Source organism: Phyllostomus discolor, chromosome 8 (genome assembly GCF_004126475.2).
Source record: "Phyllostomus discolor isolate MPI-MPIP mPhyDis1 chromosome 8, mPhyDis1.pri.v3, whole genome shotgun sequence".
Lineage (NCBI taxonomy): Eukaryota > Metazoa > Chordata > Mammalia > Chiroptera > Phyllostomidae > Phyllostomus > Phyllostomus discolor.
The window spans coordinates 59,784,386-59,927,750 of NC_040910.2; the positions used below are offsets into that span (position 1 = coordinate 59,784,386).

At 47.4% G+C, this 143,365-nt stretch overlaps 2 protein-coding genes, 1 long non-coding RNA gene and 1 pseudogene across 3 annotated transcripts; 3 read left to right on the forward strand and 1 right to left on the reverse strand.

The window, feature by feature from the left end:
• The first annotated feature begins 20,722 nt into the window (after positions 1-20,722).
• LOC118502060 lies at positions 20,723-49,847 on the forward strand. The gene is made up of 3 exons (XR_004904735.1): positions 20,723-20,733; positions 38,133-38,138; positions 49,726-49,847. It is a non-coding gene; the product is annotated as an uncharacterized LOC118502060 (long non-coding RNA).
• A 170-nt stretch (positions 49,848-50,017) lies between these two features.
• MAP2K3 (mitogen-activated protein kinase kinase 3) lies at positions 50,018-79,613 on the reverse strand. Its single transcript, XM_028534629.2, has 12 exons — positions 79,382-79,613; positions 63,042-63,107; positions 62,629-62,678; positions 61,486-61,599; positions 61,194-61,313; positions 59,649-59,765; positions 58,613-58,664; positions 57,028-57,155; positions 56,449-56,526; positions 51,961-52,100; positions 50,875-50,920; positions 50,018-50,297 (listed from the first exon to the last, which is right to left on the reverse strand). The coding sequence occupies exons 1-12, from the start codon at positions 79,428-79,430 to the stop codon at positions 50,214-50,216; spliced, it is 1,044 nt and encodes a 347-aa protein (XP_028390430.1). The 5' UTR covers positions 79,431-79,613; the 3' UTR covers positions 50,018-50,213.
• Positions 79,614-102,333: 22,720 nt separating this feature from the next.
• On the forward strand, positions 102,334-118,682 carry NATD1 (N-acetyltransferase domain containing 1). Its single transcript, XM_028534483.2, has 3 exons — positions 102,334-102,623; positions 113,128-113,246; positions 114,498-118,682. Exons 1-3 carry the CDS (start codon positions 102,518-102,520, stop codon positions 114,612-114,614), a joined length of 342 nt encoding a protein of 113 aa, XP_028390284.1. The 5' UTR covers positions 102,334-102,517; the 3' UTR covers positions 114,615-118,682.
• A 9,926-nt stretch (positions 118,683-128,608) lies between these two features.
• LOC118502061 lies at positions 128,609-130,082 on the forward strand (annotated as a pseudogene).
• The last annotated feature ends 13,283 nt before the right edge of the window (positions 130,083-143,365 follow it).

The window sequence follows — 143,365 nt, forward strand, 5'->3', positions numbered from 1 at the left end:
ATATCACATTCAAACATACCATATAACGTTTTAGGTGAAATGTGCAAATTAAAACTATAAGTCATCACACCCATATTATTAACCTACCAGCCACACTCAAGCAAGCCTTACTTCTGCCAGACCCTGTATTTTGTCACCACTTGTTTGCATTTGACCTGATAAGTTTATCAAGAAGTATTAGTTAGAGCGCAAATCTACCCTCCTGGGCCAGTAAGTAATCTACGTAAAAGTCCACTCAGGTTTCTGACTGGCAAGAGTACTTTGAGGCTTGGAGTGTACATTAGTTCATTTGGCCCAGAGTACTGTTAGGGATATTCTTCCTAATGCTGCCCAGATTCTGTCTTGGTCCGGTTCTGGGTGTTGAAATTGTTGTGACTGACTTGTTTCTCTACCAGGTTGCCCATTGCATTGTGGTTGGTGTTGACAAACCCAGAAATTTTTATTTTTATTTTTTTAAATTATATTTTATTGATTATACTATTAAAGTTGTCCTGATTTTTCCTCCTCTACACCCAGCACCCCCTAATCCCTCAGGCAATCCCCCCACCATTGCTCATGTCTATGGATCATGTGTATAAGTTCTTTGGCTACTCCATTTCCTATACTGTACTTTACATCCCCACGGCTATTCTATAACTACTTATCTGTACTTCATAATTCCCTCACCTCATCTCCCATTCTTCCCCTCTCCTCTCCCATTTGACAACCATCTGGTAACTAATTTCTTTTCCCTTGCTGCTTTTAAGAGTTCCTCTGTTTATCTTTAACCTTAGCCCTTTAATTATGATGTGTCTTGGAGTGGGTGTCTTTGCATCCATCATAATTGGGACTCTCTGTGCTTCCTGGACTTGTATGTTATAGGGACAATGGAGTCACTCAGGCTCCCTCACACAGATATTTGGGCAATAATGACTCAGCAGTGTTCATATAACCTTGAATAAGAGCCCACGTGTGCAGAATCAAGCTCTGTAATATAACCAATGCTGCCATATGTTGGCACCCAGCCGGCTTTGTGTTCATTTAGTATATAAGGGAGTTGGGACTTCCCACCAGCATGGATTGCCCCACCCCAGAATAAAGGCATGTCAGACATCCTGATGTATATTTTCTTCTGACTGACCAAATCCCACGTTAACCTGCCCAGCCTTGAATGGTTGCATGACATATGTCTATTTCCTTCACCAAATTAGGGAAGTTTTCTTTCACTATTGTTGGAAACTGCCCTGACTGGTATCAGAAGCTGAAACCCCCACCTAGGCTAAGGCTAAGGGAACGCCCTTGGAACCGTAAGCCAGCAAGGAGGCAAAAGCTTACTCCCTGGCAGGAATGCTGCTTCTGCTGCTTTATTCATAACTGAACCCCAAAAAGCTTGGTTGGTTAGCCAAAGACGGGTAAGATTCCCCATGGGGGGAACGACCTAAGACAGGCACGATCACTTTGGGAGGCCCCCCAAAAGAAGGACTTTGGGGGCTGCAGCAAAAGGGGGTGATGGACCCTCGCTCCTCGGCTTTGACATAGCCTGAGTTCTCCTCGTCTGGGAGAAAAATCTCCTTATCTTTTGGTTGCCTTAGTTCCCTTGCTCCACCTAAGCCTGAAACAATGACAGGGTGGTGCAGCTCTGTGCTGAAAAGGGCGGATTCCCTGGGTGATCAGGCTTAAGAAAGAATATGTAAATTACTGTGAAACCTTCTTTGTTTAGAATGCTCTCAGTTGAATGAGAAGGGTCCAAGGAGGAAGTTAGTTTGTTCCTCAAAGTCTTACAGCTCTTTGACCCCAACTCAAAATAGACCAGCAGAGTTCCTTGTTTTCTATAGTTCCTTACTTCCCCCTGGTGAGTACTGTACTTTACCTGAATTATTATGCAAAATGAGCCCAATTAAAGCGTGTATGGACGGTAAATCGGTGCACTCCCCACTGGGGGGGGGGGTGGCCATTTCGTCCCTACTTCCCCACAGAAACTGGTTTGTCTCTGTGCATGTGTTTTTTTTTCTCGTGTGTTTTTCGGCGAGCCACCTGCAGCGTTCCGTGGTCACTGCTGGCCAGTGACCCACGCGCAACAACTATTTTTTCAGATAGATTTCCAATTTCATATTCTTTCTCTTCTCCTTCTGGCACCCCTATGGTGTGAATGTTGGACCTCTTGAAGTTGCCCCAGAAGCTGTGTATACTATCCTCATTTTTTAATTCTTTTTTCTTCTTGTTGTTCGGTGTGGTTGCTTTTTGTTTCCTTATATTCCAAATCATTGATTTGATTCTCAGCTTCATCCACTCTACTGTTGTTTCCCTGTAAATTGTTCTTTATTTCAATTAGTGTATCCTTTGTTTCTGACCGTAAGTTCCTTGAGCATCATTATAAACAATGTTTTGAACTCGGCATCTGATAGATTGCTTATCTCCATTTCATTTAGCTATTTTTATGGAGTTTTGATCTGTTCTTTCATTTGGGCCATATTTCTTTGTCTCCTTATTTTGACAGCCTCCCTGTGTTTGTTTCTATGTAATAGGTAGATCTGCTTTGACTCTGCATCTTGGAAGTGTGACCTACTGTAGTTGGTATCCTGTAGTGTTCAGTGGCACAGCCTCCCCTATCACTCAAAGCTGGGTACTCCCTCCTTTTGTAGTTGAGCCTTGGTTTCTGTTGGCAGATGAATGGGAGGGATTTACCCAGGCCAGTCAGCTACAAGGACTGGCTATGACCACTGACCACCAACCTCTGCCTTCCATGGAGGATCAGCTGTGCAGGGGCAGGATGGTGGTGCTCCAACATGGTCTATAGCTGTCCACTGGGCACACTATCCCTGGGGTTTCCCAGGTGGTGCAGGTCAAGGTCAGTCCCCACCAATGTTTTGCCCAGGGCACACTGCCTTATTTGTAAAGCAATCTGAGATGGCTGCTACTTGTGCTGGGCTTGGAGATTCCCAGGTGAAACCAAGCTGTGAATCTAATCTGGCTGCCACTAGGGTTCACTGAAGCCAGTTGTTTCTTGTTTGATAGGACTTAGGAGTCAAGACCAGCCATTCTTATGTAAAAGCAGTTTGGGTAGACCTGTAAGTTGGGTGAGGTAGAGTCTCTGAGGATTTCTAAGGTGGGTCAAACAGTGTTAGCCAGGTTGCTGGAGTCTCAGATATGGCACCAGCTTATTTGCTCTGTGGGGGAGGGTTTAACAAAGGGACAATGGCCTCTGCTCACCTTGATGCTAGACAGACACTTCAGTTTCTCCCTGTAAGGGAGAAATGATACCCTCCCTGTAAGGGTGTCATTCAAGCTGTTACCCTGATGCTGGAGCTCAGCGGAAGTGACTCTGATTAGGTGAGTCTGTTTGTGGGCTCTTTAAGAGGAACTGCTTGGAACTCCTGAATTTTCTTCCCTGACTCAGTCACTGCTGGCTTTTGCAGCCAGAAGTTGTGGGGACTTATCCTGTAGGCACTGGAATCCTGGGCTGGGTTCCTGGTGTGGGACCTCTCACTCCTGAGATATCCTTCCCGAATTTTTATCCACATTGGTGTGGGACCAGCCTGTTCTGCATCTGCACCCCTCCTACTAGTCTGGATGGATGTGGTTTCTTTAATTCTGTAGTTGTCAGCCTTTCATTCAATTTGATTTCATAGTTTTCAGACTTCCATTCAGCTTGATTTCTGACGTGCCTGAGTGATGGTTGTTCTACATTTAAGTTTTACTTTTAATATGATTGTGTGAAGAGGCAAGCCATGTCTGCCTATGCTGCCATCTTGACCAGAAGTCCCAAACCCAGCAATTTTTAAATGGATTTCCCCAGATCAAACCTTGGTCAATTTAGAAAGGAGAGTTATTGACCCAAGAAGGAAAAGAAAGAGTACAGACTGTTAGCAAGAAGAGGTTTCATACTGACTTATCTTTAAGGTTTCTTTTTCTTGATCAGAAATTTGAAGTGTTCTAAGGTTTCACAGGTATAAGTGGAGTCCAGATTCTTCTGTGGTCCAGGGGAGGATCTGCTGGTTTTACTGTAGAAAAATGGGCCCAACTATCTACCCCTAGCAGCTTCAAAGCCATGGAGGTACTCAGGACAATCTGCTAGGGTCCCTTATATTTTAGGGCTAAGTACCCAATCTCCCAGAGATACAGTGGCCTGGAAATTTCCCTTGAGAGAAGGTAAGACCTTATTTCCATATTATGGTGGTGTATTTTGTACCCTTCCTAGTTTATCGTATACTTAACTACTTGATATGTCTCTGTATCAGATATCAGATCTAGAGTTAAGAAAGGTCTACTACTATAGCAACTCAAATGGACTGAGTCTAATATTGACCTTAGTGGGTCCCTGATTCTCATGAGTGCTATAGGTAGTAATTTAAACCAGTTTTCAGAAGTTTCTTGACAGAGTCTTGCCAATGCCCTTTTCAAGGTCCGATTTGCCCATTCTACATTTCCAAAGTGCTGAGGTCTCTAAGCAGAATGAAGGTAACACTTTATGCCCAGGGCCTCAGAGATCAATGGAATGATCTTAGATGTAAAGAGTGGTCCATTATCAACTGTAGGGAGTGTGGGAGGACAAATTGGGGTATTATTTCCTTTAGGTTTTTGCTACTTCTGTGGCTTTCTTCATCCTTGTCAGAAAAGCCTTATCATCAGGTAAACTTATCTATCAGGACTAATAGGTATTTATATTCTCTACAGGGAGGTATTTTGGCAAAGTAAATCTTCCAATCTTCTCCTAGATAGGTTTCTCTTTGCTGAATAGGCTCTAACAGTAGGGGAAGGGATGTCTCCCCCCCCCCCAGGGTTGTCGTAGGCACAAAGGGTGCAGGCCTGGCAAATATTCTTTGTGGTAATTTTTAGTCCTTTGCCTACAAATAAGTTGGTAACCATTTTTGTTTTGGTATCTCTTCCTATCAAAACCTTTAAAAATTTCCATTATAAGGCCTGAGGAAGGAAGAGTTTATGGCCAATGTATATCTAAGGTCCTTCATGGATGCTCCCTTGCTTTGAAGCCCAAGATATCTCTCCAGATGTATCTGGGCTATATCTGGGCTAGATATATGAGCCATTCCTGAAAGGGAATAAAGTCAGTTGTTTGGCAGTCTTTAGTGCTGCCTTATTTGCCTCTTGGTCTGCCCTTCTATTTCCCTGGGAAATAGGGGACACATCCTTTTAGTGGCCTTTGCAATGCATGACTACCCCTTGCTCAGGGAGCTTAACTGCTTCTAATAGATTTAGGATTTCTGGTCCATGTTTATTGGGGAAATTCCTAACGCTATGCACCCCCCCTCTTTTAAATAGAGCAGCATGAGCATGCAGAACAAGGAAGGCATATTTGGAATCTGTATAGATACCAATCCTTTTTTATTGTCCTAGAATGAGAGCTTGGGTAAGGACCATAATTTCAGCCTTTTGGGCTGAGGTCAAGGGTGGAAGGGGTCATTTCTCAGTGGCATATAAACTAACCACTGCATATCCTGCCTTTCTCTGTCCATTGTGTACAAAGCTATTTCCATCAGTAAACCACTCTTCATCAGAGTTTTCTAAGGGTCCGTCTAGCAAGTCAGTTCTACTGAAATAGATAAAATTAATAATCTCTAAGTAGGAATACATTAAGCCTGGAGATGATTCTATATGCATTAAGGAACTGGATTTAAGGTATTACAGGTTTTTAGTTACTTCGGGATTGTCCAGAATAAGGGCCTGATATCTGATTAATCTATTAGCCAGAGATGCCCTTTCATTTCTAATACACTTTGGACTTGATCTGGAGTTAGAGAACTTCTAACTTCTGCCCAAGAGTTCACTTAGCATTGTCTTTGGTTAGCATGACTGTGACTGCAATTGCTCTTAGACACAGAGGTCACCTGATTGCTACACCATCTAACTTTTTAGAGAAATATGCACCCTGTTGAGGTTCATTTCCTAGTCATTGGACTAATACCCCTAAAGCTGTTTATTCTCTGCTTCCCTGCTATGTAAAAAGAGAAAGTTTTGTTTAAGTCAGGGATGTCTAAGGCTGTGGCTTTGACTAGGGCCTGCTTGATTTTATTGCCTGATCATGTTCCTTTCCCCATATAATGGGTTCAATATCTGGTCCTTTAGTAGCTTCATATAAGGGTTTTGCAATTAGTCCAAAGCTAGGGATTGAAATTCTGGAGAACCCAGCCATTCCTAAGAAAAAGCAGAGTTGTTTTTTGGTAGCAGGTGGTGTTAGCTCAGTGATTGCTTTTATTCTTTCCTGTGATAGTTGTCTAAATCCTGGGGTTAGGATATATACTAAATAGTTTACTTTCTGTCTGGTAACTTGGGCTTTTTTCCTAGAGACTCGATATCCCTGATCCCCAAGGAAATTCAGAGTTTGGATTATGGTATGATCTGAGGCTTCCTTCGAGGGGCTGCTGACTGGGATATCATCTACATACTGTAAGATGACTCCCTCTTGTCATTGTAACTCCCTTAGATGTTTTTCTAATGTTTCTGCAAACAGATGAGGACTATCTCTAACTTCCTTGTGGTAGTACCTTCCAGATATATTGCTGATGGGTCATTGTTTTGGGGTCTGTCCACTCAAGTGCAAATGGGTATTGGTAATCTGGGTGGACAGGGATGCAAAGAAGGCATTTTTAAGTCTAAAAGTGTATACCACTGAGTATAGTCTGGTACTTGGGTGAGTATGGTGTAAGGGTTGTTTACAAGAGGATGGAGAGGAACAACAACCTTGTGAACTAGTCTTAAATCCTGCACTAATCTCTACTCCCCTGTTATTTTAAGAACAGATAGGATTGGAGTACTACAGAGGTACTGACAGGGTACCAGCAGCCCATGTATTACAAGTTTCTCTGTGATGGCTGCAGACCCTCTAGGGCCTCCCATTTGATAGGATCCTGTTACCTATGGGGATGGGCTATCCCAGGCTTTAAGCAAATTTGAACTGGTTGGGTGATCTGCACTTTTCCAGGAACTTCAGGGTCCCAAACGAGGGGACCTACTATCTGTATATTTGTTCTGGGATTTGACTTTCTAATTTTCTTTTCTTACCTAATATAGTATTAAAAATCTTAACTGGGACCTCCTAAAACTTCAAAATGACCCCTAATCTGCCAAGAGATCTCATCCTCACAATGGTATAGAACATTGTGAAACAATTAGAAAAGAATTTTTAAAAATTTGGCTTTAACCTGGCAGGTGGGGCTCAGTAGATTGAGTGCTGGCCTGAAAACCAAAGGGTCACTGGTTTGATCCCAGTCAGGGCACATTCCTGGGTTGTGACCAGGTCCCCAGTAGGGGGCACATGAGAGGCAACCACACATTGATGTTTCTCTCCCTCTCTTTTTCCCTCCCCCTCTTTCTAAAAATAAATAAATAAAATCTTTTTTTAATTGTTTTATTGTTGTTGAAGTAAAGCTGTCTGCATTTATGCCCCACCACTCCCCACCCACCCTAGCCATCCTCACCTCCCTCCCCTGCTTCCACCCTGCCTTGGTTTTGTCCATGTGTCCTTTATAGTTGTTCCTGAAAACTCTTCCCCCTCCCCCCTATTATCTCCTCCCACCTCCCTGCTTGTTACTGTCAGATTGTTCTTAATTTCAATGTCTCTAGTTATATTTTGCTTGCTTTTTTGTTTTGTTGATTACGTTCCACTTCAAGGTGAGATCAAATGGTATTTGTCCCTCACCGCCTGGCTTATTTCACTTAGCATAATGCTCTCCAGTTCCATCCATGCTGTCGCAAAGGGTAGGAGGTTCTTCTTTCTCTCCACTGCATAGTATTCCATTGTGTAAATGTACCACAGTTTTTTGATCCATTCATTTACTGATGGGCACTGAGGTTGCTTCCAGCACTTGGCTATTGTAAATCATGCTGCTATGAACATTGGGGTACATAGGTTCTTCTGGATTGGTGTTTCAGAGTTCTTAGGATATAATCCCAGCAGTGGAATTGCCAGGTCAAAAGGCAGTTCCATTTTTAGTTTTCTGAGGAAACTCCATACTGTTTTCCACAGTGGTTGTACCAGTCTGCAATCCCGCCAACAGTGCACTACAGTTCCCTTTTCTCTACATCCTCTCCAACACTTGTTGTTTGTTGATTTGTTTATGATGGCCATTCTCACCAGTGTGAAGTGGTATTTCATTGTGGTTTTAATTTGCATCTCTCTGATGGCTAGTGATGCTGAGTGATTACTGTTTCATATGTTTCTGGGCACTCTGTATGTCCTCCTTGGAGAAGTGTCTGTCTAGGTCTTTTGCCCATTTTTTAATTGGGTAATTTGTCTTCCTGGAGTGGACTCGTGTGAGTCCTTTATACATTTTGGAGATCAAACCCTTGTCTGAGGTATCATTGGCAAATATGTTTTCCCATACTGTTGGTTCTCTTTTCATTTTAATGCTGTTTTCTTTAGCTGTGCAGAAGCTTTTTAATTTGATGAGGTCCCATTTGTTCATTCTTTCCTTTATGTCCCTTGCTCTAGGAGACATGTCAGTGAAAATATTGCTGCATGGGATATCTGAGATTTTCCTGCCTATGTTTTCTTCTAGGACTTTTATGGTGTCACAACTTATATTTAAGTCTTTTATCCACCTTGAATTTATTTTTGTGTATGGTGTAAGTTGGTGATCGAGTTTCTTTCTTTTTTTTTTTTTTTTTGCATGTAGCTGTCCAGGTCTCCAAACACCATTTGTTCAAGAGGCTATTTTTGCTCCATTTTATGCTTCTTCCCCATTTGTTAAATACTAATTGACCATAGAGACTTGGATTTATTTCTGGGCTCTCTGTTCTGTTCCAGTGGTCCATGTGCCTGTTTTTATGCCAGTACCAGGCTGTTTTGATCACAGTGGCCTTGTAATACAGTTTGACATCAGGTATTGTGATCCCTCCTATTTTGTTCTTCTTTCTCAAAATTGCTGCAGCTATTTGGGGTCATTTCTGGTTCCATATAAATTTTTGAAATGTCTGTCCTATATCTGTGAAAATTTCATGGGTACTTTAATAGGTATTGCATTGAATCTATAAATCGCTTTGGGTAGTATGGCCATTTTGATGATGTTATTTCTTCCAATCCATGAACATGGTACATGCTTCCATTTGTTTGTGTCTTTCTTAATTTCTTTCTTCAGTATTGTACAGTTTTCTGAGCACAGGTCTTTTACCTCCTTGGTTAGGTTTATTCCTAGGTACTTTATTTTTCTTGTTGCTATTGCAATTGGGATTTTTTTTTCCTGATTTCTGTTTCTGATAGTTCATTGTTGGCATACAAAAATGCCTTTGGCCTCTGAGTATTGACTTTGCATCCCACCATTTTGCCAAACTCATTTACTAGGTCAAGTAGTTTTTTGGTGGGATCTATAGGATTTTCTATGTACACTATCATGTCATCTGCAAGTAGTGACATTTTGTTTCCTCCTTTCCAATTTGGATGCCTTTTATTTATTTTTTCTTGTCTTATTGCTGTGGCTAGGACTTCCAGTACTATGCTGAATAGGAGTGGTAAAAGTGGAGAATCTTGTCTTATTCCTGATCTTAGTGGGAAAGCTATAAGTTTTGTCCATTGAGTATGAGGTTGGCTGTAGGTCTCTCGTGTATAGCCTTTATTATGTTGAGGAATGCTCCCTTTATCCCCACTTTGCTGAGTGGTTGTTTTTTTTTTTATCATAAATGGGTGCTGTACCTTATTAAATGCTCTTTCTGCATCTATTGATATGATCATGTGAATTTTGTCCTTCATTTTGTTTATGTGATGTGTCATGCTTATTGATTTGTGAATATTGTACCATCCTTGCATCCCTAGGATGAATCCCATTTGATCATTGTGTATGATCTTTCTAACATGTTGCTGGATGTGGTTTGCCAGTATTTTGTTGAGGATTTTAGCATCTACGTTCATCAGCGATACTGGCCTGAAGTTTCCTTCCTTTGTTATGGCTTTATCTGGTTTGGGGATTAGGATGATGCTGGCTTCATAAAAAGAGTTTGGGAGTCTTCCATCTTCTTGAATTTCTTGATATAACCTGTGGAGGATGGGGGTCAGCTCATCCTTAAGTGCTTTGTAGAATTCTCCTGTGAAGCAGTCTGGTCCAGGGCTTTTGTGTGTTGGAAACTTTTTAATTACTGTTTCAATTTCATTAGGTGTTATTGGTCTGTTCAGGCTTTCTGCTTCTTCTTCATTGAGTTTTGGAAGATTATATTTTTGTAGAAATTTGTCCATTCCACCTAGGTTTTCAAATTTCTTGGCATATAGTTTTCATAGTAATTTCTTATAATCCCTTGTATTTCTGTGGTATCAGTTGTAATCTGTCCTCTTTCATTTCTCATTGTGTTTGTTTGGGTCCTCTTGCTTTTTTTTTTTTTTTTTCTCGATGAGCCTGCTTAAAGGCTTCTTGATTTTGTTTATCTTCAAACAAAAAGAACCAGCTCCTGGATTTATTGATCCTTAGAATTGTGCTCTTAGCCTCTATGTCATTTAATTCTGCTCTGATCTTGGTTATTTCCTTCTTTCTTTTTGCTCTGGTCTGTCTTTGTTGTTGTTCCTCCAGTTCTTGTAGGTGTAGGGTTAGGTTGTTTATCTGAAATGTTTCTATCTCTTTTAGGTAGGCCTGTATCACTATGAACCTCCCTCTCAGGACTGCCTTCACTGTGTCCCATAAGTTTTGGATTGTTGTGAATTCATTTTTGTTTGTTTCCTGAAACTTTTTGATTTCTTCCCTCATCTCATTCTGGACTCATTCATTGTTTCATAGCATACTCTTTAATCTGCATGAGTTTGAGTGTTTTTTAATTTTTACCTTGAGGTTGGTTCAGTCCCTTGTGGTCAGAGAAAATGCTTGATATGATTTCAATTTTCTTGACTTCATTGAGGCTTGTTTTGTGTCCTATAATGTGGTCTATCTTTGAAAATGTTCCATGTGCATTTGAAAAGCATGGGTATTTTGTTTCCTTGGGATGAAGGGCTCTCTATATATATATCAGTTAAGTCCATTTCATCTAGGGCATTATTCAATGCCACAATATCTTTGTTGATATTTTGTTTGGAAGATCTGGCCATTTTTGACAGTGGGTCATTAAAATCTCCCACTACAATCCTGTTGCTGTCAATATGTTTCTTGAAGTCCTCCAAGATTTTCTTGATGTATTTGGGAGTTCCTATGTTGGGTGCATATACATTTACTATGTTTATGTCTTCTTGATGGATTCTTCCCTTGAGTATTATGAAGTGAGGTTCTGGGTCTCTCTTTATGGCCTTTGTTTTGAAGTCTATTTTGTCTGATATGAGTATTGCTACCTTGGCTTTTTTTCCCCTGTCCATTTGCTTGGAATATTTGTTTGCAGCCCTTCACTTTCAGTCTGTGTGGGTCTTTTGTCCTGAGATGGGTCTCTTGTAGGCAGCATATGTGTGGATCATGCTTTCTTATCCATTCAGTTATTCTATGTCTTTTGATTGGAGCATTTAATCCATTTACATTTAAGGTTATTATTGATAGGTAGTTATTCATTGCCATTTTTGTTCCTGTGCTCCTTTCTCTCTCTCTCTCTCTTTTACTTCCTTTTCTTAAAGCAGTCCCTTTAGCATCTCTTGCAGAGCTGGTTTGGTCGAGGTGTATTCTTTGAGGCTTCTTTTGTCTGAGAAGCTCCTTATTTGGCCTTCTATGTTGATTGAGAGCCTTGCTGGGTAAAGTAGCCTTGGTTGCAGACCTCTGGTTCTCATTACTTGGAATATTTCTCGCCATTCTCTTCTGGCTTGGAGTGTTTCCATTGAGAAGTCAGTTGCTATTCTTATTTGAGCTCCTTTGTATGTTACTTCCTGTTTCTCCCTTGCTGCCTTTAAGATTCTCTCTTTGTCTTGGACTTTTGCCATTTTAATTGTGATGTTTCTTGAAGTGGACCTCTTTGGGTTCCTCTTGATTGGGACTCTCTGTGTTTCCTGGATTTATGTGGCTCTTTCTCTCATTAAATTAGGGAAGTCGGACTTCCGGCAAGATGGAGGAATAGGTGGTCGCACCGTACCTCCTCGTACAACCAAGATTAGAAAACCAATAATTTACAACAATAATTTACTATCAGAATAACACCCAGATCCGGCAGAGGATTTATCTGAATGGAAGTCGGGCAGCCAAGAAGTTGAAGTAGACGCGTTCATCCGGACTGGTAGGAGAAGTCGAGCCGGCGGGCGCGGGGCTGGCTTGGGTCGGCAGTGCGCGGAGGTCGGGGGAAGGTTTGGCGCGAAATCGGCGCAAGAGCCATCGGGCGCGCAAGAAGGCAGTGGTGATCCCTGAGTACGCAAGCTGCGGCTGGCAGACCCAGAGGGGCAGCGATTGTGGACCAGGGCAGAGCTCGCGGCCCAGAAGCCCAGACAAGGGTCTGAGTCCAGGGGAACGGAACTACCGCCATTGTTTTCTCCCGCCCCGCTCCCGCTCCCGCCCCGCCCCCACATATAACGTCACAATCTAGCGACTGGGGTGCCCAGCCCCTGTGAGCACCTAAGGCTCCGCCCCCCACCATAACAAGAGCAACCAGACCAAAAAAAAAAAAAAAAAAAGGAGAGACAGGGGGAAAAAAAAAAAACATGTTTTCAACAGAGCAAATCAGTCCCCCAGGACTCATCCTTTTGAGCGACCAAGAATTAGCCAATCTATCAGATGCGCAATTCAAAACACTGGTGATCAGAAAGCTCACGGAACTGGTGGATTTTGGACGAAATTTAGATGAAAGAATGCAGATTACCATAAAACAGATGCAGGAAGACACGCGGAGGAGAGCCAATAGTGAAAGGAAGGAATATGAGTCTCAAAACAATACAGTGGACCAGAAGGAAGATAGAAACAACCAAGCAGGAAAGCATGAAGAAATAAGAATTCAAAAAATTGAGGAAAAGATTAAGAGCATCCAAGACACCTTTAAACGTTCCAATATCCGAATTATAGGGGTACCAGAATCGGAAGGGGAAAAGCAACAGATTGAGCACGTATTTGAACAAATAATAAAGGAGAACTTCCCCAGTCTGGCAAAGGGAACAGCCTTCCAAGAAATCCAAGAAGCTCAGAGAACCCCAAAGAAGTTGGACCCAAGAAGAAACACACCAAGGCACATCATAATTACATTAGCCAAAGTAAAAACAAAGGAGAGAATCCTAGAAGCAGCAAGAGGTAAGGGGACAGTCACCTACAAAGGAGTTCCCATCAGACTGTCAGCTGATTTCTCCAAAGAGACTTTACAGGCAAGAAAGGGCTGGAAAGAAATATTCCAAGTCATGAAAGACAAGGACCTACATCCCAGATTGCTCTATCCAGCAAAGCTCTCATTTAGAATGGAAGGGCAGATAAAGTGCTTCTCAGATAAGGTCAAGTTAAAGGAGTTCATCATCACCAAGCCCTTATTTTATGAAATGCTAAAGGGACTTATCTAAGAAAAGAAGATAAAGAAAAGACATGTATAGTAAAAGGACAGCAAACTCACAAATATCAACAACCACACCTAAAGCAAAACCAAAAGAAACTAAGTAAACAATTAGAACAGGAACAGAACCACAGAAATGGAGGGCACATGGAGGGTTAGCAGCAGGAGGGTGGGAGGAGGAGAGAGGGGGAAAAGGTATAGAGAATAAGTAGCATAGAATGTAGGTTGAAAATAGATAGGGGGAGGGCAAGAATAGTACGGGAAATGTAGAAACTAAAGAACCCATAAATATGACACATGGACATGAACTAAAGGGGGAAATGTGGGTGGGAGGGGGGGTACCGGGTGGAGGGGAGAGAAGGGGGGAAATGGGACAACTGTAATAGCATAATCAATAAAATATATTAAAAAAAAAATTAGGGAAGTCTCCCATCATTACTTTTTCAAACAGGTTTTCTATCCCTCGCTCTTCTTCTTCTCCTTCTGGTAACCCTATTATACAGACATTATTATGTTTCATGTTGCCCTGCAGTTCCCTTAACACCTCTTCATTCTTTCTGAGTTTCTTTTCCTTTTCTTGCTTTTTCTGGGTGTTTTTTTCTACTTTGTCCTCCAGCTTGCTGATTTGATCCTCTGCTTCATCTAGCCTGATTTTGATTCCTTCTAGCGTGTCCTTTAATTCAGAAATTGTATTCTTCATTTCCTCGTGGCTCTTGTTGATAGTTTCTATTTTCTTTTTCATGCTGATGTAGTTCACAGTAAGTTGCTTGTAGTTTCCCTGTAGTTTTTGGTAATTCTCTGTGAGCTCATTGGGCTTCTTGATAACCATTGCTTTGAACTCAGTATCTGATAGTTGAGTTGCTTCTCTTTCATTTAGCATTCTTTATGAGGCTTCCTCCTTTCCTTTCACATGGGGATTGTTTCTTTGTCTTCCCTTTGTTTGTGAGACTCTTCTTATTAGCCTCAGCTTCTTAAAGTGATCTGTTCTGTCTCCCTAGGTTTATGGTGTGAACTGCTGTGGTAGAATACCTGTGAGATTCAGTGGTGCAGTCTCCTTGATCTCCAGAGCTCACTGGTCTTGGGTTGTTGTTTAAGTTGGCTCTGTGTTTGTCTTTGCATTTTGATTGTTGTTGGGTCTTTCTTTGGTGAGTTCTTCCCACCAGCTGGTAACTCTGTCCACACTTCTGGTTTTTTGTTGTGCTGGTGAGGGCAGGTTGTGTTGAAGCTGTTTCTTCTGTGTGTACAAGGTTTTCAGGATTCTCTCTGGCTGTTGTTCAGTTGTTTGTTCTGGGTAATTTCTCTGCTATTTAGTTGTATTTCCAGATAGGTCCTGGACTGAGGTTTGTGTGGTTTCCACTCTCTCCTTCACCTTCTTCTGTTATCTGTTGGTGGTTCCTTTGCTGTTGGGTTTCCTTTTCCAGTGGTTATCCTGGTGTTCACAGCTTCCACTTACTCTTTTTTGTGATCATTTGGAGGGGGAAGGCAAAATGGTTTAAGACAGCAAGAGAGTATTCTATGATATTTACAGTAGCAGCCAATAGAGAAGAGATAGGACGTCCTTTGACTATGTATAGTGTTAACCGTGATCTTCCACCCAACTAGCCATGTTTTAGAAAGGATGGGAAGGTAAGACTCTTGTTGAGGAGGGAAGGATTGTGAGTTGGATCTAGAAAGCATTGAGGTTGTGGGAGGTCAGAATCTGAGGTAAGGTGGGAGTAAAGGATAGTAAATAGGTATAGTGTGTGTGTGAATAGAGTTAACCACTACAGTAATAGAGTTCAGGAAACCATGAAGTGGGCTAAGATCTGGGAGGGATGTTGTGAAGTATGTACAATTGTATGGAACAGCTATTATTTACAATAATATTAGAGCAACAATCATATGACAGAATCTATGTGATCTGAAAAACTAAGGGAGTATAGGACCTTGAGTAGTTGCTAATGGAACACAAGTCAAGTGAAGGACAATAAATTAGCAATACACTGTGAAAGAGAGAACAGGGGAGACCTGTCAAACGATAAAATATAACTAAGCAAGCAAAGAAGACTATGCAGAAAGAAGAGGAATATGAAAATACTATTAAAACAAAAGATGTAAAATAATGAAAATAATAATAATTATACAAATATGCAATAACTTGCAGGTTCTCTGTAGTAGCAAAGGGAAATTTCTCTCACTGTCTCAGCTGTTGGGATGCCCCCTCTTTGGGTCCAACTCTGGTCTTTTCACAGTTTCAGGGTTTTTTTGTCTTACTTGTAGGCATTAAAAAAATAAAAAGGCAGAAGAAGGAAGGAAGAGGAGATAAAATTGGAAAGAAAGGAAGAAGGAATAAAACAAGAAAGAAGGAAAGAGAGGAAAAGGAATTGAAAGATTAAAAATAACAAAAATTAAAAAATAAAAAGTTAATTTTAAAAAAAAAGAGAAAAGGCCTGGCTGGTGTAGCTCAGTGGATTGAGCTCGGGCTGTGAACCAAAGTGTTGCAGGTTCGATTCCCAGTCAGGGCACATGCCTGGGTTGCAGGCCATGGCCCCAAGCAACCGCACATTGATGTTTCTCTCTCTCTCTCTTTCTCCCTCCCTTCCCTCTCTAAAAATAAATAAATAAAATCTTTTAAAAAATAATTTAAAAAAAGAAATAAAACTCTTAAAAAAAAAAAAGAGCCTCTTGTTGGTTTCAAATCGGCCAAACCAGTTTTTCTGGTCTTGCTGGCTGCAGTAGGCTAAGGGGCTATTGGTATGGCTTTTCTCCCTTCCCAGTCTTCACCAAGTCAACTTCATGCACCTTCCCCAGAGCTAGGTTGGCGCCTTGGGTGTGGGATCCAAGTGTTCCTCAGAGGGCACTTTCCCTGTGGTTACCACTGTGGGCTGGGGTACAGGCTTGTGCGCATTCAGCTAGGCTGGCCTCGGTCTCACGGGTTTGGGTGCACACCCTTCCCAGTGCTATGGGGGTGTGCAGGGCCTTCCTCACAACCTCGGGATCACTGCCCAGCCGGGTGGGGGAGTGGGGGTGGGGGGCATCCGGAGCACAGTGGCTGCTCAGGAGAATTCCCCAAACAGTGTCAGTGTCTCTTTTCACTTTTTCTTTTTGAGAAATTCCTTCTACTCAAGCCTGCCACTCCATACTGCTACCTGGCCTCTGGCACAGCCCAATTCTCCAGCCAGACCAGGAACTATCGAGGTCAGGGCCATCACTGCATGGCTCTCAACTCTGCCGGCATCCACAGACTCCACTGGTGCTCACAGCCCCTGTGTTTTTGCCACTTAGTCTGTTATGGAAAAGATGACTCAGACGGCCTGGGAGTTTACAAAGTGGAGTTTATTCACACATGAGGACCCAGAGGAGATAATTACAAATTCTGGGCACCCAGCTTAGGCTGGGGCTTCCTTATATGCTTGTTACACAGGCAGAAAGGGGAAGGAGTGCAGCTGCTAAAAGTGGGGATTAGCGTACAACCTTGAGATAACTGTTTATCTGGGAATGGCTGCTGTCTGAGAATGGCTGCTGTCCCGCTCCTACCTAAGAAGCGCTCCTATCTAATGGCTACTGCTCAGTTATGTCCTGTCACAGTCCCCCCCTTTTGATGCTATAAAGTGCTTTTACCCCTTTAGCATCACCATATACCTGGCTATATGGTTGAGGTGCTGGGGAGGGTTGCAACTGCTGATACTGGTGTTGGTACCACTGGAGGGCTAACACTTTGGCAGCTGCCCTATGAGTCACCGTGGCCCCAGGGGTTAGACCAAGGTCTGGAGATGCAGGGTCCCCATATGCCTGACACCTTCAGGTCTGGTATCCTATGGTCCGGATATTACTCCAGTCCAGTATACCTTCCCTCCCCAAGTGCAGAGGGATTGCTGTGGCTGAACACAACCTGATGGCATGTCAGCGGAGGAGCTGAAAGCTGACCCTGAGAGATAGTAAGAGACTATCTTACTCCACCACCGAGCATAATCCTATGCCCGGGGGTATTACATTTACAGGCTGGGGCTGAGACAGGGGCCGCATTTGTCAAGCGAAGCATACAATAAACCCAAATGCAGAGACCACAACAAAGATAAACCTATTCCTAGGGTGATCCGCTCCATGGGATTCCATTCACAGGGCCACAGTCACTAGTCCAATTCCCAATGCTCCTATGAAGGTGCCAATTAAAGTCAGGTACCCTGCAGAACACTGGTCCATTCCTTGGTGTCTTCTTTACTGGCTGGCGTCCTCCACTGCCTCAGCGTGGGTATTCTAGGTGCAGGCCTAGTCCTTGGGTCCTCAGGATCTGCTGCTGTTTTGGCCTGGCTATAGTGGATCCAAGGGGTGATTTCTGCAACCTAGGCAATGCTAGCGGCAGCAAGTCCATCCAGGGCAGTCCAGTTTCCTGGTAGAATTTAGCTAAGGTTTCTTTCAGAGTCCGGTTCATCTGCTCTACCTTCCCAGAACTCTGGAGTCGATAGGCAGTGTATAGTTTCCACTCAATGTTCAGAAGCTTAGCTGTTTCTTGGACGATTTGTGAGACAAAGGCTGGCCCGTTATCACTTCCAATGGTCACAGGCAATCCATACCTTGGGATTACCTCTCTCAGGAGGGCTCAGGTGACTTCCCGGCTTTTCTCTGTCTTGGTGGGGAAAGCCTCAACCCATCCAGAGAAGGTACACACAATCATCAGGGGGTATTTAAACCCTCGGCTAGGCCTGACTTCAGTAAAGTCTATTTGCAGGTCTTCAAAGGGTTGTCTACCTGTGTGCTGTATCCTGGCCTCATCTCTGGGTGTCCGGCGGTGTTGTTCCAAGCACATGTTAGGCATTGTGCTGAGGCGGAAGCACAAAGTGCTGCCAGGTTGGGGAAATAGAAATACCTCTTCAGCAGATTTTCTAGGGAGGTCCTGCCCATGTGGGTGAGGGCATGGCACTGCCTTACTACATTGCTAGCTTGTCCTTGCGGTATATATATATTCTCCCATCTGGCAGTCTCCACTATTCCGCAGTCATCCACTACTGCGTACCTGGTGACTCTCCTGCCCTCAACCATATAGCTGTTCCCATCCCATGTGTAGTAGGTGACATCAGGTCAGGCCAGGGGCTGGTCCTAGAGGTCCAGCCAGCTAGCGTGGACCTCTTCGGTTACTTTGAGACAGTCATGGTCCAACTCTCCAAGTTCTGCTGGTAAGTACGTGGCTGAATTGACTCATTTCACAGTCTTAACATGCACCCTCAGGTTTCCTTGGAGGATGCCCTGGTACTGAGTCAGTCTAGGGTTCGACAGCCACTTATGCCCCTGCCCAGCAAGGAGGCTGTTCACTGCGTGTTGTACATGAAGACTGATTTCTTGGCCTAGAGTTAACTTGACTGCCTCTTGCAAGAGGGTCACGGCAGCAGCGACTGCCCTCAGACAAGGTGGCCAACCAGTGGTGACATGGTCCAACTGTTACAGGGTGCAGCCAAGAGGGAGGATCCCAAATAGGCATTTGAAATGGGGTCCAGAACTCAAGGTGTCCAGGAGATTTTAAGGTGTCTTCACCCTTTCCCCCACAGGTGTGAGTTGGGGGAAGGGGCACACAGAGAAAGAGCATGCAGGGCAGCTTTGTAGCTAATCCATGGCATGGTCATTTAGCATACCTATAGCCTTTGGCTGGTCACTTAGATATGCTAAATAGCCATGGCCATGCTCAAGGCCAGGGGGATGGAAAGGGACTGCCCCCATAAAATGGGACCTGGGAGGCAGGTCCCCTGAGTTACAGCGCCTGCGTGGGAGCTGGGAGAAGATTGGCTCCATGACATGGGGTGACACCTGCCCAGACCCACGATGGTGACCAGAAAAGCTGGAGAAGACAGCAGATTGAAGGCAAGTGTGCCCAAGTGTAGGAGGAATTGGAAATGGGGCTGCAGAAGAAGATTGGCGCGGGGGATTTAAACCCAGACACGGCAGCCCTGAGAGGGAGAACCACGCGGCCTGGACAGAGTGGGGACTCTCCCTTCCCGCAGCCCTGAGAGAGGGAGAACCATGCAGCCTGGACAGAGTGGGGACCCCCACAGCTTTAGAAGGGGGAACCACCACCTGGTTTTAGCAGAGATCCCGGTGACTCAGCTGAGGGTGCCGGGAACCCAGGGAGGTCTCCCAGTCGAGATGGAGGACTAACTGGGAAGAACCAGAGGACTGCCTGAGCCATGGACTTCTATTTCCTTTCCTGAGATACGGTACTCTGGACTGGGCAAAGGGGGAAAGAAGGAAGGACTGTGTTTGTGGGTGTTTTTAGGGACTTTAGGATCTTTGATAAAGACATTAGGTCACTACTTGAAGTTTGTATAGCATTAAATAAACATTTCCTTTCCTTTTCACAAATCTCTGGCATTGAGGGACGTCTTTCCTAGGGCGGCGGACATAACGGACCCAGGGCCTCCTTTCAATAATAGTATATCATCCCAGGCCCCTCCTTGTTTGTTCTGTAACACAACTGCTTAAACAGGTAAGCCACCAGGTATTGCCATGGTCCGACAGGCTGGGTCAGGACCCAAGGGTTACCTTGTCTCTCTTGTGGGTATACAGATCAAAAGGCAGGCCTAGCTCTGGCAATCCAAGGGAGGGAACATCACTGAGGCACCCCTTGATATCTTGGAAGGCTTTCTCTTCATTTTCTCCCTATTCTAGGGGCTTAATGTCTGGACCTTTCAAAGCCTGGTAGAGGGGCCGAGTTCCACAGCAGCAGGGTGCAGGCTGGCTTTTTCTCAGGGAAATGAGCATTTTTCTCAGAAATCAGATGAGGTTCTGGAGGGTGTTGACAACTCTGCCATTTTCCGTCCGCACCCCTGATCACACCATGAGTACTTCCGACAGGCCTGGTTGCTGAGCTCTGCGCCAGGCAATGCGGCCAGAACCCCGAGGGAGCTTGCAGGCCACTGGAGCAGGCGGACCTGACAGAGCACCGTGAAGGGCCATGACAGAGGACTGCGAGGATGGCTGTGGGGGCACTTCAGATACACAGCACGTGCCCTCTGCAACTCGACATGAAGAGTAGGAGTGTGTTCAGGATGTGCCTCTGGTGTTCTTTCCTTAATTCAGTCAGGCGCTTCAGCAGCATATGCGTTCCCTCCCAGCACTGTTCTTGGAATGGGGCTGCCAGGAGGAGGTCATCCATGTACTGCAGAATCCTCAGGTCTGGCCCCGCCCTCAGTGAGGGGCTTCAGGTCTTCTGCTAGGGCTTCCCCAAATAAGGTTGGGGAGTTCTTAAGCCCCTGGGAAAGTCTAGTCCAGGTTAACTGAGTCTTGACCACAGTGTGCAGGTCTTCCCATTTGAAGGCAAAAATGGGTTGGCTGGAAGGTGCCACAGGAATGCAGGAGAAGGCATCCTTCAGATCAAGGCAGATAAACCACGTTGCTGTTGGGGGAAGCTGGCTCAGGAGGGTGTACGGGTTCGGGACGACCGAGTGGAGGGTGACGGCTGCTTCATTGACAGCCCACGGATCCTGGACGGGTCAGTACCCGCTCCCGTCCAGCTACCATCATGGGTCTGGGCAGGTGTGGCCCCATGTCATGGAGCCAATCTTCTCCAAGCTCCCGCACAGGCACTGTAACTCGGGGGACCTGCCTCCTAGCCACATCTTGGGCTGAGGGGGTCTTTTTTTTTTAATTTCCCTGGCCCAGAGCATGGCAACAGCTATTCAGCATATCTAAGTGACCAGCAGAAGGCTATAGGTAAGTCAAATGACTATGCCATGGATTAGCTGTAAAGCTGTTGCTGTACAAAACAGCCCTGCATGTTCTTGCTCCGTGTGTCTCTCCCCCAACTCACACCTGTGGGGGAAGGGGTGAAGACATCTTAAAATCTCCTGGACACCTTGAGTTCTGGACCCCATTTTAAATGCCCATTTGGGATCCCCCCTCTTGGCTGCACCCTGTAACAATCTCTCATTTCAGATATACACCCACTTTAAATTCTTTTAAAGGACAATGGATGAAGGTCTCATCTTCTTGTAACTGCTTCTAGCTGGGCATGGATGTCGTCCTACCTACCCATGGGTCTGGGGTGCCCTGAATGGGGGGGATGCAGCACAGAGGGAGTCCTTCCTGTAAGGGGAAGGACCTTGCAGAATCCTGGTCAGTTGGCTGTCACCAGAAAGTCGCAGGCTTGGTGTCCAAAGACTGGCATTACTGGACCATTGGCATCCTGGTCATATTCTGGAGATGACAGATTTGGAAAGAGTTGGAAGGCACAATTAAATCATAACCACTAAATGACAAAGGCAGGAACTTAAGTAAAGAATGGCTTATCTGGAGGAAGGGGTACAAGGCATGCTACACTTATCCAAAACTCTTGTAGCCCATTATACTTCACTCGGGCTGAGGGGAATATATTAGGATTTCCCTCCATTCAAATATTTGAACCCTTCCTGTCCAAGCCATCAAGACAGAAAAGGGAAAATCAGTTGTAAAGTGAAGCCCACAGGTCGCCCAAACAGCTCACCAACCCAACCACTTAGTTCAGCCAAACCATTGAGTTTCAGGGGGCGATGATGAAAAATGGACTCCTTAAGTGAGGCCTATATTGCAACCAATCACTCAGGTAATGAAGTCATAGGCATACGTCCTATGAAAACAGAACACACAGGTTAATTCACACAATAGTCCCCAAACCAGTCTCTGTGCCTGTGAGACTGTCTTTTGGGAAGGTGTTCAGTTGCAAGGTCCTTCCTGCAATGACATTTAGCAATGGCAATTTGACAGGTCCTCCATACCTGTAAATTGTACATCTTTGATGATATTAAAAAACCAGTTTCAACTTTCAAATGAAAAGAAACTTTCAAGACAGTTAGCTGCATCATTCTGATGTCCAATACTGAGCATTGTGATTTTCCTTGAACCACAATTTTTCTCCTTAAGATCACCCTCCCTGTTATTAAAGGGACTACTTTGAGTTCTGCTTTTCATTTTGACTGTTCATTTGCATAAACACACCAAGAGCAGCCTGGATCACTTATGATCTTTAAGTCTGCTTTGCTGGAACTTACACAGGGAACCTTTAGATTGACTGCTCAGTCTGCCCCTCAGGGCACAGAAGCAGAGCCACACATCTGCCATCTGGCTTCACCTGTACCAGTTGTTTCACTCAAATCCTTGAGGCTTCCATTGTGCCCACAGGTTCCTTTTTGGCCATCTTTTATGAAAGCAACCTTTGTTCCTTCCCTGGAAAGACTGCCATGAACCACACAATTAACCAAAGTACCAGGCTTTTCTTGTGGGCTTACGCTAGTTTCGCAAGTCAATCCCAGTTCCTCAGGGCTTTCTGGTGATGACCAGAATCCATACATGCCTCCTTCAGGTATGACATTCCAGTCGAAGTCTTGGTTAACAAAACCACTATCAGCAACTGGTCTTATTGGTTTTAAGCAAAGAAACCTTATGTCTTCACTCACTCCTTCAGAATGCCAAATTCTGGAGGGATCAGGTAGGGAGAAAAGTATAAAGTGTGAAGGAAAATCCTTTCCCTCTTAATGTCCACCGGGCTTCTAAAAACCTTCACTTCCAGACATTCTGTAACACTCACAAACCCTCTATTCTTTCTTTCATACAGCTTCTGATATCCACCAAGATTGTATCTCCATGCCTTATACCTTCTATTATTAACTAACACCACGTAATTCCTTCCTAAAACTTTTATTTTTCCATTTATTTTTGCAGTTTCCCACAGACCATCTTTATTTATATATATATATTATATTTTTTTTATTTACTTTCCTACAGAGTGTGAGGTTTCAGCCTTCCCTGGAATCCTCAATTTCCTTTTTAGAGCAGACACAGAGCAAAATCCAAAACACAGAGTTCCAGAACAATACACAGGTAGGGGCATTCTCTTGCACCAATTTGTCCATCAGTGCTTCACAGAGACATGCTCCTTTGCCTCTGGCTGAAGCACTCATCAGCCCCAAATGACCCTTCCTGGGTCCCAAGTGGCAAAGGCATTCTCCCTGACCGGTTACAGGTGACCTTTCTTAGGTCTTACAGGTGACCTTAAACAGGTCTTCAAGTATAGAGCGTTTCTGATCAGAAACAACACCAATGTTAGAAATTTGCTCTTTTCCCACAAAACCAGAAAACAAGTAGTTGAGGTTTCCTTTACTCCAGGTTTAAAACTTTTACATTCTTTATACATAATTTTACTCATTCAGATTGACCATCATTCTCTTTTAATCCTGGTTCCTTTCCCACACTGGGAAGGACTGTACTTAAACTCAGTATGTGGCAGCCAAAAGTCCCTGGCACTGCAGGTACCTTCCACTAAAATTCCCTAGATTTGCAGGGACATCCTGTAGCTTTCTGAAGCTCAGACCCTGCAAACACCCTATAGGTCAGACGCTCACCCTTCAACCTCAGTTCATGTCCTTCAGAACCAGAGCCATTCCTGTCAGAACCAGTTACACAGAGAACCAGACTGATGCAGTGCCCGCACAGCAGCAGCATACAGCCTATAACCTGAAAAGAACCCTTAGCTTGGCACCTTGCCCAGTTCCAAGATGGAGGGGCTCTCAGGTGACCCATCATCCAAGATGACAACAACCATGCACACTCTACCCTCCACAGTGGGGCACTCACGTGGCTCGTCCTCCATTTTACCCAAAATGGTGGTACACCCACATGGCTTGCTGCCCAATCTCCAACATGCATGCAGTATAGTACTGTGGCAGGACCCCCCCACCCCATGATGAATTCTCCCGATCGGTGCTGACAGACAAGGGAAGGGGGCCAGGTCGCCCGCCTGGCCTCACCCCTCTCGGGGTACTTAGGTCCATCTTAGCTAAGGCTGCTTGTGTAGAATTCGGGTTAAACTCTCAGCCATTATGCTGTATGACAGACCGAGGAACCGCAGGTTAGGGCTCACTCACGCTCCGTAGGCTTCCACCCGTGGAGCAACAAACACAGTCATTCACACAAACACACCGAGTTTATTACGTTCCCACCTGCCCAAACTGTGGGAACCCTGTCTGGGCCTCCTGAACTGTGGGAGCCCTGCCTGGGCCTTCTGGCCTGAGGGGTGATCAGTCCCTCCTTCCACTCCAAGAGTGGGCCTGGTTTTCGGGCTCCTGGTCCCTGTGGGGCACCTACCAGATTCCAGATTGGCGCCTTCCCAGATACCACCAGTTCGCACCCCACCAGCCTGGGTCAAAGAGCGGTCCGGGGGCCGAGCCTGCGGAGCCCGGGATGTTCAGGACCCGAAATCACTGGGGCGCACGCACCTCTTTATCACTGCCAGGCCCCACCAGCCACCCCAAGGCCGCCTTCACAGAAGGCAACAGCCTGCTCGTGTGAGTCATTTCCCGGTCAGGGAACCAAAATGTTATAGAAAAGACCACTCAGACGGCCTGGGAGTTTATGAAGTGGAGTTTATTCACACATGAGGACCCAGAGGAGATAAATTACAAATTCTGGGCACCCAGCTTAGGCTGGGGCTTCCTTATATTCTTGTTACACAGGCAGAAGGAGGAGGGGAGGGAGTGCAGCTGCTAAAAGTGGGGATTAGCGAACGACCTTGAGATAACTGCTTATCTGGGAATGGCTGCTGTCTGAGAATGGCTGCTGTCCCGCTCCTATCTAAGAATGGCTACTGCTCATTTATGTCCTGTCACAAGTCCTAATCCCCCTCTCTTTGACTTCAAGCAACCAGGTCTCTCCCAATGCTGCTCAGACCTTGTTTGGATGGGGAGGGAGCAGTTGCCCTGGCTCTCTCCCAAGGACTCTGTGGCAGACCCAGTGCACGCTGGGCCCGTGGCTGTAGTCGCCCTGGTCCCCCTGCCAGTCCCTGGGACCTTATCATCCTGAAGCACTCTCCTTACCATTTGGTTTTTCAGTTCCGCTACAATTTTTGGTACCTTATTTTCATATATGCAGAGGTACTGTTAGTTGTTTGCTCTTTCACTCCATAGATCAGCTAGGATTTTCTCCCATGTGTAAGAGAAAGTGGTGTCTGCTCCCTCCTACCCCAATGCCATCTTCCTCCATCATCAATCTTATTTATCTTTTCAGAGAACCAGCTCTGGCTTCATTGATCTTTTGTATTTTTTGTCCTCTATGTCATTTATTTCTACTCTAATCTGTATTATTTCCTTCCTTCTACTTACTCTTGGATTTTCTTGTTGTTCTATTTCTAATTCTTTTAGGTGTTCATTTTTGGTCTGGAAGATCTTTTCATTGATGTAATTGGGGTGTTAAAGTCCCTACTATGGCTGACTTTAAGTCAATTTCTCTCTTGAAGTTCATCAAGGGTTTTTTAAAATATATTTACATGCTCCTATATTGGGTGCATATATGTTTACAAGGGTTATATCCTCTACAAAATCCATACCCAGAAGTTGATGCCATTTGTATATACCAATAATGAGCTCTCAGAAAGAGAAATTTTAAAAAATATCCCATTTACTATTGTAACAAGAAAAATCAGTACTTAGGAATAAATTTAACCAAGAAGGGAAAATACCTGTACTCAGAAAACTATACAACATTGAAGAAAGCAATTGAGAAAGATACAAATAAGTGAAAGCATACATCATACTCATGGATCAGAATAATTATCATTAAAATATTCATACTATCCAAAGCAATCTATACTTTCAATGCAATTCCTGTTAAAATACCAATGGCATATTTTACATAACAGGAACAAATATTCAAAAAATTAATATGGAACCAAAAGGGGTTCTGGCCAAGATGGAGGTGTAGGTAGAAACCCTTCACTTCCTCCCACAACCAAAAAGAGGATAACAACCAATTGAAAATCAATATACAACCAGAAGCACCAGAAAATTAAACTGCATGGAGTTCCAACAACCAAGGAATTAAAGAAAAAGTCAACTAGAACAACCAGACCAGTGTGCCAAGACAAAGAAATATGGTCCAAATGAAAGAACACAGCAAAATCTCAAAACTAAGTGATAAGGACATTGCCAACCTAACTGATGGAGAATTTAAAGCCCTGGTAATCAAAATGCTCACAGAACTGATTGAGCTTGGTCAAAAAATGAAAGATACCCAAAATGAAATAAAGCAAAATATTCAGGGAACCAACAGTGACAAGAAGGAAACCAGGATTCAAAGCAATGATTTGGAACAAAAGGGAGAAATAAACATCCAACTGGATCATAAAGAAGAAACAAAAATCCAAAACAATGAAGAGAGGCTGAGGACTCTCTGGGACAACCTGAAACATTCCCATATCTGAATTATAGGGGTGCCAGAAGGAGAAGAGCAACAGCAAAAAATTGAAAACTTATTTGAACAAATAATAAAGGAAAACTTCCCCAGTCTGGCAAAGGAAGTAGACTTCCAGGAAGTCTAGGAAGCCCAAATAGTCCCAAAGAAGATGGACCTAAAAAGGAACACACCAAGGCACATCATCATTAAGTTACCCAAGATTAAAAACAAAGAGAAAATCCTAAGAGCAGCAAGAGAAAAGGAGACAGTTACCTACAAAGGAGTTCCCATAAGGCTATCAGCTGATTTCTCAAAAGAAACCTTACAGGCAAGCAGGGGCTGGAAAGAAGTATTTGAAGTCATGAAGAGCAAGGTCCTACGTCCAAGATTACTCTATCCAGCAAAGGTTGCATTTAGAATAGAAGGGCAGATAAAGTGCTTCCCAGATAAGGTCAAGTTAAAGGAGTTCATCATCACCAAGCCCTTACTATATGAAATGTTAAAGGGACTTATCTAAGAAAAAAGAAGATAAAAAATATGAACAATAAAATGACAACAAATTCATATCTATCAACAAAGGAATCTAAAAGAAAAGAAAAACAATGAAAACAAACACTAAGCAAACAGCCAGATAAAGAACAGAATCAGAGAAATGGACATCACACAGAGGGAGTGCAGTGGGGAGGGGAAAGGGAAGAATATGGGGGAAAAGGTACAGGGAAGAAGCATAATTAGTAGGCATAAAATAGATGGGGAAAGATAAAAAATGGTATAGGAAACAAAGGACTCAAAGAGCTTATATGTATAACCCACGAACATGAATTAAGTAGGAAGATGCTGGAGGGTTGGGTGGACAGGGTGGAGGGGAGATAAGGGGGGGGGGGGGGAATTGGGAAAACTACAATAGCATAATCAATAAAAAAATACTTTAAAAAAGACCCTGAATAGCCTCAGCAATCTTGAGAAAGAACAAAGTTGGAGGGACCACAATACCTAATATAAAATTACATTATAAGCCACTATAGTCAAAACAACCTGGTACTGGCATATGAACAGGCATACAGATCAATGGAACAAAACAGAGAGCCTAGAAATAAATCCACACCTTTATGGTCAATTGATATTTGACGAATGTGGAAAGAGCATTCAATAGAGGAAAGACAATGTCTTCAATAAATGATGTTGGAAAAACTGGACAGGTACATGCAAAAATAATAATAAAACTAGACTGCCAACTTACACCATACACAAAAATAAACTCAAAATGGATAAAAGACTTAAATGTAAGTTGTGGCACCATAAGAGTCCTAGATGAAAAGATGGGTAGTAAATAGGAACTTACTGTAAGGAAGAACATTTTTGCCCATGATACATCTGTCAAGGGTTTAATCTCCAAAATATACAAAGAATTAATCAAAGAAAAAGTTGAGAAGACCAACAACCTGATTAAGAAATGGGCAAAAGACCTGAATAGACACTTCTCCAAAGAGAACATACACAGCATCTATAGGCATATGAAAAGGTGCTCAATATCACTAATCACCAGAGAAATGCAAATTAAAACCTCAGTGAGATATGACCTTAAACCTGTCAGAATGGCTACCACCAATAAATCAACAAACAAGTGTTGGCAAGGATGTGGAGAAAGGAGAACCCTAGTGCACTGTTGGTAGAAATGCAGACTGGTGCAGCTACTGTTGAAAACAATATGGAGGTTCCTCAAAAAATTTAAAATAGAACCCTTTTGACCCAGTGATTCCACTTCTAGGAATAGACCCCAAGGATCTCAAAACTGCAATATAAAATACATATGCACCCCTTTTTATAGCAGTGCTATTTACAATAGCCAACTGCAGGAAACGGCCCAAATATCCATCAGTAGATGAGTGGATAAAAAAGCTGTGGTACATTTACACAATGGAATACTACCCAGCAGTAAAAAACAAGAAACTCTTACATTTTGCAACAACATGGATGGACTTGGTGAAAATTATGTTAATTAAGCCAGTAATTGAAAGAAAAATACCACATGATCTCACTTATATGTGGAATCTAGTGAACACAATAAACCAATGAACAAAATAATAGCAGGACTAACAACTTCCAGAAAGGAAACAGGTGTGTGATGGGATGGAAAGAAGGTGAAGATATTAACCAAAGAATATTATGCACAACCCATGGACATGGACAAAATATGGGGATAGGTTTTGGGGTATGGAAAGGGGTACAACTGAGTGGAGGTGGGGAAAGGGAGAGAAAATTGGAACTGTAATAGCATAAATAATAAAAATATAAATTTTAAAAAATTATAGCCTTGCTGGATGGAATAATTTGGTTTCAGATTCTTTTTCATTACTTCGAATATTTCATGCCATTACCTTCTGGCCTGAAGTGTTTCTGTTGAGAAATCAGCTGACAGCCTTATGGGAACTCTCATAGGTAACTGCCTCTGTCTTTCTCTCCTACTGCCTTTAAGATTCTCTCTTTGTCTTTAACACTTGCCATTTTAATTATGATGTGTCTTGAGGTGGGTCTCTTTGGGTTCATCTTGATTGGGACTCTCTGTGCTTCCTGAACTTGTATAACTTTTTTCCTTCACTAGGTGAGGGAAGTTTTCTGTTATTATTTCTTCAAACAGGTTCTTATGCCTTGCTCTCCTTCTTCTTTGTCTGGTGCCCCTATGATGTGGATATTGTTTCATTTCATGTTGCCCCAAATATCCCTTAAACTATCCTCCCATTGTTGTTTTTATTATTTTTTTTTTCTTTTGCTACTCTGATTTTTTTTCTACCTTCTCTTCTAATTCATTGATTAGTTCCCCTGCCTCATCCAACTTACTGATTATTCCTTCCAGTGTATCAGATGTATATTCTTCATTTCATACTGATTGTGTTTTATCTTTTCTGTGTCCTTTTTCATGCTGTTGGGGATCCTTATAACCATCAATTTGAACTCTGGTTCTGCTACATTGCTTGCCTCATTTCATTTAGCTCTTTCGGGAGATTCCCCGTTCTTTCATTTGGGGCCTATGTCTTTGTATCCCTATTTGGCTGCTGTTTCTGTTTGTTTCTATATATTAAATAGAACTACTATGACTCCTAGACTTGTTAGGGTGGCCTTCTGTAGTATAACTGTCCTATGGGACCCAAAGGTGCAGTCTCCATGATCACCTGAGCTGGCTGCTCTAGAAATGTCCCTTGTGTGGATTATGTGGGCCTTCCTGTTGTAGTTGGTTCTTGATTACTGTTGTCTCCTTTATGGGTGAGCTTGACCCTCAGGCTAGTTGACTGTGAGACTCAAACCTAACCACATCATACAAATTGTTGTTCAAGTGCTCAGCATATTTTTGTGCCTGCTGTGATCAGCCTCTGGATATGCTGATTGTGAAGCCCCTTTGATCCTGCTCCAGTGTTGTCCAAAGCTGGCCACTCATTGTGCTGGTCAGGCCTCCTTAGAGTTTCTCTGTTGCAAGCCAATGTCAGACACTATCCCCGCACAGCCCTTGGCAAGCATGTCAGAGGCAAGCTTCTAGCAGATCAACTGGTGGGGCCTCCAGAGCCCAGAAGTTGGGACTGCCTCTCATCTCACCCTTTGAATGTCTCACCCATTAATATTTTAAATTAAATTGCCCTGAACACTTGTAGGTGAAATTTGGTTTTCTTAAAGCTTCTTTGGAAATCCTCAGGAAGCTAATGGTCCAATATCCCCACTTGCTTCAGTGCCCTATATTCAATTTGGCTGTCTTTTGAAATCATTTCCACTGCCTGCCTGGCTGGACTCCTGTGGACACCTGACTCCTTTTCCTTGATCTGTAGCATCCTCCCAGGCTGCTATGCATGTCTCACTTTAACTGAACAGTAGAGAAGGTTGGGGTTTATAATGAGGGTCTCTCCACTACAGGCTGCTCCTCCCTGGTCACTTTCTGCCCCTCCTCCCAGCTTCTTGCTCAGGGATGTTCTGGCACACTGCATGTCTCCAAAGGCTGCCCAGAATCCCATGGCTCCCTGTGCTGTGCTGGCCCTCCCAGACAGGAGCCCCACTTTACACACCCAGAATCCCCAGCATGTTTGTTTTTTTTTTTTCTCTAAGGCTACACTTTTCTCAGGCTACACTAGAAAGAGCTGCCTGCCAGGTTGCCTGCAAAATGCCATATCCTGAATTTTTTTTTATTTTAATCATTGTTCAAGTACAGTTTTCTCCCCCCTACTCCCATTCCAGCCCACCCACCCAACCCCTCCCCCCCCCACCCCCATTACCCCCCACCCCTAGTTTTTGTCCATGTGTCTTCCAAATTTGTTCCTGTAAACCCTACCCATTCCCCCCTGAAATTGCCTCTTCTCTCCCCTCTGGTCACTGTCAGACTATCCCCTATTTCAGTGTCTTTGGTTATATTTTGCTAGTTTTTTTGTTTTGTTGTTTAGATTCCTGTTAAAGGTGATATCATGTGGTATTTGTCTTTCACTGCCTGGCTTGTTTCGCTTAGCATAATGCTTTCCAGCTCCATCCATGCTGTTGCAAAGGATAGGAGCTCCTTCTTTCTTTCTGCTGCATAGAATTCCATTGTGTAAATGTACCATAGTTTTTTGATCCATTCATTTACTGAGGGGCATCTTGGTTGCTTCTAGCATCCAGCAATTGTAAATTGTGCTGCTATGAACATCGGGGGTGCAAAGGTTCTTTTGTATTGGTGTTTCAGTGTTCTTAGGATATAGTCCCAGCAGTGGAATTGCCGGGTCAAAAGGCAGATCCATTTTTAGTTTTCTGAGGAAGTTCCATACTGCTTTCCATAGTGGTTGTACCAGTCTACAGTCCCACTAACAGTGCACTAGGGACCCCCTTTCTCCACAGCCTCTCCAACACTTATTGTTTGTTGCTTTGTTTATGATGGCCATTCTGACTGGTGTGAAGTGGTATCTCATTGTGGTTCTAATCTGCATCTCTCTGATGGCTAGCGATATTGAGCATCGTTTCATGTGTCTTTGGATTTTCTGTATGTCCTCCTTGGAGAAGTGTCTGTTCAAGTCCTTTGCCCATTTTTTAATTGGGTTACTTGTCTTCTTAGAGTGGAGTCGTGTAACTTCTTTATATATTTTAGAGATTAAACCCTTGTCTGAGGTATCATTGGCAAATATGTTTTCCCATACAGTTGGTTCTCTTTTTATTTTGATACTGTTTTCTTTAGCTGTGCAAAAGCTTTTAATTTTGATGAGGTCCCATTTGTTTCTTCTTTCCTTTATGTCCCTTGCTCTAGGAGACAAGCCAGTAAAAAAGTTTCTGCGTGAAATATCTGAGATTTTCCTACCTACGTTCTCTTCTAGGACTTTAATGGTGTCACGCTTTATATTTAAGTCTTTTATCCACCTTGAATCTATTTTTGTATAAGGTGTAAGTTGGTGCTCGAGTTTCATTTTTTTGCACGTAGCTGTCCAGTTCTCCCAACACCATTTGTTCAAGAGGCTATTTTATTCCATTTTATGTTGCTGCTTCCTTTGTCAAATATTAATTGACCATAGAGACTTGGGTTTATTTCTGGGCTCTCTGTTCTGTTCCATTGATCCATGTGCCTGTTTTTATGCCAGTACCAGGCTGTTTGTTCATTACAGTGGCCTTGTAGTATAGTTTAGTGTCAGGTATTGTGATTCCTCCTACTTTACTCTTCTTTCTCAAAATTGCAGCAGCTACTCAGGGTCGTTTATGGTTCCATATAAATTTTTGAAGTGTTTGTTCCATGTCTGTGAAATATTGCCATTGGTACTTTAATAGGTATTGCATTGAATGTGTAAATTGCTTTTGGGTAGTATGGACAATTTTGATTATATTAATTCTTCCAATTCATGACACAGTATATGTTTCCAGTTGTGTCTTCCTTGATTTCTCTCCTCATTGTTATGTAGTTTTCTGAAATACAGGGCTTTTACCTCTTTGGTTAGGTTTGTTCCTAGGTATTTTATTTTTTCTTTTGCTATTTCAATGGGATTTTTTTCTTGATTTCTGCTTCTGCTGTTTCATTGTTGGTGTACAGAAATGCCTTTGATTTCTGGATATTGACTTTGTATCCCGCTGTTTTGTCAAATTCATTTATTAGGTCAAGCAGTTTTTTGGTGGAGTCTATAGGATTTTCTATGTACACTATTATGTCATCTGCAAACAGTGACAGTTTTGTTTCCTCCTTTCCGATTTGGATTCCTTTTATTTCTTTTTCTTGTCTGATTGGTGTGGCTAGAACTTCCAGTACTGTATTGAATAGAAGTGGTGAAAGTGGGCATCCTTGTCTTGTTCCTGTTCTTAGTGGAAAAGATTTTAATTTTTGCCATTGAGTATAATGTTGGCTGTAGGTTTCTCATATATGGCCTTTATTATGTTGAGGAATGCTCCCTCTATTCCCACTTTACTGAGTGTTTTTTTCATAAATGGGTGCTGTACCTTATCAAATGATTTTTCTGCATCAATTGATATGATCATGTGGTTTTTGTCTTTGCTTTTGTTATGTGATGTATTACATTTACTGATTTGCGAATATCGTACCATCCTTGCATACCTGGAATGAATCCCACTTGGTCATGGTGTATGATCTTCTTAATGTACTGTTGGATGCAGTTTGCCAGTATCTTGTTGAGGATTTTAGCGTCAATGTTCATCAGCCATATTGGCCTGTAGTTTTCTTTCTTTGTTGTGTCTTTATCTGGTTTTGGGATTAAGATGATGTTGGCCTCATAAAAAGAGTTTGGGAGTCTTCCATCTGTTTGGATTTTTTGAAATAGTCTGTGAAGGATAGGTGTTAGTTCTTCCTTAAATGCTTTGTAGAATTCTCCTGTGAAACCATCTGGTCCAGGGCTTTTGTGTGTTGGGAGTTTTTTGATTACTGCTTCAATTTCTTTTGCTGTTATTGGTTTGTTCAGGCTTTCTGCTTCCATTTTATTGAGTTTTGGAAGGTTATATTTTTTCTAGAAATTTGTCCATTTCATCTAGGTTTTCAAATTTCTTGGCATACAGCTCTTTGTAGTAATTTCTTACAATCCTTTGTATTTCTGTGGTATCTGTTGTAATCTCTCCTCTTTCATTTCTGATTGTGTTTATTTGGGTTTTCTCTCTTTTTTTCTTGATGAGTCTGCTTAAGGCTTGTCGATTTGTTTATCTATTCAAGAACCAACTCTTGGATTCATTGATCTTTAGAATTGTGCTTTTTAGTCTCTATGTCATTTAATTCTGCTCTGATCTGGTTATTTCCTTCCTTCCTGCTTGCTCTGGGCTGTCTTTGTTCTTGTTCCTCGAGTTCTTGTAGACGTAGGGGTAGGTGTGTTGTTTGAAATGTTTCTAACTTTTTTAGGTGGGCCTGTATCACTATGAACTTCCCTCTCACAACTGCCTTGGCTGTGTCCCATAAGTTTGGGTTGTGAGTTCGTTTTCATTTGTTTCCAAAAACCATTTGATTTCTTTCCTAATATCATTCTTGACCCATTCATTGTTTAATAGCATGCTGTTTAATCTCCATGAATTTGAGTGTTTTGGGGTTTTTTTCCTTGGGGTTTGGTTTCTCGTTTCAGTCCCTTGCGATCCGAAAATTGCTTGGTATGATTTCAATTTTTTTGAAATTGTTGAGGCTTGTTTTGTGTCCTATCATGTGGTCAATCTTTGAAAATGTTCCACGTACATTTGAAAAAAATGTGTATTTAGCTTCTTTGGGATGGAGGGTTCTGTAAATATCAGTAAAGCCCAGTTCATCTAGGGTATTGTTCAATGCCACAATATCTTTGTTGATATTTTGTTTGGAAGATCTGTTCATTTTTGATAGTGGGGTGTTAAAATCCCCCACAATATGGACAGCTGTGTTGCTGTCCATATCTTTCTTGAAGTCCTCTAAGATTTTCTTTATGTATTTGGGTGCTCCTATGTTGGGTGCATATATATTTACAATATTTATGTCTTCTTGGTGAATTCTTCCCTTGAGTATTATGAAATGACCTTCTGGGTCTCTCTTTATGGACCTTCTTTGGAAGTCTATTTTGTCAGATATGAGTATTGCTACCCCGGCTTTTTTTTCCTGTCCATTTGCTTGGAAAATTTGTTTCCAGCCCTTCACTTTCAACCTGTGCAGATCTTTTATCCTGAGGTGGGTCTCTTGTAGACAGCATATGTGTGGGTCATGTTTTCCTATCCAATCAGCTATTCTATGTCTTTTGATTGGAGCATTTAATACATTGACGTTTAAGGTTATTATTGATAGGTACTTATTCATTGCCTTTTATGTGCATGTGATCCTCTCTCACTCTCTCTTTTCCTTTCTTTCCTTAAAGCAGTCCCTTTAGCATCTCTTGCAGAGTGGTTTAGTAGAGGTGTATTTTTTTAGACTTTTTTTTGCCTGAGAAGCTTCTTATTTGGCCTTCTATCTTAATTGAGAGCCTTGCTAGATAAAGTAGTCGTGGTTGCAGGCCTCTGGTTCTCATTACTTGGATTATTTCTTACCATTCTCTTCTGGCTTGGAGGTGTTCCATTGAGAAGTCAGCTGTTAGCCTGATTGGGGCTCCCTTGTATGTTACTTGCTGTTTCTCCCTTGCTGCCTTTAAGATTCTCTCTTGTCTTGAAATTTTGCCATTTTAATTATGATGTGTCTTGAGGCGGGCCTCCTTGGGTTCCTCTTGATTGGGATTCTCTGTGTTTCCTGGATTTGTGTGACTTTTTTGTCTCATCAAATTAGGGAAGTTTCAATCATCACTTTTTCAAATAGGTTTTCTATCCCTTGCTCTTCTTCTTCTCCTTCTGGTATCCCTATTATACGGATATTATTACGTTTCATATTGTCTTGCATTTCTCTTAATCCCTCTTCATTTTTTTCTGAGCCTCTTTTCCTTTTCTTGCTCTTTCTGGGTGTTTTCTTCTACTTTGTCCTATAGCTCGCTGATCCGATCTTCTGCTTCATCGATCCTGCTTTTCATTCCTTCTACTGTGTTCTTCATTTCAGAGATTGTATTCTTCATTTCCTCTTGGCCCTTGTTGAGAGTTTCTATTTCCTTTTTTATGCTGATGTAGTTTTCATTGTAGCTTCCTTGTAGTTTCTCGTAGCTCATTGTGAGCTCATTGAGCTTCCTGACAATCACTGCTTTGATTCAATATCTGATAGTTGAATTGCCTCTATTTCATTTAGCATTCTTTCTGAGGCTTCCTCCTTCCCTTTCCTTTGGGGATTATTTCTTTGTCTTCCCATTGTTTGTGAGACTCTTCTTGTTCACCTCAGCTTCTTATATTGACCTGTTCTGGCTCCCTGGGTTTATGTTGTGAACTTCTTTAGTAGAATAGCAGTGAGTTTCAGTGGTGCTGTTTCCTTGATCTCCCAAGCTCACTGGTCTTGGACTGTCGTTTAAGTTGGCTTTGTGTTTGCCTTTGGGTTTTGGTTGTTGTTGAGTCCTTCTTTGGTGGTTCCTTCCCACCAGCTGGTTAAATGAGGGTCACTCTGTCCACCAACTTCTGTATTTGTTGTGCTGGTGAAGGCAGGTTGTGTTGAAGCTGAGTCTTCTATGGGACAAGGTTTAAAGAATCTTGTTCAGTTGCTTGTATTGGGTTACTGTCTCTACTGTTTAGTTGTATTTCCAGATAGTCCTGGATTGAGGTTTGTGTGGTTACTACTCCCTCCTTCACCTTCTTCTGCTGTTATCTGTTAGTGGTTCCCTTTTGTTGTTGGGTTTCCTCTTCCAGTGGGTATCCTGGTGTTCACCTCCTCCACCTATTCTTTTTTGTCATCAGTTGGAGGGGGAAGGCAACAATGGTTAAGACAGCAACAGAGAACTCTATGCTATTTACAGGAGTACAAGTAGGGAAGATATAGGAGATCCTTTCACTATGTATAGGTCAACGTGGTCTTCCACCCATGTTATCTGATTTTAGAAAGGATGGAAAGAAGATAAGACTCTTGTTGGGGAGGAAGGATTGTGAGTTGGATCTATAAAGCAGGGAGGTTGTGGGCGGTTCAGATGCTGGGGTAAGGTGAGAGTAAAGGATAGTAAATAGGTGTAGTGTGTGAGAGAATAGAGTTAACCACTACAGTATAGAGTTCAGGAAACTTGTAATGGGCTAAGATCGGGGGGGGGGGGGGGGGGTTGTTGTGAAGTAATTACAATTGCATGGAACAGCAGTTATTTACAATAATATTATGGCAACATTCATACGACAGAGTCTATGAGATCTAGGTAACAAGAATAGGGAGTACAGAACATCGAGTAGTGTGCTGATGGGACACAGGTGAGTTAAAGGACAGTAGATTAGTAATACAGTTATAGAAGAGATATCAGGGGAAAGCTGTCAGGTCATACAATATATCCAGCCTAGCAAAGCAGGCTATACAAAAAGAAGAGGGATATAAAATACTGTTTAAAAAAGATGTAGGAACACTGGAAAAATAATAATAATACAAATATGCAATAACTTGCAGGTTCTCTGTAATAGCAGAGTGACATTTATCTCACTGTCCCAGCTGTTGTGATGCCCCTTCTTTGGGTTCAATTTTGGTCTTTTCACAGATCCAGGATTTTGTCTCACCTGTAGGTATTTAGGAAAAAATTTTAAAAAGTAAAAATAGAAAGGCAGACGAAGGAAGGAAGGAAGAGAGATAAATTGGGAGGACAGGAAGGAGGAAGGAATAAAACAAGAAATCAGGTAAGAGAGGAAAAAGAAATCAAAAGAGAATAAAAACAATAAACTTAAAAATTAAAAAATTGTTTAAAAAATAGAATCAAATTAAAAAGTCTCTTGATTTCAAAGTGGCCCAAACCAGTTTTTTGCTCTTGCTGGTTGAGGCAGGCTGAAGGATGATTTGTTTGGCTTTTCTTCCTTGGCCAGTGGAGTTCGCACTGGCTCCTCAGCTTTGGGCCCTGGGTGTGGGAATCAGGTCTTTCCCCAGGGTTACTGCTGTGGGCTGGTGTGCGGGGATGCTCTCCTTGCAGGCGCGCCCGTGCGCCATTGCGCCCGTTCGCCGGTGGGCCGGTGGGCGGTGCGCCCGTGCCGGCACGCCCACAGCTGGGTAGCAGACAGGCTGGAGCCACTGATCACTTTAGGAGAATTCACCAAACAGTGTCTGTGTCTATTCACTCCTTCCTCCTGAGGAATTCCTCCCGTTCAAGCCCGCCACTCCCCACAGTGGCCTGGCTTCTCCCACCATGGCCTGGCTTCTCCCACCGCCAAAGCTCCAGCCAGACCGGTGACTGTGGGAGCCTGGGTCCACTGTGCGACTCAGCCCCTCCGGTGTCCACCGCCTCCAAAGGTGCTCACAGCCCCCGTGTGTTTGCCAGCACCTGGATTCCTCCCAGAGCCGCTCAGACCTTGCTCGGCTGGGGAGGGAGCAGTTGACCTGGCTCTCTCCCAAGGACCCTATGGTAAACCGAGCAGCGGCCCCAGGCCTGGGGCTGCAGCCCCGGGACCACACGCTTGTCCTGGGACCCTACCTTGTTGCAGCACTCCCCTTAGGATCTGTTCTTTGTTCTTTAGGTTCTGCCACAATCCTTGGTCCTCTGTTTTCAAAAATGCTGAAATATGTTGGTTGCTTGCCTTTCTACTCCATAGATCGGTTAGGATTTTCTCCCCTGAGCAGAGGAAAGCCGAATCTGCTCCTTCCTACTCCGACGCCATCTTAGATTCATGTTTTCTTAAACAAAGACTGTTCTTGCTGAAAGATGAATTGTGTTCCAGCTTTAAAAAGTATTTTGTCCTCCTTATTTTTGTTGGGAATTGGTAGATTTCCCCCGTTTCTACTCTGCACCATCTACAGTCACAGAGGCCCTAGTATTTAAGCAGGCACCTGGCTGCCTATCTAAAGACTACATTTTCCAGCTGCCTTTGAAGCTAGGGATGACCATGTGATGGTAGCATGGCCAATGTAATGTGAACCAATGATGGACTGCTTCTTGGTTATGCCCTTCAAGAAAAGGGATGTGCCATATGCTTCATCTTGTCCCCGACCCTGTCACACAGAACATGGGCTTGGCACTTGGAGACCATCCTAGGTCATATGGATAAATGCATCATGCACTTTAGGAATGGCAGAGCAACAAAGTAAAAAGAACCTAGGCCCTGATCCCCTGTGGTCCCCAATGTTACTACAAATTCTCACAATGTTACCAGAGAGAAAAATAATTATCTGTTTGGTTCAAACCATAATCAGTTTGGTTTTATTGTTTTTAACAAACAGCCAAACTTAGATCCTTACCAATAAATTTGCTCTGTTAAAATGCACCCATGATGCCCAGGGCCCACAAGTTGTCATACGTCAGGTTCTCCTAGAAGCAGAGCATCAGGCATGGGTCAAGGTGTCAGTACTTCATAAAGAAAGTTCTGGCAAAAACCAGTAAAGTAGCAAGGGAAACAGCAGAGAGCAGAAGCCAAGCAAGCATGCATTTGGTCTTGGCCAAGTCCTGATCCCAAGAAACACTGGTATATAGATTACACCTCTGAGTTTGTACAATTTTAAGGCAAGGAGCTGGGCTTTCCTATGGCAGTAGATTGGCTGGTGGTACCCAGGGATGTGGGTATCACTTCCCAGGCACTCCAACTCTGCTGTACAGGGTGAAGCAGGCCCCAGAGCTGTTCTCTGAAACAGGACCAATATGTGAGCAGTCAGCCAAGAGCACAGAAGAAGGGTCATTAGGTATGAAGTCCCCATAAGGAGATCTGCAGGCTCTGCACATGAGTGGTGGGTGGTAGGCACTTCTGGGTCCTTTGTCATTTCCACCCTGTCAACGTTTCCCACCAGCCTCAGCTGCCCTCCTCACACTGTGGCCCAGACAAGATTAACCACAGCCCCAAAGGGTCCCACTCCCCTGGGACCCTTAGCCAGGAGTGCTGGCAGATGCCATGAGAACTGAGATTGGGTTGCTGAGTAAACCCTGCTGGTGTTTGCCCTGAGAAGGGCCCGGCACATGGGGCTGAGAGTGTGGAGGAGAGTCAGAGTGGTGCAGTGACTTGCCCAAGGCCACACGACTGAATGGGAGGGACTGGGGTGGGTAAGCAAGGGGAGGAGCAATGTGATAGGAAAACCTAAAGCTGTCAGAGAACCTGGGGAAGCAGACCCAGATTCTGTGGGGAGCCAGGAGAACTTAGGAGAGTGGGGCAGCCCCAGTGGGTAGAAAAGCTCCCCATGTAACTGCAGGGCCATTTACTGAGCACTCCAGTGGGTCGGATGTGGAACCCTTGCTAGGCCTCACCTTGCCTACTGTCATTCTCAGAGGCACCATCTCCTTAGGGTTTCCCAGTGTCAAACACTGAGGGAAAGATTTGAATGCAAGGAAACCCTAGGAAATATCCACAGAAAAGGGAGACAGGGACAGATGTAGAGACCGAGGCCAATATGAGTGTATTCTCAACATGATTCCCCAGGCATGATGCAGAGCATTTAACCTACTCTGGGGTGGGGTGCAGGAAGGGCACTGTCTTCAAACACCAGAGAGGGGAAGAGAAGCCAAGGGGCCATCTCCTGAATGGAGCTGTCCCGAGGAGGGTAAACACTCCTAGCACACCAACCCTTAGAGCCGGGCTACCAGGGTTCAGGTCCCTGCTCTTCCCCTCAACAGCTGTGTGATTTGAACAAATGGTCTAGCATCCCTATGCTTGATTTTTATCATCTGTAAAATGGGAAAGGCAACCCACCTCCCAGGGCTGTTGTGAAAATTCAATGCAATAACCCATACAAAGTGTACAGGACCATGCCTGGCACTTAATAAATGCGGTCTCAGGGGAGCAGAGTCTGGTATAGGAAGCAGACTAGGACAGAAGCATGGCTGCCCAGTGGGACTAGGGCAGCAGAGAGGGAAGGAAAGGGCTGTAGAACCCCGAAAAAGGCATGACTAATATCGGAACCTCACAAAGGCAGAACTGGCAGAAGTGAGTTTGAGGGTTGAGTAGAAGTTCACAGGCAGAAATGGGGAAGTGTAGTGAATATGTGTGTTGGGTTGGGGTGGCTGTACAACAATTAAATCCCTTCTTATTGGGGAAGGAGCCTCCTGTGTAGAATCCTGGGTAGACAGTTTCTTATTTCCCAGACACTGGTTTGCTCGATATGCCACCACTGCCTGAGACTCTTGAACTTAGTATCTGGGGCAAGGGCCACAGTAGAATCCTGCTCAGATTGGCCTGGATGCCCAGGCCCCTCTAGCTTCCTCAGACCCTAAAGGCGATCCTATCCTCTCTGTAAACCCTAGAGTAGACAGAGTCACTTCTGTTCCTTGCAACCAAGAATTCTGAAGGGAAGTCCTGGCAGAAACATGAGAATGAACAAGAGATTGTGAATAATTATATAAACTGAACCATTCCAAAGTAGAACCAGAGTTGCCATGCCACAGGAGCTGCCTTGCATGACCTGCCTCAAACATTAGAAGGTTAAAATAGGGCAAAATAGCCTTTGGACTGGGCCTAAGCAACCTTGCTTCTCAAAAAACTACAAAGATAACAAGAAAGCAGTTATTATGACTACTGGACTGAACAAGTAAAACACTATTTAGAATTAACACCACTATGTTATCTGCACCAGTAGAAATGCTTCCCTGCTATAACTGTTCCCCTTCCATTTATCACCAATACCCTCTTGACCCTGTCTCCTAATCAGAACAATGTCTGGGCATTGTTTAGGCTTCCTTCTGAATCAGAGCTCCCCCAAAACTATTCTCACTGATCTCAGTTAATGCTTATTGCCTTTTATCTTGAATGGCCCTTATATTTTTAAGTTTACAAGATGGCAGATAGTGACTGCCATCTTGGGAAGAAGTCATCAGAGGGTTTTAAGTAGGGGAGAGATGTGATCTGATTTACATTAAGTGGCAAAGGCTCAGCCAGGTTCCAGCCGTACCTGAGGTCCCCCAGATGTTGAGGCAGACCTGGATGCCCTAATCTGTGCCCCACCCCTCAAATTTTTTGCATCAAGACTCACTGAGATCAATCAAAGAAGCAGGCTGGGGGAGGGGGTGTTTCTCTCCACTCCATTTGACAACCAACAAAATGGTGCCCTGAAAGAACTGGGGCTTACTTAAGGTCATGCATTAACAGAGGAGACCAAAGGGGCTCCAACAGAGGGTCAGACAACCAGCCGGGCTCTGCCTTTGCCCCTGGGACCCCAAGATAGGCAGGTCTGTCCCCTCAGTAGCCTGTGAAATATTTCAGTCCAGGAGAGACATTGAGACCAGGTTTAAAAGGCAAGCTCATCTTGGCCACAGATGTGCACACTAGGGGGACCACAGGGAATGAGGCTCTGGTTTGAAAGCAACTGTGTGAAGAAGAATGAGTTTGGAGCCTGAAGAACAGAGTGCCTAATGCTCATCATTCACTCTCTGGTACTGCACATGCCCAGGAGGGCTGCTGGAGGTCAGGAGCCAAGGGACAAATATATTAACTGAGTATCTACAGTGGGCCAGGTCTATGATGGGTCTTTGTGTCCTCCAGGGTTTCACTGAAACCACCTATAATCCTGTCAGATCAGTGTTAGTACCCCTGATTTGCAGATAAGAAAACTGAGTCTCAGAGAAGTGCTATGACATTTTCAAGGATGAACAGAGTCAAATCAAGGCTGTCTGACCCAAGGGCTGGGGATGGGGGGTAGAAAAATCTTCATGTTGGTAGGGGCATGGAGCAGGGTCTGAGGCAGAAAGGCACCCATTCACTTGGTAGAGACAAGAACATTTCATACCAGATGGCACAGAGTGACTACTCTGTTGATCGAGGCCCTAATCTGCCTCTCCCCAAGTTTCTCTCACTGAGACTCACTGAGATCTCTGGGTTTCTGGGCTCACCCAGATCTGCCTCACCATCTGGGAGACCTCGGGTAGGGCTGGAACCTGGCTGAGCCTTTGCCACTTAATGTAAATCAGATCACGTCTCTCCCCTACTTAAAACCCTCTAATGAGTTCCCTTATGCCTGAAAATAAAGTCTAGAGTTTTTGCCATGACCTGCAGGGCCCCATGTGATCTGACTCCCAAGTAGCACCAGGTCCCCTCCCACCTCAGGGCCTTTGCACAGGCTGTTCCTGGCATGCTGAATGCACTCCTTGCCTACTTAACTTCCACTCCTCCTGTTGCTGCCATCCCCCCTTACACAGAGGCTTCTGAAGCTGTGGGCTATCTACCATGCATCCAATAAGAGTCCCAGTCTACTGTGCCTCCTTTTCCTTCATGGCACTAGTGCAATTTATAATTTTCTTAGCCATCAATTTTCAAGGGAGGCAAAAGTTAGTTCTTGGGGGAGTGAAAAAACTTAAATGGTACATCTATATGACAAAATCTTATTCCTTAGTATTATATTTCTCATAAGAAGAAATTAAATTTAAATAATTATAATTAAGTTTAATTAATTTAATTCAATGTTTTTCCTTGGTGAGTTATAATTTATTTTTTATTTTTTAATCCTCACCTAAGGACATATTTTTATTGATTCCAGAGAGGGAGGAAGGGGAAGAGAGAAAGAGAGAGACATTAATGTGAGGGAAAGATCAATTGGTTGCCTCCAGTAAGCATCCCAACTAGGGACTGAGCCCACAACCTAGGTATGTACCATGACTGGGAATCAAAGCTGTGACTTTTCTGTTAATGGAATGATGCTCCAACCAACTGAGCCACACTGGCCAGGGCTGGTAGTTATAATTTTAAAAGTAAGAAATGCTTTGTAAAGCATTTTGTGAGTTTGCTTCTGCTGCAGACTCTCACATCTGCCAGGGCAGATCCAAGTCTGTCTTAGTCCTGCTGTAGCTCCAGTTCTAGAATGCTGCCTGGCACACAGTAGATACCAAATAACACCTCCCATGTGCCAAACCTTGTGGAGCACAATCCAGACATCACTCTGCTGCAGAGTCTATGCTGGGTCCTCTTTCCCTGAATCCCTGGGCACTGGGGACCATGGGAGTTTGGGGAGCTAGGAAGGAAACAACCTCCTGGGCCAGTGTATCCTCAACCAGAAATTAAAGCTGTTGCTGTCTCCCTAGCCTCCTCCCTCCAAGTTCCACCAAAGATGGGCCCAGGACAGGAACAGAGCAGCTCACAGCTTCTGCAAGACTGGTGGTGATGGATGCAACTAAACTGGCTGGGCAGGCGAATCACTGGGCTGGGCAAAGCCCAGGCTGGGGGTGGGGATTGGGATAGGACTTCTGGGTTTCTGGGCTCACCCAGGTCTTCCTCAGTGTTGGGGGCTTCAGGTAGGGCTGGAAACTGGTTGAGCCTTTGCAGCTTCCAGAAGAACCTGACTGCCCTGGGTATGAGGTATTAATTATTTTATTTTCCATGGACACAACTCTAAACCTACTTCTGTTCTACCCTGTATACATTGGCTGTGCTATGTTTATCAAATTGGGACTCAGATCAACGGTTTGGAACAGAAGGAAGAAATAATCATTCAACTAGAACAGAAAAAAGAAACAAGAATTCAAAAAAATGAGGAGAAGCTTAGGAACCGCCAGGACAACTTTAAATGTTCCAACATCCAAATCATAGTTGTGCCAAAAAGAGAAGAAAAAGAGCGAGAAATTAAAAACTTATTTAAAAAATACTTAAAGAGAACTTCCCTAATCTGACAAAGGAAATAGGCTTCCATGAACTCCAGGAAGCTCAGAGAGTCCAAAAAAGGTTGGACCCAAGGAAGCACACACTAAGGCACATCATAATTACATTACCCAAGATTAAAGATAAGGACAGAATATTAAAAGCAGCAAGAGAAAAGCAGACGGTTACCCACAAAGGAGTTCCCCTAAGACTATCAGCTGATTTCTCAAAAGAAACCTTGCAGGCAAGAAGGGGCTGGAAAGAAGTATTCAAAGTCATGAAAGACAAGGACCTACATTCAAGATTATTTAATCCAGCAAAGCTATCATTTAGAATGGAAGGACAGATAAAGTGCTTCCCAGATAAGGTCAAGTTAAAGGAGTTCATCATCACCAAGTCCTTATTATATGAAATGTTAAAGGTACTTATCTAAGAAAAAGAAGATAAAAAATATGAACAGTAAAATGACAACAAACTTGCAACCATAAACAACTGAACCTAAAAACAAAACCAAACCAAACAAAAATGAACTAAGCAAACAACTAGATCAGGAACAGATTCACAGAAATGGAGATCACATGGAGGGTTATCAGCAGGGAGGGGGAGGGGGAGAATGGGGGAAAAGGTACAGGGAATAAGAAGCATAAGTGGTAGGTACAAAATAGACAGGGGAGGTTACAAATAGTATGGGAAATGGAGAAGTTCCCCATATTTCTCCATTTCCAAAGAACTTATATGTATAAAAACTTAAACGTGTAAGAACTTATATGTGTGACCCATGAACTTATAGAACCTATATGTATGACCCATGAACTTACATACTTATATATACACTTGTATGTATGATCCATGGACATGAACTAAGGTGGGGAAATGATGGTGGGTGGGGGTAGAGGGCAGAGGGGAATAAAAGGGAGAAAAATATGGGACAACTAATAGCATAATCAATAAAATATATATATATTTTAAAGTCTCTGCTGGGAGGGAGATGACACCAGTCCTGCTCAGTCACTGCCCCCACCTGCAAAGCAGCCAGGGACATGACCAACAGGAGACAAATATGGCAGAGGGAGGCGCCTGCTGGCCCCTTTCCCCTTTCCTGGGCCAGTTACCAGACAGGCTTTAAAAATTAAGCTGGGGCTCTTTTGGTTGGGTGTCATCCAGCAAGGCAAGTAGTCACCAGTTTGATTCCATGTCAGTGCACATGACCAGGTTTCAGGTTTGGACTCTGGCCAGGGTGGATACATGAGACAACTGATCAATGCTTCTCTCTCACATCAATGTTTCTCTCCCTCTCTTTCTCCTTCCCTTCCCTTCTTTCTTAAAAACAATAATAAGCTGGGGAGTAATCTTTAATCTCTATTCCTAGGACTGCTGTGTTGTATGTAGTCTTCTGCCACACAGGGAGCCCTGCCTTCAGACACAGAGAAAGGCTACCCAATGTTTGGGAAACCTTGACCACTTGGTCATTCATTTCCCAGCTTTGGTGCTGTTTGCTGTGTGGCCTTCAGCCGGTTGTTTCCCTTCTCCAAGCACACAGTCCCTAGTCAATACAATGAGGGCTTTGCCTTGCTCCTGGAGAGCCTTCCCAGGACTGATGCACAGAATAAGCAGAACTATAGCCCCCACCCTTTCCTCCAGCCAAACTTTGGTACAGTTCTGGCAGGCCAAGATCCCTAGGCCACTGCCCTGGTTCTGCGCTCAGTTTGGGGACTAGAGGACACCCTCCCGACGTTTGCCATTTCCTCTGTCGTAGCCCCCTCCATGCCAGGCTCTGAGCAAAACAGACTCATCCTGGACACAGAAGAGCTCCCAGTACAGTGGGAGAGGTGATCAGTGGACAAGAATGTAAATACATTGCTGACCTAAAAATAAAAGGGCCTTTCAAAGTGAGAGGCAACAAACATTTATTGAGATCAATAAGAATAGCTATCTGAGATGCACTGGTTCAGGCAGAATCCCAAATAATGTCCTTATTTATTAGGAGACAAAGGCAAGGGGGATTTATGAGACAGGAAAGGGGAACAATTACATCAATAGAAGGGAGGCATTTCTATTGGTGCAGATAACATAGTGATGTTCATCCTAAACAATGTTTTTAATTTTCAGTCAGTTAGTCATCAGCCCAGTAGTCATCATAACTGCTTTCTTGTTACTTTTGCAGTTTTTTGAGAAGCAAGGCTGGTAGGCCCAGTCCAAAGGTTATTTTGCCCTGTTTTTAACCTTCCAAGGTTTGAGCATGAGATGTGCAAAGCAGTTCCTCTGGTGTAGCAGCTCTGCCTACCTTTAAAAGCAGATCTGTTAATATTATTGTTTACAAAATAAGTATGAAGAAAACATGGCAGGGTGAGGGGATAGAGTGATGGGCAGTCAAGGAGGCCTCGTGAGGAAAGAACATCTTAGCAGAGACATCCAAACCAGCCAACAGGACATCTTGGGGGACAGTATTCTGGGCAGCAAGGGCAGCTGGTGCAAAGGTTCTGAGGCAGCTCTGGGCTTGATGTGATTAAGCACAGAGAGGCTGAAGCTCAGGGAGCAAATGGGAGAGTGGTGGGCAGGAGTGGGGCGAAGATGGCATGAGTGATTTTTTTTGGCAATGGGGAGGCTTAGACAGGATTCTGGGGAGGGGAGAGGTTGAGCTAATATTAACAAGAAGGCTGCCTTCCCTGGCCTCCAGGAAGAAGCTGACCAAATCCTCCCTCAAGGGCAGTCATCCCACTCTAGACCAGGCTTGAATGTGCCTGATAAAAAGTCTCTCACAACAAAGACCACGTCTCTGCCCTTTTTGGTTCATACAGACTCCTTAGCCCCAGGTCTGGGGCACATAGCTACCCAACTCCTACAGTCAGGAGGGCAATGGAGACATCTGAACTAGAAGGTCCTGGCCCAGCCCCTGTGCCTGCGAACTCCACCTCACAGCCTAGGAAGAGGACCCTGCCATTCTGGCAAGGCACAGGGTAGGGAGCCTTCACTGGGGTCATGGGTTGTATAAAATGTTAAGGGCCTGAGGACTGGACAGGTACTTTGTAAATATCAAACTGACCTACACACTGACTTCCCCCGCTTGGATGTCTGGACACCTTTGTAAAAGCTGAATGGTCCAGTAAATAATAACTGAACCTGTAAACCACTGGTGTTTGAATTACGTGCTTACTAATCTGACCACTGCTTGGCAAATTATAATTTACTTGGTAAACTATAAAGTGCTTTGTCATCCTGTACAGAGGGCTTTGCAAACTGTAAATTACTTTGTAAATTGTGTTTTGTAAACAGCCTTGCTCTTGGCAAAATGCAAAGTCCTTTGTAAACTGCAGAGTTCTCTGTAAACTGTAATTTGCCAGGTGTAGAGGTCTGTGCTCCCATGAGAATATGTGGAGGAATCAGACTCCCGTCTGTCACCCTACATAGGCCCAGAGCTCCCAGTGGGGCCTAGGCATGGAAATGGGGGAGAGACGGACAGGAAGTGCAGAAAGGCAGGCCAGCTGGCTTGTGTTGCAAGGGTAGAGAACTAAGCTGAGTGGCGGGAGCCCCAGAGCAGGACCCTGGCCCCTCTCGGACTTACGGAAAGAGGAGGGAGGAGAAGGGGGTAGGAGTTGGTGGAGGCCAAGGCCGGGCAGGGACCTAGGCATATGGGTCTAACTTGGATTTTTGCCGCCTCCTGGTGGCTACAGGAGGAACGACTTCGACCGGGCCCCAGGAACTCGGGTCTGGCCTGCACTGAACGCGCACGTGCACACTAGCAACCCGGCCAATCCGCGCACGCGCACACAGCCACCCACACAACCGCGCGCGCACCCACACACACATGGCTTTGGGACTCCTTCACTCCCTCCTGCGTTATTTCGTGTTCATTCTTCTGTGATTTCATTCAACAAAGGTTGACTGAGCCTTGACTAAGTGCTGGCACTTGGGACACAACAGTGGCAGGTGAAATCTGCCCACATGAAGCAAATAAAAATTAGCTACACTGGCAGAGATTGTGACATGGGAGATCCAGATTGCGGGGGAGGGGTTTCCAGGCAGGGGGCACAGTCTGTGCAATTGCCCCAAGGCAAGTACACATCTTCATCATGGAAGGGGGGGAGGGGGGCACAAAAGTGCTTTGAAATTGTCAAATGCTGTGCTAGGTAAGGGTTAATAGGCTGAGGCCTGTGCCAAACTGAAGGCTATTTGGGGACAGGCTGAGCTAAGGAAGCGGGGAGTCGTAGACTGAGCTAGAGAGATGAGCCCTGAGAAGATGCCCCCATTTCCCTTGTAGGGCTAGGGAGGCCCTGCTCTGATCTGAGATGTGGGGTCAACTGACTCACCAGTTTGATCCTACTGGCTTGTGATTTGCTTGGGGAAGAGCATGCGACCTCTTCCCACACAATAAACCAGCCCTGGGACTTCAGCTGGAGTTCTGAGCCCCTTGGCGAAGCTGGTAGGAGCCCTTGGGTCCTGCCATGTCCCCATGAGCGGAGCATGGAACTGACAGAAAACAGAGCTAAGGTGGGCACAAGTTCTATAGGATATTAACCACACTCCTAAATCCAACTGTGCCTGCAGCCACATACAGTTCTGCTTAGGTGAGCAAGTAAACTCCTTTCTGCTGGAGACCAATGGAAGACGGTTTCTGGCCTTGCCCAGGCCCTAAGGATCACAGAGCCAGACTAGACCCTGGCAGAGGCCTTCCTTGAGCTGCCCCCACCCCATCCCCAAAGCCCTCCCCAGGGCACCACTGCCTGTCTCCAAGGCTGTCTCTCCGTCTTACAAGCTGCGTGTCTTTGGGTAAGTTACTTCAGGTCTCTGGGCCTGTTTTCTCATCTATAAACTAGTTATAACAACATAATATAACCCAAGACAATTAATTACGTAGCACCCTTCATGAAATGACAATGTCAAGGCCTGGGGCCAGCACTCTAAAAGCACTCTTCAATGACAGTGGGACACGCAGCCCTACTAGTGGCTGGGCTTGTGTCTGCTGCTCTGCTCGGCACCCAGCACAGGGCCTGGTGCCTCATCACAGCCTTCTGGGAACCTCGGTACCCTCATGTGTGACAGCACAGGGTCCCCAGGTCACAATGCCTGACCCTCTCCCAGGGCAAGGGTCCTTCTATAGACCACAGACCTTCACCAAGAAATGGACTTACCTCTGTGAGTCTCACACAACCTTCTGGCCCACTTTTTAATTTTTTTATTAAAACAATAATATGATAACCGCCCCAAGTCATCAAGAATAGGACCCAAGGCAGAGGGAGGGAGGGCGGGAGGGAGGGAGGAAGGAAGAAAGGACGGAAGGAAGGAAGGAGAAGGAAGGAAAAAATTATATACATATATATGAGAACACTAAAAGCAAATCCATAACCTGTCAAGCCAGTCCCCAAGGAGAGCATCTCTCTGGGCAGAGACCTTAAACCCATGCTCCTAGGCCCCAGCTGAGCAGAGAGGATGGGTCTTGGCCTGCTGGTCCCCTAGGAGGTGGCAGAAAACTTAATCTGGCTCCAAACCATGCAAAAACAAAACAAAACAAAACAAAAACAGAAACAAAACAGCCAAGCCCACATAGCAAAAAGGAAATGAAAAGAAACCCAAACAGGATAAATTAAAAAATAAAAATAGAAAGTTAAATGACACCCCTAGAGGTGACAGGCAGAGGCAGAGCTAGATGGTGACCCTTAGAGGCCCTCTGGCCAATGCCGGGGGATGCCTCAGAGTGCTCTGGCATCTCCCTCATAGGGGGCTCAGGAGGATTCATGTGGCTTATCACCACATCCCCATCCCTATGTCCCCACTACCGATGCTGGGACAGAAATGTGGCACCTGGGTCAAAGTGTACAAAGTCCATTCAGTCAAGAGATTAAAAAAACATACAACTTGGGTGGCATCCAAGGCTAGGCCAAGGCAATGTGGCCTGTGCACAGGTACCAGCTGCCTTCTCTGCAAGGGGCAGCAACGTCTGGTGGGGGCATCCAGGCCCCTCCAAGTCCAGGGTCTCAGGGGCTGAAGACGGTCCTTGGAGACACTGAGGCACTGGTACGGGACAGAGGCACTGGTGGGGCCCATCTAGGCCTGGCAGGAAGCCCTGACAGTCTGGTTCTTTGGGACTTGGGACCAGCTCCCATGACGCCTCCCAGAATGCCCAAGGCCAGGGTAGCAACGGCTTATGGGCGTGGGCAAGCACTGCCCCAGCAGAGGGGCGTTGGGCTGCTGGAGGGCTTTGCCCCCTATGAGTCCTCTCCTAGGATCTCCTTCACAAAAGCAGCGATGTCTGTCTTCTTGGTTTTGTGCAAAGTGAAGAAAGGATGTTCCTAATGGGGGATAGGACAAGGCATGAGGCAGAGGTGCCCCGCACTTCCCCAAACCAGCCCAGGCACCTGTGTGTTCCTTTGGCCCAGCAAACTCCTGCTCATCCTCCCAGGACCTCCACTCTTGGGAAGCCCTCCCTCTTAGAGACAGCACTGATGGCTCACTCCCCTGCCCTTCTGCCACCACCATCCAGCCACACTGAATGCACTTCTTCCCACACATGCCAGGCCTCTGCCCATGATGGGCATTCAGCTTGGAAGGCTCTCTCCATCCATGGGTAAATCCTTAGTCATCCTTCTAGGCCCAGTTCAAATGTCACTTCCTCTATGAAGCTTCCCCTGACACCTTCAGATAAGAGTCCACCTGCCTGCCCCATCCCCATCCCTTTGCACCCTCTGCCACAGCACTGCCTATTTGCCCCTCCACAGGGCCCAGCATGGAGGAGAGAGGGAGCCAGGGAGTAAATGACTGCCTGAATGAATTCATGCAGGGGCAAGCCAGGGGAGCTGTCTACCTCTATGCATGTGGATACAGCCCTCTGCCCAGGGAGCCAGCCCAGTGCTACTCCCACCCACTTACCATCAACTCCAGGTAGCTCATGCGTTCGGCAGGGTTCTTCCTCAGGCTAGGAGAGAACAGGGCATGCTAGGGCCTGGCTGGCATTGAGGGCAAGTCCAGCCCCCCTGTGCCAGTTGGGCACATCCCTGACCGGCAGAGAGGGCACACATGCGCTCCAGGGGCTCAGGGAAGGAGCAGGACTGTTCTGGAGAGCACCCAAGGGTGGAGTGGGATCTGTGGGTGCAAACTAGAGAGGCTTGGACTATGTTCTTTGCCTCTTGGGGTGCTAGCTTTCTTGTCTCCATAGCAATCTAGGGAACTTCCAATGAATCTAATATTGGAATGATACTGAAATGCCACCATTAACAATCATATCTTTGGTGTCCTTAACCAGGAGGGGCAATTCCTCATCCCAGGGCCTGGGCGAGGGGAGGCCCTAATTCAGAGGAGTCAGGGTGACTGATGACTGTTTGCAAGGCTCATTTGTTTCCAGTCCTTTCTATTTTCTAATAAAAGAAATAAAGGCTACAAGTTTTCCTCTGAGTGTCTCTTTACACACAGCGCACAGATGTTAATGTGTTCTCTTCTCACTGTCTTTCACTTCTGAGTAGCTTAGAATTTTGTTTTTGGCATCTCTTTTATAACCCAAGAGTGAGTCAGAAAAATTTACTTTGAATTTCCATGTGTCTTTTTCCTCTTTAGTTATGGACTTATTTTACTTAATTATGGGTAGAGAACACAGCTTATTTGACTTTGCCTTTTTCCTGTCTCCTACTTCCTTTGTAATGTCACACACAACTGTTATAAGGTTCCCATAGGCATTCTTTAATTTGGTACAAGGTTCCAAACATCAATAAAAGTTAATTTCTTTATGTTATTCAAACCTCTAAAAGCTTTTTGTTTTCTTTTCAGTCTCCTTGGGCCTGTGTACTTTCAGAAGGACTGTATTAAAACCTCCCCCAAAGTCACAGCCTGTCAGCTTTTCCTGTGCTCTTTCCACCTTGCGCATTGTGATGCTATGTTCTCTGGGGGGTTGTCTGCTAAAGGAGAAGACAACAGGGCCCAGAGAGGAGCTGCGGTCTGGCTGGGGCAGGGCTGGAGACTCACCATTGTGCAGTGAAGTCCACAAACTCAGGAGAGAAACGGTCAGCTGGGAGCTGGGGAGACGGCTCCTCCACCACCTGCTTCAGCTGCTGGAATGGGGTCCCCCAGGACCCATAAGGAAACCGTAGGATAGCCATCTCGATCTGCAGTGAGGACAGTGGCAATAGGTCAGACATACCCACACTCTGTACCCAGAAACAGGGCATTTTCAGAACCTGCCCTGTCCTGGCCCAGCACTTGGAATTGGACTAAGAGGCAGGTCAAGGGCAGACACATGACATCAGGGCAAAGGTGAACACCAGGAGGGGACAGTGGTTGGCTACTCTGACCAAGTCGGCAGAAATTACAGCTCATGGAGCAGATCCTGCTCTGAGCTGTGACTAGATTGACCATCCTTGGGTTCTTAAACAATCTGAATTCAGATTTTACATAAAAAATCCAGATTCCAATGAATCTGGAAAAATCAGAGGAGCTGGCAGCCCTGGGTTGCCCTTCGGCAAGGCAGTAGCTGGCAAAGGAACTTGGCCAGGCAACAGCTTCACTGTCCACCAGAAGCCATGCCCCTCCCTACCACGTCTCAGCATCCACTGCCTTTGGCTTGGGCCCCTGTCGTTATTACAGAAGAGGCAATCCGAGTGTCAGACATGAAGCCCACATCCAACTGGCTCCTTCACTCTGTAACAACCTGCTCCAGGCCCCATCAAGTAGTGAAGTTAGCAGCCCCTCTTTCTCCACAGCTCCCCACCACCCTCCCGCTGACACCCTGGAAGGTGTATTTCCAATGCCTTCTCCTCCAGGAAGCCTTCCACTCTCTGTCCCCATCATGGTTTCTCCTGGACCCCCTGGACATGTAGCCAGCATGGCCTTGTCAATCCCGCTGGACCTGGACCTGGACCTGGACCTCCCGGCCTGTGACCTCAGGGCCACCCAGGCTCTGCACATATGCCAGGCACCTAGCCCATGCCTCACCTGAGATTGGCAGAAAGTTATTTTTGGGAAAACCTGGCTAGCTTATGACAAACTCTGAGTTCTGACTGTGACTGCCAAAATTTAAAAAAAAAAATCAGGTCAACCCAGGGCCCTGCTTAAAATGGCAGAGACTTCTTGATGAAAGAAGTGGCATTGTGGCATAATAACCACAATGAACAGAAGACACCTCAACTCAAACCAATGCTTCATGTTGGCAACTGGCGCCCAAACAGATCACTAATTATTGTGCTAAGCAAGAGCCTTTCCATAAGGCTAAAGGCTCCTTTCCAGGCAAGACATAAACACACCCCACAGATGGAGGATATGCTCAGCGCAAATGCGTGTGGGTGTAATTCCGTGTGTGTGTGTATTTCGCCAGGATAAATTCAGCCTGTGCTTTCCTATACTGTTCACTGATTCCAACAAGTAGAAGTGAGGACCCTGTATGGGCTGCCCCAGAAGGGCCCAGAGGCCTGTCAGAGTTTATAATTAGAACAAAGGAAAGATGTTCAAGACCTTTGCCTGGTAATCCCTTTCCTGGTCATTTTTTCTAAAGAGTTTAAAAAACTGGAAAACAACAAAAATTGCATCGGGACACAGAGACACATGGGATGGTATTCTCTGTAATAGTGAACATTAAAAAGCAGCCTAAACATCCAGCACCAAGGATCAGACTGTCATAGGGCGCTGAGTTCCCTGGGCAACTGTGAGGCATGCCCTGTGACACCAGATGAGTATTCACATGATCAGCGCTTGGTCAACACTGATTATGGCCAAGAGCCTTCCAGTGTGTATTCTGCCAAATGTTCTGTGGCAAAGGGCAAGTGCCCACAGAGAGCTAGACAGGGTAGGCTCAGCGAGGACCAGAAGAGAGGCCACCCAGAGAGGCGAGCCTGATGTGCAGTGCTTATCATTCCCTCCCCCAGGACAGCCAGGGATTTCAAGTCAAAAGAAAAAAACAAACAAGGGAAATGTCCTGAATCAGGAAGTTGGCTGAGTACAGTGGCAGATGGTTGTAAATGCTTTGGAAGAGATGCCTATAGGGATTTAAAACAATCCAGAGAAATATTATATGAGGCTAAGTGAAAAAGCAAAATAAAAAAAAATATATAATGTTTTTCCTTTACAAAGAGGCAAATGTCTGAAAGGAAACGCAGTGTTGGCAGTTGACAAGGGGGGCGGGGGGCAGGGGGGGTGGGGCTGGCCAGGCTGTGTATGGAGTAGAACAACCATGATTTTTTTCCTGTTTTTCCTCTGCATTTCTATATAGTGTTTCTACAACTTTCTAACCATTGCAGCTACACTCCCAGTGGCCACCACAACTTCTTCTCCCGGGACATGCTTGCTAGTGCCCTGTTCCAGAGCCAGGGTCGGTTGAACTGCACTGGCTTGTGATGTTCACTTCCCTCATGGAAGCCAGTCACCACAGCTCATCTCCATGCTATGAGGACACCCAGCGAACGAGCCTGCCCTAAGGAATCTGGTGCAAGCCCCATATTTGTAAAGCCTTCTTGAACCTTCCTGCCCAGCCCAGCCCTGACTCCAGCTAGAACCATGTGGAGTGGACGACTCACCAAGCTGAGTCCAGCCCAGACTGCAGACACATCTGAAATAACAAACTGCCCTGGCCACGTGGCTCAGTTGGTTGGAGCATCATCCCACAGACCAAAGGTCACAGGTCTGACTCCTGGTCAGGGCACATACCTAGGTTATAGGTTCAATACCCAGTTGGGGTGTATATGGGAGGCAACAGTCAATGCTTTTCTCTCATATCAGTGTTTCTCTCTTCCTCTCTCTCCCTAAAAAAAGAAATCAAACACATTTTCTTAAAAAAGAAATAAACCATTATTGGTTTGAGCCACTAGGTTCTGAAGTGGTTTGTTGTACAGCATTTGGTAACTGAACTATGCACCTAGCACACACTTTTCTAAGTCCCCCAGAGACATCAGGTCACTAGAATGTGTCTGGTCCCCAGTAGTGATGCTGGATGGACAGATGGCAGGGAGGGAGGGGAGCTGGGGTGAATGTATGTATGAAGGGGTCATGAGTGGGGTCTCTAACATCTAACCACTCATGTGTAGCCTGTAAATACAGAAAGAAATTGGTCTTATTTTTTTTAACTGGGGAGTTGAAAAACTTTCATCTGCAGATATAGTATCCACCTTTACACTTGTGAATATTCCTCTCCACTTCAAAAAGAAAAAAATTTAACTGTAGCATTAAGGAAAATTGAAAGTATCACCAGTTCCTCTATTTTTGCCTCTGACAAAATGATTTTGACTTTCATGCTTTCCCAGACATTGTAAACAGACACAGCTTATAAAATTACAGTCACATGGTGATGACAAGGATTGTGACAATAACTGCAGCCTCAGGAAAACCTAAAACATCTCCACTGACCCTGAACTCTCACCCTGACATTCCCTAACTTCCTCTCGGATCTGGGCCCCAGGCTCCCACTAGGCATGCCCTGTCTTGGACCTCTGTCCCTGCAGGCCCCTCTCCTCCCTTCCACCAGAAGCTCAGCTCACATCACCCAGTCACTCCCCACCCCACTTAACTCTTCTCCACATCCCCCTGCTCCATATATTTTACTGATTGATTTTGATTATTGATTGCACTCTGTCTCCAACACCGGGAAGCCAGAGGGACTGAGACAGGGAGGGTGCTGACACCCCCTTGAAAAATGCTAACAAATCCGTACCATTAGTTCCAATGATTGGGACAGAGTGTGGGAGGCAACAACCACTCAGGCCAGTAAGTCCATTGGACTGACTCCTGCATGCTGGGGCCGCCATGACAGCAACATTCTCCTGAGTTCACAGGCCTCGTGCACAAATGTGTGCCCCCTGACGGCATCCTAGTCTTTTTCCTGTCCCTCCAGCCCATGCTACACCGTGCCAAAGCAGCCTCCCTAAAAATAACTAACTAAACCTCAACATACACCTGAGTAGGAGCCAGCACTCTGATGGAGAATTCTTGAAAATGAAGAGTCACATAGGTCTAGCCCTACCCTAGACGTAAAATGCAGCCACTCCAGTTCAGCCAAGGGCTGGGCACCTGCCCCACCCCACTCAAGACCCATGTGCACTGTACCACACATAGAACTGCACTGGACCCCATAGGCAACATACTTCTTGCTATGAAAAAAAAATTTAAGATTTTTATCATTTTGTTTTTAAAATTATTTGTGTACCAGGAGTTCACTTAATGTGGGATTGGCTATGATTTCTCGACAAGCATCAAGAGCTATGGAGAAAACCCAACAGACAAGTGGACACAAGGTGTCCAGAACTCTTGGGAAGGGTGCCCTCACCACGCAGGAAGGGCTTCATGCCACCTGTAGACATTACCTTTAATATACCATAACTTTGGATGGCACATTTTCTTCTCAGTTTGTGAAGCTAACACTTTTTTCCAGGTTCTGAACAATTTGGTATGCCCTCCGAAAGCTCACGGACAGGAGGGGCCCCTCCCTGGCCCCACCCAACCAGCCAGGGCTGGCCCCTGCCCTGAGTATACCATGGTGATGCCGAGGCTCCAGACGTCAGACTTAACGTTGTAGCCCTTCTGGTTCAGTTCTGGGTTGATTCTCTCCGGCTGTAAGAGGGACCAGGGAGACATAAACACCTACTCAAAGGAAGGGACCAGAACAGGGGTGACCCAAGCACCCAAGCTCATCCTACCCCACCTTGTCATGGGACAGATGGTAAAACTGAGGCCAGTAAGGGCCAGTGTCTCGTGATGAAGGCCCAAACCTTGCCTTGAAGGACTCCCGACTGGGGGTTGGGAAGAGCACCTTCAGGACGCTAATGGGGGCATGGAGAGGACTTGCACAGACCCCATGTGCTGCCTCTACATGGGTGTCCATAACACTGGTCATCCAAACAGGCACTTCAGGGCACAGTTAACAGCAATGGTAAGAGGGACTGCCTGGGCAGGCTGAGCTGCAGGGGACACCTCTGGGACAGGAAAGGCGGTTTCTGTGGGAGGCCCTGTCACTGATGGACAGGGGACATGACCTGACAGCTATCTCCCAGGGATATCCCCTTCTGACCGGCAGCCATGGCCCCAGACATAGGACAGGAGAGGATTACTCACAGCCATGTAGGGCTTGCAGCCGGCATCCAGTGTCTTGGCCACAGAATCTACCAAGTAGCCGCTGATCCCAAAGTCACACATCTTCACGTGCCCCTCCTTGTTGATGAGGACATTAGATGGCTTTACATCTGCCAGGGACAGAACAGGCCTTTTCAGCTCCAGGAGCCCTGGCTGGACAGCAGTGGACTTCTCCCATGCCCCAGCCACCCCAGGGGCAGATACTGCCAGGGCATAGGGAGTGGAGAAGCAACTTGAGACTACAAGAGGCACCACTGAAGCCCAAGTTCACAGGCTTGGTGACAACTCGATGAGGATGTGCTGCAGCCACTGGCCAGGCCACAAGCGGGGAAGGCAGTCAGGCCTCTGCTGCTATACCCAGGACAGCGTCTTTGTGCTGGTCACCAGCACAGTGGACACAAGGTCCAGAGAAGCACGCACATCCTGGCATAGGCAGCCTCATGGTAGGGACTTGACCCACACTTCTTGGTACAACCTCTAGATAGCTCTGGGGTCTTCCCCGGCTGGGCTATGGGGTTCTTCACTGACAGAGTGAGACCCAGAAATCACCCAAGTGTCCAGGCCAAAGGGTGAGCAAATTCAGCCTGGAAGCACAGGGCAGCAGCCAAAAGCACAGGAGGCAGGTCTGCATGAGAACCTGGGGCCTGGCCCATGATTCAAGAGCAATATTCAGCAGGCTGCACAGCAGGGAATCTTCCAGCAAACACACACACACATTCCACGTGCTTTCTATGGGGTTGTGCATAGCATAGAAATGCACAGAAAAAGATCTGGCAGGTTTCACACTGAACTGCCAACAGTGGTGAGCTGTGGGTGGGGGTTGGGATGGCTACTCAGTGGCCAAATGGGCTTAGTCTAATTAATTTTGTGAAAAGCAGTACATTGGGTTAAGAGGACTACTCAGAATAATAAAAAGGAAGGAAGTGTGACATAAACAACCTGGTGGATCTCAGAAACATTAAGCCCAATGAAGGAGGCTGGGCAGAAGGCACATGTGTGTGAGTCCATTTACATGAAGATCAAGAACAAGAAAAAACAACCTACTATGGAAAAAACAGAGGAGGAGCATGGGGGGACATGGAGCACAGTAGCCATCCAAGAAGGGCCAAGAGAACTTTCTAGGGTTGAGTGAAGGGTGGAAACATACTATATCTTGCCAGGGGCAGGGGTTACATGAGTGTAAACTGAACAGATTCATCAACCAGTAACTACAGATCTGTGCATTTCACAATATGCAAAGAATACATCCAAACAAAACCAGTCACGTTCCCAGGGAAAAGGCCCATCTAGTCCTTGCTCTGAGTAGCAGCAAACCTAAGAGAAGCTGGCTGGGGGGTGGGACTGGTTCTGGGGCAGGGACAAAGGAAAATGGCTTGGAGAGTTGGAGAGTGGCCTAGACTGAGAAGCAATCTCAGCACCTGACCCCAGCAGGCTCATCCCTACCCATCATTTCCCTGAGCCTCAGCCAACTCATTTGGAAATGGGGGAGAGGTGCACCCACCCCATGGGGACTGGGTGAGACCATGCATGCCTGGGGACCTCCCCTGTGGGTCAGGCAGGCACTGACCTCTGTGAATCACGGACAGCTTGCTATGCAGGTGCTCCAGCGCCCTCACGATCTGGTATATAGGACAGAGACATAGAACTGGTATTATTTCTGGTCGCACCAACAATAACAGAACAGCAAGAGCCCCATCCATGTCCATGTGTCTCATTCTTCCACTTATAACCAGCCCCTCTTTAACCCAGGCTCTGGTCTGCATTCCAACCTCTGCCCCAGAAACCTGGCAACCTCAGTTCAAACACACTTAGTCTTCTGTTTTTCTCCAACCCACCCAAGGGGACCAGAGTCTTGGGTCCAAGCATTTACCCAGGAAATGATGTACTGGAAACCATAGCAGAACCCGTAAGCTTATGACCCACCCCCTCCCTGGGGCCATTGCCATCCCCTCGCAGGCTCTTAGGTAAAACCCAGCCCTTCTGAGGCGTTGCTGGTTCCTTTCCCTCCCTCAGCAGAGTTAGTGGACTATGTGCTGGAACTGTCCCACTGAGGAGGGCAGAGTAGGGGAGCCTGAGAAATTACCCCCAAAATTCTGACTCAATACACAATGCAGCCAGAATTAAAAGCCACGGGTATACCCATTTCCTTTTTTGCTCTGGTTGCCACAATGCGCCCAGTGTTGCTACCCTCCTCTAGCAATGTTGCACCTCAAAAGGCAAACATTTGGATGCTAACCTTTCCTCCAGCTTAGCTGATTCCTCTTTGAGCTGCCTCAGGATGACACAATTGTAAATACTAAGTCATTTTTTAAATGGTCTAGGAAGCTTGGGAGTTGCACACAAAGGTCTAAAGACCCAGAAGCTGCCAAATCCGTGTGGCTCTCAGAGCCCTAGGCTCCAAGGTCTCCTTAGCAAAAAGGCTCTGGTCCACGGTTGAGGAGCTGGGCCCCTGGGGGGCAGTCATCCAGGTTCAGGACTACCCTGGTGCCCAACTCTGTCCAAAATACCATTGTTAGATTGGGATTTGGGCCTGCTGGGGCCAGGCTGAGGCCTCTGGCATGTACCTGGAAGTCCCAACCCCACCAAGAGTTGAGGCCACTTACAGACACAGCAATCTTCCCCAGAATGTCCTCTGGAATCATCATGTTTTTATCAAGCACTTTACGGTAGAACTTGTCCAGGGATGTGTCCATGAGTTCCATGCAGATCCACACATCTCCCTGTGGGTGGATGCCCAGAGGTTAGCTCAGGCCCACCTGGGGCTGCACCTGTGCCAGGACAGCCTGCCTGGTGCCTGCTCCGGCCAGGCCTCTGCAGACACATCTGCCCATGCCTCAACCCTGAGATTTACGGAGCTCCTAGCTCCTCCCATCCTGCCTCCCAAAAATCTCTTGACCTGCCCACTTCCAGGCTTGCCTACACTGCTGGGGCCACACACTGGCCTCCCCCAGCCCTGTCACTTCTGGTCTCCCCTATCTGATCCTTGATTTCATGGTAATTTCCAGGGAGAAGTGACTAAAGCACATGGCTGACTATGTCCCTCCAACAGGAACCTCCAGGAACTGTCTGTGGCTCGGCCCCTGACCCAGCACTGCAGAGCCCTCCTGCCTCAGCCCCAATGCCCCCGACACAGGACACGGCTCACCCAGCTCTGGCCCTGGCTGGGGGCAACCTCCTTCACCTGCAGTGCTCTGCCTCCTCCACCCGTATAGCAAATCCCTGCATGTCCTTCATGACAGCCCTCTTGGGAAGTCTGGGTGCAACATCTCCTTGGGGCAGCCTGAGGTCCCCTGGCCTCTCTGCCAGCTCTGACCCAGCATGCAGCAAGGTCTGGGTATGTGTCTGTCTCCTCAGTAGCAAGGGGACAGACAGCCTGAATCTAGCACACAGTGGGCACTTAGCCAGACATGTGGATGACAAGGCACTGACTGACCCACCACTGGGTCTGGCCCACCAGCACGGTCAGGGACCCACAGGTGCTCAAAAAGTGAGGCTGGGCTGGGAGACCCCTGACCTTGCCCCTAAACCCCAGGTGGTAAATGACCATCACAGACCAAGCCCATCTAACAGGGGCTCTGGTCTCCATTAACTCCATACCCAGCCCTTCATGCCATCCATCAGGAGCCCACCTGCAGCCCCACAGGTCGCATTCCCTGGGCTTCCCCAATTCCTCTTGCCCCACAGACCCAGAATCACATCTGCACACACATCCACAGGGACCTCCTGGCAGGATGCTGATAAGGCAGGTGGTCACACAACCTTGCGGCACACTCACTGTGTGCCAGGCCCTGGGCCACATCTTCATGACAGCCTTGTGAGGTGGGTACAATCACTCACTGGTCTCATTTCATAGACCAGAAAAATAAGGCAGGAAGCAAAGAAGCCAGGCATTCAGACTCCTGGGCCCGGGCTCTCAAGAGCCCTGCTCTTCTGCCTCCCAGGTAGGCAGGGCCTATTTTCATCCCTGTGCCCAGCACCTGGCCCTCACAGACACTCAGCAAGTATCTGCTAGGGGCCCAAAATGATCAAAAGTAGGCTGCAGGCTAGATGGATGGGGCAGGTATGCAGACAGAAGGTAAGGGCAGGGTGGTCTGAGCCCCCAGCTCCTAGCCCAGCACCCGCCTCCCACCCTCTTGCCAAGGCCACACCTCTCTGAAGAGGGCCCCATAGAAGGTGACAGTGTAGAAGCAGTCAACCGTGCGCATGTTCACATCCAAGTCCATAAGCAGACGCTTCTGCTCCTGGGAGTTCACGGTGGCCCGGATCCGCTGCAGGGGAGAGGGCTGTAGGTAAGGGGCCAGGCGGCAGGAGGCGACTTCCCGCCCCCCCCCCCCCCCCCCCCCGCATCTCTCATATGAGGGCTGGGCATGCTCAGCCCCACATCAGGCAGCATCCTGGGCACCTGAGGCCCAGCGTTCCCTGGCAAGGCTCCCTGCTTACCTTAACAGCCATGATGGTGCCGCTCTGGGTGTGCCGTACTTTCTCCACCACGCCATAGGCTCCGCGCCCTAGCTCTGAGATCGTCACCAGGTCATCAGCCTCTACCTCAAAGTTCTTGGGGTACAAAAAAGAGAGAAGGTCAAAAATCAGGAGCTGGCCCTCACCTTAGTCAGTGGAGATGGCACGGGCACTGGAAAGAGAAGACAGCCAGTGTTTCAGACCTGGGCTCAACTCCTGCACCAACCACTTCCTGCTGTGTAACCTGGGTCAAGTCACTTAGCCTCTCTGAGCCTCTATAAAACAGGCGTAGCACCCATACCCAAGGGCTATCACAAGGTGTAAATAAGATCACCTGTGAAATGCCCCCAGTGGACACAGGGAGCTCAAGAGATCCCCCTTCCCTCCTGTCCCCCAACCTGCTCAGGTGTGTAAGCCGAATCACTCGTTCAACCAGTATTTACTGAGCACCTACTATGTGTGAGTCTGTTTTAGGCACTGGGGACATGGAACAAAACAAGGGTCTTGCCCTCACAGTAAGCAGCGTGGTCCTGGGCCTCCTACTCTCTCTCTTGCCCTATATTGCTAGAGGCAGACAAATAAATAAATAAACAAACAAACAAACAGGCAAGTAGGTGATTTGCACATCAGTGACAAGTGTCAGGGAGAAAAAATAAGCCTGAGGGATGCTATCGGCCAAGGAGAGGCCCTGGAGTAAGAGCTCTGCCAGGAGCCCCTCAGTGTTGCTGATAGGTGAGGTTCAGCCCCCTGAGCCAGGAGTCTCAGTCCCTGCTGCCCAAGCCAGCAGAGCTGCACGTGGAGTGCAGGCTCCCAGGCATGGCCCAACAGCTGGGCTAGGAGTCTGCATGTCCCACACACTGTTTCCACAGGCCATATGGGACCAAACTCTAAGGTCAGGAAACTCAGCAAGGCCCCATGAGGCAGGCCACTGTCCCCATTCCAGATGGGAAGGTCAGAGAATGGAAGGCCCAGGGCCCAATAGCCAGCCTTCAAGGAGTGAGGCTCTTCTCCAAAGCCACCTCTGTTTGATACCCACAGCCACCTCCCAGTGGCCCTAAGGAGTCAGCTTGGGCCCACGTCAGATGAAAATTCATGAAGTCCCCCCAGGCTGCAGCCAGCACCTACCCTGTCTCCAATGGTGATGAAAGCCCGGGAGTCAAGGTTCCTGGGGGGGGCTGTGGAGAGAAAACAGACCCCCTGAGCCTCTGAGAGAAAGAGCAAACGGCCTGGCACTGGGTCCAGAGGCATGTTCTATCCCCAGGAGGCAGCACACCTCAAGGCACCTCCATCACTGAGCATGTGCTGTGCCAGGGCCACAGGGCCTGACCTTCACATCTCTGAGATAAGTTGCGAAGAGGCCCAGCACTGACACAAGATGCCTGCAGCCCACCCTCCTTCCCCCCACCCAACCCCCCACTCAACAGGCTCACAGAAAGCTCAGCCTAGTGCACATTCCCTGCGGCTTGCTCTAGTCCCCTGAGCCCCCTCCAGGAAACCTCTCCAGGCTGAGCCAGAGGAGACACAGAGGCAGACTCACGTGGGGTTGGGCATGGGCGGCTTGGACACACAGGATATATGTAAGTCCTTCTTCCTCTTGGATTTTCCTAAAAGGGACAGATGGTAAGGTGAGACAGTAAGGTTCTGGGAAGGGCCCCAGCCTGGGGTGCTTTGTTTTGGTGGCCTCTAGCAAACGAAAACATGCCCTCCCCACTGGGCACTGCCCTCTGTGGGCACATCTGAAACCAAGGGAGCTCCTTTCAGTTCCCAGCTCTGCCACCCACCCCTTCTCTAAGCCTTAGAATGCACCTTAGAATGTACCTCAGGGGTGGCTGGGAGACTTGGCGCAGACACAGGCTGGGGAGCCCCTGGCCGAAGCCCAGGACTCATTTCTCTCCACCTGCAGCTCTTGCCTTTGCTGCCCAGTCCAAGAAACAGCCGGAAAACCCACTCCCCTCATCAGGGTGCCTGGTGGGCCTGAGTCCCAGGGCAATGCCTCTCTGCCCCTCCACCCTGAGGATGGGTGAGGGGCTTGGCCCTCCCGAGCCCTGGTGTGGCTGAGCTCTACGCTTCTCAAATGAGCTGAGTGTGGCCAGGTCAGCATGCGATGTAGTGCTCCAGGAACCTCACCACTGTGGAGCACAGGACATGGCTGGGGCTGGCACAGTGGAGGAGAAGGCTCTCATCAGGACCGCCCTTTGAAGAAGACATAGCATCCTGTCACAGGCAGGAGAGCAAGGTCTGGAGACAGCAGGGGTCCCTTCAAGGAGGGAGGCAGGCTTCAGTTCACAGCTCCTGCTGCCAGGTACCCAGACTGGGGGCTCCATTTCCCAGAAAAGGGAAGTGATCTGCCCAGGTTACAAAGCGCGTGGGCGGCAGAGCTGGGACTTGACCATGAATCCCCAAAACCACTCAACAGAAATGGTGATGCTCAGGTGCCTGTTCCTGCAGGACAGACCTTCTTGCCTCTCCTCATAGCCCTGGCACCTGCTCTGCCTTCCCGCCCACCCTACACCACCACTGCTGACACACTCTGGCCCCTGGGGAGCTGAAAACCATGCAAGGCTCACCATGGGTGTGCACAGAGTACTGGTCGGTCCCGGCCCTGAAGCCTCCTCAGCACCGGGTTCAAACTCAGCCTCTGCCATGCCCCACTGTGTGACCTCAGTGCCTCATCTGAGAACCTAACACAGGGGCCTGCACGCTCAGGTCCAGTGGCCAGGCTGCCTGGCACCAATGTCAAGTGATGGGATGAGGTTATTATTACCATTGGGAAGACAGGGCCTGGGTCCAAATGTCTCAGAGCTGATGAAGGACAAAGAAACACAGCACACAGAGGGACGGGCTCCCAGTGTCTATACTGGAGTAGGGGGCAGAGCACAGCAATCTCTCCACAGAAGCCACCTCAAGGACCCTCAGATGCCAGGTCAAAAGGATGGGTTCTCTCTGCTCTAAGATCAAATCCCACCTTTGCCCCTTACAGGCTGGGTGACCTCAGGCCACTCTCTATGGCTCTCTGAGCCTCATTATCCTTCATCATGAAATAGGGATAGAAACAGCACCTACTTCATAGTTACTAAGTAAAGCACTTAGTACAGCTCTCACACTCAGCCCACATCAGAGCTACTGCACTGCCCAGAGCCTGACCCAGAGGCCTTAGGAAACAGCAGCTTCCACAAACAGTAATAACAGCAGCAGCAGCAGTAGCAGCTGTACTCACTGGGCACCCGCCATTCACTCCCTGCTGCATAGGGGTGCACCAGTCGCCTAACCATGACCTCATTGTGAGAGGCACCTTCACCTCGTTTTAGAAATAAGACAAAGCTGATGGTTGTCAGGGGTGGGTGGGTCTCAATTCAAAGCTTTCATCCAACAAAGAGGCAGCCTATCACACATGTGGCCCTATCTCGACCTTAACAGAGGAGACTTTAGCCTCACTTTATTTGGGGAACCTGAGGCTCAAAGGTGAAGTTGCTGCACAGTGAGTCAGGGGTCTGGCTGGGGAGCACACCTGGGTTTGTTGACTCAGAGACCCTGACAGACCAGGCTGGTGGCTCACAGCATCGCCCCTGCAAGGAACTTTCAGAGGAACAGACCTGTCACACTCTCCAACAGGAAGCACAGTGGCACCTCCTGCTGACCAGGAGCCCAGAGGCCTCCCCAGGTCTCCTTGGGCCCAGTACAGCCCACAGGGCAAGATGAAAACAGAGAGAAGCCAAGGCATGCAGGACCATTCATTCCTGAGGCCACTTCAGTGCTGTCCCTGGGTCTTCTGAGGTCACCACTGGCCAGGCTGCTGGAGGCCGCTGCCAGGCCAATGTACCCAACACTGTCTGCCATGTGGCACCCCAAGGAAGCCCAGCTCTGCACCCTGGGTGAGACCACTCATGGGACCCTCCTCTCTGCACCACAGGTGCCAAACCATGGGGGAGGACCTCAGAGAAATGCCCAACTGACTGCCAAGATGAGGTCTCATCTGCAAGGCACTTGGCACAGGGTTTGGCACTCGGCAGGCGGTCCTACAAGAGACCAGAAATGGTCACCACGGTCATCATCAGCCTCTCCACAGAGGTGGAAAATTTCATCCTAAGTAATAGAACTATGGGTAGCTTTTATTCTTGACTTGATGCTTTTTGTAACTAGGAAGTAAAATATTTTATGTTAAAGTAGTAACTCATTTGGGGTTTGGCTAGGGCTCAGCCACCCCTCCCCTACACTAATCTATTCTTGGCCCCATTCGCACCTTCCTCTGTCTCCATCCTGCACACCCCTCTCCTGCTCTGGGATTGAAGACTGTCACAAGGTGCGTGCCCCTCACCAAGCCTCAGTTTGCCTATCTGTCAAGGGAGCTCCCACACCTGTGTCCAGGCCAGGTGAGTAAAGACCGTGTGAGGAGGCATGAGACACTTGGTGAAGGTGGGCTCCCACCTGCTTTCCTCCCAGGCCTAAGGAGGGGCAGAGGCTGCTGCAAGCACATGCACTGGGTGGATGGGAGGCACATGGTCGGCCTTCTTGCCCTCCTGCCCATATGGCGGGGTCACCAGGCCTACATCTGGAGTGACATGGTCTCCCTGGGGTAGCCGTGCCAGCTGTGAGAAGGAGTGGGTCAGGCTGCCATGGAGACAACAAGAGGCCATAGGCCACCACATGCTGCCACTGTTTGCCATAGACATCAGCACTGGGCCCAGATAGCCAGGCAGCCCAAGGCTGCCCAGGTGCAAAGCAACTGTGGCAGCCATCACCACAACAGTTTTACAAGCTACCACCACAAACCAGAAGTGTGCCAGCCTCTCTCTGCAGGGTCCCCAGTGCAGAGGGGCACAGCGCCAGGTGTGTATGTGTCCTCGGCCTGCACTGGCCTCCCGGCAGTACCACAGGCAGCATGCAAAGAACAAAGAGGCACTCTGCATGCAGACACAACTCCCACCATTTTGTCAGCCCTGTGTTTGTCTCCTCCCACTCACCATTTCTTGAAGAAGCCACCTTCTTTCCTACCTCAGGGCCTTTGCACATTCTGTTCCTGCTGCCTAGAATGCTCTTCCCTGAAACTTCATCCTAGCTGGTATACAATCCTCACCTTCCACCTACTCAGGGAGGCTCTCCTGGTTGCTCCAGCTAAGTCCCCTTATTACTGGCTGTCCTAGTGTCCAACTGGCTTCCCTCCTGTCACTTCTCACAAGTCACCATTTGGAGTTACTATCTGAGAGGCAGATAGCAAAATGTACTGACTCTGGAGCCAAGCAGCCTGAGTTCAAATTGTATCTCAGCCACTTCCTAGCCATATGCCCTCAGGCATGTGAGCTTAGTGACTTAACCTCTCTGGGCAACATGGCCTCAACTATGAAATAGATATAGTGGACCAACCTCCCAGGATTATCAGGTATGTCCAAGGAGCTTATCATTGCCAAGCTTTAGCAGTGCCTGACATGTGGAAGATTAGACGAAGTCATCTGGAAACCCAGGGTACCCAAGATAACAACAGGCCTCAGCCCCAGATGGCTACTCTCTTAATACTCTTAGCAGCCCCATGAGGGAAGTGTTTTCTTACGTCCATTGTACCAAGGGTCTCAGGGTTCTTAAAATCCACAGACTGGCAGAGGAGTGGCAAGGGTCTGGTGGGCTCCTCAGCAGGATGGCAGGGAAACACTTTGTGGGGTGAGGGAAAATTGAGTCCTAGGTACAGTAGGAGCAGGAGGAAGAGAGCAGAATTTGTGAGAGAGAGAAGATGCTGGTCTTCTCACAGAGGAGTCCAGGAAAAGCAAAGAGCTATCTTTTTGTACCTTTGCGATTCCTAACCATGAACAGTACCAGCTACTGAAATGTAAGTAACTTAAATAAAATAATAAGAAAGGAGGAGACCCTACTTAAACATTGTGTCCTGAGCTGCTGTAGGTCTGGGACTCAGTGTCCTTCTCATCTAAAGGTGACAGCCACTTCCTGGTGTCCTTCTCAGGGGCTCTTAGCAGCAGGACCTGCTCAGAACTGGTGGTGCTCAGAGACTACCCAGTGCAGATACTGGGCCAGAGGCCTAGGGAACTTGTCCAGAGTCACACACCAGGGCAGCAGGACAGTCAGGACTTAAACACAGGCCACAAGCTAACTGGACCAGTGCTTCTCCCAGGGTCACCAGATCCTGGCTCCCCACACTTCAGCTGTAGCCATGCCGTGTCCCCCACCCCCAAGCCTCCTTGGCAGAGGCCGACAGAAAATGAGTGAGGAAACGGGCTTTGGTACCAGGAAATCTGTGCTGCTATGTGATCATAAGCAAGTCAAATCCCCTCCCTGAGCGTCAGCTTCCTCCCTTGACAGTCTGCAGATTGTAAAGGCCTTGACCTCCTGGAGAGAACAAGACTGAGTCAGGGTTACTAAGACAAAGCCTAGCTCAAAGAAGGATCTGTGAAACCTCAGTAAGTCACTCTCCACTCTAGGCCTATGTACTCATAAAACTCAGTGATATTCAAGGGGGAAAAACACACCCATGATGCTAGGTGACCAAGAGGGCTAAATGAGATTCTGCATATTAAATGCCTGGCACCAAATGGGGTTGGATCACTGGCTACCTGGGCCCTGGCCCAAAGGCCACCAGTTACTAAGGTGAATCCTCAGACAGCAGAGTGGGCCCCCAGAGGGCGAAGTGGGCCTCCAGACTGTACACCCAAGTCCCAGGCTTCAAGAGGCTCTGACCGCAGAGGGATATTCCCTGAGTGACACCACACCTTCCCAGGGACTCAGGGGCCCTCCTGGTGCCTGGGCTCCTTGGCTGAGCTCCCACGTGTGTGGGGCCAGTGTAGGGTTATCCAGGCTCCCCCAGGCCACGTGGGAACACTGATGGGCCCTATACTCCTGGCTGGACAAAATGGCAGAAGTGCCTTTCCTTAACAAATGCCATTCTTGCTTTTATTATCATTAGTATCAAAACAAAATCTTACCAAATACAGTTGATAGAAGAAATACCTAAAAAGGTATTCTTGGTGGTAAAAACACTGATATGTAGCTCAGGTGCAAATTAAGCACTGACTGGGCACCTAATATACGCCCGGACTTGATGGGTCTCATGCTTCTCATCTTCAACAGCAGCCTGAGAGGTGGGTATTTTTATTCCCCTGGGTCAGATGAGAACACTGAGGAAGTCACAAAGGGAGTCAGGACATAGCTAAGCTTAAAACCAGCCTCTCCCACCTGGAAGTCCCCACAGGCTCAGCATTGGGCATCCAACCACAACACAGGGCCTGCCCTAGGCAAGCTGGGATGGGCAGCAAGCAGCACCAGTAGCAGGAGGGTGAGGGGAAGACTAGAATGCCAAGTCACTACAAGCAGAAGAACAAAGAGGGCAGGGAACATTTTCCAATCCCATACCCAGAGCAGTCATGAACAGGCATCCTGCCCAAGCCTCAACAGCCAACGACCACCAACATCAACAAACCACCTGCATCCTGGATGCCCAGCAATGCTCCCCAGTTCCCCATTTACTTCATTGTGCCCAAACACTGCCATGGACACCTAAGGCCCTGTGCTGATCACTTCACGCCCACTGGCTAACACAATCCTTAGGACAAGCCTTTGGAGCTGTGTCATCAGCACAGTCACACAGATAAAGAAAGTCAGGGCTGTCAGCACAGCTGTATGGGCCAAGCACTGCACAGTGTGAGCCCGGGAATTTAAGAGTCACAGCAACAACAAGAACAGCTGCAAACACTGGTATAGGTGAACTCTAAGCCACTGAGTTCTCAACCGTGCAGTGCAGGTGTGAGTGTCATCCCCATGATGCAAGTGAGGAAATGAAGCCCACACAGCTCCTGAGTGGAGGACACAGGCCTGAACCCGGCTGGCTGGCTCTAGCCTCTCCCCACCACTAACATACCAGTGCTGGCCCCACGAACCATGGTGTGGATGTGGGCCTGGGGATTCTGCAGAACAGTGAGCTTAAATATACCACATGTAAGTGAGAGCTCGATTTTAAAAAATAGTAAAGGGAGAGCATTTGAAATCTTGTTCCTGGCATATCAGTTTGTCAGTTTGGCTCAAATAACCTCGCATACACATTCTTTACAGGTTTGGATGTTTCATATATTGACGTTTACTTGGCATAGTGAGACAGGATTTAGAAGAAGCCCATCCGGGACCACCCTGCAGACCAGGGCCAGGTGCAAGGTACAATCAAGGGTCCATTGTGCACCACCTGCTCCCTGCTCTTCCTCAGGTGAGCCTGGGTGAGTCTTCTCTCAGAATTCCAGGCCTCCTTGCTGTAAGCAGCAAGCCATGACTTTATTAGAGCTATTCTTAGAAAATCCTTGAGATAGATGAGGGCTAAGATACCCCCAGGAAAGCGGGGAAAAAATGGGTTGCTGCTTTTAATTTAGGCTTTTTAACTGGATTGCTTACTGACAATCTGAACAAAACTCTTTGCTGGTTAAATGAGAGATGGAGACCTCTTTAGCTCCAAAACAGAAAGGACACTTGCTTCCCCAACCCAAAAAGTGGAGTGACAATAGTTGTTCAGACCCAAGTGTGGAGGGAATGGTGGAAACAGGTGCCACAAAGTGTCTTGTGTAGTAGTACAGCTGATCCCAGAGAAACTGGAGGGAGACACAGGGGAAAGAGCAGGAAGCCCTGGAATGGGTTCACCCCAAGAGGAGCCCGTGCCTTAGAAAGCATCATGGTTCCAGTGGCGTCAGGTAAGCTCTTGCTAGCCCTTGCCTGGGTATTCTTAGGTGACAAAGAATCTTTGTGCAGTTGCCTGAGGAAAATTTCCTGTAGGGTGTAAAGCAGTCCTATAGAAATATTCACCACATGTCTTGTCTGGAGATGTGCATGTCAGGGCTGGTTTTCTCTAGAAGTTTGCTCAGGCTATAGATCTCAAAATTGACATGGAAAATCCTGCCTCCCAGGCTGTCAAGCCCCAAGACAGGGAGCCTCCCATTACTACTAAGGTGACCGAGATGAGGATGTTCTGAACCTTCTAAACTAATCTTGTGTGCGCAAAACTAGAAAAAGTGAGCTATAAAATTAGAAAGAAGGGGGGGACGGAGGAGGGAGGGAGGGAGGAAGGAGAGGAAAGAGAAGAAAGGACTATTAGAGACTGTCTCAGAACTTAAAATGACCCTGACTGGTGTGGCTCAGATGGATGGGCATCATTCAGCTGACTGAAAGGTTGCCGGTTAAATTTCCAGTCAAGCACATCCTGGGTTGTGGGCCAGGTCCCAGCAGGAGGTGTGGGAGAGGTGACCTTTCTCTCACACGTCGGTGCTTCTCTACCTATCTTTCTCCCTCCTTACCCTTCTCTAAAAATAAATATTTAAAAAAAAAACTTAAAATAGCCTTTTCCCTTAAGATAAACTATATTAAAAAATTTACCAAAAAAATAGAGCTGAAGTTTTTTAGATAAATGGATCAACTTATAATGTTGTTTAGGTGTCAACTCTATTCTTTGAAGTATTAAAACTGGCTGTCCTTCTTAGGCCTTCCAGCCAAGACAGAGGCATAGGTAGACCCACTGCTCTTCCTTGCACAACCGTAAGAAGGATCACCACTAACCTCAAAACAAAAACCAGCCAGAACTGCCATAAAATCAAACTACATGGAAGTCTGACAACTAAGGATTTAAAGAAGAAATATGCACCCAGACAGGTAGGAGGGGCAGAGAGAGGGTGGCAGAGCAGAAAGGACACAGTGCAGCGGGCGAGTTAGTGGGATGGGTGGTCCCACATTCACATATGGCGATTAAAAACCAGGAGGGACATCTCCAAACATACCAACATCCAAATCATATGGATGCCAGAAGGAGAAGAGGAAAAGCAAAAAACTGAAAACTTACTTGAAAAAATAAAAAAAACTTCCCTGATTTGGCAAAGGAAATAGACATACAAGTCCAGGAAGCACAGAGTCCCAAACAAGTTGGAACCAAAGAGGAACACAGCAAGACACATCATAATTAAAATGCCAAAGGTTAAAGATAAGGAGAGAATCTTAAAAGCAGCATGAGAAAAGCAGAGAGTTACCTACAAAGGAGTTCCCATAGGACTGTCAGCTGATTTCTCAAAAGAACCTTGCAGGCAAGAAGGGGCTAGAAAGAAGTATTCCAAGTCATAAAAGGCAAGGACCTACATCCAAGATTACTCTATCCAGCAAAGCTTTCATTTAGAATGGAGGAGCAGATAAAGTGCTTCCCAGACAAGGTAAAGCTAAAGGAGTTCATCATCACCAAGCCATTATAATATGAAATGTTAAAAGGACTTATTTAAGAAGAAGAAGATCAGCCCTGGCTGGCATAGTTCAGTGGATTGAGCATGGGCTGCGAACCAAAGTGTCGCAGGTTCGATTCCCAGCCAGGGCACAAGCCTGGGTTGCAGGCCATAACTCCTAGCAACCGCACATTGATGTTTCTCTCTCTCTCTCTATCTTCCTCCCTTCCCTCTCTAAAAATAAATAAATAAAATCTTTAAAAAAAGAAGAAGAAGATCAAAACTATGAACAATAAAATGACAGCAAACTCACAACTATCAACAACTAAATCTAAAAAACAAAAATTAACTAAGCAAACAACAAGAACAAGAACAGAATCACAGAAATGGAGATCATATGGAGGGCTATCAGCTAGGAGGGAGAAGGAGGAGAATGGGGGGAAAGGTAGAGGCATCGCTGATAGGTACAAAATAGACAGGAGGAGGTTACGAACAGTATAGGAAATGGAGAAGCTAAAGAACTTATACATACAACACATGAACATGAACTAAGGCAGGGGGATTGGGGGAATGCTGGAGGGAAAGGGTGTACCAGGCAGAGGGTGGCAAAGGGAAAAAAAATTGGGACAACTGTAATAGCATAATCAATAAAATATACTAAAAAAAATAGCTGTCCTTATCTTACAAGGGGGAAGGTCACTTGGAATTTCACTTGTCAAGGACAGATATAAATTGTAAATTCCTCCAAAACAGAATTTGGACCCAACTGTTCTCTGTGTCTGTCTGTGTAAGTCTATGTATGTATGTTTTAAATGTGAGATAATTTTCTACTTCCAGAAGGTATTATTAAAATTAATTTAAAGGCAATTTTAAGAATTGGGTATTCTAAAATTCTCGGAAATATAGAAACTAACTGAAATGCTTTCCAACTTCATGTGATCTAGGATTAACCCTTAGTAAATAAAATCTAGCTTAAGTTTGGTGGTTTAAGTAAAACAGACATGTCTCTATTTTGCCTGGATTTTACAAAAATAAGTCCATGTTAATAACTGACTGATGTATATGAAATACGTTTCTAGAGGTTAAATGATAACAAAATGAATAGTCAGGACTATGGAAACCCTGATTTTCTGGCTCCCCATTTTTTCAATGTTTACATTCCTTTATGCATTTAAGCTGGAATTAAATTAGATATAGGAATTTAGGAGCTGATGCTATCAAAAGGAAACACCTTACACTATTGTCAATGTGTGATTAAAATCACTTCAAGGAAATGCAAAATAGGTAACTGCCTATTTTCATAGCAGGCTTGCGGAATACAAAGACTTTAAAAATCATTGACTGCCACCTGTTGATTTTGTTTCTTTATTTGAAAAGACATCAAATAAAAGACACTCTCCAACCTTGTTGGAAGGGACCTCATCAGGCACCTAACCATGAATGGACATCCACTGCACCTCTGACACTGGCCTCTACCTACAACAGGCATCAAAGACTCCTCCAGGAGAAGCTGCTGACACCACAGGCAGATGGATGTCCCAAGACATCAACAAGGCCTGTATGCCTGTGGACTGATATTCAACTCAGAATATCATTTGGTATGATTGTCTTTACCTGTCTGCCAAAAATATTAATCATGAAAATTATACTTGTCCTTTGGGGTTTTTTATATAGCTGAACAGTTCATGGTTACTGAACATGTGTAAATGTTATACTAGATGCCAAATGCAGAAAAATGGGACAGAATGCAAAACTTAGATCATTAGAATTCACAGGACAGAACTGATCCAGAGTGGGTTTTTTATGTGTGTTTTGGTTTTTTGTTTATTTGTTTGCACTGAAAACCTGACTGCCTTCCATCTACCTGTTCTTCAACTCAGACCCAGTGGTAACAGCATTGCCCCATCCCCAGCAGTCAACAAGATGAGGTCAATATTGAGAATTCCTAGGAGTGAGTCTTCTTAGCACTGTGAGACCGCAGACAGTATCTAACCCAAAGGCTGGTCATCAGTGAATCCTTCAGATTGATTTATGACCAAAAGGGGGAACTGTGGACAAAAAAAAAGGGTTCTATGGAAAGTAACCTCACAGGATGATTTGATCACAAATATGTCCCAAGCATATAAATTCTTTACTAAAAGGCTTATCTTTTCCTTAAGCAAGCCCTTCCCATTGTTCCTGTGCGTCTAGGTGAACACACCTGTGAAATGCCCCCTTTGAGACCCTCCTTCTAAAATGGACCACCTTCAAAAGAGCAATAATTTTAACTCTCCTGTAATGTAATCCCCACAGTGCTTCTCCCACCCTCACGTTATCATCCTTACATCCCTTCCTTAATTCCAAAGGCACAAAAGAAGGTGCAAAACTCATTCTCCACAACATTTGAGATCTTGTTCCCTGGCCTATGTCATCAGTTTGGCTCAAATACACTCCTGTAAAATTTTCAAAAATAGATATAAATAATTTAAAAAGTAAAGAAATGATTAATTTAAAAGTCAGGACAGTTGTTAGGGAAACACAATTCCAGGGAATCTTCAGGACTTCTTTAACTGAGTATTGGGTGTGCTGAATTAATTTTATTTTTATTCTCTAAAATAGAGAGGTACATTCTATATATTCTTTTGGTGTCTAAGATATACATACAATTAAAAAATTAATAGAAGGTCCCACATGCTGGGGTAGGGCTGGCCCAGGATGTGTCAGCACAGAAGGGTACAGCCCCAGCCCAGACATGACAGAAAGTTGGTACAGAGCCACTGGGGACAGGCCACCAGCTGGCACAGGGTCTCAGGGTCCCAGAGAAGCCAGAGTGGCTCCTGGAATGCCAACTCAGTCATGATAGCCCACAGAGAGACCCTCAGGGCAGGAGGAGGGCGACAGGGACCTTGTGACTGGGGTATGGGGGAAGCCCAGTGACCCTCTCCAAAGTTAGGCTTGGTGTCTGTGAGCTGCAAGGGGCCTATCAGACTGCCACCATCTGATCTTCATGCCCTTTCCATGCAGCTTTTGGGTTTCCATGGCTGAGCAAGCAGGCCTGACTTATGTGGGCAATGCTCCAAGGCTGCGAGCCCCAATGTCAGGAGTTGAGTTCAGAGCAGGCCTGCCCCATCATTGCCCCATCCGGCTGGGATGCTGGGTCTCCAGTGTTCTTCCTCTGGCATCAAATGGTGACACTCCCCACCTGAGGTCAGCCAATGGTTGCTGAGGCCCTGCACACCTCAGGCCCACCAGCACACCTGGCCTTGGGTCTGGACTTTCACAACCATGATTTCCAAAGCCTCCTGCTCCCCAGGTGGAGTTTTTTAAGAGTCGGGTCACTCCCCACTCACCTCTCTGTCCCCTCAGCTAGACCTGTGCCTGGCATTAATAAAGTTCTACCAACTGAGGGGCTGGCTTAGGAGGCTCCTGTCTTCTTGATTGACCATCCCATACCTCCCCATGATGCTCTGGGAGGGGCAGACCTGTAGCACCCACTCCTCTCTGCTCCTCAGCAGCCTCCCCAGGTATGCCCAAGAGACCATGGGAGCCCCCAGCTCCAGCTTAGGACCAGTGGGGAAAGAGTAGGGTGGCATTACAGGACCCTGCAGCCTGAGAACCATCATGTCACAGAGATTACTAGGTCATAATCAGAAGTCCCAGTTCTGTCTACTCATCCAGCAATGAACAACTGCCATCACCACAGCAATACAAAAATAATAACAGATGCCATTCGTTTGACAAACACTATCTCCAATCTTGACCACCACCCTGTAAGGGACAGGTGTTTCCTCCCACTTTACAGGAGAGGAGACAGGATCAGAGAGGGCAGTGGAACCAGTCAGAATTCAAATCAGGCCCACTCACCACCCTCTAAGCTCACGCTCTGCGCACTGCACTGCCCCCCCTCGCTTCCTGTCTTGCAAAAGTGAAATGAGTTTGTCTACATCCATCCTTCTGGCTGCCAGCAAGATAGACAGGTGGGGTCCCCATTCCCATTCTACAAGTGAAGAAACCAAGGCCTCTCATCAGAAATGTGGGCCACGCCCAGGGGACTGAAAGTATTGACAGAGTACAGTGAATGTGCCAGACAAGACGAGTCCCATGTCACACAGCAAAAGAGGCGGGGTTGGGATTTGACTGCAGGCACCTCCCTATACTCCTGTCTTCTGAGCTCAAGCCAACCCAGCACCACCTTTGCTCCTCAGCCTCCCAGAGCACCCAGCAATGCATCTGAGCTGAGGAGCCCCAGGGCCAAGGGCAGCAAACAGCTGTCACCACATGCTCCTGCTCCATGAGCAAGAGGAAGCAGGGCCCTTGCCTAACAAAGGAAGTTCCGGGGTGTGTCAGGCACCAGGCCAGGAGGGCCTGCCTGGAAGAAAGGGGTGGTCCCAGCCAAGGCTGAGGTCCAAGAAGGGGGCCACCTCCAGTGCCCAGCCAGGGCCAGATGCTGACCTGTGAGGCTGGGGCTCCCAGTCTCCTCACCCACCTGCTAGCAGGCCATCACCCTTTTAAACAGCAGCCAGCAGTATGGCATGCCCAGAGGGTGAGTCAACACCCAGTGCCCGCTGACTCACCCACCAGAAGCCTCCCACTACCCTGGCTTGGTCCCCACACAGGCAACTGAGACCTTTGCTCCCTTCAGGCCCTGGGCCACAGGCTGGCTGATAGTTTCCTGTGCGTCACACCAGAGATAGAGGAAGTCCCCAAGGTGCCACCCTCCAGTCTTTTCAACAGCTGGAGAGGGACACAACAGAGGGTGGAAGCAGGACAGCGACCAGGGCAAGCAGGGCACAGACAAAGACAGTGCTTCCTGCAGCATCAGTGTACCATGGCGCAGTCAGGGGCTGCATGAAGATCAACCATGAAGGGCCCACATGGGTGCACAGGGGCAGGGTCGGTGGCGTCCCTAAGGACAAATGTAGCATGAGGCAGCAAACCAACACCATGCAGACCAAATGTGCCCCTGCCCACTGGCCCCAGTGTCAGCTGTTTTTGGCTTCTGACCCCAGCCAAAGATGGCATATGTGAGGAGGCCAGGGAAAGCCAACAGGGTTGTGGGCCCTGGGACCTCAAGTACTCATGGAAAACTCCTCAGGCCAGTGGCACAGAGGATGAAGCAGGGCACCCACTGCAAGGCAGAAAACTCAAAGGTAAAGTTCCTGTAAGGTCAAGTGCCAACCACACCCTGCTTTGTTCAAATTCCTCTGAGGAGCCAGAGAGGAGCACCACACTGCGGCCCTAGGCCCAGGATGGGGAGGGCACAGGTGAGCGCCAGCTCTATGGACTTGGTCCAGCCACACATCCTTCTGTCTGACCTTGGTTTTACCAACTGTCAGATAGGTGGGACTGTAGTGAGTATGAAATGTGCCAGTTGTAAAGGATGTACACAAGAGGGTGCACCTCTGGCTTAATCTGTCCTCCAGGCTGGGCGCAGGCTGGAGGAGACACCTGTGCTGGACTCAGATGTAAAGCAGTGAGGGGGTGTCCCACCAGCTCAGCTCAAACATCCAGCATAGAACCAAGCAGAACCCTAGCTCTATCTGTCACAGTGGTGCGACCTTGGGCAAGGCACTGAATGTCTCCGATGCTGTTTCCTCTTCTATAAATGGGGCTGTGAGGGATACATGAAAGAGCTCAGAGCCCATGAAAAAATGCTTGATAAGTGGGAGCTTTTGAGACATTTGCCATTCGTTTGGGGAGGGAGCATTGTGGCTCTCCCACCGACTTCTTTCACAAATCCCAAAATGGCTGACAGGGTCCTGGGCCTTGGGGAGGACCTCCATCTAACTCACCCAACATTACCTGTTACCTGAACTCATAAACTAGAAATTCATCCTGGTCTCTCTCTGCAGGACTCAAGGAGGGCAAAGCCAGGACCCAAGTGGAACAGCATAGGGGGATCAAGTAGTGTCTCCCAAAGTGCATTTTCCCTTCACATACCTACATTAACTTTTATTTTCATGAGGCCCAGACCCCAAGCTGGAGAAAAGTTTCTGATTTCCCATGTTTCCAGAGTGGAGAAGTATATGATTTCCTGGTTCCCAGGCTCCACAAAGTCTGTGCAGTGCAAGTCCCTCCTCAGACACTAACCCCCTCGAGTGCCTCCTGAGTTACTCACAGTGGTTGGGCAATGGCCAGGGAGCTGACCTCCCACTTATGTAAGATGTAATTACCCTGCCCACCTCCATCTGGGCTCTGGCTCACAGCCACCACAGCCCCTCCCCAGGACTCCACATACCCTCCCACTGCCTGGGCCCCTCCAGAGAAAAAGAGGTAGAGACAACCCCTAATTAGGGGCCCACTGAGTGCCAGCTGTTACCTTCCTCCCCCCACTCCAACCAACTCTGCATTTACAACAAAAGCAGTGGCAAGGCCTTGACCCCACATGGCTGAGCCCTTTCTAGCAAAAATTAAAAAATAAAAATAAAACAGCTAGCAATGGTAGCAGGGCTGCACGGCAACTGTCCTTCCTAAGCACCTACTATGCACCGGCACCATTGAGGTCTTCACCTCATCACTCACTCTTGCTTAAAACCTTTTAGTATTCACTATCTCACATCATACCCCAGAGTCCAGAGAAGGTAGGTGCAATTACTCCCATTTTACAGGTAAGGCAACTGAGACTGACTGACACTCCTGCTGCTGGACTGAGGCAGCCCATTCATTACAGCTATGTCCAGTTTGGAAATCTCTCACACAACCCAGTCTACTGAGACCATGACATGCCAAAAACATCCTTTCCTCTTCCTGCAAAAAATCCCCCTTTCACCCTCCAAGTTTCATCCCCCGCCCCCCCCCCCTTGCATGACAAATCCTGCTGCCACCGCAGCACCGCCACCTCACAAAAATTTCCAGGAAGGCTGGCTACTTGGAGAAGACAAGAACGAGCCCATTGCACAGCCAGCACCCTGGGCTGGCAGCTGGCCCAGAACCCACAAACAGCAGGGACAGACCTGGTAGCAATCAACTCCAGAGACACTGGGGCTGGGCGAGGGTTGAGGGTTGGGGGAAGGATTAGCTCCCCAGTTTCCCAGCTCCCCAGTGCAGAGAGAAGCATGAAAGTCATGACAAGGAGGAGCCAATGTGCGCTAGGGAGGGGTGGGAAGCCAAGAGAAGTTCCCAGGGGACAGGGATGCAGGACAGGATGCAAGACAGCAAGGATGGGACCCTGTGGGGCCTACAAGGATGGCGAGAGCTGGGGAAGAGGAGGACTGGGAGTTCTGGGCTGAGGTAGAGCCAGGGCAGCTCATGGGGTGGGGGTGAGGGCGTGTAGCAGTTACAGTGAGATCCGTGGCAGAGGAGCCCCGCGGGGCCCAAATGGGGAGCCAAACCACAGCCTGGATACAGACCCGGGACCCAGGAGTGGAAGGGCAACTGGGTGCAGTATCAGAGTGAATCCCACCTGGACTCAGCTGGGTTCAACTGAAAGACCCAGATTGGAAGAGTTCCTGTCCAGGGTGCAGTTCCGGCCTAAAGGAGGTCAGAGTTCCCGACCTGGGAAGGATTGATCAGATCGCGATCTTAGACTGAGTCTGGGCCTTGGTGCAAAGCCAGGGCCTAAATCGGTGGTGCAGGTGAGGTCCCAGACTCGGACCCGGAGGAGGCTGGGGTACTACCCAGGTCCGGAACGGGCTGTGGTGGGATCACACAGAGTTCGGGTTCGCCACCTGGGCCCGGATTCAGCATGGGAGTCAACCGAAGTCCCGTCCTGCTGCTCCTACCTTTGGACTGGGGTATGCCAGCAGGTTGGCTGGAGGCGGGGGATTCCATAGCGCGGGCGGGTCCGAGGGCTGCGGCAGGGACTAATCTAGAGGGCAGCAGGCTCGATCCGGGCAGAGCACGCTCATTGCTGCAGTCAGGCGGCCCGGGTGCCGACGAGCAGAGGCATCCGGAGCTGAAGGCGACAGCAGCTAGGACGTGTAAGCAACTGGAGGCGCTGAAACCGAACTGTGCTGTGCTGCGAGGGCGGCTCGGAAGGCGCCCACGCAGGCCCCGCTCCCGTACGCCCATTGGCCCTCCAGTCTCCGGGGCCTGTCTCTTGCCTATCAAAAATCTGCCTGGCCTTGTCTGTCAAACACAAGCCTCGCCCCTTGCTGGCCCAGACCCGGGTCCTCCTACTGTCAAGGCCTCCGGCCAATCGGGAAACCCAGGTCCAATCAGGCTCCGCCCCCTCCCTAGCGAGAACTTTGTCCCTTACCCCGCCTGTCTAGATGCAGGTTCGGCTAATTCCCAAACTTTAGGCCCGGCCCCCTCAGGTCCCCAGCCCGCTGAGCCCCGCTAGTGCTCTTTGCGGGCCTTCCCCGGGTTCGTAATCTGAAAGAAACCAGAATCTTTTAGGGTGGCTCAATTGGGCCTGGGACGCGGGAAAGTAGGATGCTGCAGAGGAGTTAAAAGTGAGCTCCAGGTTCAGATCCCCACTCGACTACCTTCTAGAGGGGTGACCTTGGGCATGTCAGGCACCCCTTGAGCTGTTTTCGCCTCTTTAAAAGAGCGACCCTAACAGCCTCTTTGGGGCTGCTGATGAGAATGGCACCGGGCTTTACCCAGTAAACGTTTGACTGAACATTGTAAAGGGCTTAGCACAAGCCCAGCAAGGCGCGTTCATTCCCTGCTTCAGCGAACAGCCACTGAGCACCTGCACTGCATCAGGCACTGTGAACGCTTTGGGGGGATACAGTGATGAACTCGGTGGTACCTAGGTAGAAGCCAGTAAATGTAGCTTCAATGGTTGCGTTGCTACTGCCCTCCCCCATTGTACACATGGGGAAACGAAGTCTCAGAGTAAGATGGTATTTCAATACATTTACTCCAGTCTGCAAGCCTGGACAAAGAACTTATCCTGACTGTCTCCTGGGCCTTTGTATGTCTCCTCTCCTCTTCGGGCCTCAGTCTGTTCATCTGTATAATGGCTAGATGGGCCATTCCCCGCTTCTACTCCCACATGGAACCTTGGTAGATTTGAGGAGCCACTGATCAATCTGGAGCTGGGATCAGGTGACTCAATTGAAAGCTACTGCCTAGAGAGGGTGGAAAGCACCTGCAAAGGTCAAGGGATCAGCCCTTTGCCTCAGGGCAGGCATGAGTGTGTGGCCTGCCAGGCTCCTCACAAAGATGGAAGTAGATTCACCACCTGCTAGAAATGCTTGGAGCAGGGGTGCTGACCTCTGCTTGCCCATTTGTAAAATAGGGGTGATCCTGCTGGGCCCCACCCATACAGCGATGAGGAGGTCCAAATGAAGATAAGGGAGGGAGAACTATAATTATCATTATTCTCTTCCTGTGTCTCTTGCTTACCCTTCCCAGTCAGTGGGTGGAAAGTCACAGGTTCAAATGTCAACTCTGCCTCTTACTAGAAGTCACTGAACAGCTCCATCCATGCCTGTTCCATGGGGACAATGAGGCCTTTCTGAAATCAGTTCAGAACTCAGGCTTGGAATTGACTGCCTCAAGGACTGGCACTCACTAAATGCCCAGAAAATGTTTGTAAACCCACTGTGGGCCACCTCCTACAGAAAGCATGCTGGCCTTACCACTTCTGGGTAGCTGGAGTGGCCCAAAGCACTCTGTCCAAAATGGACCATGTGACCTTGGGCTAGTCATTTCCCCTAAGGGAAATGCTGCTTATCCACCTGAAAATGGGCACCCAGCTGCAATTACCTCCCTACCAGGACTGCAGGGTTGGCCCAGTGGGTTTTCTGGGTTCAGTCCCCTGCTGACAGCTCGGACTTCCATTCCTCCCATGTTCTCCCTCGCCCTTTCTCCTCCTTGCTATGTTCAGGGGTCCCAGTGCTGCCCCTTGGACATACCAATTCCGATCCTGCCCCCAGGGCCTCCGCTCCCTGCTATTCCCTCTGCCTAAAACATCTTCCCCCCTACCCTCTCACCATAATTACTGGAGCGGTTCCCTATTTCATTCTGCAGGCCTCCTCTTAAATGAACTCTCTTAAGAGGCCTTCCCAGTCATGCCCAGATAAGTCTTAATTCATCTTCAACATCATTCATGCTACCAATGCCTTTCTTATTTACTATTTTTAATCTGTCTCCCCTGTAACCTGTAGGCCACTCCTGGGCAGGAATCTTGCCACTCATTCCCTGCTGCATTCCCTGATGCACAGCCCGAATCGAGTTGCATAGGTAGGTTTCCAATAAATATTTGAGGAATCAACAAAGGAAGGACAGAAGCATTCCACAAACATTGATAAAAGCTTCTAGTCCCAGTGCTGGCTTCCCAGGTGCTTATGTGATCAGGCCCTTCCAATTGGAGAAGTTGACAAGGTTAGTCAGGGAGTGTGACAGACAGCCCAAGAAGTACAAAACTCCATGTGGGATGCTATAAATACATTGCATGACCAAGAGTCCCAGGGAGGTGCTAGACTCCACCAGGTGGGTGAGGTCAGGGAAGGCTCTGAGAGGAGGTGACTTTGAGACTGGACCTTTAAGGATCAGTAGAAGCTTGTCAGGCAGAGAAGCAAGAAAAAGTCTCCCTGGAAAGGGTTGGAGGTACGAAAGGGGCCAGGATACAATGGAGAGCTGCATTGCTCCTGGGCAAAGAACACCACCAAACAGCTGCTTTTCTCTTCTGAGCTGGTTGCAGAAGCATCTGTCAGCCTCCCTCACCTTTAAGTAGTACAGTGAGGCTGGGGAACTTGCACATCACTCAGAAAACAGGAGAGTATTTGATGGGGTCACAATAGGCTGTTTCTTTCCCTAATTCCTAGAGGAAAAGTCCCAAATACCTCTCTCTGCAAACTCAGGGAAACTGAGGCACACGTGGAAAGAATATGACCAAAGTCATTGATGTGGGTGTGAGCTAAGGTGGGCAGGACCTGGGGTGACAGAGGGCTGGAGAGAGGGTGGTTGAACCCAGCATTGGAGAAGCTCATTCAACAACTATTTATTGAGCATTTATGGTGTACCTAGCACAGAAGACACAACACTGAACAAGACAGACACAACTCCCTGCCTTCAGGAGATGATGGGCTGGTGGGTGAGCCAGACAAGCAAAATGCCTAAGTGAAATTATAGTCTGTCAGAGCATGATAATTACTATGGAGAAAGGAGAGAAGGGGACATGGAGTATGTCTGGGGCTGGGGCCTATAGCTCTAAAGAAGGAGGTCAGGAAAAGTCCTCACTGGAAGGTAATGTAAGCCTAAACCTGAGGATGGAGTCATGGGGATGTCTGGGGGAACCAACACCAGGCAGAGGGAACAGCATGTACAAAGGCCCTGAGATGGATGGCTCGTAAGGGAATAACCAGTATGGCTACAGTGGTGGGAGATGTTGGAGCCTCTGATCTCACCTATGTGCACTCTTGCTCATTTCACACGTCTTTGCCACAGTGCCAACACACAGGACCCCTTTTAAACCTGTGTAAGTCCACACACCCCAATAACTTATGTACACATTCATGAACACAATAGGGCACAAAAGCATGTACAGGCACATGGAGTAGCCACAGGCTCAGTTCATTCACAGATGCAATCCATGGTGCTGGACAGGAGCTGGCCACTCTATGGAGCTCTGGGCAGCTCTCCAGCGACCCTCTCTGCCCTGCTCCTCTTCTGTGCTTCCTGCCCCCAGTTCCTCCACATTGCAACCAGAGACAGCCTTTGAAAATACAGAGCTGGCCAAGCTCCAAAACCTGCCATGGCTCCCTCAGTGAGGAACTACCCCAGACATGTCCCCAGTCCAAGCCACTCCCAAACCATGCTCTCCCTCCCTGAACTTTCTTTGCAAAGGCGTTTTCCACAGTCAGGAGTGCCCTTCCCTGCCTTCTCCACCTGACTCATTTCTATCCCCATCAAGAGGACCCAGGAGGGGAGACTCTCCCTGGAGCCACCATCCCTAAGTGGCCCTACCCTGGCCCCTCTTACCAGGAACCCCAGCTCTGCCAGTGGCTGCATCCCCATCTGCACCTCCATTCAGACTTGTGCTGCTCAAAAGCAGGGGCTGGGGCTGGTTCTTCAGGCCCAGCACTGGGCTGGCTGCAGGTAGAATTTTGGGGCAGTTAGAAACTACCCTTGGAGAGTTGGAGAGAGGCAGGAGACTCTCACTCAGGTTCAGGCTCTGAAGTGAAGCAGCACACAGAAGGAGAAAACTGCAAGAGAGGGCAGGGCTCAACTTGCTCTAATTTAAACTGTAACCACTCTCAAGTTCAAAGGGTGAATTCATACAAGTTAGATGTTTCCACTAGCAAAACAGCAAGTACCATTTTTAGATCACCTACTATGTCCTAATTCCTCAAAACACATCATCTCCATGGACTCACTCCAATGCAAGCTTCATGGGAGCTTCATGGGACCTTCAACTTTACTTTGGTCACTGAGGTTTCCCCAGCACCACAGCAGCTACTCAGTGAACAACTGTGGAATGGAGGAAGTCGCACTTCAACCCAGCAAGGTAAGAAACAGATGGGAAAACTGAGGTTCAGAGAGGTGCCACTGGTAATGGCAGAGCCATTGTTGGAACAATCAGATGGACATAGTGTTCCCTGCCTTTTCCTATACCAGATTCCATTGAAATGGTTTGTATCACCCTTCTTCTGAGCAAAACAAAGCTGCTTTCTAGAAGGATGCCAAGCTCTTTGCTTCTGATGGAGCTCTCGTGTCTATTCTGCCCCATATGCAGCAGAGTTGCACAGGCACCCTGGAAACCCCAACTCAGAGCCCTGCCTGTTCCTGGTCTGGTCCTCACATGTGTCACTTTCTGCCTGGGAGGTGGGTATAGGCATTGATTGACACCTGATGCCTCTCAGCCTGATAAGGCCAGGGAGTTATACCTTCATCTCACAGACAAGGAAGCTAAGGCCCAAGGCTTCAAGCAGCTTGCCCAGGTCCCACTGCTAGGAGGGATGAATCAGGTCTTAAACCCAGGTCATCGGAAAAACCTTCTGCATATCAGCATTTTATTGGACAGCTCATGCTTGCTATCTGGAATTCAGGACCTCAGAGTTGTTGAGGAAAGTCCATGGTATGGGGCAGAAGTACTTCAAATGCTGAGACAAACAACTTGCCCAAGATCATATGACCAGGGTGAGGAAAGGTAGAATGCATGTGAACCAGGAGACTCCACGACCTGGGTACATCCCAATATCTGCCTGCGAAGGGCTGTTTTCAAACCTGAGGGGAGTCCTGGCTCCCACAGGAAGTAACTGAGTGACCTTGAGGCAACACTTGTCTCTTCCAGGCCTTGCAAATCACCACACCCATTTTCTTCAGTGTTCCTGCTCCCTTTCAGTCACCCCTCGCCTGGGTTTACAGGCCTCCCACAATGAGGGACTCACCCTCTCACTGGCAGTGTCTTCCATCCCCCTGGAACTCTGACCATGACCAGCTTCTTCCTTATGTTATTGCTGAAGTTCATCTCGTAGCTCAAACCCATCCAGCTACCTGACATAAATTCTTAAGGATCTATTTTTGCCTGACATTGTGTTGAGTGCTGAGGGGACAGTGAAGAACAAGACATACATGGTTCCTGCCTTCATGGAGCCAGCCTTCTGGGGGAGATTGAGAAAAAGACAAATACATCAATGGAAGTAAATATATTAATTATTTTTCAAATAGTGGTAAGGGCTATGACAAAAGTCAAGAAAGGCGATGTGCAGAGGCACTGGTGTGGCTCCATTAGACAGGGTGGTTAAGAAGACCTTTCTGAAAGAAGTGTCCTCTGAAGTCAAACTTGGGTAAGAAAAAAGGCCATGTGAAACTTGAGGTAGGTACTGATTTAAAATATCCATGGCACACAGAAGGCACTCAGAGAGAAGGTGAGGGGGACTTTTAATTAACCATGAACTGAATAAGGTTATTTTTCCACCTTCCCTCCCAAACCCCCATTAAAATTACAGTAAATATTTATTTTTCTTTTTAAAAATTGTTTATTTTTATTGTACTTCTTTCATTACCAGTTGTCCCCCTTATACCCTCTCCCACCTCCACCCACTTCCCTCACCCCTGCAATTAAATTACCACACTGTTGTCCCTGTTCAAGAGTTCTTTTTCTTTTCTTTCTTCTTTCTTCCTTTTTTTTTTTTTTTTTTTTTTGCTGGATCCTTGCCACCCAGCCCCCAACCCCTGCCCAGACCTGTCAGCCTGCTTTCTATCAAATGATATTAAAATTTTAAAACATTAAGGCACAAACTCACAAAGGCAAAGAGAACAGGAAAGCCAATGACAGGGACAAGAGGAATCTACAAAATTTTCAAAGCTGGAAAATAAATATAAAAAACACTAACCAATTTAGCAGAGTGGAGGGAAGTGAAATAAAAATATGCAGAGCCAATCTAAGGCCAGACTACCAACATGACCAGCCCCCTGGAAACACTCAGCCTCCACTTCCAGAGGCACCAAGTTCCTCTGGAAGTGGAGGAGCAGGTGAGAGTGGAAACAACATGAACTAAGACTTTGTAAGAGGGGGGCTATGCCTTACAACTTCTCAGACCCTCCCGGGTCTGAGCCTCCAGGTTGAAAGGATCCCCAGAGTGCCCAGCTTGATGCCAAAAAAATAAATAAATAAAAACACAAGGCAATAATTAACTCTTGAAAAATATATACAAAATAGAAAATGTAGGTTTAAAGTACTGAACAGCTTGGCTGGAAACAATGTTTACATAATCATTACATTGTAAACACCAAATACTGATGTATCCAATATGTGATGAAATGAGAGTGGGGGAGGAGAAGTGCAGGGATCCACGTGTAAGAGAACTAAAGCCTCACCTATAGTAGGAGCCGTAAGATACTGTCTAAAGTTGAAAAGAAAGAAAAGAAGTAGCAGTATAAGCATATGATTGAGAAATATGGAAGGAAGAGCTAAAAGGGTTGGAGGCAGTTACACTACAATAGCCACTGTGGGAGGGTAGGGAACTTGGTCCACTTGGGTCACCGCTGTATTTCCAGTGCTGAAACAGAGTCTGGCGCCCAGTAAATGTTCAATTTCTTTGTCCGTGGATGTGAGCAGGCAGCTGCTGTTCTTTAATTGTTCTTATAAGCCTTGTAGTGCTGTTTGACTTTGAACACTATGTGCATGCATTAGTTCAATAAGAATAAAAAATAAACTTTAAGAAGAAACTAAAAAACCAGTGAGCTAAAAAGTACAGCGGAAGCAGGAGGGGAGTACAGGAGTGGCAGGACAGGAGGTTAGGAGGTCGACAGGACAAAAGAGTGGAAGGCCAAAAATGGAACATTATTAGAGGATCTTGAGTCATTCGGGGATTCTCCAGCCTGCCAGGCGCACACGCAAGAAAAAAAAAGCACAAGTCACTCCCTAGGGCGACGTGGATGTCTGCCGCTGCCAGGCGGGGCACTGCGGTCAATCCCCACTCGGCATCCCGCTGGAGAGCCTGGGTTGGCCCCTAGCCAGCTCTCCACCCCCTGCCCCCAAAGGGACCCTATTGGCTGCGCCCAGTCACGTGGTGCCCTGCGGACTTGGACGCAGCCTGGCAGTCTGCTGCGGGTCGGACAGGTGCCCCCCACCCCAACCCGGTGCTCACGACGGGGGTGCAGGGGGGCAGAGGCGAGAGGGTCCGGCTGCTTAGGGGCTTTGGCAGGGGCGTGACCACTGGGCCAGGGGCCTTCCAAGGGGACTGCCAGGTAGTGCCCCGCAGCCCTTGCAGACCTAAGTCAAGCCCCATATCACCTCTGGTTGGTACTTCTCAGATATCTGTGAGGAACGCTTTTCAGCAGAAACAATATCAATTTTTAAAATTTTTATTTTTCAGTTACAGTCTATGTTCAGTATTTTTGTATTAGTTTCAGGTTTACAGCATAGTGGTTAGACAATTATATACTTTACGGGTCCCCAACCTCCTGGCCCCCTACTGGTACTGGTCACGTCCTGTTAGGCCCCAGGGTTGTACAGTGGGAGGTGAGCTTGACTGTAACATGCTTGAATCATCCCAAAACCATGCCCCCCCCCACCATACAAAAATTGTCTTTCTCAAAACCACTCCCTGGTGCCAAAAAGGTTGGGGACCACTGCACAGTGTATCACCTGATATTTCCAGTACCCACCTGGCACCATGTGAAGGGGGACCAATAAAAATACCAGAATTTATTTATAAAAAGTTCTATATTTATTCTTACATGTTTAAACTTCAGTCACCTTCAAAGTACTCTCCATTTGATGCAATACACCTATAGAGACTTTTTTCCACTGCTCAAAACAGTTTTTGAACTCACTGATTTTGAGGTTTTGATAGCTTTTAGTGCTTCTGCAGGGTTGTTTGTTTGTTTGTTTCATCTCTTCCACATGGGTAACATGTTTCCTGTGAAGACTTTTTTTCCTTCAGGGAAACAACAAAAAAAAGGCTCTGGGAGCGAGATGGGGTGAGTAGGGAGGGTGGGGCACGGGGGTCATGATGGTTTTTGGTCAAAAACTGCTGAACACCAGCGCAGTGTGAGCAGGTGCGCTAGTAAGTCAGCTGTCACAAAATGGGCAAAGGAGTTGAAAGAGTCTTCCAAAAAAATTCACTGAAGCTGAATGCAGCTTCTTACAACAACACTAGCTGGTGCACTGATACAGATGGGTTCCTAGAACACTCACCTAGGGGGGGAAGCCTGTACTACAAGGGGCCACCACTCCAGAAGATAATTCTGGTTTTTGAAGGGTCCTCCGTCATACGGAATTATCACACTATTATTGACTATATTCCCTGTGCTGTACTTTACATCCTCGTGACTGTTTTGAAACTACCAATTTGTACTTAATCCCATTACCTTTTCACCCAGCCCCCAAACCCCTCTCCTCTCAGGTAACATCAGTCTTGTATCTATGAGTCTGTTTTAATTTTGTTTGTTTATTTTGCTCTTTAGATTCCACTGAATCTGAATAGCTGAAATAGTATGGAATTTGTCTTTGTCTGTGTGACTTTTTTCACTCAGCATAATTACCCTCTAGGTCAGGGCTATCAAGCTCATTTTCACCAGGGGTCACATCAGCCTCACAGTTGCCTTCAAAGGGCCGAATGTAGAGCTCCTTGCCCCTAGTTAAGGAGTAGTTACATTTATACAGTCCTAAAATTACATTTGGCCCTTTGAAGGCCACCTCGAGGCTGATGTGGTCCCCGGTGAAAATGACTTTGATAGCCCTGCTCTAGGTCCAATACTGCAGACAAAATGGAAATGAGATTTTTAGTGAAGACTGGGAAGCATTCATTTGTTTGTCCTTTTCCAGGTTTATAGAACAGGTGTTTCCCCCCTCCCTGGTCACCTCACTCGATGATGTTGCAAATGGTAAGATTTCATTCTTTTTTACCCACTCATCTATTGATGGGCATTTGGGCTGCTTCCATATCTTGGCTATTGTAAATAATGCTGCAATGAATGTAGGAGTGCACATATTCTTTCAAATTAGTGTTTTGGATTTATTTGGATATACCCCCAGAAGTGGAATCACTGGATTATAAGGAAGTTCCATTTTTAAGTTTTTGAGAAACCTCCATACTGTTTTCCACAGTGGCTATACCAGTCTGTAAATCCCACCAATGATGCACAAGGGTTCCCTTTTCTCCACATCTTCATCAACACTTGTTGTTTACAGTAATTTTTTCACTGTTGTTTCCCACCCCCCTGTTCAGCAAAGAGGCTATGTCTTCTCAAAAGAAAACTCCTGAAGATCAGCAGGGCGCAGGTGCTGCCTGAAGCCTGGGCTGGAGAAGCTCTGCCATTGAAGTGCCCTTGGTGGCCACTCCCACCTGCTCCACAAAGGCCTGGCCATTCCATCCTCCCTAATGGCCTTTTTCCAGCCTCTGGGAAGCTTAAGAGGTTGATCTTGGGGAACTGCAAACATTCTTGGGTGGAAAGACAAATGTCCCCCAGGGAAGGGGGGCTGCTGGGGAATACTTGAGGCCATCAGTGAAGGAATTCATTTCCTCCCCTGGTGCCCAACACTCAGACTGATTATGGCATCTGTTGGGCAGGCAGTCAGGGTGTCCCAGGCTCACTTAGACAAGTGGCTTCCTTTGCTTTCCCAAGCATAGATTTCCAATAATGTAAACAGAGCCTCTTTAAATGGAGCCAGAGCTGCCATGACAGAGGAGCTGCCTTGCACAACATGCCTGAAACCTTGGAAGGTTAAAGCAGGGCAAAATAACCTTGGGACTGGGCCTAAGCAACACAGGGTCTCAAAGAACTATTTGCAAGGATAACAAGAAACCAGTAATGATGACCACTGGACTGAAAATTTAAAACATTGTTTAGAATTAACATCACTTGTCTTCCTTCTATTGATGTAATTGTTCCCCTTTCCTTTCTCATAAATACCCCTCGCCTTTGTCTCCTAATCAGGACATTATTTGGGATTCTGCCTGAATCAGAGCAACCACAGTAGCTATTCTTATTGATTTTGATAAATGCTCATTGCCCCTCACTTTTCGGGGCCCTTTTACTTTTCAGTTAGCAGAGGTCATGGTTTGTGCTTGAGGACTAGTGAGCCGATGGGTGGCAGGAAGGATGTTCGACCTTGCACATTCCGAGCTGTGCCCCCGTGAGGTTGTTCTGTGAATTACCTAGAACTTGGGCCATGGCAGGGAGAACTGCTGAGATAATGTGGTCCTTAGGGGCTACATACAGGACCAGAAGAAGCCCACCAAGCCAGCATCCTCCTTGGGGGCCACATGCCCCAAACATGAGCTCATGTGTGGGAACTCTTCTTTTTGCCATCTGGTTTCTGCCTTGAGCCATTGGGAAAGTTTATTAAAAGTTGCAGCCTGGTCCAAGTTGCAGAGCAGAAATGTAGGAAATACTCCAACAGATTAGCATTGTGATATCTGTGCATTGGTATTGCAAGAAATGTGTTTTCCTTCTTCATACTTTTTCTGTCAAATACTTCTGCAAGACCCATGTGTTATTTTTAATATATACTAAATATATAGTATTTTAATATGTTAGTAAAATCCATTAATACAATGAATGTTAATTAAACATTTTAATGTAAACAAATACCATGGTTATTTTTAATGCTGCCCGTTCTTTACAACTCAAGTCCTGCCTCTTACATGCAGCCTTCCTAGATTATCCAAGTTGAGATCCTCATGGGACTTGATACTATCTAGTGACCCAAGGCTCCAGACTCCAGTGGTGTCAGAGGCTGAGTGTGTGTAGTGATTTGGAGGGAGCAGAGGGTCACAGCCAATATTCCCTAATTCTAATTCAGCCCCCTTGTTTCACAGGAGAGGGTTTGACCCTGAGCTGAGCTCCAAGCCAGCCCCTCAGCAGCAGATACGTGTCGAGATAGGAATGGTTTGATCACAGATGGGGAAAGTCACAGAATCCCCCATCTGCTTATCCCCTGCTGCATTACAACCCCTTCTCCCAAACACAGGTAAAACAACTATTTTATGATGCTCAGGGCATAGCAGCAGCAGCCTGCTATAATGGAGTCCCATGATGTCTGAGACTCCAGCCAGATTCATCTGCAGACACCTGCACTTCCATGTGGGTGCCTGGGCTGGGAAGACTCTGGGTGGGGCCAACTGGAACGGGGATACCTGCACGCAGCCTCTGCATCTGGCCTGGGCTTCCTCGCAACATGTCCTATGGACACCAGTACAAGTGGCCTAAGAGAACCAGGAAGGAGCTGGCTGGCCCTTTATAGTAGAATGTTAGAAGTCACACTTTGTCACTCTGCCTTATTCTGTTGGTTGAAGCAAACCACCTAGTTTAAATGTGAGGAGACATAGACCCCCACCTCAAAATGGGAAGAATGACAGAGGACACACAGACATTATTTAAAGCCTCCACACCCCTTCTGAATTTTATGGTGGACAGTGACCACTGACAGAGCCACCTGCCACAACTTTCCAGTTTGTCAGCATGTCTCCTAGGGCAGGGACCCTGGCAAGGATCTCCTTCTCCAATGAGGAGGCTGGAGCAAATCCAGATGGGACAGGTGTGGAGATGAAAGGTAGGGTCGGGATGTGAAACAGATTCAGGGGCTTCAGTGGCTGGTGAAAAGAGAGTGGACGCCAAGGGAGGAGGCCAGATTAATGGGGAGGCTTGAAGTCTCCTCTGAGAACAGCAGGAGGGTGCCAGTCACCAAGATGAAACCAGGCGGGGCAGTAAGTATGGGAGTGAAGACGGTGACCATGCTGGAGGACATGCTGAGCTGAAGGGTGTGATGGCCACTTAGCCTTTCCAGGCTGAGTGGCAGCCCCACTTCCCCCAGGCGACCCCTGCTGCAGGCAGAATTAGTGTTGCCTTCTCTGTGCTCCTGAAAACCCTGTGCTGCCCCCGTCACACTGGATGGGAGCCCAAAGGCCTAGCCCTGGTTCATCTTTGGGTCCCCAGTCATCCAGGGCAAGAGAAAGCATTTCTGGGCTGCAGGGCCTCCCGCAACAGGCTACGATAACCTCTGGGGTGGAATCCTGGCTCCCGCATTTCCTTATGTGTGACACCAGTGAGTCTCCGAGTTTCATAACTGCTTTGAGCCTCAATTTCCTCCTCTGTAAAGTGGGGGCGGGGGGGTTGAATGGTACTTACTTTAAAGAGAGAGTGAGGATTAGAATGTGCCTAGCACATACTCAGAACTCAACAAGGCTGAGCTCTGGAGAGGCCTCTGGGTCTGGGCCACCTCAGCGGCCTGCTAGGGGTTTGAGCTGGATGTCTGGACTCCCCTGAAAGACAAGCCTCAGTCTGGCCCTTCCCTCTGGGGGGGTTCAGCTGGACCCAAAGACACACAAGGGAAGGGCAGGTAGGAGGCACCTCCCCACAACTCCTGGTGCAGCCACATTTAGAAAAGGGCAGGACCTCAGAATTACCCAAAACAACACCATGGCTGGGACACCTTAGATAGTGAATCAGAGGTGGCTTCCCAGAAGAGGGGGATAGTTCATTTCAAATTCAAAAGGTGACAAGGTACAGAGTAAAAAGTATTCCCACCTCTGTCCCCCTGCCTGGGGGACAACTGGACACCCTCCCAGGACTCAGCCCTTTATGTGTTCTTGCAAGGACAAGGCAGTATCTGTTCTTTTCTCACTATCCTGCACATCTCTGGGACTTCACCCCCCCACCACACACAGATCCTATATCCTTCTGATTCAGTGTATGGAGAGCAGCCTCATTCATTTTACATCTCCAAAGTAGCCACCAGATAACTCCCACAATGTACTTCAGTGGCCCCCTGCTGGTAGGCCTTCCAGACTTTTGTATTTACAATGTGTAGTAACCTCATGCAAACATCACTTCCCACATGTGCAAGTATATCTGAAGAAGACAGTCCCAGAAGGAGGATGGCTGGGGCAAAGGGCATCTTAATCTGAACAGATCGCACAGTGTCACCCTCCACACAGCAAGCCCTGGTGAGCAGAGTCAGCATGTTTCCATTGGGAAGACTTTAAAAAATAAGATGATACTTGAGTGGGGAGGGGAATCCAAGAAGCAGTACTGTATCATGGATAAGGGTGAAGAGATGGGGAGCCATAATAAATTTGAAGGGGGAAGGGAACAAGGGTTAAATGGGAACATTTATGAGGCTTTGGAAGTTGTTGTGATGGTCAGTCAGTGAGGATGTGCATGTACTGCTCCTGGGCACTCTCAGAATGGCAGGCCACACAGGCCAGGGCAGGCATCACAGAATGAATAGAGACCATGAGTTTGGCCCAGCAGTCAAGCTCTCAGGCTGAGAGGGCAGCATGCCTGGGTTTAAATCCTGTTCTGCCACTAATTTACTGAGTGAATCAGTTGGTTTCTCCAAGCCTCAGTTTCCTCACCTTTAAAATGGAACATGAGAGCTACTGCCTCAAATGAAATAATTCATGCAGAGCCCTGTGCTGGGCACCTACTAGTCAGTTTGCCTCCATTTGTTTTCTACTCGACCTGGCAATATGTGTGACTTGGATAAATGTTTGCTAAATGAAGAGAGAGCCAATGACAATGTCAGTGCAAAAAAACCTGCTCCACCCCTTCTGGGCTGTGGAGCTTTGTGTGGCGACATTGCCTCTTCAAGCCTCAGTTGTCTCATCTGACAAATGGGAATCAAACGCTGGGTGTGTGGTGAGGTTGAATGAAGGGACATGTCAGTGCATACCCAGCATCAGGAGCCACTCTGTGGGTGGAGGAGAGGGGGAGGGGTGTGACTTTGCCACATGGTCAGGGCTGAGAGGGCAGGGCCATCTCCAAAGCCTCTCTCGGCCCAGCCAAGCAGCTAGGGCCAGCTGGTTGCCTCTGATAAATGACTATTAAATATGAACAACCAACAGAACATAGATATCCTGGGCTCCAGTGGGGGCTGAGCCTGCCTCAGGAATTCCAGCAGAGGGGACCTGATTGGTAGGGTTTTGGTACAGAGGAGCCACCACTGCAGCTGCTGAGAGGCATGAATCTTTTTCTAGCCATTGACACAAAAGGAGTCATAAAATAGCAGTAGTGATCTGCATCATAGTGACAAGGGGTACCATTTACCTACGTGTTATTATGTTATTTATCCTCAAAACAACCTGGAGAGAAATATTGGTAAACACATCTCTGATAAAGAACTTATACCCAGAATACAAAGAATTCCTCTAACTCAATCATAAGGAAACAACCCAATTTAAAAAATATGCAAAAGACCTTAATAGACATTTTACCAAAGAAGATACCTGGGTGGCAAATAAACTTGGCATCACTAGTCGTTAGGGGAATGCAAACTAAAACCACAATGAGATTCCACTGCACACCTACTAGAATGAGCAAAAATTTAAAAGGCTGACAATTCAAAGTGTTGCACAGGGTGTGCAGAAACTGGAACTCACACATTTCTGGTAGGAATGCAAAATGGCACAATCACTCTGGTAAACAGCTTGGTAGCCTCTTATAAAATTAAAAGTACACCTACCTACAACCCAGGCCTGCCACTTCCAAGAGAAATGAAAACCCACACTTACACGTACCCCCCAAAAACACCATGTATGTAAATATTCACATATTTAGTCATTATAATTAAAATAAAGAACTCAAATGCCCATGAATTTGAGGATGAAACACCAAATTATGGTACACTGATCAATGGAATACTACTCAGCAGCAAAAAAAGAACCCAACTACAGATACAGGCAACAATGTGGGTGAGTATCAAATGCATCATGCCAAGTCCAAGAAGATAGACTCAGAAGGCAACATTCAGCATTATCCCATTTGTGTGCCATTCTGGAAGAGGCAAAACTAAAGTGACATGGAGCAGGGCAGTACGTGCTGGGAGGCTGGAGGCAGGGATTAAATGCATAGATGCATGAAGGAAATTTGAGAGTGAAATGAATGTTCTACATGATTTTTGTGGTGGTCATTAAAAAACGTATACATCTGTCAGAAATCATCAAACTTACATTTAAATAGGTGAGTTTTATTGTATATACATCATACCTTATTAAAACTGGAGGCAGAAGAAGGAGGTCTGTTTGATTAACAACAACAAAAATAAGCCCAAAACAGTTGGGGCCATTACTGCCATGTCACAAATGAGGAAACTGGAGCTTAGAAGGAGAACGTGTTGGCTCCAAGGCTGGTGGCAAACCCTGACAGGAGGGGATACACAGAGATCTGCAGTGAGGCTTGGGGTGACCAGCAGCCAGTGGATCTGGGGTTAGGGGCAAAGAAGGTCTGGAGGCAAAGGCTTTGGCCCTGTGGGCAGCCTGGGCTGGCACAAAACCTGGAGATGCTGAGATTTCAGGGTGGTGCGGGAAGGGGGATATGTGACAGTATAGACTCTGCACAGACAGGGGTCAGGAGCCTCTCATGTATCACCTCTTCAACTCCTCACCCAAAGCTGTGGCTCAGAGAAGTTCGGTGAGTCCCCCAGGTCACACAGCAAAGCCAATAGCAGAGCTGGGCCTGTTGACTCAAAGCCATGTCCTTGTCTAGGGACAGAAGGAAAGACGGGAGGCCCTGAGGACCAGCTGTACTACCCAACTTCATATGCAACTCAGTCAGTCCATTTCTTCTGCTCTGGGCCTCAGTCTCTCCCCTCTCCTGTGGCACTCTAATAGCACTCTGAGAGGAGGGTGGCAAGCGAAAGAGTTGGGCAGTGCTGACTGTGGCCAGTCCCCCCAGCCAAACTCTCGCTCCCACACCAAGTGAAGGAGACTGAATTAGGAAGGTAAATCAGTGGGGAAAAAAGACATTCTCTCCTCTTCTTTGCACCTCAGTTCCCATTCTTGCAGTGGGTATGAACTGGGCTGAATGACAACTGGCAACTAGCCCCACATATATCTTCTTTACTCACATGGTTCCTTTCTCCCCACCATTTTCCAATTTTGATTATGAAAATTACGAGCACATAAGAAGTTGAAGCCCATTGTTCACACCAGCCCCTGTGCTCTCTTTCTCTCTGTGCTTCTTTTTCTCCCCATGTAGGCAGATACTGTTTTCTTAATTGTTTAGGGGTAAGTTACTGACATCATAACCTTTTGCTCCTTACCCTCCAGATGTATCCCCTGAGAACAAGGACATCCTCCTTGTAAGTGTGATATGATTGTCCCACCTAAGAAAAAAGCAGTAATTCCACAGACAGCTTACACATGGTCCATGTTCAAGTACCCCATTAGCCCCAAAATATCTTATATGTCTAAACTTTTCAAACCAGTATCTAACCAAGATTCACATATTCTATTTGGTTTTATCTCTTTTCCCCTCAATTTTTTATTTTGAAAAAATTTACATCTCCAGGAAAATGGCCAGAATTCTGCCATGAGTATGTATACGGACTTCATCTGGATCCACCAACTGCTAAGAGTTTGACAGATCCTCTCTCTCTTCCCTAGCCATCAGAGAGTTGGGGCAGACACAGGTAACCATGTTTTTCAATCAATAGCCATTACTTACAGATCAGGAGACCTCACTTTATTCTTTGACTTCCAGATCCTATTGAAAAACTCAAAACAGGTCTCCAACATAAAGTCAGCCAGAGCGAGCAGCAGTTCCACTTTGCCACACACCACACTGTACCCTTTTGTCCAACACCTGGCCTGTCTCTCCCAGTCACAGAACCTGCCTGGGAACTGCAGGTCCAACCCCCAATCCACTCCAGATGATCTCCCAAGGCCTCCAGGTCTTCTTGGGAGGAAGCAGTCCCATCTCTTCATAGGGCTCCTGCTAGGTCCATCATGGGAGCTTGTCCTCCACCCAGATGTCAGACTCTGGACTTAGCCTCACTGGTTGGAATCCTGGCTCCACTCTCCACCACCAAGGAGAAAATTGAACAGCTCTCAACCTCTCCAAAGCCCAGTCCCCTCATTTGTATGATCTCTGCTTCTCAGGGTGGGTGTGAGGACTCATGAGGTCATGCACATTGGAGCAGTCTACACAGCACCTGGCAAATAAGGGGCACACAGTAGATGCTGCTGCTGGTATAAGTTTTCTCAGAAGATAATCACACAGGTGGACAAAACCATGTACGAACACAATGCCATGCAGTGAAAAACTGGAAATTGATCTAAATCCTCAACAATAGGAAACTGGTTAAATAATTATCATATCCTTAAAATGGAAGAATCAACAGCTGAGCCAAAGAAGCCATATTTAAAAATGACCCAAACAGCCATCAATAAAGGAATGTATCAAAGGGAATGGTTATCATCTAGACCGCTGTTACAACATCGTGCCATTCATTCAGTGGAAGACTACGTAGCTGGGAAGAGGCATGAGGACACTGGCAATGTGCTAACATGGGTGGAGCTCCAGAATACACTGGTAAGAGATATATGTACTTAACTTTTGAGTTATGTGCTTTCTTACAGTTTAAAAACGTGTGTGTACAAAACTCAAGAGGTTCATAAGAAATTAGGAAAAAGGCATCCCTTTGTGTAGTGGACAGAAGGGGGACGATGGTAGGTGAGGGGTCAGAAGCAGGTGGTCCCGATTGCCTGTACATTCTGAGCTTCAGTTTTTGAAACATGTGGCTATATTACCTAATCAAAAGTTAAATTTAAAATATCCTTAAAGGATGATTTTGTGGTTTTCTATATATTAACAGTTGACTCAGTATATTGTTAAATGGAAAAAAGAAAAACTACAAAACAGTGCATATACTTACATTTTGTTGGCAAAAACACTCTGTGTGTACAAAGGTCCATGTGAATGGTTTTGTCTGCCTTCTTTACTGCTGTGTTCCCAGAATCTAGACTACATAGTAGTTCCTCAGTAAACATTGAACAAGCAAGCAAATGAATAAGTACATGAATAAATGAGTAGCTACAAGAACAAAGAGATGTCTAGAAGGACAGAGCCCAACTGTGAAGATTGAAGGACTTCAGAGGTGGGTTTACGAGGGACTTTTATCTTCTTGATCATTTTCTGTTTATGCTGAGAATGTCAACTGAGCACCCCTCATGCACACACTCAGGAAGGAAAGACAGTGAAGGCACTAAGGACATGCAGAGGCTCTGGCTGTGGGTATGGGAGGCTGGGGTCCAGATGCGATAAGGAGGTGGGGGCTCACCAAGAAGAATGCTGGGCTTGTGGCCAGGGTGGGCATTCCACCCTGCCCTACCCAATCTCACTCCACCCAGACCCAACAGAGAGACAGAGGGACAGAGCCAAGGTCACAGCAAGGCTAGGGTTGGTTCAAAATTCTAAATCTATCACTTAGCCCTCCTGGGACCTTCTCATGGGGCTTTAGTTCCTCTCTTCTGCTGTGGGGTGGTGGTGTCAGTGAGTGCACATGGTGGGGTCCCTTGGAGGTGGTGGCAGTTGAGATTGGCCTTCAGGATTCCCAAGTCAAACTCAGCTTCTTCCCTGGCCCCACCACTGTGAGTCAGAACATCTGCAAATGTCTACGGAGTCCCCCAAGGGGTACCCTACAGAGACCGTCCCACTCTTGGGTCCAGAGAAGGAAGGTGCTGGGTTTGAATATGACTTTGCCACTTGCCAGCTATGTGACCTCATCTGTAAAATGAGTCATCCACATGGCATTTCTGTGAGAACCAAAGAGCTCAGTACAGTAGGCACTGGCTATGGTTGTCACTGCATATCTGGATTTCTCCTCCATGGTCCATCCCCCATGTGGCATGCAGAGGGATCTTCAAAACAGAGGCTGACACATCATTCCATGGAACAACCTGCCAACTGCTCAGCACCCTCAGCCAGTCACAGAGGCATCACACCAACTACAAGAAACAGATATGGTGGGCCACATGCTGCATGACTACCTTTATATGACATGTTGGAAAAGGTAAAACGGTATGGACAGAAAATAAGTTGGAGATGTGGTTGGGGACGGTTAAAGGAGCATAGGGACATAGGGGGTGATAAAATTGCTTTATAACTAGGTTGTGGTGGTGGTATATATATACCCACATGAGGGTATACATCTGTCACATGAGGTTATACATTCAGAAGGTATACTCTGAAAAGTGTAATTTTTATGTAAATTCTATCTGAATTTTCTTATTAAAAAAAACACAAACAAAAAACTCAATCAAGATGCATATGCTGGGCTTCATTTTATTGTTCTATTTACATATACATTTAAAATTTTCCAATATTAAACAAACAAACAAACAAACAAACAAAAAATCCTGAGGCTATGTCTCCGGTCTGCTCAAAATTGTCCCATGGCTCCCTCCTGGCTGAGGGTAAAAGCTGAAGGCCTGACTGTAGTCAGGGAGAGCCCTTGGTCTGCCCTCAGGTGCCTTAGCCTCTCCTCCTATTTGCTGACTCACTCTGCCCCAGTCACACTGGCCCCAGTGTGTTTTTTAAACACACCTCGGGGCCTTTGCATTGATTCTCTCTGCTTGGACCACTCTTCGCCCAACATCTCTTGACTCACTCTCTTGCCTCCTTAAATCTTTCATTAGAAGAGTCCAATCAGTTGAGGTCAGTCCTCAAACCTCCCTGGCCACCCTGTCCTCAAACCTCCAAAGGCCCATCCCACACCCCACCCTACTGAATCTCTCACTGGGGCACTGGAGATGAACCATACACCTATTTCCTTCTTTGCTCATTGTTTCTTTCTCCCCTAGAATGTAGCTCCAGAAGGACAAGGAATTTGGTCTGTCTTATTCACTGTCATGTCCCTCTAGAATAGTGGTGGGTGCACAGTAGGTGCTCAATAAATATTTGCTAAATGAATTACTGATTGACTGAATAAATGATATCCTATACACATACAACTGAGTCTCCACATGGCACTGCCAGGCCCCAGCCATGGGGGCTCTCAGCACCCAAGGCCCATCTATCCCAAGACTGTTGGGACCCAGCTTTGCTTTCTAACTTCAGGAGTCGCACGTTCATTCAGAAACTCCTCCCCAAGATCTTGTCTGTGACCAGCGTGTTTTGGGGTGGAAAGGTACAGTAAATCCATTCAACTCAGCAAACATTAATCACTTGCTTTATTCTTTTATTGATAGATACATTGCCTTGTTCCACAAAGGATTTCTGGAAGTTTCAAAGATCCTAATAAGCTAATAAACATTTATTTAAAAGTAGGAGACAAAGAAGGGAGTCAAAAACGGAGGATCCTGGGTTCTCATGCTGGGCTTGGCTTGCACTGTGCCCTGCCAGGGACCAGAAGAGGAGGAATGTCCTCTGGACCCAGGCTGACTGAGGAGCATCAGTTAGGGCTTCCGGAAGAAAGCAATGTTTGGGCAACATTACCTGCAAAGGCCCAGAAAGGAAAACAGCATAGCCTGTTAGTGGAATTTGCAGACCCTTGTTTTGGCTTCCCCACAGCACTCCAGTTCTTTGGAGACGAAGAAGTCACCTGACACACATACAAGATCACATCTTGCTTACTCATGATTACAGCCAGCCCTGACTCAGCTGAGGTCAAACCTCCCCCCACCCACCACCACCACCACTCTGACCCCAGCAATCTTTCTGTTTCCTTGTGTAGAATGACTCACTTGCCAGCCTTGTTTTGTTTCCCAACTCAGTGACACACACACGCTTGTTTAAAAAAAAAGATTTGCTATCATTTTCTCAATAAATATGCATATATTTGACAAAGGACACATAGCCAAGCTATAGAAAGAACTCCTATAAATCAAAAAGAATAAATGAATAAGCAAAATACTTAAACAAGCACTTCACAAAAGTAGATTTCCTAATGCTCAAGGAGCACACAAAGAAAGGTTCCACACCATTCATTAACCACTAGCAAATGCAAATTAAAGCCAGTGAGAAGTGACTTCACACTCCCCGGAACAGCTAAAATAAAGACTGAACAGACTGGCAATACCAAATTCTCAAAGTTGTCAGTAGGAGTGTAAAATTATACAACCACTTTGAAAAAGTCTGGCAATTTCTCATGAAACTCAAGATGCAGCTATTGTAAAACCTGGCAGCCCATTCCTGGCAGCCACCCACGAGGAACACTACAATAACACAAAGAAGATATGATGAAGAATGTCCATGGCGGGTTATCCGTAACAGTCAAAACCACAAATAAGCCCAACACACATCACAGGTGGATAAATTGTGGTAAATGCCCACAATTGAAAACTATTCAGTAATGGAAAAGATACCCCCTCCAACATGGATGAATTTCAAGGATAAAATGAACAAAAGAAATTGGACACTAAACAGGACATACTCTGATTTCATTTATGTGAAGTCCTGGGAAAAGCAAATTAATCATAGGAGAAGTCAAGGTAGTAGTTATTTCAGGGGATGGGGCACTGATTGGAAGGAGGCAATAGAAACACTGGTGTTATGTGTCTTGATTGGGTCATGGTTACATGGCAGTGAACATCAAGCTGACACTTTAATTAGCAAACTAGTAAAAAGTAACCTATTGTCATGTGATTCAGTGTTGCAGCTATGGGTGGGGGGGGTAGCTTCAGATGTGAGCAAATTTGGGGGCAGGGGCCTAATCAAGTTCCCTTTCATTTTTTTATTATTTATTGATTTCAGAGACAGATAGGAAGGGGGTGGAGAGAGAGAACCATCTATTTGTTGTCCCACCTATTTGTGCATTCATTGGCTGCTTCTTTTAAGTGCCCTGACTAGGAGTTGAACCCACAACCTACTGAGCTACGGGCCAGGGCCTTCAAGTTCCCTTTCACACACAAGAAACCTGAACCCCTGAAAGTCCGGTTTGTCTTCAAGCAAGTCCCTCGTCCTCTTGGGACTCAGTTTCCCCATCTTTGAATTGAATCCAGGGCTCTCCAAGACCTCTTTCTGCAATTTGGCCTCTTTTGAGGAGAGGTAGCTTTTGGCTCCCATCTCAAACAGGACTTCTAACATGGGTGGAACCCATAGCACCCACCCTCCCAAGGCCCCAGCTATGTGTGACCTCAACAAAGGTCTTTCACTGCCCTCAGCTTCTACTTCCTCATGTATAAGAGAATCAAGCATATTTCTTTCTCAGGTTTGTGATGAGAATGCTCACTGAGCTCAGTGAGCCCTTACTAAGCGCTTCCTGTAGCTGTGCACAGGACGTGCACACAGCAAGAGCTTAATAAATGGTGGCTGCGAGGTGATAATTAGAATTTTCCTACATGTCATTATATCTTTTTGAGAAGCGGTCCGTGCGGGGACCCCAAAGTTGCAAGTGGGTCAAACGCAAAAAGGAAAAGTGACCCCGGGAGGATACCGTGCGCGTTTTGTTTAGAGCTACAAGTGAAACAGTGGCGGCAGGCCTGCGGCCCCTTTAAGAATCGGATGGAATGTATCAAAACAAAAAGGTCTCGCGCCCACTGGCTGCACGCCGCACGTGACCTCACAGCTGATTTCCTCCCCCCCCCCCCTTTTTTTTTTTTTTTTTTTTTTTTTTTTTTTTGTTGCGGCCGCATTCGTGTGTCAGTTTCGGCGCCGCCGCCTGCGGTCTCTCCGGTGCGGGTTCCCGGCCTCCTAGAGCCCCGGCCGCCCCGCGCCCCCTCGTCTGAGCGCTCTGGCCCCGCGGAGCCGGACCGGGCCGCTGGTCCGAGCGGCCTCTGCCCCGCGCGCAGATGGCGAACTCCCCGGCCGCCGTGCCCGTGGGCTCGCAGGAGCAGGGTTGCCCGATCCGCGTGGAGCACGACCGTCGGCGCCGCCAGTTCACCGTGCGGCTCAACGGTAACGCGATGCCCGGCCCGCCCCGGCCTTTTGTCTTCGAGCGACCGGGACCCGCCGAAGCCGCCCCCAACTTGGGGCGCGTGCTCCCCGGGTCCACAGCCCCGGAGCCGCGTCGAGAGCGCGCTCCGTAGGGTAGCCTCTAGGGCAGAGGTCCCGCCCAGCGCGCCGGGCGCGGCCGGGGGTTCAGACTGGCACGCTAGGTGGGAGCGCGGCCGACTGGCGAGCGGGGGAGGGGCGGGCTGCTGGGAGAGGGGCGGGCTGCTGGGAGAAGCGCGCCCACGCGGGACGGGTCGGCCGCGCAGAGCCCCCGGGGAAGGCGGAAGCAGGAGCGGGGCTGCCTGCCACCAGTCCCTGCCTCAGGCCCTGGGAACTCGCACCTGCTGAAGGCCCGGCTGTTTTCCGGTGTTTGCTGAGGGCTGCTGTTTGAGATCCTGGAGTCAGCCTTGACCGGAAAGTCCCCCCTTCCCTCCCTGGGTGTTAGATAGCTTCTTGCTGTCCCTTAGCTTTTCTGCATCGAGGGGTTTGGAAGAATCATGTGGGCATACTTAGGGTTGAGGAAGAGTTGGACTTCTGCCCCAGAGCGGGTGGGAAGGTACAATGTCTCTGAGACCGGCCAAGTTGCCTCCTCTCTACGTGCCCCAGTCTCCATCCCTACTATGGCAATAACACCAATGCATACCTCCTGGCTGGTTACAAGGATGGAAAGTTGTAATAACAGCAAAGACTTAGAACAGTGCCTGTGGCATAAGTGCTAGTGGACTGATCATTATTTTTAAAACCAGATGGCAAAGTCACGCCTTCATTTCCTGTAAAGAAAGATTCTTTTACTTACTATCCCACACTCCTCCTAAGAAGAGGTCTCTGGGAGAGAAAATGGAGGACCGTAAACTCCCTGCTTCCCACCCTCCTGCTTTAATACCTTTTTCTTCCTTCCCTGTTTGCTCCCTGTGGCAATGTCCAAGCTGAAAAGGCCTTTTCAGGCCACTGTGCCCGTTTCTCAGAAGGGAAGGCAGAGGCTCAAAAAAAAAGAGAAGCGTGTGTGAGGTTGGACAGTGAATTGGGGCAGAGCAGAGATAGGGTCCTGCCCACCCTGGCTCCTGGAATTGGGTTCCTCCAACCTGCTCTTAGGATGAATTAGGAGAGGCCGGGAGCTGGGCCGAGACATTTCTCAGGTACTCCCACCCCCTTGGGGTGGGCTAGATCTCAAACCAGGTCCCAGCACATACTTGTGATGTGGGCATCCACCATCCCACAGCACAGATGAGTAAACTGAGGCTCAGGCCACAAGGCAGGAGTGATTTTCCTAGTGTTACAAAGTGCTGGAGTCAGAACTCTAAACACTGTGTTCTTTTCGCTTGAAAGCAAGTCCTTCCAGTGCTCTGGCCCAACTGGCTGTGGTGACCAGGGCCCTGGCTGCTCTTGTGCTCTTGGAGGGAGGGGTTACCAACATCAAGGGGTTCGTTGCTTGGCGTGTTCCATTCTCAAAAGGTAGTTTTGTTCACTTGACACAAGTGAAGAAGGGATCTATATCCCAAGGTCTGCCTCCCCTAAGGGAGGCTTTAGCCATCTCTTCTGTATGCTATTTGGTGAATTACACATTGATTTCTTCCTTGTAGTTGGCTACTTTTATGTTTATGAGGTTGAGTTCCTGTCAAGCTCATCCTGTTTATAGCTGGTTTGCAAAATATTGTGCGACATTTTAACGTTTAGCAAGAATAGCACTTAGTAAGAATGGCCCAGACCTTGAGACCCTTGTCCTGTATAACAGAGTGGTCTCTGGCTTTTCAAATCTCTCCTTTGAGGTTCCAGAGAGGCCTCTGCATCTCTTGAGGGCTCAGGTAGTCCTGTATACTCAGAGACAGAAGAAAAAGGATGTTCACCATTTTCCTTCTTTTTCTTTCAAATGAATTAAATTCAGCCAAAGGACAATCCCCGCCCCCCGCCCCCCCCCCCCCCCCCCCCCCCCGCCCACAAAGAGCTGGCCATGGTCAGAGCTGAACATGCCCAGCCATATTTCTAAGCTTTCCCACTTGTGGAACCTACTTGCCAGATAGCTAGCTAACTAGAAAGTGTTCCGGGGATCTGCCAGCCAAGCCCAGGGAGCAGTGTGAGGCTACCTGTCTCTCCCCAGCCTACATGCCAGGGCCCTGCAGCCCAGCCTGGTCCAGTCTGGCAGTGGCAGTGGGGGCGGTGGGGGGTGGTATGCAGAGTGGGATTGTTTCTCTGGGCCCCACCCTACCTCAGCTGGAGAGGGAGCAGCTTGTCCTAGTGTCTGTACTGCAGGGCTAGCCCTGGTAGCCAGCTTATCATGCCCATTGAGAGCTGTGAACACTAGGGCTGTGAAGCCAGGTGGCCCTAGGGCTCCCAGTACTCGATCATCCTCATGGCAAAGCTAGGCTGACAAGCTTCCAGCAAGCTCTGGTTGTCAATGAGGGAAGAAGTTTTAGCAGCTGTATTCATTAAGTTGTCGTGTTCCAGGCAGGCCTCGTGTGCTTGCTAGCTAGCCTCAGAGCGCTGCTGGGTGGGGTGAGGGGAACTGCTCTTCCATGTTACAGGTGAGACAGAGGCAGATAAGTGACTCGCCCAGGGGTACCTTGGAGGTAGAAGAGGTAGGATTTAGTCCCTCTTGAGTGGCTAATGTGTTCTGGAACACTCAAGTGTTCCACTTGAGTGGAATACTGTTCTGGGTGTCAGGAACTCATGGGACTGACAGTGTAGAGGGTGTTGTGCAATAAGTCCAGTGTAAGGTGTCCTAGGAAACAGGGCCTTGTGAGTAATAAAGCTGGGCAGGGGAGGGTGTGTTTGGGAAGTGCTGTTGTTTAGAATCAGGTGTCCAGGAGTACCTCCCTAGGAAGGCCACACTGAAGTAAAGACCTAGCAGAAGCAAGGAAGGGAGCTGCAGTGGGAAGAGCATTCCAAGTGGAAGGAACCACAAGCATAGAAGCCCTGTGGTGCCCGATGGGCATCAGGGGTGGAAGAACAGAGAGAGAAGGGTCATAGCAGATTGTAAAGATTTGACTTTGACTCTGGATGAAGTGAGTACGTGGAGGGTCCTGAGCAGAGAGTGGAAGGGATGTCCCAGGTTCCCTCTGGCTGGGCTAAGGGAACAGGGTGGAGCAGGACAGGGTGGGAAGAGCGGGGGGGCTGCTAGTCCAGGCAGTATGAGAAGAGATGGGAACGAATGCCAGCTCTGGACAGATGGAAATGAACCCTGGCCAGGTCTTGCTGGCATGGGGTGTGAGAAACGCTGGAGTTCAGACTTGTCTGATCACCAGATCCAGGTTCTGAAATGCTAGCTTGTATGTCACCATTTCATAGGTGGGGAAAACAGGGCACAGAGCCATTCAGCCAGTGGCAGCTCAGCCAGAATTGTGCCCCAGCCTTGGGTGGCCATTTCTTTGGCCTTCCCTCATCCCTTTCAGCTACAGCCAAAGTGACCCACTTGCTTCAAGAAGAATGGTCTTATGCTGGCATCCCCAGAGTCTGTGGCAGGTGGCAGTGACCACCCCAGTGCTGAACAGGATGCCCGGTGGGCTGGGGTATCACCATGGGCCTCTGCCCTGGAGTGGCACCTGCTGAAGCCACCACCCGCAGACAAGCAGCTGGAGACTTGGCCCTTCCTTGAGGCGGTGTCCCATCTGCCACCCTTCTATTGCCTTGGGTCCCCATGTTTGCTCCCATCAAGGTGGGCATTAAGTGGCAATGTGATGAAAATCAAAGCTGTGTCTGACACTGACCTGGCCCAGTTCTGGACCCTGCAGAACAACCTGGAGGCAGAGAAGGAAATGTGTGAAGCAGAGTGGCCCAAAGTGGGGGCCACGCTGGTGCTGATGTGGCTGAAAAGAGGCCTCCATTTCATCCAGGTCTTCCTCCAGAGCATCTGTGATGGGGAGCAGGACAAGAATTGCCTAATCTCATCAGCATCAACACCACTAAGGCCTAGGATTTGGCCCCTCAAGAAGCACCAGGGCTGGGTCATGCAGAGGATCTTCCAGGCGATGATGCCCTATGAGCCCAGCCTCCTGGACACTCTCCCCAACAGCCGGGACGTGACAAGGAGGAGTGCCTAGAGAAGGGCCACCTCTTCCTGGTCACTACACGGCCACTGTTGATGTCATCTACAAGCTGCACACCGAGACGAATGTGAGCTCAAGTGTCCAGGAGCACTGCCCTGCATGCAGCCACTTGCAGAAACAGACAACCCCAAATCACTGGGAATCAAGTAGGGCTGCACCTGGCCTGGTTCGCCACAGCAGCCCAGAGTCTGGCCAGGGGCCTTGGTTTTTTAAAAGTCATTTTTGGGGTCTATCTTAGTGGAGCACTATATAACGATCCTACTTCTCAATCACCTTTGAATTTCACAGGAGCAGAAACTGACTACCCTTTCATGTAAGTGTGGTAAAAATCAATGTTGCTAATAAGTCAAGTCTTAGGGTTTTTTTGGGATTTTCCCCCCATGCAGAGCATAACTCTGGGGAGCCTTGTCACACAGCTCACTTTAAAAACAAGCACATGTCCTTCTAATGGTGTTTGGGTATTTTAAAGACCACCAGGGGCTTGATTTGAAATTGTATGATACCCCTATTGTGGATTTTATTAAGCAAACTGGTGAGTGTTGACCTGTGGCTGCACAGCATGGCCTGGCAGCACCATCCCCAGACCCTGCCCCTCCTTACTGTCTCCCCCCAGGCAGGGTTTTATAGCTGAAAGCAGCCAGCGGGCCTTCGGTGACCATGACCAAGGGGACTTTATTTTAAATCTGTCAGGCACAGATAATCAGAGGTGACTGAATTTGCATACTTCTGCATAATTACCTTCTTCAGGGACAGCTTTCCTACCTAAGAAACTACCTACCATGTTGTCTCATGGGGGAGACCCAGGAACAGCCTCACTGCCTTAACTATCCTTCCTGGCATTGAAAAGAGCTGTATGTTTTAAAGTGTTAAGGTGTGTACAGGAATCTCCAAACACTTGATGTGTGTTAAAAACCCAGTGAGGAACAAGTGGTGATTTTTATGCAGAAACTAATTCTTAATAAATGAATCTCTGTTTTGGAATAAAAAAAGAAGAAGAAGGGTCATTTGCGGGTCCTAGAATCCTGGTGCTTTCCATATGCTCCCCAACCCCCATTTTCGAGATTGGAAGTCTGAGGTTCTGGAGAGTCTACAGCTGCCTCTGGCCTTCTTCAGCACCCCCAGAGGCAGCCCGGTGCGTGTGCAGCCACAGGACTGGTAGCCTTCAGATCCCTCAACATGAGGCCATTGCAGAAACGTGTGGCTGCTCCCAGGAAGCCCCAATACTCCACAGCATCCCACGATGGCCACCTAGAGCTGTGTCCTTGAGCAGGGTGTGCAGGAGGAATGCCTGGTTTGGCGAGGGGATGGGCTGGGTCTGTGGGTGGACTTTCCTGGGTAACTCCTATGGTCTGCCCTCAACATGCTTCCTGGCTGTGTTGGCTGGTCCCCTTTAGCTTTCCTAAACTGCAACCCCTTCTGCCCAACCTACCTCTGAACCACCAATTTGTGGCCCCATCCCAAAGTGGGATCTGCCTGTGGAGATACCTGAAATGCAGTCTGGTGCTTCTGGGGCCTGTTCCCTGCTCCTGTACCCACTTGTCCCTGGTCAGCTTCTTCAGCTCTCAGAGGGAGCAGGGTTCCCGGCCCCACTCTCCTCATCAGTACAGTGGGCATTCTGACTCTCTGGCCCACCACTCAGAGCTGGTGCTGGCAGAACAGAGATGGTGGCGGTCATTGCTCTGTGCACGGGACCCACATCGCAACCTAGAGCCCCTCCTCCTCTTTCCCACCTGCCAGGGAAGATGATTTCTAAGTGACCACCTCCTCTGATAACTTCCTGGGGTTTTGGTCCTGGGGTTGAGGCCAGGGGAAGGTACTGGGGAAGAGACCCTTGGGTAGGATCTCATAACTTGAGCACCTTTAACTTTTCTCAAAACTAATTCAGTCTGTGGTCTTGCTGTAATTCTCAGATCCAGGAAGGAGGAGGCAATTGTCCTAGGACAGGTGAAATCTTGGGCATGAGGTATTGGGACCAGTCTGAAATCACCTGGCAGAGCTGGAACTGGAACCCAGGGCCCTGCCCTGCCTTGGGCTTATTCCTATGGCCCCCAAGAGTAGCAAGTACTGAGCCCTTATGCTAGTCAAGAGTCTTGGTGTAGCCTGCAGAACCCACCCCTGAGAAGGTCCTGGGCCTGGCTAGGCCATGCCCTGGGCTCTGCCCACAGTGCCATGAGCAGAGATAGTGATATCTAGGGCCCAGCCGCCCAGATGCTCATGCCAGATGGGTGTGGCACCCAGGGTAAAAGGGTGATGACATAGCCCTGCACTTGCCTTCTGCTGATGGTCAGGGGAGGTCTCTGGGGAGGTGATATTTGGGCTCACCTTGGGTAATGAGGGGGAGCCAACCCTGGGAGGCTCCTGTGGGAGAGATGCTGGGCAGAGGGAGCAGCCTGGCAGGTTGGGGGTTGAGAGCCGGGTGTCTGTAAGGAGTAGCAAGGAGGCCAGTGGTGACCAGGGCCCTGAGCAGAGGACAGATGGGATCTGACTCAGCTTCCATGGCTGGGTGCCCATGGAGACGTGACCAGTGGCCAGATTCCAAGCATATTTTGAAAGTTGTGCCCGTGGACCTGTCTCAGGATCAGCTCAGAGTCTGAGAGAAAGACAAGGCAAGGAGGACCCCAAGGTCTTGGCCTGAGCCACAGGGGTTGGCCATGCCTCCAGGCCACTTGGGCCATGGATGGACTAGATCCCAAGATGGCCTAGGCTTGTCCCCACCCCTGACCCTTATCCCTCAGCTCCTGATAGCCACATGGGTTTGGTCACCACTGCATTCCCAGTGCCCAGCCCAGGGAAGACTCTAGAGGCCTCTCCAGGCAGGTTTGGGGGAGGAATGGGACATTTGGGCTGTGTCTCGTGTGGGTAGTTGGGACTGGGTGGCCTTTACAGGCCCTCTAAGGCCAAGGTGCCAGGTCACAGGCCAGGTACTCTAGACTGCCGACTAAGGATCTGATTCCTCCCTAGTCAATGTGGTATGGTCCAGCCCATGGGGGGTGTGGAAGGGGGGCATCATTAACGTACTGTTTCCCTCCAATGTAGCCCATGTCCTTTCCCTCACATGGAGCCAGGTCTACCTTGGCGGCTCTCATGCCCTCTGTTCTTCGTTCAGCCAGAAGAACCACCTTGTGAGCTCAGACTGTGTCCAGCCAGCTCCATACACCAAGTTGTGTGTAACTGCCTCGCAGAGCCTCAGTTTTCCCATCTGTAAACAGGGCTCTGAGAATCCTACCCATTTTGTAAGGTTTTTATGAGAATTAGTATTTAGAGAGAACTGAATACAGGTCTGCTCTGTGCCAGGGCCTCACAGGTGTGAGCTGCAGCTGTTGCCACCTGTTGGCTCTTCGAAGGTGAAGGCATGGGGCCAGGCCTTGGGAAGGCTAGAGTGCTGGGTGTGCTGGTAACCCACAAGTTGGCGTCAAACCCCTAGTGTGTGTGGCAGAAAGAGAACAACAGTTGTTTGTAGGACAAATATCTCTCTGAGAGTCTTCCCTGGGCTGGGCACTGGGAACGCAGTGGTGACCAAACCCATGTGGCTATCAGGAGCTGAGGGATAAGGGTCAGGAGTGGGGACAAGCCTAGGCCATTTTGAGATCTAGTCCATCCATGGCCCAAGTGGCTGCTTTCAGGAATGTTGATTGAGAGTAGACAAATGAACAGAGGAAAACTAGCAGGCTTTCAAGGACTTGCAACCCCACCACCTCCCTCTCTTTAGGCATGGAATGGCCTAGAAGCTGAGATCTTTTTAGTGGCCTGCAAGACCCCCACGTGATTTGGCCCCAGAACCTTCAATGTGGCTTACTACCAGTGTCTGCGCTCATTCTAGCCCAGCCTTCCTGGCTGCCTCACTGCATCCTGAACGTTCTGCCCCAGGGCCTTTGCACATGCTGCACTCACCACCTGGACTATTCATCCCCCACGTCTCCTCTTGGATTCCTCACTCCCTTCAGGTCTTTGCTCAAGAGAGGCCTGTTCTCTGCATCCTCTTTAAAATGGCAGCCCTGCCCCCGACCCCTTCTCTGCTGTGTTCTCCAGTCTACCACCTTCGAATCCTGTACTGTTTAAAATGATATTGCTTATTGCCTGTCTCCCTTCAGGAGGGAGTGTTTGGTCAGTTTTCTTTATTGCTACACACCTAGCACCTGAAACCCTACCTGACATGTAGTAGACCCTTGATGAGTTTGGGGTAACAGAGTGGCCAGGGCAGGCAGGCACCTCCTTCAGTGACTGCGTCAGTCCCAACGTAGCCTCTGGGTCTCTGCTGTCCTGTTCTGAGTGAGTTGGATTAACCCTAGTAGATGTGGGAGCTGAGAACTGAGTCCCATGCTACACAGCCAGGGCAGTAGCACTGGGGGCCAGAGCAGCAGCCTGGCAACGAGGAAGAGGTGCTGGGGCCCCTGGAGCCTGCATAGGATAGGAAGTGGAGCAAGGGGCCACCCTCAGCAGGGCCTGATTAGGGCAAAGGTTACTCCAGGCAGAAGAGACCATCTAGGCAAAGGCCTGGAGGCAGGAGACAGCATGTGTTGAGGTGGACCAGAAAGACACAATTGGGCCCAGGGTCTGCAGGCCTGAGTTTCAGCTTTACCTCTGACCTGCTGTGGGATGTGGATGTCTGGGTCTTAGTTTCCCCATCTGGAAACGGGGAGGTGGATTCTAGCCTCACTCCTGGAGCTTTGGGGAAAAATGAGAAAGCCTCCTGCTTGGGGTGGGACCCTGTTCTGGTGCCCAGTTTGCTGTGAGACCCTGGGCCGGATGTTTGCATCCCTCAGCCTGTCACTTTCCCATTTGTGACACCACAGGCCCCATGTTCAGGCAGCATTTAGCAAATTCTCAATGGTGCTTCAAAGTGAAAAACAAGAAATAGAATTTGCTTTTGAACATTCAGGAAACACAGTTGGCAGTGACGTGTTTTCTTTTAGGGACAGTAAATTGTGTATTCTAACCTCAGGACCTTCGTACCAGCTGTGCCCTCTCCCTGTCCTTTCCTGACTGCTCCTGGCTAAATGGCCCTGACTCTCCCCCAGTCCAGCTTGCTTCCTTCATATGCTCACAGCTACCTGAGAGGACAAACCATGGAGCTGTGCTTGCCTCCCCCCTCCCTCTCTCTCACCAAATCTGAGCTGTTTAGCACACTCTGCCAGCTACACTATCAAAGCCCCACCAGAGTCTGACCCCTCCTCACACCCCTGCTCCCTCCTTCTGTCTGTGACCTACATGCTTACCTGGGCTAGTGCAGCAGCCACCTCACTGTCCGTGTAGCAGCCAGAGGGATCCTCTGACATTGTGATCACATCCTGTCCCTCCTCTGCCAAGGACCCTGCTGTGGCTCCCTGCTCATGATGGCTTAGGAAGCTCTGCAGGACCTTCCCCCGAGCCTGCCGCCAACACCTCCCTGCCTCTGCTCCACCCTCTCTCTCACCCACGGCTGCCTCAGAGCCTTTGTCCTAGCTGTCCTCTCTGTCTAGAACACTGCTCCCTGACACCACGTAGCCCACTCCTCCTTTTCCTGTCTCATCTCTGCCCAGCAGTTCCTCTTCTCCACCCCCTGCCCACTTCTTGGTTCTGCCCCTCTTCTAGTGATTTCTGCAGGAGCAGGGCTTTTGTCAGGCTCGCTCATTGCTGTAGCCCCAGGACCTGAAACAGTGTCTGGGGCTCAATAAACATTTGTTAAATAAGACTGCTGGGCAGATTGTGGACAGGTGGGTAGATGGGATGGCTTGGAGGTAGATGGGCAGGGAGATGGGGGATGAATGGGTGGGTCTGGTTGGACAGATGGATGGACAGAGACAGATGGGAAACTAAATACTTTCTTTGGAGGAACCCCAGTTAAATTTTTTCCAGCAGGACTTTGGGATGGACTGGTGCCCTCCAGTCTGAGTGGGCCTAAGAGGGCACAAAGGCCAGTTTGTTCCTGTTTAGGTGCCCAGTGTTACTTTCCTGTGGACACTGGTGCCACCCTTTCCCACCTTCCAAGGGTCCAGCAAGTAGTCCTGGCACATCTCTGGGCCTGCTCTCTTGTCTCAAGATTCTGGGTTAGCTGAGGGCTTGCGGAGTCCTGCTCTACATCTAGCGCTGGGCCTGGGGCTCTATGCCCTCCAGGGGGAGCTCAGGTGGGGACAGGGAGCTAGGCTGTAAGGGCACTGGGAGTCATGGGATGCTGAGCCTGAGAATAATAGCAGTCTCATGGTGGCCTAGAGTGTTCCGGGCTCTCTTCTAAGCATTTTATGAAGATAATCTCATTTCTCCAAACAATCCTATGAGGAATGTTTAATTATATCCCTATTTTATGGATGAGGAAAGTGAGGCATAGAGAGGTTATTTAGGATCCAACTTCAGCATTTTGGCTCCAAATGCCTGTCCTGGCACCCAAACTTAGTGCCCGTCAGGCCCCTGGAGTCTCCACGGCCTCATGTGTCCACCACCTCCCTCTGCAGGGTGCCACGACCGGGCTGTCCTGCTCTACGAGTACGTGGGCAAGCGGATCGTGGACCTGCAGCACACCGAGGTCCCTGATGCTTACCGTGGGCGTGGCATTGCCAAGCACCTTGCCAAGGTAGGGAGGTGGGGGTAGAGTTGCTAACCCTCCCACTCATACACCCTTGGCCTGTTTCTTGGCCAGAGTGCAGACAGGTGCTCACCTTGCCACCAGGTTGCAGCCAGGGGCTGGTGATGGTCAGGCAGTGTGTTTTGCCCACTCCTGGCTCTTGGGCTGGTGGCTATAGTTCTGGGCCCAGGCCCCGGGTTCTACATAGCTAAGCCTCCAGGGCCCCTGACACCTGCTGGAACTTGTTGGCTGGGATCCCAGCATGTCACAGGTGCTCAATAAACTTTGTTGGAACAAGTGGATGATGAATGTCCGTCATTCGGCTAATGCCCCATTCCCTGCCCTCACCTGCTTCATCCCCAAAGCACTTCAAACTCTAGGCTGCTTGGAGAGCAGGTTTGGATTCAGTGAGGGGACTGGAGCCAAGGGTGGCCTTAAGGTTCCCTGAGTGCTGCTCCTGGGGCCCAGACTCCTCCCTCAGCCTGCTCTTCCTGCCCAGCCCCTCCAGGCCTCTCTTCCTCCTCCACCCTCCATGTGACCAATGAGGAAACTGAGATTTGTGGACCTGGGTAAAGGGGAGTTGGGCCCCACCCTCACCTTGGAGAGTGCTGCCCCGCTAGGACACATGGGCTCACACCATGTGGCAGTTACTTTGGCACTTTCTTGGGCTCTCAGTTTCTTTATCTGCAAAATGGGAGATTAGACTAGACTCTTGTTACAAGAGAGTCTTAGGTTATAAACTCCAGAATCAGGTGTGAACTGGACAGTAAGGCGCGCCAAGGCCATCTCAGGGTGTTGGAAGGTCAAACGGACCAACTGTGTAAGGGCCAGGCATGTTCCCCACCGGGGACACATAGGCCATGAGATTGGAAAGGACAGGCTATGGGACAGACGAGCTGCAATGGAGTGGGCTTCTCCAGGTTCAACCCCTACCCACTCCGCCATTTGGCTGTTGGCTGCCCTGTGTAGAGGCTGCTTCCTGCGCAATTTTGGACAGGAGCTCAGGATCCAATCTTGGTCCATTCTCTCCTGTGACATGTGCTTCAGGCAATTTACCAATGCTTTCTGCCTCGGTTTCCCCAACTGAAATATGGGGGTGGTGACAGCACCCCTTACCTCCATTGCAGACTGGATAAAATGGGTATTCATGGGCAGCCAGCTCCCATCCTCAGAGGGAACAGCCTGGGAGGTGTGGGGGCTAGGCTACTATGAGCCCTGGGTGTGGGCACTGACCACTCTCTCTCTCTCTCTGGCTCTCAGGCTGCTCTGGACTTCGTGGTGGAGGAGGACCTGAAGGCCCATCTCACATGCTGGTACATCCAGAAGTATGTCAAGGAGAACCCACTGCCCCAGTACCTGGAACGCCTGCAGCCGTGACCCTGGCTTGCAGGGTGGGCGTGTTCCTGCCAGACCTTTCCTCACAGCCATCGCCCTGGCTCTCTTCGTGCTCTCAGGAAACCTCGATCCCATGAGGGACTTCTCAGAGTTATTTTTTAAGCATGCTCATCTGCGGCCCCTGGTGGTGGCTGGCCAAGGATGGGCAGTAGTCCAGCAACTGTGGCCAAGGGGAGGCCAGGTAGCTGCAGTGCGGCAGCTCCTGCTATGCAGACACTGGCTGGCTTCTCAGAAGACCACATGGCCTGTTGTGGGCAGACCTTTGAGGACCTGTGGCCAGGACTGGGACGTGGACAGGGCATCCCTGTGGCCATTCTGGGTCCCATCTGTGTTCCCTGCTTTGTGATTGGCAGATGGGCTGTCTTGGCACCCCCCGCCGCCACTGCCTTTTACTCTGTCCTTTTGCAGATGAGGAGTATGTTCCCCAAGCTGAGAAGAGCAATAAGAAACTACGTGCCAACTTCTGAGAGGTGCAGCACCAAGCTGTGGCTGCTGTTAGTGCTGCCTCTTGTCTTCCTCCAGCTGTGTGCCTTGGCAGGAAGTGGCAAGGGGCAGCCCTCCCTGATGTGGGCGGCCAGGGCACTGGCTCTGGTCCCATGGTGCACACATGAGCCCATGCACACACGCGGAACTCTGAGTTCCAAGCTGTGTGTCAGTGGAGAGGCCGACAGCGGGAGCACTGGCTGCTTCCTCCTTGGTGCCCGTTCCCTTAACTCCTTGCTTTCTTGTCTGTCAGCTCTGCAGGAAACCAAGGTCCCTGTCCCCTGTGGCTGCCCTGCCCTCCCTGTGTGCTTGTCTGCCAGAGGCCAGCTCCAGGTCTGGCTAAGCATCGCAGGGATTCCCACCACTTGCTGGCCTCCTGGCTGCCCTGTGGGTGAGCTTTCTCAGAAAGGACCCTTTGGAGCTGAGGTAGAAAGGAGGCAAACTGTCCTCAAAAATCATCCTTACTACCCCAAAAGAAACATTTCTGTGGAGGGATTTCCTTTACAGCTGTAAGATATCATGTTGATATCTGATGATATCATGGTGAGCTTATGGCCCAGCGTGGTCTGTGACCTGCCTGGGGTTACAGGGCCCCTCCTAGACCAGTCTTCCTGATAGTGGCCTGGGAGACACACCCAAGCACCCTCTGCTCAGCACTAGTGTTTCTGTGGTCTCCCTTTAAGGGACTACGTAGGGCTGAGGGTCCTGACTCTAGTGCCCTGTTCCCCCCACAAGCCAGATCTCTGCACCTGCTCCTCTGTGGGGCAGGAGGGGACCCTAGGAGTTGGAGTTCCTTTGGGGCTGAGGCACAAGTTAACAGTGAATCCCTGAGAGTGATGTTTTTCCTCCAGGCCTCAGGCTTGGGGTTGGGGACCCCAGGGGATGGGGGTGCTGGTTACCATGGCAACCTGTACATGCACCTCTCTTCCTAGGCTTAGGGACGAACCCCCACCACCACCACTGCAACAGTGGGGTTGCCCTGTACACAGATCTTCCCACCAAGGGTCAGGAACATCTTGATCTGCACATGCACATTCTGGCCTCCAGGAACTCCCAAGAGCTCAAACAGCACCCGATTCCTACTGTATTCCCCAGCTGTTTGCAACATGCTACTGGGAGGGTGAGTGTACTCCCTGGGCCCCCACCGTGCTGGGGATTAACCCAGAAATTGCTGGCAAGAGGTGAACTCAGCTCCTGGATCCCTCCCAAGGCTGGGGCTGTCCATTCCTAGCACGTTCAAGAAAAATGGTGGACTGCAGGCCTCCGAGTAGGCAGGCCAGCCCAAAGTCTAGGTCCCTCCCTAGGACCATCCTCCCCATTCATTCATCTGTCGCCAAGTTTAAGCACAGATTCTGTAGTGAAAACTCAAGTGGCTCAATGAGCTGGTGCCACCTCCCTTCACAGCCTATGGGACATAGTGACCATGTTCCAGGAGGGTGCCCTATACATAGGATCCCAGGGTAAGTAGGGTGCTAAGGAGCAGGTGACACCAGAAAGGACTTGTTTCTGTCCCCATTGTGTCCCAGCCTGAACCTGTGTTCTAACAGCAGGCAGCTTACCATGCCTAGGCCAGCCTGCAAGCAACATAAGCAAACCAAGAGCTGCTCAGGTTCCAGGGGATAGGGAGGAGGGCCATGTAGCCTTGGGCCCAGGAACAGTGTGTATTCAGCTCCTTCAAGTATGACCTGGCCTCTTTGCTGCCTTACAATGCTGCTGCCGTTTCAGGGGTCTAATGCTGTTTCCAGCCCTTGGGCTCCCGTGGAGCCTTGAGGCAGCAGCAACAGCTTGACTCTGCCAGGCTGGGGGCGCAGCAGACCCTGGCCTGGAGCCCTCAGCCAACTTGGCCAGTTGTGCCATGGCTGGCCTGCCTCTAGTGCTGCCCCAGGTATCTGACATCCCAGCGTCTGCTCCCCCTGTGATGATGCCCTGGGAGCCCCTGATCTGGAGGAGGGAACCTCCCCACCCCCTTTCAGCAGGTTGCTCTCCTGTCATCTTGCTTTGAGTTTCTCTTACTTGCCTCATCTCCAAAGGTAGTAACTCATGTGCCTTTCCTACTCAGGACCCATTCTAGGGGATGTCTGGGTCAAGGCTCCAGACCTCCCTTTGATATTTGTCAAATTCCTGAACAGACTGCCTGACATACATTTCAATAAAAGCTGGTCTAGCGTGTGGCTTCAGGGCAGCCACTAGAGGAGGCCCAGCAGGTTCTCTCTGGCCAGGGGCTGCTATCCCCAGGTTGCCTTGCCCTACCCCATTGGCAGTCTGAATCCTGGCCACTTTTACCAATGAATAGATGGAAGCACAGCCAACTTTGGTGGCCCACAGGGTGTGAGGAACTGAAAGAGCAGGCTAGGCGGGAGGTCAGTCCCCCAGCCCTGCATCTGTTCCTGTGTGATTGGCAGCATAGTCCCAGTTCGCAAGCACAGAGAGTAAGGCTCTGACAAGCACCAGGGCTTGGCTGAGGCCTTGCAGCAAGATGGCAGTGGCATTGTCAGGGGCTCTGGCACCATGCTTTCTGTGTGCTTTGTTAACAGCTGCCTACCCCAGAGGGTAAGGCCCCTTGGAGGCCCTGGTCACACACTCACCTGCAGAGCAGCTGGGAGCCAGTTACCTGGAAGAGATTGTCATGTCACTTCACACAGCCTCCACTATAGACATGTTCCTCTACCCCTAGAAAGCCTCCTCTTGGGGCTTCTGGTCCAGCAGAAAGAGGTGGGGCACCCGTACAAGCTTGTGGAGTCAAGTCACAATGGCCTTAGAACAGGGTTGAGAGAGAGTCCTCTACCTGGCCCAGGGCCCTGTGTTGTCCCCCTGTTCCCTTGCCCAGGGAGGCAGGGATTTTTTCCTAAGTGGCATGTTTTTTGCCCTAATTCCCACCTCAGGGGTTACAGTGCCACCCCCAGCCATTTGAAGAAGAGGAGTGCCCTGCAAGTGCCAGGCCCTCCACAGTCTGGTCTCACTGGAGTCTCCCAGCAGCCCTGTGAGATGCCAGTCATCAGGCCCATCTTGTGGATGAGGAAACAGCTCAGTGGGGTGAGAGTTAGGTTACTGCGTATGTGGCTGGGAGGCTGGGGACAGGATATATGCCTTCTTTGTAAAGTGATGTGCCCTTATCTGTCATGAAGCCTTATGTCCACTTAGGTGACAGATGGCCTTGGAGGGCAACACACAAGATAACATTTCTTGGAATTTCCCTGGTCATTTGGAAGGCTGAGGTGGGTTCTGTCTTGAACCACAAGGTGCAAGGCTAATTAGGCATGCCTGGCTGTCATTGAAATGATGACATTGCATGCAGAGCTGGGTTGTGACAGGGATATTGATGGAGCATGCAACCATACACTTGTTCCTTAGTTCTGGAGTCTCAGATTTGAAGGCCACCCAAATGTCCCCTCTACTGTTCTCAGGGTCCCACTTCTTCCAAATCAACACCCTAAATTTTATATGAGAGGGCCGGCAAGACTGTGAATTCAACTTGTAACTGCAGCCTGCAGGATCAAATGCAGCATTGTGTTTTCAGTTGTATCCTTATGGCTATAGGATATTAAAGAGATTGTTTTCTGGCTGTCAGAGATGCTCTTTAGTTTTTGTGCCTGAACCTTAGGCTGAGTTTACACTTTCCTTTCTGCTGACTGTGGTCCCAGCAGCCAGCCCACACCAAAACTTTGCAGCTTTGTTGTCCCCATCACAGTGACTGGGGTGGCAGCCAATCAGTCTCCCAGTTCTGCCTTCAAGAGGCATCTCACCCTACACTCTTAAAATAGGGTGCGATATTAAATAGTCATTTTGCCACTGAGTGCTGTGAACTTCCAGGGCTCCATTTGCCCTGCATGGTAAGGTCATTACTGCTACCCATTAAGTCAGATAACCAACCCCAGCTTTCCAGGCATAAAAGATGATTCCTCAGATAACATTCCTGCTACCAAGAATAGTCTGTGTAGAGTCAGGAAAGCAGAAACGGCCTCAGGTGCTTCAGATAGGATTTAGTGTAGGGGGACTGGTCACAAAGACTATTGCAAGGAAGAGAGCAAAGGTGTGAAAGTGAGGTGACCCAAATATTAGTAAGTGCATGAAACTGCTATTATGCTGAGCTGGGGGAAGAGGAGTGTTACCCAAAGCCACGGTCCGTGGGCTGCTGTTGGGACCTCACTGCCTGAACAAAAACCCAGGAATGCATGCACACTGGTCACTGTTGCTGCCACCAGTAAAACTCACCAAGTTCAGACACAGTTCTTCACTGCCTCCTGGTCTCCTGCCAAGACCTCCCATGAGCAGAAATGAACAGACAGTGCACTGGGAAGTGCAGCTTGCAGACACGTAGGCCCTCTGTGATGGGGAGGACTGGGTCTAGATGCCAACCAACTAATTGGGATGAAATAAGGAATTTCATTGCCTGCTATGGGCAGGGCACCTGACATCATCCTAACCCATCTCCCCGGAAGGCTAAGACAGCATGTTGGATATGGAGATGACAGACCACGCTGGCCAGCCACTTCAGGATGCTGTGAGGCCACAGATCACGCTTGGTGGAATGTCATCTCCATTGATACGAGGGTGCTGTGGGATGGCATGTTGTAAGCTTGTGGTTGGGTCAAGGGACACCTGCAGGCCATCAATCAGGGAGGCCATTGGGCCACCCTGTGGGGTGAGATTTGGCAATCTCCATTGCAGAGAGGGTGGAGCACAGGAGGTCAGAAGAGGCCCCCCCCCCCCCCCTTAGAGCTTCTTTCTGAAGGTTGTTGAAATCCAGGAGGCCACTCAGGAATGAAGTCACATATTAGATGTGGAAAGATGCTGAGGTGGGAAAGAATAAGTCCTCCACAGTCATTCAGGAATCTAGAGAGAGTTGGGGAATAATCTGCTCTCTCAAGATGAACAGGCTAACTAAGTACACAGACGAGGCCATAAAACCAGGCCATCTCATTCAGGTCTTCCAACATGCCTACCAGGGGAGAGCCCTCTTCCTCCTACAGAAAACCAATTGATCCAGAAATCGGTTCCGAAAGCCAATTCCGTCCCCACGTTGGGCACTCCTGTGTGTTCAGTGAGGACACAGGACGACCACAGCTGATGGGAATTCGTCTTCAGAGAAGGCACACTCGCAGTAAGGAAATTCTGTGCCAAGGCTGCCAGCACCCACAAGCGGGGGCCTGCTGCGGTGTGGAGGGCCTGGGAATGCTGTCTAGAGGAAGGAGTATCCAAAAGGTGAGTGTGCTTTGTGAAGGGACCAGTCCACAAGCTTCACACAACCTGATCTCCATGATCTCTGACCTCATCTCCGCCACTCTCTAGCCACACAGCTCCCTGCCCTTTCTCACACCCAGGAAGCCACTCCCACCCCAGGGCCTTTGCATGCATTGTTCCATGTTCACAGAATGCTCTAGCTTCAGACATCCTCAGGTGTCCCTCACTCACATACTCAGTTGGGCCTCCTTTCTCAGGTCACACCCCCTCCCCAATTCCCTTATCCTGCTCTATTTTTTCCAATCATTGCTTTCTTCTTGCATTATATAAGTGGTTTATCTTGTTTATTATTGTTATCTGAATTTCCCTGCTAGAACACAAGCTCCATGAGCAGAGGAGTTTTCTTGTTTTTTGTTTTATCCATTTCAACATTCCCAGCATCCAGATCAGTGCCTGGCATGTAGCTAATGCTCAACAACAATTGTTGGATGGATGGATGGATGGATGGATGGAAGGAAGGAAGGAAGGAAGGATGAGCAGATGGAACAGCAAGGGAAAAGAGAGCTCTGGATAGGCTAAACATTATGAGCAATGGCCTAGCAGTGCAGTCATTTATGGCATGTCTCAAAGATGCATGAGGGAGTCAGGAAATGAGCCTGAAGAGGAGGGTGGGTCCTGATGATGGAGAGCCTTGTGATTTGATGGAAGCTGCTACAGCTCAGTCTGTTTCCATGGTGGACACACAGCTGCATGTAGCAGCCTCCCTCATAGCAGGTGAGCCCCTGGGTCTGAGTTCTAGCTGATGGAATGTGCATGGAAATGGGCTCCTCCCAGGCTCTGTCTGTCTCATTCCACTGTGGGGTGCTGTCAGTGACCAGGCTTTAGGGATGGTGAATCTCCCAGCTGTAAAGAACATGGCACCATGAGTTGCCGCATGGAGAAAAACCACTTGTCAATAACAAACTCTCATTTTGGCTTGTTAGTGAGTGAGGAATACATGTCTATAGCATTTTAAGCATTCTACATTTTGAGATCTGTTTGTTATACGATATACTGTACTAATACCTTGAAGTATGGTGCTGAATATGTAGCATGGACTTGGAGATCAGGCAGCAGGAAACAAGGAGATAGATATTGCAGAGTGGAAAGTTGGAATCTCTTGTTATGCAGGGGTAAAATGTTTGTTAAAATCCTAACCTGCAATCACTTGAAGGGCAGACCAGGGACTTATAAGCCTGTGGCTCTAGAGGGAAGTGGTTAGAATGATCTGGGTATCAATGGTGTTGGGTTTTCCTTTCATTTCAAACAAAATAAATTTTATAGCAAGGTGTAAGAAAGAGATCTATGCCAGCAAGATGCAGTTTGCAAACAAAAGAAAGGGGAATGAAAGAGTCAGGGGACTTGTAGTGTTGGAAAAGGTAACTGCTCCAGGACCCCAAGTAACAGGAAATGAAACTGAAAAATGCTTTAAGCAACAAAGGCCCGTTAAAATGTTCTCAGTTCTACAAAGGCCTCAGCCCCATGGGGAAGATGAGATGAACCTGTTAACTTGGTCCATTAGCTAGTTGTCTGAGATGCTGTGGAAGTAAACATCAGTAAACTGACCCAGAGCCAGATGAGGGGACAAAGAAGCAAAGAAATAAAGCCTCTTGAAACCCATGTTAGAAAAGAACCATGGGTGCAGTCACATGAAACTTACTGGAAGGAAACCTCCTAGATTTGAGGGAGAATTGTATATGTTACCACAGAAACCATGAGCTTAAGGCCTGGTTCCTGAAGCTATACCTATGTGGACAGGAAAGGAGCTGGAAAAAGTGTGTAGATCCCACTCAGATGTGGCCATGGAGAAAAATGGGAGAGGTGGTTGGTCCAGAGCACAGAAGTGGCTGAGCTACGGCAGGGTCCTCACAAAGCCACCCCATGGAGCCCCATTGTTGCTGGCCCAGTCCATGAGCTTTGCCTGCATTCATCTCCCTGGTCCCCTGTTTCATTCAGGTTTAGAGCAGGCAGTGACGTGGGTTTTACCTCTAGATCCAGGATGATACTGGTGGAAAATATGATGTGTCTCCAAGAGATAGGAGCCCTGGAGCAAGTGGGGAGTGGGGGTGGAGGTGACCCTTTGGGAGAGGGTGTGAGTGGAGAGAGGAGGAAACCACCCTTTGGTGACCAGAGGACACATTGTTGCAGACACAGTAACTTACCAGAAATCCTCTCCTGTCCTCCCTGGACAGACTGTCTCCTAGCCTCTGTAGCAGTCAGTTGCAAGCAGAAGTGGACCAAAGCTTTCAAAAGGTGGTACCTCGCTCCACTTGTCCTTCCTCTCTGCTGGATAGACACAGAAGGGGAGAGACGGAGGCCTGGGGCAGATGATCTAGGTCCCTGATCCCCTGGCAGGAGCCGCATGCTCTAGACTTCCATGAAGGCAAAACCCAACTTGTGTTATATCTGGTCTCTGAAGTATTGTTCAGTCTGTTTGTTAGACTACAATCCCTTGACTGACACACATTTAGACTTGTTGCTGAAGGTTATGGGAACCATTAAAGGAATTCACACAGGGAATGTGTCATGACCATACCTGTTTTGAAAGAATTACTGTTGTTGGGGTGTGGAGAAAGAGTGAAAGGCAGACGAGGAGGTCATGGCAGACCCTGGTGAGAGAGGGCGGTACTCAGAATGAAATGGGTGGGTGTGAGGCTTTTCAATGACATGTCCCAGCATCCCACTGCTGACAAGAGGTCAGTCAGGATCCAAACTGTGGTCTCTCTGGGTGGAAAAGGGCTCTGTGTGTGAAGTGCACATGTGTGTACACGTGGCTCCCAGACTCCCCTTGATGATGGCCAGCCTAGGTCAGGGCCCGTCACCTCACCAGACCTGTGGCCTCCAGACTGTTCTTTTCCCCTTCTGGACAGCTCCCCACACAGAAACAAGAAAGATCTTCCTAAAATCTCAGGCAACTTGTGTTTCTCTCCTGCTCCAAACTCCCAATGCCCTCCTTTTCTCTGAGGGTAAAAGCCGAGACTGTGCTGCATCCCGGGCTCAGGTTCATCACACGTAGCTGCACAGGCTTTCTATTCTTCAAATGCTTAAGTTTGTTCTTGCTTCTGGGCTTTTCACTTGCTGTTCCATCTATCTGAAATGTTATTCCTCACGATAGTATCCATTGCCCTGTCTGTCCTGATCCAAAGTTACTATTTGGAACTTGTTTCCTGTTCGTTGAGCATCTCCTGCCACTGCAATGAAAGCTACACTGGGGCAGGACCACACTTGTACTACACCTGTGGTTTATTGCTGAAACCCCAGCCCTGGCACAGCATCTGGCGCAGAGCAAATGCTCAATAAATACCTGTTGAATGAATGAATAGTCCCTTAGCTGGTTTGGTGCCTGAGTTAGAACTCAAATGCAGACCTTCACCTTCACAGGCCTGGACATATCCTGGTGTGTCCCCAGGCCTCCATGGGCCTCTCTGTGAGGAATCCAAGCACCCAAATCCATGTGTGGGTTCTGGGTGTAGGAACAAGGACAGGGACCATGTTTTGATCCCTGCACTAGGCTCTGCAAGGTGTTCCTCACTCATAGTGTGAGGCAACATCTCTCCAAAGGTGGGCTGGCCAGCAAGACAATCTTGGGGTCACAAAGCCAGAGTTCAATGGCAGTCCCAAACCCACTGCACAAGCCCCCACCCTCAAGGGAGGTGTAGGGTAGTCATGATATCTAACTAGAATTTAATGACCTTTTTTTTTGTTTTCACTGTATTTATTTTTGTAGCTAACAGCACATAATATAGATGTTACATTTAGAAAGTCATATAGAGTTTCCCTTTTAAATAAACATAGTTCAGTGTTCAAATAAACCCAGTGAAAGAGCAATAATAGTAAGGGTAGACTAAAGATTGAACCCAAATGGCAAACTCAGGTCCCTGCTCACTTCTGCACCGGGAGAAAAGGGGCAGGTCAGGGGAGGTCACCTCAGGGCCATTTCAATCTCCTGAGGTCACTGGGGCCAGAGCCCAGGTCACTGACTCTCCACCCAGTGCTAGCTCTAAAAGCCAAGGGCAGTATTTCTGACTATGGCACTGAGATACAAGACACCTGGGCCAGATGGTTTGTGCAGCTCATCGCGCTAGCTCACCCTTCCTGTGGGGACGTGTTTATAGGGACAGAAACGGCCCTGTTGGGCAGATGCCCTGCTGAGGCAATGGTCTTTTCCATGGACTGGATGGGTGGCTGGGGTAGGGGTTCTGCAACTGGCTCCCAAGTTTGTCCCTCTTGGTGCCCTCAAGTCATCCAGGTGACAAGTGGCAGTACTAATAGCCGGAGCCTGGGAAACAATCCCCTCCACGCTTCCTGGAGGGCCGCTGGAGGGTTTCTGGAGCCCTGGCCAGCCAGGAAGGGGCTGTGCTGCTCACTGGGCACCACACCCTCTGAAACATGTCTGTCTCACTTGTATAATTTATTATACAAGCAGGTGCTCACAGTATTAGTTGAAAAACTATTGAATGAATATATAATGGAGAAAACTACACATTTTTTCTTAATTAAAAAAGTTAAATGTACCAGATTCGACCTCTTCTAAATTCATTTTTATCATTGTAGCCTAAAGGTTTCAGAGCAAGTTTTAGTTCTAGGTTTCCCAAATGTGTACTCTCTGCCCCTCACACACACCACCATGTCTTCTGGCTCCAGAATGGGTGGAAACCCAGTTTTGGATGACACCCAGGAGAGCATTTCCACCAGACACCATTCAGAACACTCTGGAACAGGTGAGGAAGAGCATTTAATGGAAGGAGGATACAGCTAACAGAAAGAGACACAGGTGTGGGAGCAGGGCCCCAGCCCAAGAGCCTCCCCCCGCAACCCTCACACTCCATGCATCCCCAAGTCCACCCACCAGGCAAAGGTCAGGGAGCCCATGCTGGAACTCCCTCCTTGCTCATCAGCCTGAAAGCCTCTGTGGTGGCCACTGCCTTCCAAGCAGTCCCATCCCTTTGGGGACAGCTGTGATAGCAACAGGGTCTTCCCTGCAAAGGATCTATCCCCCTATCACTTTGCATCAGGTTGAAGGATATGCCCACGTCTAAACCCCCAGGACCAATGGATGTCACCTCACTTGGAAAAGGGGTCTTTGTAAATGCAATGTAGTGAAGGATCTTGAGCTGAGGTGATGCTCCTGGATTATCCAGGTGGAGATCAGACATGCCCAGGCACCTGACCACAGAGGCTGAGATGCAGTGATGCACACCAGTGGGGAAGAGGCGAAGGGGGTCTCCCCTGGAGCCCTGGTGGCAGAGCTCTCCTGACACTGTCTTCAGGCTTCTGCACTCATTAGTTAGCGGCCACAGGGGACTGATACACTGAGAACCATGGGTCCTGGTTCCAGTGCCTGCGGCCACCAGCACTCCTCCCCTCTTCCGTGTGCTCTCTCCCCGGGGTCTCTCTTGCTGGCCCTTTCTCTCCCAGCTCCTTCTCCTCCTCCCTTCCTAGGCAGGACAGACACAGGAGGACAGGGCATGTTGCTCCCTCCTCCCCACCAACTCCTATTTTGTGTCAGGCATTCTTTTCCATCTTCATCCTAAAACCCAATCAGATGTGACAGTCTCAGATGCCACTTCTTTCCCCCATTCAGCTGAATGGTCACATTTGTGCCTGGTGTGAGAGGCCATCGGGGTCCTGGCTGCGGAGAGGGAACCCCAGCAAGGAGACCAGGATGACCTTGTTGTGCCCCATCCCCCGCACCCTGGCTCTGAGGCTCTGAGAATCTCACTACCTGCTTCCAAGCCCATGGCTTTGGGCCCAGAGGCCCGGGCGCCCCTCTGAGTGCACCCCTGGGGTGTGCAGGCTGAGCGGGCATCCAGTTCACACCAACCCCAGGAAACATGACCTTGACTCTTGTCCTACCAGCCCCTTCCTTTTCACGGGAGGTAGCAAGGGCCACACCCACCCTATGCCAGGCCTCCTCTGAGGTGGGTCTAGAAGGCTGCAGGGGAGCAGGCACAGGGGTGGGTCCTCACGGGCTCGACCAAGCCTGGGACACTTCTCCTTTCCTGGCAAGCAACATCCTGACCCTGGAAGGGGTTGCCCCACCTTCGCCACCTCTTGCCCTCCACTTGTTGTCAAACACCCCATGACCTCCTGCCCAGCCCATGAGGAAGTCACCAAGCCACCTTGGACATGGAGACCAGAATGCAGCTAGTGTGACCCAGTGACTAAATTCTCAACTTTATTCCATTATAACTTATTTAAATGCAAATGTTAAAACCAACAGGCAATTTACTTATTGGAAACTTTTTGAGTATGTTGGACACAACTTGGGTATGTGATTCTTTTTTTCAACTGTGAACTTTATGAAATCTAAATACTGACTAACTATTCCTGATGAAAATTCAGTGTCCTGATTAAGATATGCTCTAAGTATGAAATTACCTCCAAATATCAAAGACACAGTATGAAAAAAAAAAAGGATATGAAGTATCTTATTTGTAAATTCTGAATTGATTATGTATTGACATGTTGAATTTTGGGGATATTTTGGGTTAAATTATTTTCATATATAGGGTTAAATAAAATATATTGTATCTCTCTCTTTTTTACAAATTCATGGACTTTCTTCTGTTTTAAAATTTTTTATTTTTCAGTTAGGTCGACTCACCTGTCTTTTTTCGTTTTTAAAATGTGGCTACTAGAAAACTTATAAGGACGTGTATGGATCCCAGGATCTCTTTACGGTCAGCACTGGAACCGCTCTCCCCCTCAGTGCCCCAGCGTCCTGTGAGCTCTGGCACAGGGCTCAGTGAGTGAGAGAGCTGAGTGAGCCCACATGTCATTCTCCACAGCCAGTATTTCTGGTGGACAGGGCTGGGGAGAGAGAGGGGACAGGGGCTCCCCCAACCACAGCCCTGTGAGAGGTCTAATGATGAATTCCACTCTCATGGTCACTTTTGTAAACAACTGAGGTGGAATTCACACAACATGAAATTAACCATTTTAAAGACTACAATACAGTGGCATTTAGTGTATTCACAGTGCTGTGCCACCATCACTTCTCTCTAGTTCCTAAACGTGTTCTTCACCTGAAAAAGAAACCTCAGTGCCATCAGCAGTCTCTCTCCCCATCTCCCTTCCTCACCCCAGGCCACCACTATCCTGCTTTCTGTTTCTATAGATTTGCCTATTGTGTATATGTCATGTACAAGAAACCAATCATACACTAGTTTCCTATTTGTGAATGACTTCTTTCACTCAGCATAAAATTTTCAAGGTTTATTCACACAGTACCATGTGTCAGTACTGCCCTCCTCTGTACTCCATTTAGTTTATCCATCATCTGGGGATGGCCATTTAGATTCTGGCACCTGTTGGCTACCATGAATTGTGTGCTGAGAACAGGAAATATTAGAATATGATGGCTCACAGTGGCTTCTGTACCTTCTGCAGTGGCCCAACTACGAGGCACTTCTGATGCGCTTCCCATTGTGACCAGCCTTTCGGTTCTTTCAATTCCTAGGAATCTAGCGGCCCAACTTCCTGGTGGGGTCCCCTTATTCCTCAGGTGTCCCCTAGGCAGCACAGTATGTAAAACAATGCCGGACCCTCACCCCCATCCCTGTCTACCCTGTTGGGGATGTAACAAGCTGCAGCACAGACCCATCCTCTCTCTGTGTCTGGTGCTTTGGGGAGGGGTGGGCCACACAGCCTCGCCCCTTTACACATGCTGCCTGTGGCCCTCCAGCGGCCCACTGGGCCCCTGTCTAGGGAATCCAAAACAAGTGTCCTTGCCCATGAGTCCTTGCCCTAAGTGTGTCTTCCTTTTGACTTCCCAATTCTTTCAGGGTGGAGGGTGGCAATGGTCACTCAGGGTGTGAACAACAAAGGGCCTTGCTTCACTCATGGCTTCAGTCCAAACTGGGAAGGAGTGTGTCATAGGCTGAACTATGTCTCCCAAAATTCATACATTGAAGTCCTAACCCCCAGTACCTCATAATATGACTATATTTGGAGATAGTTTCTTTAAAGAGGTGAGGTGAAATGAGGTCATGTTGGTAGACCTCATGCAATCCGCCTGCATCCTCACAAGAAGAGGAAGTTTGCACACAGAGGGAGCAGTGCAGTGGCACATGTGCAGCAGGGGGCTCCGTGAGTAGGCAGCACCTACAAGCCTAGGAGAGAGGCCTCAGGAGACACCAGCCAGCCAACATCATGATCTTGCACTTCTATACTCCAAAATCCTAAGAAAATTTACATTCCTGTTTTTTTTTAACCCCCGAGTCTGTAGTACTTTGTTCTGGAAGCCCTAGCTGTATTTTAATGTCCTAAAAATATCCTAAATTTCTCCATTCCTCTGGCCATCCCCCAGCTGTTTGTGAAATCAAAATACTAATAGATGTCTCACCAGCTTATTGTGAGGGTGCTGCAGGTTATAAACTGGGCTCTAAAAAGGCACTATCACTATCAAACCATCTTGGTCTTGCTTACACATCCTGGTGTGACCAACATGGTCCAGGACCTTGCACATATTAAAACTGGAATTCCCATGTCACCCTCTGTATCTGTGCTCTGTGTTTGCCCACAGCCCTGAATTAAGGGCTCATTAAGTGGGATGATGGAAGGCAGGGGCCTTGTTCATTCTCTGTCACAAGTGTAGGTGCTCAGCAAGGGTTGGTGACATACTGTACTGTAAGTAAGACTTCTCCTTTCAATCCTGTGACTGCTGAGTGAGATTGCTCCCCTGGCTGACTGCTCTTGGCTGCCAGTAAGGAGGCACAAAGAGGACTCAGGACAGTCTATGCCTTTCTTAGACTCCTGCTGTAAAACTGTGGCCGCTGCTCACCTCTGAATAACAGGCGCGTACCTGACTAACAACCAGGCTGTGCACACGTCTGAGGTGGGATGCTGCTGGGAGGGATGATGGAGGCTCCCAGGAACATCCTGTGGGGACACTGGCTGGTTGCTGGTCAGCTGACAACTAGGCTTTTGCACCGCTGAGCACCATTAGGCCAGGTCACGGAGCACCAAGTGGAGAACATCTGCCAATAGGATTTTAGGGCTATTCCAGCTATGTATTGCTGTGTAATAAGCCACCCCAAAACACGGTGGCATAAAACAACAGCCATTGGCCACAGTTCTAGCACAGGACTCTTCTCTTCTGTGGTGGCCCGCATGCCTCCTGCACCTACCATGGCCATCATTCAGTAACTGGTAGGAAGATGGCGCTTAGTGGAGAGCAACAGCTTCAATGAGCACATGAAGGAACTAGGTGTGGGAATGGCTCTGTGCAAAACGGGTGCCATGGCCAAACCAGACTTCATCCTTACTTTTGATGGAAAAACCTCACTATAAAAACTAAGAGAACATTGAAAATAATACAGTTCTCATGTAACCTGGGACAGAAGTTTGAAAAAAATACAGCTGATGGCAGAAAAATTCAGACCATCTGCAGCTTTGTAAATGGCATGCTGGTTCGACATCAGGAGTGGGAGGGAAGGAGAGCACAATCACAAGAAAGCTGGAAGGCGGGCAAATGGTGGTGGATCGCATCATGAACAATGTCACCTGTACTTGGATCTATGAAAAAATTGAGTAAAAATTCCATCATCCTTCTGGACAGGAGTTAGCTGTGAGGATAAATAAATTCAGTTCAATGAGCAAATCTCTCTCCATGCTTTTTTTCCCCTATTACTGTTCTGTTATCTTCATCACAAACATTTTACATGCAACTATTTCCAAGTGTTAGTTTAATTAGGGCCAACCCTTTGGTTAGTAAATAAATGTGTTTATGCTTAAAAAACAGACATTTTTTCTGCTTGTAGATTCTGTTGTTCAGGAATCCAGACAAGGCACAGCAGGGAGAGCTGGCCTCTGCCGCTGGATGTCTGGGTTTCAGCGGGGATGTTGTGAAGGCCATGCTGGTGAAGCTGGGGGGAAACAGGCCGTGTTGTAGGCTGCTGGTGGGAGTGCAGGGTGGCCTAGCTATATCTATCAAAGTGACAAGTGCATGGGCCCTTTGACCCAGCAACTGTTCTTCAGGAAATCACCCCACAGCAATAGGTGCACACAGGCACCAGTAAGTGTGCAAGCACAGCGGCTGAAGCATCTGCAACTGTGGAAGACTGCTGGGGACCATCTGATAAAATTATGGCACCTGTCATCACAGAGTGCCATGTGCTGTACAAACCAATCCCATGTGTGCTGGCAGTGACCTCCAAGACACAGTTAAGGGAAAAAAACAGGACACTGCGCAGTGTGCACAGTGTGTGCTCTTTGGGTAAAAGAAAACAGTGTTTTTTAAATATGTACACACTTGCCTGTGTGTGGGCACTTTGTAAAGAATACGCAATATAAACGCCCATACTAACACTAGAAGACGTCAAAGGCTAGGCGATGGGAAGATAGGATAAGGGAAACATTCTCACTGCATGTTGTCTTGCAATTTGAATTTTATATTATGTGAATATATTACTCATTCTGAATTAAAATTCTATTTTTTAAAAGATTTTATTTATTTATTTTTAGGGAAGGGACGAGAGGGAGAAGGAGAGGGAAAAAAACATCTATGTGTGGTTGCCTCTTGTGTGCCCCCTACTGGGAACTTGGCCTGCAACCCAGGCATGTGCCCTGACTGGGAATTGAACCAGCAACTTTTTGGTTCGCAGGCTGGCACTCAATCCACTGAGCCACACCAGCCAGGGCTCAAATTCTATTTTTAAAATGCTAAATGTTGATGTTTTAACTGTAAGTTCAAATTTTTTTTGTAGAAATATTATACCAAAGATATGGTTTTGAAAGATTTGCCTTTCCTGAGTGCCTACTATATGCTATGAAACATAAAATGAGCATACTCTGTTGAGCACATACTCATTTCTACCCCTCAGTAGAACCCTGCATGATATGTGAATAGTGTCCTTTGTTTTCATCCCACACTTACATTTCTAGACTCTTCTCTGCAGCGAGGGCTGGAAGTCTGTGAATTTCCTAGACCTCCTTGCCAGCTGACTGCCAGTGGGAGGCACTGGCAGGGGTTTGGAAGATGGGAAGGTGTAAAAGCCACCACAGTCCTGAGCTGGTGCATCTCAGGCCATAGAGAGGGCAGCAGCTGTGAGTTAGCAGAGCCCCAGCAACTACGACTGCGGGCCCTGCTCAAATTAAACAGGGCTAGGCACCTTGCACAGCTTACAGCCAGCTGGTAAGCACAAGGCATTACCTCCCCTGACCAAGGACACTTGAGAGCAAATGGTTTACACTGCTCCTCCCTGACCAGAGAATACACAGCTTAAATCACGCCGGTTGGGGACAGAGAGGACACAGACCCAGTTAATGCCATTTGTGCCAGCCTAACCCTAGGACAGATGAACTCAGGAGAACAAATAACAAAAACCCAATTAGAGCCAAATGGACCCAAAATAAAGGTAAAATAATACAAGAGAACAAAGAATAATCCCAAATCCCCCTATGCGCTCATTTTGACATATCAATGTACTAAAAATACACCTGAAAACTGATGAATATTCTGCTGAAACCCTCCCCTAATATTCACATCCACAAAAGAGAACTAAAAACCCTCAAGAAAAAGCCCTGGTGCAGATAGTGCCCATAGAGCACGTCCATGACACTTCTTGGGCATGAACTTTTTACCTCCTTTCTCCTACACTCTAAGGGTCCCCATGAGACTTACAACCAGGGGAGCAGTAGGCAGCAGCAGCTTGTCCCAGGCTAACCCCCTGATCCTGTCTCCCTTTTCTCTGACTTCCTGTGAGCTAACAGCAGCCCCACCTTGGCTCACTGCTTTTCTATAACATGACTAGAGAGCCAAAGCAGAACACCGCCTGGGCTTTCTTGTTGCTTTTTCTACCCTAAGCCCTTTCTTCTCTCATTGTCTCCAGCCTTAGTAAACATACTCTGTAAATCACCTGGAGTCATCCTGTGAAATGGTGAAATCGTTCCTGCATGAAGTCAAAAACCCACACGCTGCAGTCTGGCCTGAGGCAGAACTGCTCCTGCTAACATTTCAGTGATCAAACAGGTTTTGAAAGAAAGAGGCCCTGGTGAGTGAGTCAGAGTGGAGCAAGCAGCTCCCGTGTCTTATAAAAATGTAATGAGCTTAAATGCCACATTAAGAGTCACCCAAGACTCCGCTGGTGTAATGGTCAGATGGTTGGTGGGGGCAGTAGGAGGCCTCAGGCACCGTCAATTCCTGGATGTTTCAACCATTGTTGGTTTGGAGGTCCTAGGTTCCCTTTGGAGCCTAGGACACTCATTTTTCCAGTGGCCTTCCCTCTGGCAGAAAGCAAAGGGCCCAGGAGGTAGTTGACCCTACATCAAGTATGTGCATTCTTTCTTTGTGTGTCCGTCTTGTCTTCAAGAATAACATTGCCCCTTTGATGTCCATGGTAGTCCAGGCGCTGGGTGACCCTGAGGTTGTATAGGGATTAAAGCTAGGACTACAAGGTAAGCCTTTTGTTTCCATCAGGTGGCTTTTAGCTCTTCCTCTGCCTTGTCTTGGTTGTTAAAAACCTGAAAGCTACCTCTACCAGTCACTCAATGAGGGTCTGGGGTCCCAAGGCTAGTTCTCATAATATTTTTCTGATGTTTGGGGCTGCCTGCTGGATAAAATGTGTCCCCAGAAGAGCTTGGCCCTTAACAGACTTTGAGGCAATGTCTGTGTATTTTTGTAAAGCTTTTGTTAATTGTCCCAATAGAGCAGGGCTTTTTTTTTTTTTAGTAATTTTTTTATTTTGTCATAATTAACAGGCTTAATAGTATATATTTTTTCACCCCTTCTATGAGACAAGTGACCATGTCGTCCCAGCATTCCCTTCCCTCTCATCTTTCATCTGTCCCAATTTAATAGACCCAATTAGGGCCCTGATCTGGGATTGTGCCTCCCTGTGGTTGGTATATGTGATGTTGAGTATGACGACTGGCTAATTCATTGGCATTAAGTCCTTGCAGCTTCTGCATGTGCTGCTTTTTATCAACAGTGCAGCAGTTGAAAGGACAAAGCTGGTGCCATTTGCTATTGTGGTGCCATTTAGTGAGCAGGCCTGAGACCTTATTAAACATGACTGCTGTTTTACTTTTCTGAACTTATGTCCTCAGGACTGAAAATTACTGGAAAGCAAGAACAGAACATGCCTAACCACTCCCCACAGCCGCAGGCAAAAGATAACATTGGAACAAACTGCAACTCCCTCAAAACCACACAAAATCTCCTCTGTTACAACATCCCCAATAACCCAGGGGCCATACAACAGCACCCCCACCCTTTTATAATCCAATTATAATCCCATAAATGCTCAAAGCCCCCACCCATCAGTGCTGGTGTATCTCTCTGCACCATGCCCCTCTCCTCTTGGAGAGTGAATAAAACCTTACTCTTTGCACTTTCTTCTCTTTGTGAATGCTTTCCCAGCTTGCCTCACTGACCACCCTGACAATAGTGGGAAAGGACAATTTGTAAATCACTCCAAGTCAGGTCATAAATCAGTGTCAACTGACTAAACCCCCTCTGTGAATTTGCTAGGGTCGTTGGAAAACTGACTGAGTTTTTCTTTGGAAAGGGCCAGGTCAGAAGAAAAGGACACACGTACCTAAAGAATTACCTCACCAGGCCTCCTGTTTGCCACTTCCCTCAGAGGTAACATAGTAGGGTTCCAGTGACAATGATTTCCGCTCTGGGGGTGGCAAGACTGTAAGCAGGGATGAGTGCCAGCAGTTCTACAGCAGAGGAGGGATTAAAGAGTGGCAGCTGCCCTTGGGGGGCGGTGGCAGAGGAGTGAGCTGGGAAACAGGCTGTTCCACCCTTGGACTGGTTTTGTTTGACCCCCTCCCTCCCCCTGCCGCCAAGAGATAAAGGAGGCATCTTGCCATAGCTGTGAGGAAGGTGTCCTCTAATTCCTCTGGCATTGTGGGAACACACATCCCACGAGATTTCTTTAAAGCCCTGCCTTAGTAAAGGCCCATCAACACCTGAATATGAAGTATTTTCCTCCATTTGCCTTCATTTTTGCAAAACAAACTAATCGGAAAATAGTGTTATAATTTAGAGAATTATGTACAGGTCAGGTATCTCTGTCCCGGAGTTTGTATTAAGGCCAGGCAACTTTGCAAAATAAAATGAGGCATTTTTTCTTTTGGTTATTGTCCTTAAAGGTGTACTGATTGTTAAGGAGATGCCCTAGGGTGGGGATCCCAGGGAATGCTTTTGGTGCCGCCCATCTTGTCTCTGTTTCACCTGGCCAGCACTGCTGATGGCTGCTCAGGAGGCCTCCAGTACCAGACATGGGGCACCAAACAAGCTGTCAATTTAGTTATTTCTCCGAGTTCTATAAATATTTGTTTAGTTTAAAGGTGTGAATTGTACATTTGTTTTTTGAAATTTGTAATTTAGAATAGGTCCAAGTTTTCTAAAGGATTTTTTAAAAGATGAAATGTATTTGCAAATGCATCAGAATAAAACAATGACTGTTTTTAAATGATAAAAACCCAAATGATATTTTCACAAAGTTGATTATAATGCAGTTGAAATGGAACCCTGTCCTTTCTGCAAGACATACCATTCCAAAATGACAATCAGAATTACAAATGAAAGTATATCAGAATTTTGTAGACTTTTGGAGATTTTTCATATAATCTCTAGAACATTTATTTTAACAATAAAATATATGTATATAAATAGAATATAGTTATTATTTTTTATTGGAAAAAGCTTCCCACATATTTTTAAATATATTAAATTAGCCTAATTAGTTTAAACTTTCTTTTAAGGGGCAAAAAATAACTCCTTGAAGTATTACAGGGACTAACTGGAATAACTCAAAGCTATTTCTAGGTTAAGAGAAAGTCTTTTAAAATTTACTTGAAAACAATAAAAAAATTGAAAGAATTTTAAATCCTGAAAATTATAAGACACTGAAGAAAAGAAACTAAAGAAGATACAAATAAGTGGAAGCATATACCGTGTTCATAGATGGGAAGAATTAACATCATAAAAATGTCCATACTAGAGAAAGTAGTCTACAAATTCAATGTAATGCCTATCAAGATACAAATGACGTAACTCACAGAACTAGAACAAATATTTCAAAAATTTATGTGGAACTACAAAAGGCCCTGAATGGCAACAGCAATCTTGAGAAAGAAAAACAAAGCTGGAGGAATCATTCTACCTAACATCAAACTATACTATAAGACCATAGTATTCAAAATAGCATGGTACTGGCATAAAAACAGACACATAAGTCAATGGAACAGAATAGAGAGCCCAGAAATAAACCCACACCTTTATGGTCAATTAATATTCAACAGAGGAAGCAAGCACATACAATGGGCTAAAGATAGTTTATTCAATAAATGATATTGGCAAAATTGGACAGGTATGTACAGAAAAATGAAACCAGACCACCTTGTTACACCACACACAAGAATAAATTCAAAATGGATGATAGACTTAAATGTTAGACTTAAAACCATAAAAATCCTAGGAGAAAACATAGGCAATAAAATCTCAGACAAAACTCAAAGCAATATTTTTTTTCTGATATATCTTCTCAGACAAGGGAAACAAAAGCAAAAAATAAACAAATGGGACTACATCATACTAAAAAGTTTTTGCACAGCAAAGGAAACCATTAACAAAATGAAAAGACAACCCAATGAATGCGAGAACATACTTGCCAATAATACATAGATAAGGGGTTAATATCCAAAATTTACAAAGAACTTATAAAACTCAACACCAAGAAAACAAACAACCCAATTAAAAAATGGGCAAATGACCTGAATAGACACTTCTCCAAAGAGGACACACAGATGGCCAATAGACATATGAAAAGGTGCTCAACATCACTAATCTTCAGAGAAATGCAAATTAAAATTACAATGAGATATCACCTCACACTGGTCAGAATGGCTATCATCAAAAAATCAACAAAGGCTGGGGAGAATGTGGAGAAAGGGGAACACTTTTGCACTGTTGGTGGGAATGCAGATTGGTGTAGCCACTATGGAAAACAGTATGGAGTTTCCTCAAAAAACATAAATATGAGCCCTGGCTGGTGTGGCTCAGTGGATTGAGCACTGGTCTGTGGACCAATAGGTCACTGCTTCAATTCCCAGTCAGGGCACATGCCTGGGCTGTGCGCCAGGTCCCCAGCTGGGGGCATGAGAGAGACAACTGATTGATGACCTCTTGCACATTGCTGTTTCTCTCCCTCTCTTTCTTCCTCTCTCCCCCTCTCTCTAAAAGTACATAAATAAAATCTTTAAATTAAAAATGGGATGACAACAAACTCACGACTACCAACAACTGAACCTGAAAAAACCCCCAGCCCTGGCTGGTGCAGCTCAGTAGATTGAGCGCCAGCCTGGGAACAAAGGGGTTACCAGTTTGATTCCCAGTGAGAGAGCATGTCTAGGTTGCATTAAGGTTCCCAGTGGGGGGTTCATGGGGAGGGGCGTGATCATACAATGGTGTTTATCTCCCTCTCTTTCTCCCTCCCCGCTGTCTAAAAATAAGTAAATTAAATCTTTTTTAAAATAAATAATATAAAAAAACAAAAACTAAGCAAACAACTAGAATAGGAACAGAATCACAGAAATGGAGATCACATGGATATCAGCAGGCAGGGGGAGGAGGGAGAATAGGGGAAAAGGTACAGGGAATAAGGAACATAATTGGTAGGTACAAAATAGGCAGGAGGAGGTTAAGAATAGTGTAGGAAATGGAGAAGCCAAAAAACTTATATATATGACCCATGGACATGAACTAAGGCAGGGGGAATGCTGGAGGGAGGGTACTGGGCAGAGGGAAAAAAATTGGACAACTGTAATAGCATAATCAATAAAATATACTTAAAAATAAGGATAAAGCAGATACAGAAATAAAAATGGAACTGTCTTATGACCCAGTGATTCGTCTTCTGGGAATTCATCCAAAGAAACTGAAATACTAATTTGAAAGAATATGTCCATTATTCTTTCAGCATTATTCTATGTCAGCATTATTTACAATTGCCAAGATATGGAAGCAGCCCAAGCGTCCATCCACCAGTAGATGAGTGGATAAAACAACTATGGCACATTTACACAATGGAATACTACTTGGCTGTAAAAAAGAAGAAAATTTCACCCTTTGTGACAGCATGGATGAACTTAGAGAACATTTTGCTAAGTGAAAGAAGTCAATCAGAGAAAGACAAATACCATATAATCACACTCACATGTGGAAGCTAATGAAGAAAATGAACTAACAAGCAAACTAGAGACAGACTCATAGAGAGTAGGCTGACAGCTCCGGGGGTGTGGTGAGGTAGAGGGGTGAAGCAAAAAGGAAAAAGGACTCATGGACAGGGACAGCAGTGTGGTGATTGGTAAGGGGGATACTGGGGGAGGGGAGAGCTATGGTTGGAAGTAGATGAGAGTATAAGGAGGATAAAGAGTAATGGGGAAAAAACAATAAAAAATAAACTATTATCCCTGGCTGGTCTGGCTCAGTGCATTAAGTGCTGGCCTGCAAACCAAGGGGTCACTGGTTCGATTCCCAGTCAGTGTACATGCCTGGGTTGCAGGCCAGATCCCAAGTTGGGGGCAGGCAAGAGGCAATCACACATTGATGTTCTCTATGTCTTTCTCCTTCCCTTCCCCTTTCTATAAACAAACTAAATAAAAATCTTTTTAAAATAAACTATTAAAAAATAAAATTCCATAAAATTTAAATCCTGAGAAATTTGTCAAATATATTTGACCTAGACATTATATATTGTTATAAAATAATATTAGATTATTTATTTACCTAAGGTGGCAATAATAGGTATGAAACATTAATAGAGACTAACAAAGCCTCAGTTTTTAGGATAGAGAGAGATGATTTTCTTGAAAGTTAAGTATCTGATTAACACAATATGACATATAACAATTTTAATAAAACACAGAATCTTTGCTTTTTAGGCGATGTAGAAAAATTTATTTCTTCTCTGTAACAGACTAAAAAAGAATTAAATCAGTTTTATATTAGTTTAGTTTTTGATATTTAGAAACAACCTTTTTCTTCTTTAAAAGCATATCTTTATATCTTATATTTTCTATCATTTAAACCTATATTTTTTCCAACTTAATTATAATTTTTTAACTTTTAGAAACCTTCATTTCTAGTGACAACTAAAAGTAAGTAATTAATATTTTTAGATTGGCAAATTTATGAATATATGTCATAATTTCTAGGAATAGTTTTTTTTTTTGGCAAACACACTCAATTTTAGGAGACATACTTCAAATAAAGAATAAGATAGACTCATTAACAGATCTAAATTAATGTTTTAGGTTTCCTGTAATAAAAATCTAAAAGTAGGTGAACTTGAGACTTGTCTAGTAATTAATGCTTCAGTATTTTGTGTTAATAACTTTACAAGACATTAACCAAACTTAAACCAGCTTTAATATTAAATATTTTCCCAGATCACATGATTCTGAAAAAAACATTGGAGATAGTTCTTATTTTATTAATTATGCACATAAGCAGTCTTATTAATAATTTCAGAGAAGACAGTATATATTTTTTATTTGTTCTTAACAACCTTTAAGAAGGGTGGAGAAGTGGAGGTGGAAATATCAGGCTTGGGTTTTTGGGGTTTTTTTAAAGATTTCCTTATTCACTTTTAGAGAGGGGAGGGGAGGGAGAAAGAGAAGGAGAGAAACATCAATGTGTGGTCGCCTCCCACATACCACCAACTGGAGACCTAGCCTGCAACCCAGACACATGCCCTAGACCAGGAATTGGACCAGCAACCCCAGTTTGTGGGCTGGCGCTCAACCCACTGAGCCACACCAGCCAGAGCTCAGGCTTGGGTTTTAAAACTTGAACTTACCCCCACTTTTTACATTGCTAATTACCCAGCAGAAAAACCTGTTGAGACTATCAGTGAAAGCTTTAAAGGTCATGAATGGGTTGTGTCCACAAAGAAAGTCTTGGTCTAATTTAAGGAATTAGCACATGTAACATCCCAAATTGTGTTCAGAGAGGAGAGAGAGAAACCCAGTAACAGAAGATGCAATGTAGCACAAAAAGAGTGCAGTTGGCAGAATTGGTGTAATAAATGCTTTAGACAGAGGACCTGGAGTTATGGTGTGAGTAGAGAAATGTGCTGTCGACACATCTACCCTGTGCCCTGAGGGTGGCCTTACAGAGGACTAGGGCTAGATGCCCCAGGGATGGATTTACCCCACTCCGACAGGGGCTCAACTCCATGACAAACAAGGGTGGAGGGCAGGGGTCCCTTTGGACGTGAGGAGTGGTTAGGTCCTGACTCACTGGACTCTGTCACCTAGATGTCACTTGGGGACAATGGTGTTTGGGAGGGTGATTCCATGTACAGAGGGCAGGTTTATATTCCATCTTGGCATGGACAAGTTTCTTTTTAACAAAGAATTAACTCCACTGCTGACAGGTAGTTTCCCCCTACTGGTGATGAGAAGTACGTAGGATGAATGAGACAGAAATTGAGGAAGAGAAGGTAACTCCAGGTCCCATGTTGGACGCCAGAATGTTACTGGACAGGCATTGTCCCAGAGATCTTCCCTGGTCCGGCCTGTGGTGTGTGCGCTCTTGATTTCATGAAGGAAAGATTTCACAGGATGACTCCAGGTGATTTGGAGAGTACATTTACTAAAGCTGGGGACAGTGAGACAAAGGAAGGGCTTAGGGTAGAAGAAGCAACAGGAGAGCCCAGGTGGTGCTCTGCTTTGACTGCCTAGAAACATTATAGAAAAAAAGGGAGCTAAGGTGGGACTGCTTTAGCTCACTGGGAAGTCAGAGAGAAGGAGCCTTGGAGACGGGATCAAGGGGTTTGCCTGGGTCAAGCTGCCACTGCCCTCTGCTCCCCTGGTTGCAAGTCTTATGGGGACCCTTAGAGTGTAGGAGAAAGAAAGTAAAAATTTCATGCCCAAGAAGGGTCACGGAGTGCTCTAGAGTGAGCCTGCAACAGCTCTTTGTCTTGAGTGTTTTTATTTCTCTTTTGTGAATGAGAATCTTAGGAGAATCTTAGTATTTTAGCAGAATATTCATCAGTTTTCAGGTGCATTTTTGATATGTTGATGTGTCAAAATGAGTGCATAGGGGAATTTGGGATTATTCTTTGTTCTGTTTCATTATTTTACTCTTATTTTGGATCCACCTGGCTCTAATTGGGTTTTTGTTATTTATTTTTCTGACTTAACCTGTCCTTGGGTTTAGTTGGCATAAGTGGCATTAATTAGGTCTCTGTCCTCTATGTCCCCAACTGGGGTGATTTAAGCTATGTGTTCTCTGGTCAGGGAGGAGCGGTGCAAGTCACTTGCTCTCAAGGGTCTTTGGTTGGTGAAGTTAAGGTTTTGTAATTCACTAGCTGGCTATAAAGTGTTCAAAGTGCCTGGTCTTATTTCACCTTTAGTCTTAGCTTTCCTGTTCCATTTTCCCAGGAACAGGAGAGTTTTCCTAGCTTCTCACTCTCCTGTCACAGTGGCAAAAGCTGCATGTCAGTATAGCCCCAGCAAGTGTGATTTCTGGCAGCAGGAATCATGGTTTTTGGAAAATATTATTTTTGCTTTTGCTCTTATACCTAAGTGGCCAGATCTGGTCCCTCAAGTTACTAGTCTGAGGGTGTCCTTACTATTCCCTTGCTTCTCCTGCTTATCCAACACCTCTGTAAACAATGGTCTGATGAAATTCCTTCTGTTTGATATACCTAGTGTGGCTTTACCCCCCTAAATAGACACTAATATAGGTAAAATGATAATTTTACAGTTGAGAAAATTGCACAGAGGGAAGAAATGACTTAACCAAAGGGCAAACCCAGGAGCTCTCCTCCCTCACTGTATTCCAGTTGCCTTGGTCCCATTCCTGGGCTGAGCTCCAATGGCCCTCCAGAGCCTCACACCTGTTCTCTAGGTGAAGAACAGACTATCTCCAGCACTTCCTGTCCACATTCTTTCTCTCCATGCAGGTTCCATGCAAATGTTAACCATCTGGAAAAGGGTCCTTTTGCACTATTATATCATCCTGCTTAATTTCTACTACTTAACACACTCTGAAAACATCTATTTACTTAGTTGTTTTCCCACTGGACTAGAAAGTCCATGAGACCAGGAATAGTGTTTTTTTGTTTGTTTGGTTTTTTTTTGTTTTTTTTTTTTTTTGCCTTTTGAGAGAGAGCAAGGAAAGGAGAGATAGGTAAATAGAAAGAGAGAAAGAAACATCATTTGTTGTTCCGCTTATCTATGCATTCATTGGTTAATTCTTGTATGTACCCTGACTGGGAATTGAACCTGCAACCTTAGCATATGGGGATGATGCTCTAATCAACTGAGCTACCTAGACAGGGCAACTGTGTTTTTCTTACTAACTGCTGTGTCTCTTGTGCCTAAGCACACCTGGCATTGAGTGTGTGCACTCACCAGTTATTTGCTAGAATAATGAATAAATAAAAAGGTAGTAAGAGAAGTGACATACTGTTTTTGAGGACCAGCCAGGTCCCAAATTCCCACTGCCTGCCTGTCTGCCAGCAGGTCATGGTCTTCTCAGAGTTTCCACAGCATGGGAGTCCATGGAATCCCAATTTCCACCATTTAGGTCTTGTCCTCCAGGGGTGCTCAGTTACTACATGCTGACTGAATCTGCCCATAAACGTCCAGAAGATGTCTGTGCACTAACAGTGATCAAGGGGCAACATTCCGGGGGACTCAGCTCAAGTCAACAGACCAGAAGCAGAGAGCATGTTAGAAGTTAAACACGGGGACTTCCGGCAAGATGGAGGAATAGGTGGACGCACTGTACCTCCTCGCACAACCAAGAATAGAACAACAATAATCTACAGTCATAATAAAATCACTCAGAACCGTCAGAGGATTTATCTAAATGGAAGTCGGACAGCCAAGAAGTTGAAGTAGACCCGTACATCCAGTCTGGTAGGGGACGACGAGCTGAGCAGGTGTGGGGCTGGTGCGGGTCGGCGGCGCGCGGAGGTTGGGGGAAATTTGGCACAAAATCGGCACGACAGCCATATGGGGTGCAAGAACGCAGCGGTGATCCCTGAGTACGCAAGCAGCGGCTGGGGGAACGAGTGGGGCAGTGATTGTGGACGAGGGCAGAGCTCGCAGCCCAGAAGCCCAGGGAAGTGTCTGAGTCCAGGAGAACGGAACTGTCGCCATTGTTCCCTCCCGTCCCCGCTCCCGCCCCTGTCCCCACATATAACGTCACAATCTAGCGACTGGGGCGCCCAGCCCCGGTGAACACCTAAGGCTCTGCCCCCCACCGTAACAAGAGCAACCAGACCGGAAAAATAAATAAATAAATAAAATAATAGGAGAGATAGGGAAAGACATAAGACATGTTTCCAGCAGAACAGATCAGTCCCCCAGGACTCATCCTTTTGAGCGACCAAGAATTAGCCAATCTATCACATGCACAGTTCAAAACACTGGTGATCAGAAAGCTCACGGAACTGGTTGATTTTGGACGAAATTTAGATGAAAGGATGCAGGTTACCATAAAAGAGATGCAGGAAGATACGCAGAGGAGAGCCAATAGTGAAAGGAAGGAATCTGAGTCTCAAAACAATACAGTGGACCAGAAGGAAGACGGAATCAACCAAGCAGGAAAGCATGATGAAATAAGAATTCAAAAAATCGAAGAAAAGGCTAAGAGCATCCAGGACACCTTTAAACGTTCCAACATCCAAATTATAGGGGTACCAGAAGGGGAGGAGCAACAAGTGGAAAAGTTATTTGAACAAATAATAAAGGAGAACTTCCCCAATCTGGCAAAGGGAACAGTCTTCCAAGAAATCCAAGAAGCTCAGAGAGCCCCAAAGAAGTTGGACCCAAGAAGAAACACACCAAGGCACATCATAATTACATTAGCCAAGGTAAAAACGAAGGAGAGAATCCTAGAAGCAGCAAGAGATAAGGGGACAGTAACCTACAAAGGAGTTCCCATCAGACTGTCAGCTGATTTCTCCAAAGAGACCTTACAGGCAAGAAGGGGCTGGAAAGAAATATTCCAAGTCATGAAAGACAAGGACCTACATCCCAGATTGCTCTATCCAGCA

Coding starts and splice junctions, on each gene's coding strand:
- MAP2K3 (XM_028534629.2), bottom strand. CDS start 79,430: ATGGAATCCCCCGCCTCCAGCCAACCTGCTGGCATACCCCAGTCCAAA. Junction 59,766..61,193: donor ATGGGGCCCTCTTCAGAGAG/GTGTGGCCTTGG, acceptor ATCCACCCACAG/GGAGATGTGTGGATCTGCAT. Junction 57,156..58,612: donor GCTGTCCGTGATTCACAGAG/GTCAGTGCCTGC, acceptor TGTCCCTGGCAG/ATGTAAAGCCATCTAATGTC.
- NATD1 (XM_028534483.2), top strand. CDS start 102,518: ATGGCGAACTCCCCGGCCGCCGTGCCCGTGGGCTCGCAGGAGCAGGGT. Junction 102,624..113,127: donor GTTCACCGTGCGGCTCAACG/GTAACGCGATGC, acceptor CTCCCTCTGCAG/GGTGCCACGACCGGGCTGTC. Junction 113,247..114,497: donor TTGCCAAGCACCTTGCCAAG/GTAGGGAGGTGG, acceptor TCTGGCTCTCAG/GCTGCTCTGGACTTCGTGGT.